The 101,013-nt window shown below is 42.3% G+C and overlaps 1 protein-coding gene and 1 pseudogene across 1 annotated transcript; one reads left to right on the forward strand and one right to left on the reverse strand.

Annotated features, from left to right (window-relative positions):
• Positions 1-41,658: 41,658 nt before the first annotated feature.
• Positions 41,659-42,185, forward strand: LOC139001996 (ferritin light chain pseudogene; annotated as a pseudogene).
• A 7,662-nt stretch (positions 42,186-49,847) lies between these two features.
• Positions 49,848-88,781, reverse strand: TTC8 (tetratricopeptide repeat domain 8). Its single transcript, XM_070403477.1, has 14 exons — positions 88,635-88,781; positions 74,415-74,535; positions 73,980-74,043; positions 73,713-73,872; positions 73,424-73,513; positions 71,269-71,313; positions 67,280-67,365; positions 63,181-63,268; positions 60,650-60,760; positions 57,095-57,234; positions 53,334-53,508; positions 52,931-53,053; positions 50,956-51,039; positions 49,848-50,426 (listed from the first exon to the last, which is right to left on the reverse strand). The coding sequence occupies exons 1-14, from the start codon at positions 88,746-88,748 to the stop codon at positions 50,310-50,312; spliced, it is 1,518 nt and encodes a 505-aa protein (XP_070259578.1). The 5' UTR covers positions 88,749-88,781; the 3' UTR covers positions 49,848-50,309.
• Positions 88,782-101,013: the final 12,232 nt, after the last annotated feature.

Here is a 101,013-nt window from a genome sequence, read left to right on the forward strand (position 1 = left end):
GTAATCCATAATGATCATATCTCAAGATCCATAATTTAATTATATCTGCAAAGAACCATTTTCCAAATATGGTCACATTCACAGATTCCGGGAGTTAGGACATATGTTTTTGGAGGCCCATTATTCAAGCCACTACATAGAGATTGGGTTTTGTTCCAGAACACTTAGAAACACGCATGGGGGTAGGGATGTGAAGGGTAGCACCTATTCTGTAGAGAATGAGCCTAGAGGCTATGAACCTTAAAATAGGACATAGCCTCACATGAACCCAATTGCCAAGAGCTCCTGCCTCCAAAACCTGTAGCATTCTCTCACTGATAAGATATAGGAGAGAACAATATAAAGTGTACTTCTTGTTTCTATAACCCTCTGGTGTACAGACTCCCTACCAGGACTGCTTCCTCTTTGGAGGAACTAAGAAGGGACCAGCATAGAGAAGTACATCACAGGCGAGCTAAAAAAAAGATAGAATAATGGGGTTGAGGCTAAAATCTTCTTCTAATTCATAAATCCCCTCATTACTTTGATCTCTAAATACCGGGTGATACTATCAGAGGCCACATCACAGTTAGAGTTAGGTGGGTCAGTAGCAGTGTTGCCCAACAGATGCAACAGCTTCTGCAGAGCATGGGCTGTAGGCACCTCCACCATCTGCCAGGCTCCGTGGTGTGTCTTGGGGAGACAGGTAAATTCTTCCCTGTCTCTTATGGCCACGGTGCTAGGAGAAGACAAGCTGGTGATTTAAAAAAAATGCAAGAATTGGAAAAGTAGAAATTTGTATAGTGGAATAACACAGAGGAGAGGACAATTCATTTCCAGCTGAGTCAGGACTCAGGGATGTTTTAACAGGAGGCACTGGGTTCTTCACTCAAGATTATACAGCAGCAGGCCAAGCAGCTGGAATGAGAGCCCCTTTGTATCCAAGTCCCAAAAACATTCTTAATGTTCTTTCCACTCCATGACATCATCTGTGCAAGAGCACAATTAATGAGGCAGAAGTATGCCCCCCACCTTAGTGGTCTGACCCAGTCCAAATTACAACTTATAATGCCTTAAGGGGCAGATAAAGTATTTGTCTACATCTCCTTTTCTGAAATACCACCTGTCTCAGATGGCTGCTGAAGATAGAAGAAGAACTAGAAAAATATCCTAGATTTCTCTCTCAGAAGATGTCCCACAGTGCTGGTGTGCTGCCCCCAGGATTGTGGGAACAGACGACCCCATGGTCATGCTCTGTATATTTTCTTTTAAAAGTATTTTAACTGCACGCTTTCTCTAAACACTTAACCTTTTAACATTTAGAAGTTTAAACTGACTTCTCTCCATTAATTTAATTAGTGAGATACATTTGCATACTCTTAAGGATGAAGTGCCGTGTCCTCTCCATCTCTTTGGTCCCCACAGGTCTAGCCCAGATCCCTGCACAATTCTACTGAGTCCAATTGAGTTCTCCTTGTGCACTGTTGGCAGGAATGTAAAATGGGGCAGCTGCTGTGGAAACAGTATGGAGTTTAACCCATAGTCACAGACAATAAGGTGGTGATGGCCAGAGGGAAGGGAGAGCGGGGGTTGGGGGGAGGTGGGCAAAGAGGGGAGGGATGGGGACATCTGTAATAGTGTCAACAATGAAAATAAAGTTAAAAATACAATTACCATATGACCCACCAATTCTACTTCTGGGTGTATACCCCCAAAGAATTGAAAGCAGGGTCTCAAAGAGTTATTTGGATACCCAGGACCTGTGCTGGCATCTGGTCTCAGACTTCCATCCTTCCGTGAGAGGTAAGGGTCTTTGTTGATAGGCCACCAGTCTATGATATTTTTGTTATAACAGCCTGAGCTGACTAAGATAAGGACTCAACCCAATCTTGGAAGATGAGGGCCTTTCTCTGAAGACCAAGCAAGTGTTCCCTAGACTGTGAGAAGGGAAATGGAGGGGAAGTGATGAAGGTACAAGCACTGGTAGGTTCCTAAAGTGGGGGCCCCTGCTGTCTGCTTCCTGCTGGAGCCTGCAAGACCCCAGAGAGGACATGGCTGGTTGGTGAGTCTAGGCAGGCACCTGACTGTGACCCTGTGTAGTGAGGAGGGTCTCCAGACCCCAAGGACCTCTGCGGGCAGGAACAGGGCACCTCTGTGGCAGCCTGCAGGGATTGGTCACCTCTCAGTAAATTGCCATAGACTTTCTAATAAGAAAGAAACAGCAGTTGAATAGCGGCTTGTACTCAGAATGGGTGTCTGTTTGCTTGGAAAGGGTTTGCTGAACCCATAGAGTTGAATTCCGCAAAGTTAAACATGCATAGGACCCAGCTCCCCCGAGGCACCCAGAGTTGAGAAGGGGGTGGATAAACACTCATATTTAGAGCAGATGGGCACGATGTGCAGGACCACTTGGCAAATCTTATCACAACCTTTACAAGCACGTAGACTGTTGGACCCTGTTCCTTTCCTTCTATAAAGTTATTTTAAGATATAATTCATTTTGTACTCAAGACTAAATCAATGACTTAGTAACATGAATGTATAGTAGAGCATTGCTTATAACGGAAAAATAGAATAGGAAACTACCTAGATGTCCAATCAAAGGGAGGCTAAAGCTCTCTTACCCGTCTAACGGAACTGACCTTTTCCTCTATAAAACCTGCCGGCTGAGGCTGTGGGCCCTCCGTGGGCCAGTGGGCTCTGCAGATCAGTGCATCCTCCACTCCTGTCCCCATGCACTGAGGTGTGTGCTTACAAAGAGCCCGTGCAAATTGTCCCCAAGTGGTTGATGGCGGTTGTATTTGGCATTTTCATGCCATGGCATCATTAATTAGTATGCACACTGATGCAAGACGTCATAAGTCAGAATTGCTAAGGAATTGCTGTGCAGTGAGGTATGGGTAAGATCACTGTGAATGAGTGGGGGGAATTACGAGGTGGGAACTTTAAGACACAGCCATGTAGTCCTTGGCTGTGTCTTTAAGTTCCCACCCCACAGAAACTGGAGCCGTAAATGAGGCATCTGGGTGGGGTTCAGGCAAGATACAGGGCTGGAAATAGCACCATCTTAAAGGCCCTGGCTCTGTGCAAAAGACGGAGGATGAACCTACATCTATATGTTTTTGCTTGAACTAAAAGGGGTCAGCATGTATATGAAATCTCCCAGACTCCACAATCTCATCAGCTTTTTGCATGAACCCAGTAGCTGCCAAGGCGCTGGGTGAGAGGGAGCTGCTGCATATTCATGGAAAGGCATGCTCTTAGGTCATTAAAAAGGAAATTGCAGAATGTCTTTGACATGAAAAAACTTCCAGGGTAGGTCGTTCAATGAAAAACTCGGGTTAAAAATATGCATAGTATAATGCCATTCATGTAAAAAATAAACATTACACTTAAAAAAAAAGTGGTGGGAATATGAATGACTTTTATTTCCTTCTTTGTATTTTTCATATGTCCTTATAAGTCTACAATAAATATTTGTGGGGAAAATTATAATAAAAGTATATTTTTGGCTTAGAGAAAATACATACCCATACTCAGGACCCGAGAGAGGGGGAGGAGAGGATGGAGGGAGGATGGTTGAGGCAGGGGTATGGCGTGAGGAGCCCAGGGAGACAGGGATGGGCCACCCTGGGCCAGTGGCTTTCCCCCCAACCCTGGGCACTTCAGGTGCTCAGAAAGGGTTTGCTGATTGGTTCATTTTCCACTGCATTTGCTCACGGATCTGGGGTTGACTGGGCACAGCTGGGCAGCAGTCATTTAGGATGTCTCATGCAATGACAGCCAGATGGCCACAGGGTTGGGGTCATCTCAAGGACTTCTTCATTCACTGCCTGGCACCTGGGCTGGAAGTTGGAACAGCTGAGGCTCCTTGGGCATCTCCTCTTCTTCTCCTCCTCTTCCTCCTCCTCCTCCTCCTCCTCCTCCTCCCTCTTTTTCTCCCTTCTTGTACAGGTACCTGGATTTTACCTGGCACTTGAGGGGTCTGAGAGATTTGTACAAGCTACATGGCCCTTTCTAGTCCAGTCTCGTAAGTGATGCAGTGTCATTCTGAAATTCATAGAGGCCGTTACGATGGCCCACCCAGGTTCAGGAGAAGGGGACATAGATTCCATCTCTTGATGGGAAGATTGTTGAAAAATATGGTCGTGTTTCAAAACTAGCAACTCCCCGTGCCTGCCACACTCCCATCTATCTATGCAATGGGGGTCGAGGGGGGGGGGCGGGCGGGGACAGACACAGACCTGTTCATCTTACAGCTGAAAGTTTGTGCCCTAATAGCAGCCTCACTCCATTCCCCCTACTCCCCAGCCCGTCTGTGGCTTCTTGGGCGCTCCAAGGACAGAGCTGAGTGGTTGCGATGGAGACCATCTGTCCCACAAAGCCGAAAATATTTCCAATCTGGCCCTTTCCAGGGAAAGTGTGCCAACCCCTCTCCTAGACTCCCAAGAGATTGATGTTGACTGGCGACTAAATGATTGGATAAATGGTCTCCAGGGCTCACACAGCTAAGCTGCCTGGTGCTAGGAGCTATTTTTGTACGTGAGATCCTGAGGGCAGGGATTGGGTTTTATTTTCCTTTTTTGGCTCCTGCACAGGGTCAGCAGGTCTTAAAAAAATGTTGATGCTGATTTGCTGCCTCAGACATCAGAGAGCAAAGATGTATGAGGAAGGTTCTGAGCGCTGGTGCCCCTTCGTGGCTGCACCAGGAGAGTCCTTTACCCTTGAGGTCGGGCCTGCAGATGCTCAGGAGTGTCCCCGCAGCCGAAGGGCCATCTCCCCACACACTGCGGCGGAGGACATGAGGCCGGCAGACCTGCTAAACGTATGGGGGAACGTGGCCAAGTTAGCAGTTGAACATAGAATTTGACTTTCAGGGAAAGACCAAACACGGGCCCAAGGAGAAAGTGTGGACTTCAGCTACTGACAGGGCTGCGTTTAAACCTCGTCTGCGATCCTTGCTAGTTCTGTGGCTTTAACACAAGCTGCTGAACCACTGTTTTCTTGTCTGACTGTGGAGACAATAAGTCCCTCCCCGATAGGGCCGTCCTAAGAACAAAGGAAGACAATACCTGTGTGTGAAAGGATGTTAAGAGTTTTCCCGCAGGTCAGGAATTGGAACCAATACTCAGTCAATTGGGCAGTCAATATTTATTAACTATCTGTTGTGCACCAGGCACTGTCCTACACTTGTGGGCTATGTCGGTGAACAAAACAGAGAAAGACCCTCCCCTCAAGGTGCTTATATGTTGGCAGAAATATACAATAAACATAAAAACAGAAACTAAAACAATAGGACAAAATAAAACATAAAACACATATAAATTACATGCATATTAGCAATAAGCATAAACAGAAAAATAACCTAAATGTCCACCAAGGGGTGAATGGATAAAGGAGATGTGGTGGATATGCCATGGAATATTATTCAGCCCTGGGAATAAGGAAAGACTGCCATTTGTGACAATATGAATGGGCCTTGAGGGTACTGAGCTGAGTGAAATAAGGCAGAGAAGGACAAATAGTGCATGGCATCACTTATAAGTGGAATCTAAAGAAAAAAATCCCAAGTCATAGAAATGGAGAGTAGAAAAGTGGTCACCACAGGCTGAGGTGGGGGGAGCAGGTTGAGGTTGGTAAAAGGGCACAAACTTTCAGCTATGAGATGAGGAAGGTCTGAGGGCCGAATGAAAACATGGTGACTATAGCAGATAACACTGCGTTGCATAATTGGAATTTGCTAAGAGAATAGGATTTCAATGTTTCCACACACACAAAAGGAGAGGTGATGGATGTGTTAATTCACCAGACAGGGGAAATCCTTTCAAAATGTGTATTTATATCAAATCACCACATTGTACACTTTAAATATAGTGTACTTTTATTTGTCAACTACACCCCAATAAAACTGAAATATAAAGAAAAAGCACAGGCCATTGCTTTACATACAATAAACTCATTAGAAATTTAAAAACAAACAGAAAATAAACATGAAACATAAAACACATAAATTACATAGTGTATTAGCAGCCAATAAATACGATGGAAAAAAGAAAGAAGTAGGGCAGGGCATGGGTGTCTGGGAGTGCCTCCGTTTGATGCAATTTGCAATATTAAGTAGAGTGATCATGGTGGGCCTGGTGGAGAAGGGGAGATTTGAGCAAACATTAGGGAAATCAGGACGATGTCTCTGGAATGAAGAAGTGCTTGGCCTGGGCAAGTCATGTACAGGCACTGAGCCTCCCTTTCTTTGTCTGTAGTTATAAAAACTGCTTCTCAGGACTGTGGTGAGTTTTATAGGAAATCAAATTCGTGCAAGCACAAAGCGTGGCAGATAACAGGAGCCCAATATAATAAATGCATATTCTAGGGAAGCAGTGGTGGTTTTGCTTTCTGGTGCAGGCTTGCTCATTAAGTCAAGATGCATGAAAAATTAGGAGATCCCCAGTACCTCAGGGGGAAGCCTCTGAGGCACAGGCATGTCTCAGAGAAATATCCCCGTGGCCCCGTGAACCTGTATGATGTGCCAGACACTGGGGATGCCAGATTCCTTTACAAACGTTACCCAAATCTGAAGACTTGACTCTGGTGTGTGTGTGTGTGTGTGTGTGTGTGTGTGTGTGTGTTGCTGTTGTGATGAGAAAGTGGGTTGGATGTGTTGCCTACTAAGAGCTTTTGGGTCACAACCACCCCCTATGCAGAGCTGGCTACATGATTTGTGGGGCTTATGCAAAATAAAAATGTGGGCCCCTCTTCAAAAAGCAGGGGGAAAGTACCATTAAAAGTACTAAAATATAAAGCATTTTTTTTCTTCCACAGTTCACTCTCTCAAGTTGTCGCGGTGTCTTTTACTCACTGTTCAATATCATGGTAAGTAAATACAAAAGAAGATTGGAGATTTTAGCATGAATTTTAATAATCATCTTGATACTGTGCCGTGTTAGTTTTAAAGGCAAATATAAGAGGATTTAACTCTCAAGGAAACAGAATCACTACCTTGAAGTGCAGATATCTCTTCGTGTTCTTTGTGGCATTATTTGCAGTCTCTAAACATGGAAACAACCTAAGTGTCTACTGACGGATGGATAAAATAACTGTGGTATGTATATACAAGGGAATACTATTCAGCCATCAAAAGGAAACCCTGCCATTTGCAACAACATGGATGGCACTGTGCTGTGGGTGAAGAAACACTTTATAGAGTGAGAGACAGAGTGGGAGGCGAGATACCGAGGGAAGATACAAAACACCACATATGTTTTGGGGGCCAAGGTGTGGGCATCTTTGATGGGAGGGGGCATTATCCATCTTTCCATGCTCGCCTATTCCAACACCCCCGTGGGATCTCCCAACTTTGCTCTGGAGCTGATGCAGCCAGATAAAATTAGCTAAACCATTGCTCATAAAGTGACAGCAATCAATTAAACAGCTTGGTGTACCCCTGACTGATCTGAAAATTACACCCTGCCTCCTGCTTCAGTCTTCAGGAAATAGACCTGGCGAGAGGCAGCTGTGAGCTGTGAAGCCATTCATTAAAGTTAGGAAGAAAGCTCCCTACACTTTTGGCTTCACGGCTTCTCTGACAACATGAGAATATTTACTTGAACTGCAAACCTTTTTCTTTTTCAGCAATTTTTAAAATAGTGTTTTTTAGAGTAATGCGTGCACATGGTGAAGCTTTCACACGGTACCAATAGGAACACGGGCTATAAGAAGTCTCTCTCCTGCTCTGGACCACCCGTCAGTCTCTTCATCACTCTCTCTTGGACAAAAGAATAGCAATCACAGCAACAACAATAACAGCGCGGACTCGCTGAGCATTTACCGAGCACCCAGTGGAGATTGGTGTCCACATATGTCATCGCAGGGGATCTCATGACCCCAGAAGGCAGCTACCGGTGGTGGGTCTGCATCTCCACTTGGTGAAATGAGGACCTCTATTCTCCAGAATCTCCTCTCCTGCACAGTCCCAGGATAGAGCCAGCCAACTTGTGTGAGATTCAGATGGTGGGAGCGAACCCCAGCCATTATTATCTGGACAGCTTTGACACCATGCCAAACAGAGGGGCTGGGCAGGTTCCAGCTGCTCCTTGGGGTCCCCACTCTATGGCCACCTCTTCCTGCCAACTGCAGGTCCCGCTCAGCCAGGTCCAGCACCAGCCCCTGGCTGAGGACCACAGTGGTGGCTACCCATTCCTTCCCTCTGTGGTCCCACTTAGGCAGCAGGACAAACCTGGCTTCTCCGATTTCCCTGCAAGCTCTAGCTTGTGCACTGGCCCCGATGCTTCAGGAAGGCTGGTGAGTGCCATTCCTTCTGGTCCAACTCCTCCTTCCGAACCTTCGTTCTTCCTTTTCCCAGTTTCTCCCACAACTGTGTAAGGTTCCTATAGGCAATCCCTAAACCCTATCCCTTGTGGAGGTTCTGCTTTCCTAGTTGAACACTGTTGTTATGGTCACCTACATTTTATTTATTTTTTCATTGATTTCACAGGGGAAGGGAGAGGGAGAGAGAAAGAAAACCATCAATGGGGAGAGAGAATCATTGATTGGCTGCCTCCTGCACACCCCACACTGGTGATTGAACCCAAAACCCCGCCATGTGCCCTGACAGGAAATTGAACCATGACTTCCTGGTTCATAGGTCCACACTCAACCACTGAGCCACGCTGGCTGGGCTGTCACCGACATTTTATAAATCAGGAAATGGGGTACAGAGAGGTGACACAATGAGCTCAAGCTTTCGCTACTGTGGAGTGGTAGGAGCAGAACTGGAACCCAGGCAGCTCTGACTCCTGGCCCAGGGCACAGGGTCACTGGGGGAATTGGATGAGATCATGTCTGTGAAAAGACGCAGCACACCGTAGCAGGGATGGAGGAAGGTCCCAGGCAAGAGAGGCCCATCTGATAGAGGCAGAACTCTACGTTCCAACCTGTTCCTTACACACTATATTCAAGGATGGCAGAGAGTCTCTTCCCAGAGCTTTTTTAGAATCAAAAGAAAAATCTTCTTAAACTTTAATGGTTACAACTGGGTCACACACTCGTCCTTAGGCAAAGCACTGTTAAAAGGGACAGAATCAGACGATTGCCTTAATCTAACCAAAACGCACCCTTTGCATCTTCAGAGGGGCCTACAGCACAAAGCATGGGAAGGAGAAGGCCAGTGCTCTTGGGTAGGCGGTCAGCAGGGTCGGCCACCACTCCTCACCCTCACGAGCCCCTTCTCTGACTACGGATTCTCCCCAAAGCCTCTCAGTCCTTCTAGACCCTAAGTCACCCACAGACTGTCATTCTCATGGCATTTTGGAATCTCAAGGGGAAAAGTCTCAATGCAAATGGAAGCCCAACGTAACTGGAAAATCTCCATGAAGCAGGGAGCTTCGAGGAGTGTCAGATTACCAAAGCTAATTCCCCTTGAGCAATCATACAGAAGATGGGCTTGCAAAAGGAGCCAAGTGCAAGCACAGACCTAATTCTTAGGCTCAGAGGTTTTCAATGTGACTCAGGTGCTCTTAGTTTCTGGAAGCCTCTCCTGGCGATATTGTGGTGTCGTTTCCTGGCACATCTCAGAGAAAGCCTTTTTGTCTATAAAAACTGTTTTCATAAATATGACCCATCTCTTCAGCGGCAGGCCACTCGGAAGGTAATTGATTTATATGGGCTCTTCAGAGATGTGGTGCGGTTATTCAGGAAGATGAAAGGGAAGACAGAGCCCCATTCTTCTAAAAATGATACGTGTAGGCGAGCGCTGAGCGAAATTGCATTACAGCTCCCAACACTTGCAGCTTCTTCCTTCACAATGCCCCGGGAGGGGGCGAGGCCTTCCACATCAATTGCTATCACTGCCTGGTTGACCTGGACTTGAAAAGAAACAATTTTCTCCTGGAATAAAACACCATCTGATTGAGCAGAAACAATGAGCAACATTTTACCACTAGGGAAATGTTTTTATTTGGGAGACTGGCAGCTATGTAATTCAGTTAAAACCCTTTGAGGTTTGTTCTAATGATATTAATGCCAGCGGGTGGGGGGGGGGGGGGGGGCGGGAGATGATTAAAAGCTGGACTGGCCAGATAGTTAGCAATTAGTCAGCTTGGATGCAGAGTGACTCCAAGGGAGTAAATTACCAAAATCCATCCGGTGACTCAGAGTTTTATAGGTGGCCAGAGTGAATACCGATTCCATCCTCTGGCTTTTGTTAGCCATCTAACATGCTAATAAGGTGTAATTAGCCGCCCCAGTCTTGGCCTCACACTGATGTGCTGGCATTTGAAATTAGGAATTAGGAAACAGAAGGAAATGTCTTCCCACAGCATGATAGGCCCTTGGCCTTGCTTGAACCTTGGTTCTTGGTCACTTAACCCCACTCGGTGTTCTAGAACAGTGACAAGGGGAATAACTTATTACCGGGGGCGGGGGGGGGGGGGGGAGGTACACTGGTGGTGTTTTAAATGGATGGTATTTATTAACTGCCTGTGATATGCTATCAACTGTGTTAGCTCTTCTGGATACCATGACAAGTAAATTAAGATAACTCCCTTTGCCAAACCGGTTTGGCTCAGAGGATAGAGCATCGGCTTGCAGACTGAAAGGTCCCAGGTTCGATTCCAGTCAAGGGCATGTACCTTGGTTGCGGGCACATCCCCAGTAGGGGGTGTGCAGGAGGCAGCTGGTCGATGTTTCTCTCTCATCGATGTTTCTAACTCTCTGTTCCTCTCCCTTCCACTCTGTAAAAAAATCAATAAAATATATTTTTAAAAAATTGTTTAAAAAAAAGATAAGCTCCCTCCTCCTTATGGTATAGTGAGGAGATAAGCATTAGTTTAAACAACGCACAACTAAACGTAAAATTCCAACTATAATAATACCTTTTCTTTGGAAGAGGAAAATGGTGTAGGAAAGCAAGTAGTAAGAGAATTAAACCCATCTGAGGAGGTCAGGGAAGGTTCCCTGAGGAAGAGGCATCAAGCTGAGATCTGAAGAAAAAGAGCTAATCATATAAAAGGGTAGAGGGAGAATGTTCTGGCAGTGGAGGAGAACATATAGAGAAAAGCCCAAAAGATATATGATGCTTATAGTAGTTAAGGTTGATGCTAAGTTGCTATGTCAAAGTACCCCCAAAATATAACTCAAATGAGAGCAATTTATTATTTTTCTCTGTAATAACCACCTAGGATGAATAGGCAGCTGTTCCATGAGATCATTCACAGACCCAAGTTCCTTCCATCTTGTTGCTTTAGTCATCCCCCTATGAACCCAAGGTATTTTATTTAGCCACATAGTCAAAGCTGGATCACCATGAAAAACCATATCAGCATTTCAGCCCAAATGAAAGGGGAAAACAGAAGCAAGCACCATTAGAGAGAACTTAATCATAGAGCTACTAGTAGATTCAGCTGCATGGGAGGCTGGGAAATGTGGCCTCCTGATGGCCATGAACTCTGACAAACCTTATTTGGGAGTGGGAAATAGCTCTCCACTATAAGGGGGAAGGAAAGAATGGGCATTCTATATAATAAAAGCCTAATATGCAAATTGTCCCCTCAGGCAGTCGTTTGACCAGGGGTTCGACTGAGAGTTCAACTGCTCGCTATGACGCGTGCTGACCACCAGGGGGCGGCATGGAACATGGCAGGCATTGGTGACACAGCGCTGGCAAAGGGGGCGGCCGTGGAAGTGCTGCTGGCTCTGATGGGGCCAGATGAGAGCAGAATGGTGGCGGGATGGTGAGCGGGAGGCGCCAGGCCAAGGCGGGTGTGAGTGGGCCCCAATCACCCTGCCAATTGCCCTGCAGATGGCGACCAGCGGCGATGGGCTGGGAGCAGGGTCACCACCCGGCTCCCAGGCGCTGAGGGAGCCAGGCAGGAGGTACGGCCCAATCGATTGCCCTGCAGGCGGGATGGTGAAGCAGGTGAGGGGGCAGCAGCAGGCCAAGGTGGGGTGCCAGGTGGGGCTGCGGGGCTGCGAAGCTGGGGGTGTGAGCTGGGGCTGTGAGCCTGAGGGTGCAAGCTGGGGCCCCGATCCCCGCAGGCCACCCTGAGGGACCCCATCCGTGCACCAATTCGTGCACCGGGCCTCTAGTTGGGATATAGTAGCCTCTGCCACAAAGCAAAAGCACTCTCAGCATGCAATTATATCATCATTGCCCTAGCTAGTTTGGCTCAATGGATAGAGCGTCGGTCTGCGGACTGAAGGGTCCCAGGTTTGATTCTGGCCAAGGGCACATGCTGAGTTGCAGGCTCGATCCCCAGTGGGGGGCGTGCAGGAGGCAGCCAATCAATGATTCTCTCTCATGATTGATATTTCTATCTCTCTCTCCCTCTCTCTTCCTCTCTAAAATCAATAAAATATATTTTTTAAAAAATTATATCATCAGTGAACTAACAAATATAGATGAATGTCAGTTCTTGCCTTGGTTCAGTTGCAAGGACTGTAACATAAAAATCATTTCATAATTCTATGAGCTTCCTGGAAATGTCTTTGTTGCAGCTTCTTATCTGTGCAGATCATGAATGAAGCACTGATCTGGGGAAGAAACTCCCCCCCAAATTCTACCATCTATGAAATGCTTACTGTGCTGGGGACTGTGTTATGTGCTTTGCACACTTTGTCTCAAACGAACCTTTAACAACCCACTCCCCAGATGATGAGACTGAGGCAGAGAGAAATTAACATCACATTATCACATTAGGTCACATCACAGGCATATGATGGATTAGAACTCAGATGTGATTCTAAATTAAATGCTTTTAACAGGCATACTGTATGGCTGCTTCTAGAAATTATGACTCTGGTAGAAAGACTTTAAGAACTAACACAATGTTATTAACCAATGTCACCCCCAAAACTTAATAATAAATAGAACTAATGCATAATGTATATCCAAAGGAAATGGTTATACACTACATCAAAAGAGATATTTGTAGCCCCATGTTCATGGCAACATTATTTATAATAGCCAAGACACGGCAACTACCTAAGTGTCCACTGATGAATGGATAGAGAACGTGTGGCATATAATGCAATGGAATATTTTATTTAGCCATAAAAAAGAAGAAAATCCTGCTATTTGTGACATGTATGGATCTTGAGGGCATTATGCTAAGTGAAGTAAGGCAGGCAGAAAAAAATAAATATTGCATGATCTCACTTATATGAGAACTCTAAAAATATTGAAATCATAGAAACAGAGAATGGATTGGCAGTTTTAGAGGCAGGAGACAGAGATTAGGAAAATGGGCGAAGGTGAATAAAAGGTAAAAACTTTCAGTTTTAAGATTAATAAGTTCTGAGAATGTAATGTATGCATGGTGACTGTAGTTAATATTATATTTCATATTTGAGTGTTGCCAAGGGAGTAAATGTTAAAAGATCTCATCACAAGAAAAAATTGTAACTATGTGAGGTGATGGATGTGCACTAAATTTACTGTGGCAATTATTCCGCTTGTATATACATCAAATCATGCCGTGTGCCCTACACTAATGGATTGTTATACGTCAATTACATCGCAATAAAACTGGGGGTGGGGCACAAATTGAGGTATGACTTGGCAGAGAACAATGCATATATAACTGGTTAGATACTTTCTTTTTTATGTTCTTAGGAACATTCTGGAATATTAAATACCTTGTTTTTGTTTCTTTTCTTCCTTCTCCATTCATGACGAAGCCTTCCATTTTATCATCTAAGGGACTAGTTTACAATGGACATAGCATACTGATTTTTCAAAGAGTGAAACTCTCAGAACAGATTACTCCTAATTTACTGAAGGGAATTCTGCTTTTTTGTTTTGTTTTGTTTTGTTTTGTTTTTTGAGCTCTTCGAAGTTCTCAACTTTACTCATTCAACAAACATTTCCTGATCACCTACTCTCGGCCCAGTGCCAGGATATACGAAGATGAATATGGCCCAGACCGTTCCCTCCAGAGGCTCTCAGTTTCAAGGTGGAGACAAACACACAACTGAGTGTTGCAGTAGCAGGACTGGCATGATGCAAGAGCAAGGGCATTAAAGACCGTGTGGGGAGCAGGGTGGGTGTTGAGGGAAGGAAAAGCTTCACAGGCAGGATGGTATCTAGGAGGAATCTTGAAGGTGAGAAAGACTCAAGTAACAGACAAGGGCAAGGAAGGCCTAGCAGGCAGAGGGAAACACAGAAATGTCATACCTATGGACACCTGATTTACAACAAAAGCCCTCTGGTGATCCAGTAGAGAAGAGATGGTCTCCATCACTGTTGCTGGGTCAATGAGATATTCAAATGGGGAGAAAACGAACTTTGATCTCTACCTCCCACCATACACAGAACTTAATTTGTGATAGATCATAGAACTAAATGTGAAAGTAAAATCAATAAAGCATGTAGAAACACAGTAGGAACATATCTTCATGACCTTGAGATAAGCAACGATTTCTTCATTAAAAATGAAGCATACTGAACAAAACAAAACAAAAAAGCAGAATTCCCTTCAGTAAATTAGAAGTAATCTGTTCTGAGAGGTTCACTCTTTGAAAAATCAGTATGCTATGTCCATTGTAAACTAGTCCCTTAGATGATAAAATGGAAGGCTTAGTCATGAATGGAGAACAATTTCTTCATTTATCAAGCTGCACAAGAAAGCACTAACATTTTTTAAAGATGGAAAAGTGAATCGAATTTAAAATTTAAAACTTTGGTAAAACAAACAAAACACATTGACAGAGTAAAAAGGCAAGGCACTGAATGGAAGATAGATCCATCCAATAGAAGACTTGAATCCAGATTGAATTAAGAACTCCCCAGCGTCAGTAAGAAACAGACAAAATGGGCAAAAGACGTGATCAGGCACTTTACAATAAAAAGAGTATCGACATGGCCAATAAAATGTGAAGAGGCGCTTGACATCATTAGTCATCACAGAAGTACAAATTCAAATCACAGAGCGACACCACTGCACTTTCAAGTGGCCAACTTTTAGGACTAGCAACATCCAATGTGGGTGAGAAGGTGAGACAACTGGGACTTTCTTCTGTTCCTGCTAGGAGTGGAAATTGGAGCAACCAACGTGGGAAATTCTGGACAGGACCCAGGAAACCTAAACATATGTATGTCCTATGACCCAGAAATTCCACTCCTGGGTGTACACCCAACAGAAATGAGCGCTATACCCACCAAAAGATTAGGATGCTAATGGTGACTTTATTCATGGTAAACGCTAACTGGAAACAACCCCAATGTCAAGCAACAGAAGAATGAATAAACAAATTGCGGTGCAGCCATAGAATGAAATAGGACTCGGCAATCAAGAAGCATAAACTACCGACACCAGTATACAATGTTGAAAGAGAAATCTAAGACACAAAAGAATATATGCCGTATGATTGCATTTCTATCAAGGTCAAAAACACGCCAAACTAACCTATGATGATAGAGGTCAGAATAGTGATTATCCTTAGGAGGACCGTCAAGGGGATAGAGAGAACCTTCGGAAATGGAAAAGCCCTCTGTCTCAATCTGGATGGGACACACATGTAAGTCTACACGTGTGGAAATATTTATCAAGTTGCACAATTCACATGTGTGCACGTTACCTGAAGTTTTTCCTCAATTTAAAAAGCATTCTTAAGTGCAGGGGTGTGACACTGCCTGACAGGTTGGGGGCTGCCAGCGCTCTGGACCTACTAGAGTGTGTGGTGTTGAGGGTAGAATGAGAGGAGATTCGTTCATTTCAAAAGTCCTAGGTGTGAAGCTTACTACGAGGCACGTCATAGTCTCCACTCAGGATCACTGCCCTCATGGCAACTGCGTTTCCATGCAGGAGACAACACTAAGGGAAAAAAGCAACAAATACGTCATTTCAGGTCTGATGTAAAATCCACTGTAGCAAGGTAAGAGGATAAGAGTGAAAAGAGTTGCTATTTTCATAAAGAGAGGTCCGGGAAGGCCTCTCTGGCATTTGGCCCTTCACCTGAAGGGGCTGAAGTAGTGAGCCAGGCATGTTTATCCGGGGAAAAGAGTACTCCAGGTCCAGGAAGGGCAGAGGCCCTGAGGTGAGCTTAGGACAGTGCAGAAGCCAGAACCAGAATGGCTGGAGGAGAGAGAGAGAGAGGCAGAGAGAGGACAGTAAGAAATGACAGAGAAACAGCAAGGGGCTCATGGAAAAGGCTCTCCTGCATTCAAGTAAGGCAAGGACTGGGACTTCATTCTGCTGGCATGGGACGCCATGAGGGTGGGTGGGGCAGGAGTCTGAGCAAGGGAGGAGTGACATGATCCAATTGGGTTTCTTCGCAGCATGTGGAAGCAGGAAGACATGTTAGTACATGACTGGAAAGATCAGGAGGTCAGAAAGGACCTTCTAGGGAACCAACTGAAGCCAGGATGGGACTTGCTCAGATTCATTTTCTAGAAAGGTCACTGGTGGCTGTGGAGAGTGACCTCGAGGTGAAGAGTGGGGTGGGAGCAGATCATTGTCAAGGAAGCCAGGCGAGTGACCATTGGAATACTTCAACATCTTCAGGATCGACATTCTAAGCATCTGTATGTAGTTATTCTAGATGCTGAACAGAATGTCCAATGCATGCCAGAGAGCTTTCTCCATAGAAATCTCATGACAGCCTCCTCCTCAATTTTTACCCTAAATAGATCCCCCCCCACCTTTCTTTAAACAAAATGGCAACCAGGGCAGAGAACAGCAGAACCGTGAGAGTTCACCTGCTATTTTTGGTTTAGCCCAGTCTCCCTGTTAATAGTCACCGCCGTGTGGCCAAGAGGAGCTGGTTTATGGGCACAGAAATGAAGCCCAGCTGTGAGGGAAGCTTAGGAGAGAAGGGTCATTATCATAGCATCTCATTTGAATTTCGTTGTCGCATGTCCAAACAACTGAGGAAAACTGGGAGATTAAATTCATTGGGAGCCACGTGGGACTTTCTTATTTGCAAAGAGAATCCATGTTCTGCTGAAACTGCTCGTTGGAAACATCCCAGAGGCCAGGGGACACAAGGCCATTTTCAAATACTACCGTTGGCCAAAAGACCCTCTTAGGGTTTCGGCTCGGGAATACAGGGTCACCATTCACAGAAATGTAGCAGGAATGCTTCTTTTATGCTTTATTTGGGGCCAGGGGGTAGGTTTAACTATTGAACAATTATACGTGACCTAGAATATTGCTGTCACAGTTCACAGCTGTAGAAATAATAAGAAAATCAGCCCCTTTCCTTTGAGAAGCGTGGGGTGGGTTATAAGGAAACAACAGAGAATTTCAAGTTGGACAGGTGTAGGTTCAAATCCAAGCTTCACCACTTATCAGCTGAATGACATTTGGAATTTTTTAAAAACCTCTCAGTACAGTTTTCTTTCTGTAAAATAAGAATAAAATGCTTATATTTCAAAGTTGTTGCAAATATTAAACTAAAAAGTGCCCATAGGCCCAGCTGGCATGGCTCAGTGATTGAGTGTGGACCTATGAACCAGGAGGTCATGATTCGTTTCCCGGTCAGGCCATATGCCCAGGTTGTGGGCTCGATCCCTGGGGTGGAGCGTGCAGGAGGCAGCCAATCAATGTTTCTCTCTCATCATTGATACTTCTATCTCTCTCTCCCTCTCTGAAATCAATAAATATATATATATATATTTTTTAAATGCCCATAAAAAAATCATACACATAGTAGATGCTCAATAAAGGAAAGATATTTAAATAATATGTTACCATTTACATAATGCCTTCATATATGTAATTAATAAAAAAGTATATTGGAAACATCAAGTAAACTGGTCATCTTGAATGTGTGACCTGGTGCTTCAAGGGCCCATTATTACAGGACCCCCCTCTGTGCTAAACTTCAGACCAACCCAGGAGGAATTCCCAGGCACCCCAAGTCCCCAAAGGTCTTCAAAAGAAATAATGAGTTCCCAGGAGCTATCTTTGGCATTTCAAGAAAAGGCCAATAGTTTTCTCTGTATAAACCTGCACAGACATCTCAAAGGTCAAGTGCAGGTGCTTTTGTCTGGAATTAAGTCTGCTCAGGTGTTAACTCATGTTGAGCAGAAGTTCAGGTTCTTTGCCGTATATGTCTCTGGTGATTAAAAATGGGCAAAACAAATTATGCATTTTTACTCAAATTGTCTTAGTATGTATGTTCAGATGACTATAACAAAATACCTCAACTGGGTGGCTTATAAACAACAAACATTTATTTACCACAGTTCTGGGGGCTGGAAGCCCAAGACGATGGTGCTGGCAGATTCAGTGTCTGGCAAGGCCTTTCCCTAAACAGCTATCTTTTCTCTGTCCTCTCACCTAAAGTAAGGGGCAAGGGAGCTCTCAGAGCCTTTTTTAAAAAAAATAAGGGTGCTAATAATATTCACCTCCCAAAGGCCCCGCCTCCTAATACCATCGCCTTGGAAGACAGGATTTCAACAATTTGGGGGGATACAAACATTCAGACCACAGCACAGATGAAATTTTTCTTATGAAAACAAGAGGTCAGCTGGGGCCTCCCTGCTCTTCTGAGAGCTGAGAAAACTTGGCTCAATTCTCTTCATTCTGTAGTTTGAGAAAGTCCAAAGCCTTTGTGGAGGTGTCTGCATAGCTCTGGGGCTTTTGTTCCCATGGTGACCTCACCCCCCCCTACCTCCCACCCTTCTACCCCCACCCACTCCTGGGATGCCTTCTCTTTGACTCCACTTCAATCTGTGGCTGTGTTGCCATACACATACACGCACACAAATACACACACACACACACACACGCATGCACACACGCACATGCACACACACACATGTATTTCGTGGGTTTAGTTGACTTCACTGAAATTTGACGTTCCCAAGGATGGAGTTCACAGGCAAGGACCCTCCTCCTACTGACTTTACACTAACATCCCCTTTCTTCTCTGTCCCCATCTTACCTCTGTCCCTTTGCGATTTCCTGCCTGGTCTCAGCCAAGCAGTCTAGCCAACATCTTTTGTAGCTACAGCATTGTGTTCCTTTCCCCTCCACAAAACATAGCTCTCTTTTTCTGATGAATAGCAATAAATAAAAAATTTCCCACTTCATTAAACTTTATGTAAATTTATTTGAGAAATATCATCAAGAAAAGGAGTCTGTGCTAACAAAAGTACCGGAACCATTCATTGAGAGCCGTGGTTCTCAGAGTCTGGCCCCTACACCAGGAGCTAGGGGATCACCGGAACTTATTAGAAATGCTACCTCTTGGGCCCCACGCCAAACCTTCAGAAGCAGAAACTCTGGGGAGAGAGATCCAACAAATGATTGATTTCAGAGAGGAAGGGAGAGGGAGAGAGAGATAGAAACATCAATGATGAAAGAGAATCATTGACCGTCTGCATCCTGCATGCCCCCTACTGGGGATCAAGCCCACAACCTGGGCATGTGCTCTGACTGGGAATCAAACCATAACCTCCTGGTTCTTAGGTGGATGCTCAACCACAGAGCCACGCCTGCCAGGCCAGCAAGTCCTCCAGGCAGTTCGCATGTGTACTTATGTTTGAGAAGCATTGATCTAGAGAAAGGACTTTGGCTACAACTTGATGGGTGTTCTACACCCAAGTGCCCATAGGGACAAGGCGATTATATAAAGAGGATAAGCAGAAGGACAGACTTGTGGTGGTGAAATTGAGGGAACTGTGCTGATTTTTGCCACATGAAAAAAAAAATTCAGGATAACTGGTTGTCTAAATGTTTAAGAGAAAAACAAAAATGTGAATTTTAGGTGCAATCTACAGATGTTTAAACATTAGCAACCAAGTCATTTTGTCCCTCTCAGTTATCTCAAAGGCTTGCAGATGCTGCCTACATCATCACCCCATTTAAATGGAGAATCACAGGTTTCCTGGTTCTGCTACTCTCTGCAATTTTTAAAGCACAATTAGGAACGGAGAAGAAAAAAGAAGTGTAGACTTTCATTTAACATGGATTTTATGCCACACATTAAAATGGGTTTTTAAGTTAATAGAGGGCTGTAGAATAGAGAACCTATAAAAAAGGCAGTGAAATGGCAGTTGGACTAATGTGAGATATTGTTTCTGGGCAGCCTTTTATTCCCATCTGTATTTTCTCAGAAAGTCACCAGGGAATCCGTTTTATTCCCTGCATCGTGTTTAAAGCTGGGCCTATAGAATATAAGCTGTGCTCTGCCGTTGCCATGGCGACCATTATCTTCTCCCTAATTCCTTTTCTTTTTCCAAAAATAAAGTGCCTTTTCTCAAAGTATCTATTTCTGGTTTATTTAATTTAAATCTCACTTTCTGCAGTGGCTCCGTCTCCCTTTGACCTGAATGTTACTTTTGTTTTGCTCAAGAAGAGACAGTGATAACACACATTGTGGACCCGCCAGCCACCTCCAGGTGTTCAATTAGAGGACTAATGAGAGCTCCAGACACAGGGGCTACAGAACAACCCCAGTGATTTCATAGATGGGGGTCACAGTCACGTTCCTAAAGCACAGATACCACTTGGAACAGGGCTTCTCCAGCCCATTATTTCATCTGCTGTTTCCAAAGAACTGTATTCCCAGGACATAAAAGAACAGTCAGAAGACAAAGAGATGGGCTGAGGGCCCAAAGCCCAGTAGCCTGATGAGGGATGGAGCCTTGGGCTCTCACTCCTTTGATCCATCACTAGATGGTCCCCTTTCCCTGGTCCCTGGTCCCTGTCACAGGCTTCCCATTGCCTGCAGAGAGTCGTGATGATCCACTTCTGAGGTGTTAGAAGAGGTGGAGAGAAAGGAAGTGCTGAGCATTAGCCCAAACTCTGCAGTCTTTGCACATCAAAGACCAGGCCTTGATCAAGACATCCACTAAAAGCTACCGCTTGGACTTCTGAACCCATAGGAAATCAATCTATAGTCTGTCCTTTCTGGGGCCATCAGCCATGCTGTGATGCTACAAAGACACTACAAAGATTGGGTCTTGTCAGGAGATAGAATGAAAAAACCTGCCCAAGATGATATAAGACAAACAGGTGTGGTCCCTGCCTTCTAAGTTAATATAGGCTCTGGAGTAAAGAGCCTATACCTAAAGTAGGCTACAGTCATGTGTCCAAGCGAATGACATCCATAAAGTAAAATCACGCAGGCATCCCTGGCTCTCAGGAGAATGTGTACTTGGAGATGCCTCCAGGTATGGGCCAGACTCCACACTCCTCCCTCTCCACCCCTAGCCATGGCCAGCCTGCTCCTTGACAATCAAGCTTCTCTGTTAAGTCATGATGATGAAAAAGGTGTTTTCCTTCCTTCCAAGCTACGAATGAGAAGCATGACTTTGGCTTATAGAAACCACAAAGAGCTGTGTTTGGGAGACTATGTCTACAGGGAGGGGGGGCGGTAAAGTGTGTTCATTATAGATAATACAGGATTGGGTGAAATCATTATTTTTTTTTCTTTTCCTCTTGCAATTTCAAGGGCTAGTTCTGTCCAACATTCTTTTCTACTATAATGTTGTTTATTTGGATGGTGACCCTTTGGCACTGCTAATATGAAACCTGAGCTTTGTGATATTTTTACTGACTATCACTTGCCAGGACCCAAACTGTGTACCATGGCTGGTGGCCAGGCTGGATGTGATGGGTCAACCACTTGGGGCTGAAAATGATGATCAAGAAATGGCCTTCTGGACTAGGCTGCAGCCGTGAAGTCCAGGACAGCAACTGGGGTCCTAGATCGTATCTTCAGATGGACAAGTTATTCATAGCAGAGAGCACTGAATGAGGGTTAGAGGCAATGGACGGGCCATTGGGAAAGAAAGCCCATGGGTGGGGACTGCACTGTTGGAAGGTAGGGAACCAGCACAGAAAGAAGGAGGGTGCCTTGCTCTGGCCACTTCCCCATGAGTCTCATGGTCTGATCCCTATAGGTTCAATCACATACTCATCAGCCTGACCTTGTTTGGGTTAATGCTTGACCCAAAAGAATGGAAAGCAGGCACTCAAACAGATGTTTGTACACCCATGTTCATAGCAACATTCATTGCGATTGTCAACAGGTAAAGCAACCCAAGTGTCCACTGATAGATGAATACATAAACAAAACGTGTCAGTCCATACAATGGAATATTATCCAGCCTTACAAAGGAAGGACATTCTGACACATACTACAACATGGATGAACCTCAAAGACATGATACTAAGTGAAATAAGCCATGAAAAGACAAGTGCTGTATGATTCCACTTACATGAGGTGCTTAGAGTAAGACAGAAAGTAGAATGGTGGCTTCGAGGGGCTGGGGCAGTGGAGCGTGGAGAGTGACTATTTAATGGGTGCAGTTTCCATTTTGCAAGATTAAAAGAGCTCTGGAGACTGGTTCCACAACCACATGAATGTACATGGACCCTACTGAGCTGTGCACTTAGAAATGGTGAAGATGGTACATTTTATGTGTCTTTTACCACCATAAAAACAAACGCACAGTCTTAGCACTGTGTGGCCTTACCCTTGTCATTTAAGCTCTCTGTGCGTCAGTTTCTTCAACTTTAAAATGAGGGTGATGATAATCGCACCCACCTCCTAGGTTTGTTGTAAGGATTAAATGAGTCTTTATTCACAGTGAGTACTTAGGGAGGGCTTGGCACATGGAAAGCGCTCTATCAGTATTTGTTAAATGAAGCCCAGAAAGGATTTCAACCCCACATCTATTCCCTGGCTTCTCCATTTGGTCTTCTCTTCCCTGTTTCTTCTATCATCTTCATTCCCTCCCTGAGTGGCAAGAGTACTTGCCCTGACCACAAACAGAAGTCTTTTAGACCAGATTCCTGGCTGCTAATAAAACTGACTTTCCGACCTCATTTTCTAGTTAGTTGCCTAATTTGGTGGCCTTGTCAACTTGCATTACCTGGAAATAATGCAAAACCACTTCAAAGCCACTTGGAACCGTGCCCCGCAGCCCAGAGCTCCGAATCGTCCAACAATTGTTGCAACAATTGTAAATTATTCCCCGGCATGAGACTTCTCCCTGGCCAATTCGCTCATGATCACTGGGCAAGGGCACTTTTCGAGGTAACTGCCTAGAAACAGATGGTCCCAAATGTGCCGTTTTCTACCCACAGATGAAAGTTGAGTGAAATGAAATGTTTCATCATCATGACTTGGGTTCTTCTGTTGTTGCTGCAGCCCTTGTTCATTTATTCTCTTTCTCCTACTTCCGTGCTTAGTTTTAATCTAATAAATCCCTGTTCCAGTTTTAGATAAAATAATTCAAATGCATCAACGCAACCTGCACTCACATTTTTTTAAAAGAACATCACAAACCCCCTAGGGGCCCCGTCATGACTCCTCATAGTCACTCCTCCCCGATCTCCTAAGCGTGACCTGAGATCTAAGTTTGACTGTTTTGATACTTTACACGTGCATGGCGGCTTACAGAATGTATGGTTCCGTGTCTGTTTCCACTGGACGTTAGGTTTGCAAGATTCGCCCACTTTGTTGCTGCACGAAAGTGTAGCTAGCTCACAGTCACCGTTTACTCATGCGTCCCATTGGCCAGAGTTTTAGAGTTTCCAGCTCGGAGCCGTTTGAATAATGCTGCCAGGAGCCTTCTAGTCCTTTGGTAAATGTGTACAACCTGTTTTGTTCAGCACCGCTGTTTTATCTCCCCTCTTTTCTAACCAGCCTCCCTCGCCTTGTCACAGTGAGGCAGGGGAACCCAGGGTAGAGGGTAGGAAAGGGAATCCTGGCTTCCTGACTTTCTACCCCACCTACTGTTACAGAAAAACCGGAGAAGAACCAAGCAACGCTTAGAGAGATGGAGTTACATTTATTACGTGCGGGCCCAGAGGAAAATGTCTCTCAAATTCTGGGCAAAATCACACAGGAAGTTTCCTGTATTTACATGATTTTACCTTCTTTGTCTCCCAAATATGGGGTTTTCCAGTCCCCTTTGCAAGTTCTTAAAGGGCCCTGTGTGCTGGGGCTTTGAGACCTCAACCAAAGGCTTGGCCTGGTGCCAGCACTGATAACTTCGTCTGGGGAAGGTTTGATGGCCTCTCTGAAATGGGAGTCGTCTTATTTTCCTTATTATTTAAGCCAGCAAGCATTTACAGAAGCCAAAATGCAGGTTAAAATGTCAAACAGCAGTTTTTATATAAGATGGATGCTTCACTACCTTTGTCCCCAACCATCTTCCTCCACCCCCTCTCTCATACCTGGGCCCGGTCCTAGCCCAGACGGTGGCTGTCCTCCTACCATGTGCTTCCCTGTGACATCCCCCTCCGAGCTCCAGCTCCTGCGCTGAGATGCTGCCACGCCCTCCTTCACCTGCCTGCAGGTCAGACTTCCTGGGGCCTCAGGTAAGCCCTCTGAATGTGGCCTCCTAACCTTGACTGACAGCTCTGGCTGTCCCGGGCTTCATCAGAGGCCATGACTCCCCCGCTCTGCCAAACTTCCTTCAGTCCCTGCGAGCTGTGTCTTCTGAGCATGTGGCTCCAGGACATTTGTCTTAACCACGTTTAGTAGTTATAAGTGTGGGATTTGAGGGCAGGAAACCTAGATTTGAATTTTGGTTCTGTGGTCTAGTTGTGTGACTCTGACAAGTGATGTAATCTCTCTGTGTCTCAATGTCCTCATCTGCAATAATAGTGGTAATGGACACTGAACTCATCATAGTGTTCTGAGTTAAATGAGATAAAGCACGTATTCTTCTGGCAGGCATGACTGAATGTGCTCTGTGCTATGCATGCCACTTTTTGCCTTCTAAAGAGAAATCGCTGTTATTTTTTTTTAATCTATCAAGTCAACCAGTTTGTATCAGAAAAATTACTTTGAAGAATGCTGTCTAGAAGTAATCACAAAAGCCTGATTCCTTTGCCCCTTTTTGAATACACTGTAAAGGCAGAGGGTTTTGGAAATATTCACAATATACTGTTACATTAAAAAGAGGCGGGATAATAAATTCTATACACGTCTCCTTTTACATTTTAGAAAAATCACAGAAATAAATAGAGAAAGACTGTGAAGAAAGATATTAAAAGGATAACAGTATTTCCCTCTGGATGTTGGGGTTCTGGGTGACTTGTATGGTACCCCTTATATTTCTCTAGAGCCTCTGATCTATATAAGCACATGTACACAAATACATGTGTATGTATACACTTTTGTATACATACAATTATAATCAGAATTTTTAAATAAGCCTATATTGGGCAAAGTAAAGGAAACCAAATTAATGGGCTGATTATCTCCGGGAATGGTTTAATATTAGCTTCCTGCCTCTCACTTGCTTTTTTCTGTGCAGAACCACCTTGGGTTACTGCCATGCGATGGGGGCAAGGAGGGATTCGTTGGCACTCAGGTGATCCTCTTGAGCACTCCTTGCTACTTGCACCATGTCGACAGTAAGTGCATGGGTGAGGCAAGCCCAGCCTGAGAAGGTCATGGTGACCAGAGGCACAAGTCCCTCAGTCTGGGTTACATCACCAGGTAAGCCACTGAGGGCAGCAGAGTGGTGGCTGAGGGTGAAAGGAAACTGGGAGGGATGGTAGAGAGAGATGATGAGTATCTATGGTGATTCTAAGACCAGCTACAGCAGCAGGGGCTCTAGTTCACCTCACTACCCTTCGTCTTCTAAGTTTCATCCTGGAACATGGCCCACTAGCTTGTGGAAAGAGCTGCTTCCAGAAATATTTGAAGAAAGGCGGATCCCACTGCACATGTGCGGACTGTAGTGGTTGCTGTGATACATCACAGAGGTTCCCTTTCAGGAGGGCTCGTTGCCCAGCTTCGGGGAGTACTGTTTGTGACTGCCTTCAGCTGTGAGCCCTTCGGGGCAGAGAAATGACAGAACCAAATGTGTGACTTAGAGAGACTTCTCTGACAGTTGTTAAAGGGAATGATCTAGATCCATACACATCCACATGGAGAGATATCCCACATAAATCTTGAGCATAAATATTATGATGCAGAGAAATATATAGAGAATGTAAGCCTTGGAACAGATAATAAACATAAAACACATATTGCTTGTATATACATATATATTAAGACATACAAGAAGAACACAATAGCTACATTTGCATTCCTTTTGTAAACCTTCACATACATAAATATTTTGAATTAGTCAGCTTGTGCCATGTAACAAATAACGCCAGTATCTTAGTGGATTACAATGACAAATATGTATATTTTACTCACATTACATGAAGGCTGCAGGTTGGCCATGGCCCTGCTCAATTCTGACAGGTTTTGTTTAACTATGGTGGGCTTATGTTCTGCCTCAAGGAAGAGCAATAGAATGAGGAGGCAACAATTTATTGTGAAAAAATAAGAAAATCTACCATGCTTTATAAACCACACCAAACTCATGATGTTGATTGCCTCTGGAGGAGCAGGAAGGGGGATGAGAAAAGGAGTTAGTGAATAAAGGGGATGTTATCTAGAACTGTAATATAATTGTATGAAAGACAATGCAAATATGACAATGCTGGATGATAGAAGTATGGATGATAGAAATATAGATGACTGTTTAATTATCCTTGCTACTTAGTTTCCAATTTTTGCAGAAATGATCAATTGATAAGGGATTGAGATTAAAGATGGAATTGGAAGTGAGTAGTTAGGAGGCAGAATTACAGGTAAAATGACAAAGACCTGAACTATGACCCTAAGAATACAAATGATTGAATAGAGTTATTCAAAAGCTAGAGTTGCCCAGACTTGATGATCAATTAAATGTGAAGGGTGTGAGAGAGAGATGAGTGAAGGATGCCTAGAGAGATAAAGTCATAGTGACTGCAGGGCTCCCAGTTCAAAGGCCTGGGTGAAGGAGTAACCATTCTCCATGACAGAGAACAGAGGGGGAGCCGGTCATGGGGTGGGTGGGCCAGGAGGAGGTGATGTCTGTTATTTCAAGCTTTGATTGATAACTCTGAATCTTATTATTATTATTTTACTTTTTTTCCTGTTCATTTGTTTACTTTTTGTTCTTTCTCACTACTGGTTTGCAATTCAGGAATATATACATACAGCTTTAGATATTATTTTTTGTAACAAGACCCTTCACCTAAGGGTTTGGGTTTTACAAAGACAGGGCCAATGAAGTTATGTAAGTTGATCAGGTAATGGGTTGCTCTGAATAAGAAAGTGAACACAGTGAAAACTCAATGACTGACCAGCACATACTTACTGCAGACTTTTGTTTTATTTTGTTTATCCTCACCCAACGATATTTTTCCATTGATATTTTTTTAGGAGAGTAGAAGGGAGAGGGAGAGACACAGAAAGAGAAACTTTGATGTAAGAGAGACACATCGGTTGATTGCCTCCCACACATGCCCCAACCAGGGCTGGGGATGGAGCCTGTAACCAAGGTACCTGCCCTTAACCAGAATCAAACCAGGGACCTTCCATCGCTCTATTCACTGAGCCAGACCAGCTAGGGCAAGATTTTTTAACTTTGCTTGGGAGATTCAGTTGCCATCATTAAATACATTAATGTATTTATTTAATATGAACTTGGAGTTTTCTATAGAGAGATACCTCCATGGCAGATTGCTAGACAGCAAAACAAGTCTTATAATTTACAGTCTTGGTCCTCATGACCTTTTCTTGATTTGGGATTCATACTTGAAACCACTATTCATTTCTGTCTGTCATTTTACCTCCCCTTCAGCCATTCATCCATAGACATACACACTCTTGGGACTTCCCAAAAGTAATTTTTAACCAAGCCAATCAATATTTAATCTCCAAATTGTTAAAAATCTCTCCAACTTTCCACATGATGAAATAACAAGCAAACGAAAACAGGTAGCTGCAGGTTGCTTTATGTATAGAAATAGATCCTGAGCAATAAAAGGACCACTTTTCCTGGATAAAAGCCAGCCTGACATTACATCTGGCCTTGTCTTAATTCCTGCTCACTCAGCTGCACTTGAGGAAGAGACAGGAAGCCAATAGCTACAGTTCTATCCCATTCCACAATCCATCTCTGCTAACACTTACATCCCTAGCTCATGTTTCCAGCAGTGAAGTGCTGTAATCTTATTCCATTTAAAGGCAGTACTGCAAGAAAGGGTGGCACTGACATTGCTTGGAACGAGCCTGCTGCCTTCCATCCCAACAGTATGAACAGAGGGAGGATGCCTTACATGTTGTCATTCCCTAATTCAGCCTCACTGGCACCCCAAACCACTGGCCCTGCCTCTCCTCCACTGTCCCTCACCACCCCATATCCAGGCTTGGACCCAACAGTGTATCATCATCGTCACTCCCTTGCCTTTGTCATTCTCTTTCTCCGTTGGACTCTCCTTGCAAAACTCCAGCCTTCTCCCTATTCTGCTTCTGCAACGGAACCACTGAATGTGGCTGGAGAAAGGTTTAATGCCATGCTGGCTGTTCGCACATTCAATTCCTCGTGGGTCCCCAAAGGGGCTCTGACTGCTGGTTGGCAATTCTATCTTGCACTAACCAGAATGGTCACTTCACACTTTCTCCTCTTTCCTCAAACCTCCATTATCTCCCCCCTTCTCCTCACTCCCAGCTGGTGGTGCCCTTTATTTCCCTGAAACAGTAGGAGCAATCAGAAGAGAAAGTCACATGCTCCCACTGACACATCTTTCCTGGGCCCTAATGCTCTGTCTTCCCTCCTGTTACTATGGATAAAGCTGTCAAACCTTTTCCCAGAACACTTCCTCTCCGACCTCCTGCAATGGTCCCTCTCTGTCCTGCATCACCGGGCTTCCCCCTTTCTCCTGGATCATTCCCATCAGTGCGCAAATATGATGGAATACAAACAAAGCAAAATGTAGAAATGAAAACCTCCCTTGACCTCTTATCTCTAATCCAAATACTGCCCATTTCTCTCTCCCCTTCACAGAAACACTCCTTGAAAGGGATTATCTTCTCTCACTGACTCTATTGCTTATCCTTCCAGTCTTTCTTGCGCCCACTCAAATCAGATTTTCATCCCTATCACTCCAATGAAGGCACTCTAAGTGTGGTGGTGGTCAATTGTGAGCTCTCCTACTCCATCAGAAGACTCACTTTGCACTGTCAAGCACCTTCCCTCCTGAAACAAACTCCACTAGGCCTCCAGCACACCTGTCTTTCTCTTGGCCTCCTTCTTATCCATTGGCCTCTCTTCAGCCTCCTTTGCTGCACTTGGTGATTTTCCCAATCCCCAAAGTTTGGAGGGTGCAGTCATCAGATCTCTTTTCTTCTCTATGACATTTACTTCCTAGGCCAGTGGTCAGCAAACTGCGGCTCGGCAAACCGCGACTCGAGAGCCACATGTGGCTCTTTGGCCCCTTCAGTGTGGCTCTTCCACAAAATACCGACTTCTGCGCATGGGCCACGAAGTTTCAATCACACTGTACGTGCGCACCCGCACGTGGTATTTTGTTGTTAGGAGCTAAGGGTGGAGTGGATCACAGGATCCAGGTGAGAGATGGTGATCTATTTTCTCCTAAATAGATGAGTAATTTTGGTCCACTTAATCTTTCTATGCCTCAGTTTCCTTTCCTGTAACATGAAGCAACTGGCCTGAGATCAATTACTGCAACTCACATTAAGCAATGTATTTTACATTTCTACCCTTTACTTACATCTGCATGTATTAAAAAAACACTAAAATTATGGTTTCATGAAATAAGACCCCTGAGAACCACAATGTACTCTGATTTTTTCTATTCACTATATATATATGAATATATATATGAATTATTATATATTCACATATATATGTAATTATTATGGACTAAAGGTGTGCATTTCCCCAAAATTCATATTTTGAAATCCAAACCCCCAGTGTGATGGTATTTGGAAGAGGGGGTCTCTGGGAGATGATTAGGTCACGTGGATGAAGCCCTGTGAAAGGATTAGTGCCTTTGTAAAAGAGACCTCAGAGAGCTCTCTTGGTTCCTCTCTTTCTACCATGTGAGGATACAGTGAAAAAGTCCGCATCTGCCACCCAAGACCCAACTGGGCTAGGACCTTGATCTCAGACTTCCAGCCACTAGAATTGTGAGAAATTTCTGTTGTCTTAGTTGCCCAGTCTCTGCTTTTGTTCGAGCAGCCTGGACAGCGGTCTACTGCATTAATTTCACAACCCAAGTACTTGGGCAAGTAACATCAGCTTCCCGAGTTTCAGTTTCACCACCTGTAAAATGTGAGAAGTAATACTTCCTTTATAGGGTTATTGATTAAGTAAGGATTCACTGAAGCTCCGGTTTAACCCAGGGTTGATGCTAGCTTTATATCAAAACCCAACTAGCGGAACTAGATCATACCTAATACCATGATTACATTAAAATATATATAAAGAACAGGATGTGAAAACAGTCCCAGGGTGTGTGTGGCAGGGGAGGTGGACATTGGGGGGGGACCTGCATTTTTTATAATACAAGAATACCAGCTCTGCTAAGTAGTTCAAAACCTCCCCGTCAGTTGCCAGAAACTCAATGTAGAAACACTCCCATGGCATTATACATGCTTGGGGGGTCTGAGGGTGAATGGAAACAGCTTATTTTGGAAAAGGATGCAATACCATCAAGCAGTGTGTCAGTTTAAATGTAAGTGAGAGAGTAGCCTTAGTTTACATGCCTATTCAGCGTCCCACTGGGGTACTTTTCAGTCAAAATGTCTTTATAAATTTCCAGTTGCCAAATACCTACCTTCCATTTTAAAGCAATGTTATTTCAATAGTTTTTGCTCTCCAAGAGGTTGTGAGCAAATTGGATTTTTGTAAATCAGCTATCATGCTCCCACTGGCTTAAATTATAACTTGCAGAGGTTTTGTTTTTAATTCCTGATTCGTTTTCCACCCTAAGGCTTAATTGAAAGTGTCCCTGCTTCCTCCACCCTGCCAGCCTCAGTCAGAGCTCTTAGTTGAGAAAAATAGAATGCATTCTAGCAATTTACACAGAAATGGAATTTATTAAAGGATATGAGGTCACTTACAGAAATTCCTGGAGGGCTCGAGTCAGGATAAGAGTAAATGAACATGCAAGCCAAGCTGCAGGGCAGCTCCAGCAAAGACAGTTACTGTCACTGGGTACAGACACTGTGGCTCCCGCCGCTGACCCCAGGTTCTGGATGTCAGAACTCTCCCTTCTCTGCTATTGAAAGCTGAATGTCTTGCTTCTCCATTATCTGGAAATTGGATTCTAGGAAACAGCTCTTTCCTTTTCACTTACAAATTAAAGTGGCACAGCGTACATCTGATCAGAGAAGTCAAGCTCACTTGTCTGCACTCTAGCTGCAAGGGAAGCTGGGAAAGAAAGTCTGGCTTCTACCTTGGTCAGTGGGGGGGGCATGGAGGGGAAGGGGAGGGAATTTTGTCTTGGGAAATTCCCCCCAAATACTGGATGATCATAAAAATGACCATTATTTACTACGCACCGTCTTTACACAATCCCTCTCAGTGTAAGCAAAAATCTTCAAAGTGAAAAGAGAGACAGTAATTACCGACCATGAAACCAGACATGTGTTTGGTGCTTTATGGAAGTTGACATGTGTAGAAAAAGTAATTCCATACATAAAACCTACTTTTGAAGGAGTTTATAATTTAGTTGAAAAATAGATAACCAGATAACTAAGGATGGTAAGTGACAGTGGTGGAGACCTTTGACATTCAAGAGGACAATATCAGGAGGCCTTTGGACTCCCAAATTTGCAAATATAGATAATATGTTCATTGAGAACTACATGTTTCCTGTGCATATCCCCATTGCCTTTTCAATTATATTTTCTCTTTAAAGAAACAGAGTTGGTTTCATTTTCTAAAAATACATGAAATGCTAATAACCTGATATCCACAAAGCAAGTTGAGATGAGAATGCTGAGTGGGCCAGCTAGGTGTACTCAGTAGTAGAATCACTCAGGATCAAATTATTGTGCTTAAAGAATTAGTGAAAGAAGGTCAGGGAAGATTCAATAGAGGAAGCAAAATAATCCAAACTCTTTTCTATAGATTATTTAAAAATTATATGATCAAGCCCTTATCAATTCTCTGACCTCATCTATATTATTCTCCCCTTTATTTTCTATACTTCGGCCACTCTGGGCTTCTCTTTGTTCTTCTAGTATACTAATTTTTCCTGCCTAGGCCTTAGCAGTTGCTGCTCCCTCTATGTGGAATAACCTTCCTCCCTGATCTTTGCATGGCTAGTTTCTCCTCTCATTTGGGTTTCAGATCAAATGGCACATTCTCTGAGGGAACACCAGGATAAGTGGCCACTCCCTCTCTCTGCTCTCTAGCACATATTGTTTTATTTCTTTAAAAGTATTCCATTTATTCATTTCCAATTAACTGTTGGTCTTCTCCTTCTTGAACATAATATCCATGAGCAGGGATCTTATCTGACCAGCTCTCTGCATCCAAGACAGTGTGTGGCATCATTAGGTACTCAGTGGTTATGGAAAATTAATGAGTTAAACATTCAAAGAATATTTAAGGACAGGCATTCTAGTTGAAAGAGTAGAAGAGCATATGTAATTGGCACTGAAGCATAAAACAGCTTGACACTCTGTGGAGGTCAAATGTAGGCAGGCACAGGTCGGGAAAGCCACCTGTGCCATGCTTCAGAGAGGAAACTTACTCCTTCAGAGAGTGAGGAGCGATTGAAAGGGTCTAACCAACGGGGAAAGGAAATATACTAGACTAGTGGCCCAGTACACGAAATTTGTGCATGGGGAAGGGGGTGGTGTCCCTCTGCCCAGCCTGCACCCTCTCCAATCTGGGACCCCTCGGGGGATGTCCAACTGCCGGTTTAGGCCTGATCCCATACCGGCAGTCGGACATCCCTCTCACAATCCAGGACCACTGGCTCCTAACCGCTCACCTGCCTGCCTGCTTGATCACCCCTAACTACTCTGCCTGCCAGTCTGATCACCCCCAACTGCCCCCTATGCCAGCCTGCTCGTCCCCAACTGCCCCCCCCCCTTGCTGGCCTGATTGCCCCTAACCACCTCTGCCTCAGCCCCACCACCATGGCTTTGTCTGGAAGGTCTCCTGGAAGGTCTCCTGGTCTAATTAGCATATTACCCTTTTATTAGTATAGATGGGAGCATGATGTAGGTAGACTAACCTGGGGAGCTAAAGATGATGATAGTAGGGGTGCTTAACATCAGGGTGAAGACCTGGTGCTGAATCTGCTAGCTACAGGCACTTTTTAAAAGCCAGGTCATTAGATGGGTTTGGCAAACACTGTGTAAGATGAACTGGAGTATAAAGAAACTAGAGCCAGGGAGACTAATTAGGAGTTTTAAATATCCCAGATGTCACCAGAGTCTAAACAAAGACAGCATAATTAGCAATGACAAATGAGGAGCCAAGAGACATTGTAAAGAATCAAAAGGATTTCACCCAGATTGACTACTGGGGCGGGGTGGCGGTCAAAGAAATTGGTCAGTTTCCACTGAGAGCCCTCTTCCAGATTGTACCCTCACAGGGCAGAAAGAGGACAGGAGAGCCCTCTGAGGCCTCCTTTACCCAATTCATCAAGGCTCCACCCTCACCCCCTAATCTTCTCCCAAAGACACCCTCCCAATACCATTACATTGGAGTTAGGTTTTGAACCTATGAACTGGAGGGGGACACAGACCTTCTGTCCATTGCACTGGCCTTGACCTTCCCTTCCTCCCCTGGTTCCCACCTGTCCTTGGAGCCTAGTTCTTTAGCCATCTCACCCTTTCTCTGGTCTCGTTCCCATCCTTCTGGCCAGACTTAATTTCTATTGTGCTCAACCAACAATCCTATTGGCTCAGCACCTAATAAACTAAAGAGACTTACAAAACAAGATTAAAAACAAAGATATTGGACTACTACTTGAAGCAGTGGAAATAAAGAGATAAACTTTCTTTCAAGTGTAGAGGAGCTTCAACCACACTTCCAATGGCTCCCCAGAAGAAATCCCTGTATTCGGAAGGAATGTGAAAAGAAAACAGCTGGAATGACAGTAAGATGCCAGCCCATCCCCAGCCCATCCTGCTCCAATAATCCCAATATGCCTGTGGTTTAAACCAGAGCAACACTCTCCAAATCATTGTGTAGAGTGGATATGGACATATGCCCAGGAAATCGCTGAGATTTAATTCAGAAGTCTTCGGAGGCCCCTGGAGATCAAGGTTGGGCTGTTACATAGCAGTTACAGGAGACAAATTGCTACAGAACACAGAGCAAAAACAATTTAAGGTCTTCATTGGTGCAGCCGGCCATGGAACATGTCCTTCAGGATTTAATAAATTTAGATTATCCAAATCAAATGGCGAGGACATTTGCAAAATCAAGTTACTAGATAGCACTTTTAAATGACTCATGTTACCAGGAAGCTCTGCAGCCCTAACAGTGACCTGCGTTATCCCTGAAGGGTGTTCCGCCGGTCGGGAGGCTAAGCTCCTGGAAAACCGATCACATATTAAATATAAAATTTCGGTTTGTGGTGGCACCTCTGGGTGCGGGGGATGGTGGGGTAGAGGGAAGAAAGTTCGTGAACATAATAAAAAAGCAGGTGGCAGTGGAAGAGGGCTATAACCTTTTGCCCTAGAATCTGACTACTTCTCCTCACCTCCTGGTCTCGGTTTCTGCAATGTTTCTCTAACTTGTCTCCTTATTTTCACTCTTATCCCTTACGGTCTATTCTCATCCCAGCAGCCAGAATGATCCTTTTAGAACTTAAGGCCGATTATGCTCCTAATCCAAACTTTCCAATGATTCTTTGCCTCACTCAGATCAAAGCGGTCCTTGCAAGGCTTCCAAGACCTGGATGAGCTTACGAGACCCTCCACTCAGACACACAGACACACACACCCTCCCGCCCCACCACACCTCTCTTGTGTACTCTCCCCCTCCTTCAACTCCAGCCATACTGGTCTGCATGCTGCTCTTTGCACAAGTCCTAGCGTGTTCTCACTTAGGGCCTTTGCTTGAGCTCTCCCCTCAGCAGGAACGCTCTCCCCCAAGACGCACACTTACCTTACTCCTTTGACCTTGCCCAAGTCTGTGCTCAGATGTCACCTTCTCCAGAAGACCCACCCCATCCTCTCTATTTGAAATTGCTGCTCCCCCTCCACTTCCCTGACCGCTCTTCTCATGTTCTATTTTCCCCTAGCATCTGTCTTTTCCTAGCACACTATATACAGAGTGGGGCAAAAGAGGTTTACAGTTGTGAGAACATGAAACACTGAGTTCATTCTTACATCACTATTTATTAATTATTGTATTGTTTCCCTATGTTTGCTTACCTCTTGTTGCATGTATCGACTATTGTCTGTCTCCCTGCTAGAACATGAGCCCCATAATCTCAAGGATGTTTGGGTATTTTTTCACTACCATATCCCCACAGCCTAGAAGAGGACTTAGCATTTAGTAGATGCTCAGTAAGTTTCAAGTTTCTAAAATTCTAAGCCCCTGAGCAATACAAAGGTTTGGGTGCAGACAAAAATGTATGTTCAAGGAACTTGAAAGGCAAGATTCCTCCCTACCCGAAAACTATAAAAATACTTGAGGGGATTGAAGGATGATGATGAAAGCAGAGCCTGGTGGGTTCTGGAGAGTGAAATCTATGCCTTACCTCACAGACAGAGCCCCGGGGAGCCTCAGGACCCCCGAGAGAGGCTGCCTGCCTGTCGTACCCATGTAAAGAGGACCCACCCCGAGAGGGAACAGAGCAATGGAGAGAGGGGCAGGACCAAACACGGCCACATGGACAGAAAGGAGGGAGGTCTCAGTGTGGGCCCAGATATCCCCTCCCCAAACCTGGCAGTATGTGGCCAACCCTCCCCCCAACACCTTCACACAAGCCCGGGGGAAGTGGAGTGATTCCTAAAAACTGTTTAATTCTTCCCACAACCCCACTGAGATAAAGGTAGAAATTATAACTAAGTTATGTAAAAATGAAATTCTGCTTCCTGTATGCCAAAGTTCCAACCTGCCTCCTTTTATTTTATGTCAAAACAACCACTAATATTTTAAGAAACAGAATGAATTTTAAAGACATTTTGGTCAGGTGCCAGGCAGAGATGAACTTGGTCTCCAGGAGTCTGGGACGGGCACTTTGTATCCTCGGCTGACCTTGTGTTCGCTTCTGTAGGGAAATTAGAGGAGCCTCAGGCGACTGCACACAGCTAGTGATTGCCATGGCAACCAAAGGCCCAATCACCCAAGCTTTATTCCAAACTGCTTTATCAGGAGTGAACTGCAGACAGTCTCGGAAAATGAAAGATGAAAAATTCATATTCTCTCTCCTTCTCCTCCTTTCTCTTGTTCTGAAAGTGGCCCATCCTTTCTCTCCCTGAAATTATTCTGGATGCCTTTTCTTTCTTTCTCTGATTTGTGGTCTGATTCATGGATCCTCCTGCTTGATGATTGAGGGTTTGGATAGAATTAGCACAGAGCGGTTCCCTCGGGGGTCACCCCCATGTCACACATTGGCAAGGCTGGCAGAATGGCGGTGTGTCCCAGAAGAGGCCACCCTGGGGCAGGCACATCTCTGGTCTGTTGAAGGGGATCCATGACCCTGTCACTCTACTGTTGGGAGGGGGCCTACACCAAGATAGAAAAGTTGTCATGTCAGGCTGTTTGTGGACTTAGAGCTGTGTTAATAAATAAATGATGGCTTTCTAACCTGATCTTTGTCAGGGTTTTTGTTGTTGTTGTTGTTGCTGTTGTTTTTTCTCTGATCTATCACTTAAAGTAGAAGACAGTAAACATAAAATTATGTGGCATACAGTTCAGGTGATGGGTTCTCTGGTTGCTATGGCGATTATTCTGCTAGAGGTCAATATTTCCTCTAAACACACTTGTACCACCTAATTCCCTCCCAAAGGCCTTACCTCCAAATACCACCACGTCGGAGATTAGGTCTTCAACAGATGAATTGGGGGGGGGGGGGGGGGCGGGAGCACAAACATTCAGTCCACAATGAAGGCCTTGCAGAACGGGCATTCGATGTGGCCCCCAAGAGCTATTTCCCCTGACTAGGGGGGAGGTAGGACCAGACATTTCAGAATCCTGGGCAAGTTGCTCCTCTGAGACACCAAAGGGAAGGACTGAACACTGTGCTTAAAAATGTGGCTTAAAAATGCTGTGACTCCACCATCAGCTAGTGCCTGGCTCCCGTGGGCGCTCCCAAACGGTGGCCCAATGAATGAATGAATATCTTTATCAAAAGACACACTTTGGAAATGAAAGAAATCATCCAGGTGAGAAGCACAGCTATAGGCATCAAATTGTTTGAGTGGAAGATATTTCAATGTTTTTCCTTTTAGCAGTTGTTTTTCACATAAGCCCAAAGGCAATACCATTTCCTGAATATCTGGTAAGGCTTCTTGTTTCTTTTCTCTTGACCTTTCTACAGCGCCTACTGTGACCTGTGACTGGCTAGCAGCGGTTCTCAACCTGTGGGTCGAGACCCCTTTGACGGTTGAATGACCCTTTCACAGGGGTCGCCTAAGACCATCCTGCCTATCAGATATTTACATTATGATTCATAACAGTAGCAACATTACAGTTATGAAGTAGCAACGAAAATAATTTTATGGTTGGGTCACAACATGAGGAACTGTATTTAAAGGGCCAGAAGGTGGAGAACCACTGGGCTAAGGCATCATCTTAGGTTAGTAGAGTTGAGTGTCGTCTTCCCTATACTTCATGATGATCTTGTCTGACACTCTGAGCCTCATACAAACCCTGACATTTTTAACTCTGAGCCCCATGCCTAGTTATCTTATGTCAACACTCTATGCTTTAGTTCACCCAGCTTGAAGCAATGCTATGTCATTTTCAGGCGCTTCTCCACATTTTTGGAGAAAATAACCATAAGGAATATGCCTAAATGTGGTATTTGAGTTATACTGATGGAGAGACACACAAGCCAATACAGTGCCTGGTACAGAGCCTGCCTTCTGTGAGGGTTGTTGAGTGACTAAACAACTGCCATCTAAATATTCTTCCCAAGACAAACCTTTCCCTATGCCTGCTAACGTCCCTTAGCTTGCCAGTCACCCTGCCCTAGATTCTCGAGTCCATATGTTCACCACAGACAAAGGCGTGGGCCCCGATTCTACACGAATTCTGCCATGAACATCACAGCCCTTATACCTCCCCGCAGGCTGTTACTCCCAGGTGCACTTCAACACAAACAAGGTCCCTGGCTGGCAGTGTAGTCTTCCTCTGAGTCAGAGCTCTTTAACAAGAATACAAAACAGATGGGAGGAGGAGGTTCATTTTTCCAGGCCCCGAAGGGTGTACAGGGTTTTTTTTTTTCTGATTGGCAGGCAACGTCAGACCCTTTTTTATTAGAACATCTGCCCTGTCATGGCCCACTGCGCCTACAGCAGCATTCTACCCTACACAGCTGACCAAGACTTTTACTCCCAAGATTACCTTAAAATCTTCTTTCAGGGAGGGCTGGTCCCAGTCAAGGGGACGGGAAGCGACAGACTTCATTCAGAAAATTAGTTCATTGTCATTCATACTGTGTAGTGGGTTGAATAGTGTCCTCCAAATAATCATGTCCACCTAGAACAGTGATGGCAAACCTTTTGAGCTCGGCGTGTCAGCATTTTGAAAAACCCTAACTTAACTCTGGTGCCGTGTCACATATAGAAATTTTTTATCTTTGCAACCATAGTAAAACAAAGATTTATATTTTTGATATTTATTTTATATATTTAAATGCCATTTAACAAAGAAAAATCAACCAAAAAAATGAGTTTGCATGTCACCTCTGACACACATATCATAGGTTCGCCATCACTGACCTAGAACCTCAGAATATGACCTTATTTGGAAATCGGGTCTTTACAGGTGTAATCAATTAAAATGAGGTCATATTATTTGAGAGTGAGGTCATATCATATGAGCCCAATGAATGGTGTCCTTAGAAGAGGACAGACACACCGGGAAGGAGGCCATATGACAACGAAGACAGAGACTGGAAGGATGCAGCTACAGGTCAAGGGATGCCAAGGATTGCCAGCCACCTAGGGAGAGAAAGGCCTTGAGAGGGAGCATAGCCCTGATGAGAGCTTGATTTTAGACCTTTCAACACTGCAGGACCCACCCTACCCCCGATTATATTAAGGTATGACAATATTGACTGGATTTTATACCATGATGTCATCGGTCATCAAAGGCTTAGATCATTATTAGGGGAAGGGGAAGAGAAGAGATCAAGCTCACACAGGCTCAATAGTAAAGCACTGAGTTAGATGTTTGATGTGCGTACATCCAGAATTTTATGTAATACCCAAATCAAAGCTCTGTGAGATGGTCTATTAGTTAGGAGGTTTTCAGGAACCTGACAAATTCAATAGATTAGAAAGGCAGTGAGGACACAAATTGAATAATAAAATAAACAAAGTTATTTGTACACTAGAGAGAAAGAGAAATCTGATATCTCATATAGAGAATATACATTTTATGTCCACAGAACACATACCAATCATTGTAAGGTAAGTCCCTCTGAGATTCTATAACTAGATGTCACTAGTCTCAAGAAGGACGGTGAACAAAGAAATTGGTGACCATATAGGGAAATCTAAACAAGTGATAAAAGGAACAGAGGAGTATATTGAGAGATATAGAGACGTGGTGAGATTAAAGTACTGGACATATAACGTAAGATTGGAGGGTTTTGATTATACAGGAAAAGGGTGGAAATATCAAATTAAATACAGACTTAAATTGTGTTTGCCTCTTAATGTGAAGAATAACTACCAAAAGGACACAGGAAGAGGTTGTAACACTTCCAAATCAGTAGAGAGAAGCTAAGGGGAATGTTCTCTGAGTCTTCTCCAAGCCACCTCAACTCCTCTGTACCCTTCAGCCCTAGTGCAAGAAAAGAACCTGGTTAGGGCTGCCCAGCCATGGAATTTGCTACCCCTGGTTCCACTTCACAGGAGGTGGGGGGAGGGAGAGGAGGAAGATGTTTAAACGGTGTCTGTGGTTAGGGAGCGGATACTTCCAAGAGAGATGATGTCTATTCCAAGTGGTACACTGATGCAGCTAATCTGAGACCGCATAGCTGTATAGATTATCTCTATATTCAAAACAAATACTAGAAGATTTTTTATTTCCCAAGTGGTATCTATATAACAACTTTCAGGATCAAATTAACTTGCAATTTTTAAAAAAGCATATGATGTCCTCCACCATATATACACCTACACACACCCACCCCCCCACACACAGATACACAAAGTACGCACCCCACAGAACCCCTAAGGTGCAATCTGTATGGCACCATGTGGGCAGAAATGGATGTGTGAGCAACACCAGCACAAAAAGTGTCTCCAAACACTTATTCTTCCCTCCCACAACCTCTCCAATACCATTGTGTTGAGTTTACAGCTTTGAAAATGTAATTACCACTTCTACTCATGGGAGAGTAGGTCCTGAGAATTTTAACAGGACATACTAGAAACAGATTGAGACCTCAATGAGTGGTGGATAAAATAAGCACAGCCACCATCTCTTGTCTCCTAGGAACCTAGAGAGCAACCTGGGCTTAGGTCAACCTTCCCGAGAATCCCACTGTCATTGTCACATCCCTCCATCGGATTTAAAAATTAAACCGCGCCGAGTACAGCTCCAAGCAAGACCATAGTGAGAGCCCAGAAAAGCTATTTGAATAAACAAGATCTAGAATGTTCCCGCTGTCTGCTGTCGCTTCCCCAGCCACGCTCATGCCTTTGGGATTTCAGGAGCAGCCTCCCTGCCAAGGCGGCTGCTGTCATGATATGAGCTAGGGGTGCTGAGACGCTCCTCTTGTCCCCAGATATTTGCCTTGTACGTCTGCCATGATGCCTGCAAACCCATGTGAAATGACACGTATTTTACTTAGAAGGAAGAAACATAAAACTGTCCACATTGGACAATGACTTGGTGGGATCTTGAGGGAAGAAGACCCAGAACCGGCAACTTTTGGAGAAGGGACCCAACGGTCCAGGCAGGAGATGCCGCTGAGCCAGGCGGGGGAAGGCCTCTGAGCCTGAGCCCGGGGAAAGATGAGGGAGGAGGGGAGAGGAAGGCACTAAACAAGGCAAACTTCACCCACTTAATTCTTCGACCTGGAGCTGAGGAATGGAAGGAAAGATGTGGACATTGCTGGGGAAACCACAGGACTCATACAGACCTTCGTCCCAGAACAGCTGCTTTTTGTAAAGATGTGAGGAATATACTACTTTTCTATGAAAACAATACAGACTTTAGGGGAGGGGAGGAGGGTACAGGGATTGGGGGGTACTAGATGGTGATGACGGAGACTTGACTTGGGGTGGTGAACACACAGTACAGTGTACAGATGATGTGTTGTAGAATTGTGCACCTGGAACCTGTATAATTCCGTTAATCAGTGCCACCCCAGTAAATTCAATAAGAAAGAAAACTAAGACAACAAATACTGACTTGCTTTGAGGTTCATTGCAAGATCTACACGGCTATTTTAAAAGGAGGAAAACCAGGAGACGTCACCGTCAAATGTCGCGCTTACAGTGGACCTCTTGAACCGGACTCAGATTTTCTTGGCTCACTCCCCTCACCGGCCCTGGATGGTGACGTCACTGTGCGCCTGGGAAAGCTGCTTGCTCATGAACCTCATGGGTAAGAAGCGAAGAAGCCGACCCAGGGACGCCCCTTCTTCCAGCCTCCGGCCACTCTCCTGCGTCTTATCCAGTCACCACCTTCAGAAGCATCTTTGGGACCAGCCAACACACGGTTTGTTTGTTTTCTGCCTTCACTCCTTATTGCTGAACACCATGAGCTCCCAAATTCATCAGAATTATGCCCCCGACATGGAGGCTGTGGTCAACCCCCTGGCCAACCTGCCTCTGTGGGCCTCCCACACCTACCTCTCTCTCTCTCTCTCTCTCTCTCTCGGCTTCTATTTCGACCTGGACGATGTGGCTCTGGAGGGCGGCGGCCACTGCTTCCACAAGTTGGTGGAGAAGAGTGAGGGCACTGACCGTCTCTTAAAGTTGCAAAACAAGTGCGGTGGCCGCATTCTCTTCCAGGACGAGCTGAAGCCTTCCCAAGATGAGTGGGCAAAACTCAGGATGCCATGGAAGCCGCCCTGGCCTTGGAGAGGAACCTGAACCAGGCCCCTTTGGAGCTGCATACTCTGGGTTCTACCCGCGCAGACACTCAGTTCTGTGACTTCCTGCAGAACCACTTCCGGGGCGAGGAGGTGAAACTCATCAAGAAGATGGGCTACACCTGACACCTCCGCAGGCTGACTGGGCTGGGGGAGTATCTCCTCGAAAGGCTCACCCTCAAGCACAACTAGGAGCTTTTGGAGCCCAGAGGCATTTCAGAGGTTCCTGTGCATTCCCCAGGTGTCTGGCTTTCATCTGAGCCTCTTCTCTCTGAAACCCTCTTCCATGCATTGGACCGAATGAAACAATAGAGCTTTTTCAGCAAAAAAAAGAAGAAAGAAGAGGAGGAGGAGGAGGAGGAGGAGGAAGAGAAGAAGCAGCAGCCTTGTTCTGAGAAGTCAGTATTAAGAACATGTGTTCTTTCCTATCAAAGTTCTTCAGAATTTGTTTTCTGTTTGAAATTTTATCATGAGCTATGCAACCAAAATAGATCCTCTGGCCTGGCCAGTGTGGCTCAGCATTTGAGCGTCAACCCAGAAACCAAGAGGTGGCCAGTTCGATTCCTGGTCAGGGCACACATGCTCACAAATTTCGGCTCAATCTCCAGTGTGGGGCTTGCAGGAAGCAGCCGATCAATGATTCTTTCTCATCATTGATGTTTCTATCTCTCTTTCCCTCCCCCTTCCTCTCTGAAGTCAATAAAAATATATATATATTTTTTAAAATAAACCCTCTGTACGCTTGTAAGTTTGGATAGGCCAGAATTCAGAATTCAGGGCACGTAACACAGCCAGTTCAGGTCAGAGCCGGTGGGGATCTTCTGCTTCCTTTGGAACCAGAACATCCTCCACGTTACCCAGTGAAATGTACCTGGGACAGGCTTGGTGCAGCTTGAAGTGACTGTGTTTCCAATCACACTTCTCCCTCACCTGGAAAGTTTAAGACATTTAGTTTGGCCTTTCATTTAGTCTCTGTATCACTGAGAGGCTGCCTGGTCGGGCAAGTGGAGATGTACTGCTGTCATGGGGAACAGAAGATGTGTTTACCTCCCCAGTCTGTCTCTCACCAGCTGTGTGGCTGTGGTGGATCCTGTTATCGCCCTGAATTTTTCTTTTCTCGTCTGTAAGGTGGGGATACAGATTGCTAGACTGCTGGGCCCACAGGGCTGCTGAGAGAATGAATCAGAGGAGATCAGGGAAGCACCTTGTGACCAGTACACGTCATGGAACTAACTGTCAAGACCCTTCTGATGGGGCACATAGCATCATTTGTGAACCATTTGTTCTCTGTGGCATCTCAGTGTTTATCTAACCTGTGGGTAGCTACCACCTCATCTACTTTTGCTAGTTTATCTGCTGTTAAGTGGCAGGAAAAAGATGGCACACCAAGATGCAGATTTTACTACCTGGGTAACCTCGTGCAGGTGATGTAATCTTTCTGAGGTCATCACCAGAACAGTGGGAATCCTAATAGTTAACTTGTGGGGTTTCAAAGATTACAAGCAGTAGGCGCTTGATATTTCATAATTACTTATTATTATGCTGTTCTCACTCCCCACCTCTTGTTCTTCAGTTTTTCACAAGGGCCTCAAAAGATGGCCTGGATCCTTCACTTTAAAGCCCTCTGTCTTGAGGAACCTGGGACACTTCCCACTGGCACTGTACTGTTCACCTCCACTCAAGCCGTCAAGATAGACGCTTTAGCACAGTGGTTCTCAACCTTCTGGCCCTTTAAATACAGTTCCTCATGTTATGACCCAACCATAAAATTATTTTTGTTGCTACTTCATAACTGTAATGTTGCTACTGTTATGAATCGTAATGTAAATATCTGATAGGCAGGATGGTCTTAGGCGACCCCTGTGAAAGGGTCGTGCAACTGCCAAAGGGGTCGAGACCCACAGGTTGAGCAGATATGGGCTATTTAGGTTACCTATTGCTTTTGAGGGAGCTTCAATAGTTGGTGCCTTTTGAGGACTTCAGAGGTGAAAGTGCTCTTAGAAACCATCTAGCAAAGTGATTCTCATCACAGCCTCCCCTTAGACATGAATTCCAATGCAACAAATCGTAAAGTGGAGAAAACTGTGTAAGTATTCATGTTCTTCTTTCCCCCAAATTCCTGTGAAATAGAGAAATATTACATAACGAGTAGCCCTGCATTTGTAAAAGACAACAATCTTGTTAAGAAAACTATTTGTTGCAAACCATAATTAACGAGGCACCATCTGTGACATCCAGTGTTCTTTGCATGAGCTGTGACAATCCAGGCATATTTTAGGCTTTTTTTTTTTTAGCGCAGATGGGAAAGAGAAAAGGGTGTAACCAAGCAGTAGCGTGGCCTGAACTATCTGATCGGATGCATATGCTATGCTGTTGAGAAATTATTATTTATTATCTAGTGTAAATACACTCATTTTCCTAGAAACCTTTATTTGCAAACTGTATTCAACTTTATATTCTCCCACTGACCCTAAACATTGCCTTCAGAATGATTCTTACAAAATACCTGCTTCCTCTTCCGTCCTCAGGTAAAGCTTAAACTCCTGAACTTGGGGTTCAAAAACTACATTTCAGTCCTTCCTGAGCCTCCAGATCTAGCTGTCATGGCCAGCCCTCTCTAGCTGCTGTTGCCCAGTGCCCATCCCGCCAAATTCATACTCTAATGGCCCCCGAATATGTTGACCCAGGAGCCTTGCCTGGAATACCTCTCCATAGCCCATCTCTCTTCTCAGGTTGTCAAAATCCCACTGCTCCACCCAGTAATTTCTCTCATCCTCTCTCAATGCTTTTTCTTTAAACATCTGTCACGCTCCTACACTTTTATAGCACTTAAACAGTGTCTGTAAAAATAGCATGGCACTTCAGTTACCTGGGATATTTGTATTTGCTTAAATCAAGTCTATTGAAGTATAATCTACATACAGTGAAACTGACTTTTTTGTAAGAATGTAGGATTCTATGAGATTTTTGTTTAAAAAAAGTGTCATTGAAGTATAATTGACATACAATAAACTGAATATATTTAAAGTGTAAAATGGGATAAGATTGGCATATGTATACGGTGATGTGGCCACTACCGTAATTGAGATAACGAACATAGCCGCCCCCCCAAAGTCTCCTCATGCACCTTTGTGAGTCTTCCCTCCCACTCCTCTCTGTAGCCTCCTGTTCCCAGGCAACCACTGGTCTGCTTTCTGTCAATACAGATTAGTTTGCATTTTCTAGAATTTTATGTAAATGGAATAATACAGCATGTACTTTTTGTTTGGCTACTTTCATTCGGCATGATTCTTTTAATATTCACTCATGTTGTGCATATGTCAATAGTTCATTCCTTTTTGTTGTTTTATATGTGTGGAAATGCTGCAGCTCATTTACTAGTATTCCTTCACCTGTTGATATGGATATCTGGATTGTTTCCAGTTGGGAGCTACTACAAATAAAGTTGCTATACATATTCAGGCCCAAGTCTTTTTATGAATGTATGCTTTTATTTCTCTTGGGTACATACACAGGAATGGCATGGCTGGATCAAATGGGAGGGGTAGAGTTTAATGTTTTAAGAAACTACAAACCATCTTGCAATGTGGTTGTACCAATTTACATTCCCACCACCAGTATGAGTATATAGTTCTACTTGCTCCACGTGCTAACCAACAGTTGATATGGTCTATCTTTTTAAATGTAGCCATTCTAACTTGATTTTAATTTGCATTTCCTTAATGACTAATTTTGTTGAGAATCTTTTCATGTGCTTATTTGCCATCGATATAGCTTCTTTAGTGAAGTGTCAAAATTTGTTATTTGCCCATTTTTATTTTTCCTTATTGAGTTTTGGGAGTTCTTTATATATTCTGAATGTAAATTATTTATCAGATATAAGATTTGCAAGTATTTTCTCCGAGCCTATGGTTTGTCTTTCCATTCTCCTAACAAGGTCTTTCAAGTTGTAAAAGTTTTTAATTTTCATGAAGTCCAATTGCTTAATCTTTCTTTCTTTTCTTTTTAGTATGCTTTTGGTGCTACATCTAAAAAAAAATATGTAACCCAAACTGACAAAGAATTTCTCTTAAGTTTTCTTCTAAAAGTTTGTACTTACAAGTTATACATTGAGGTCTGTCATACATTTAAGTTAACTTTTATATACAGTGCAAGGTCTGATCAGATTTGGAGAGGCTGCTGATGAATACTTTTCCTTTGAATTTAAAATGGCTCTGAAATATCCAAGTGACAATTCCAGCTGGAAGTTGGAAATCAGTATCTGGAGTCAGAAGATGGGACCCAAAACACAGACTGGGAACCCCTAGCCTGTGTGTGGTAGTTGAAGGTTCTTTGAGAAAATGAGCATACTGAGGAATAAGAGAAAAAGTGAGAATTTAAAAGGGTGGAAAATGGAACCCTGACTAACAACAAAATTTAAAGGACAAGCAAAAGAAAAGGAATTAAGCTATAGGGCAATTTGGAGTCTTTCATGAGGTTGAGGGGCGCTCTGAAAAGTGGGAGAACCCAAAAAAGTGATGGCACTAAAGAAGTCAAAGGAGAAGAGAACTTCAAGAGAGTGAGCCATGCGAATGCTGAGAAAGGTCAAGTGAGATAAAGACTAAAAATGAACCACTGAGACATCCCATGTTCATGAACACACTTAGTATTAAGATGGCAAAATTCCCCCAATAGATCTACACATTCAATAGAATCTGCTAATGGGTATGAGGCTTCTTTAGGGATGGAGAAATGGTTTTAAATTAATTATAGTGATGGCTGCTCAGCTGCGAATATATTAAGAATCACTGAATGGTACTAAAGAGAATGGTATGGTATATGAATAATATATTTTAAAAAGGGGTATTTTTTTAAAAAGCACCGCTGGATTTGCTCAATAGGAGTTATTAGTGACCTTAATGAGAGCAGTTTCCATAATGATGGAAAAGGGGGAAGCTTTAGAAGGCCTGTTAGTCAGAGAGAGGGAGAGGGAGAGAGAGAGAGAATCTCATAGATCAGGTGTGGGTCAGGTGTTTGGGGGGCGGGGGCAGTGACAGTGTGAAGTTCTAGAGCCCACCGAACTTGAGTTTCAAACACTGGGTGAGGGTCTATCTTGTCTCTGATTTAAAAAGGGAAAAAATTGCCCTAGCTGGTTTGGCTCAGTGAAGAGAGTGTTAGCCTGCAACTGAAGGGTCTCAGGTTCGATTCCGTCCAAGGGCACATGCCCAGGTTGCGGGTTTGATCCCCAGTAGTGGGCGTGCAGGTCTCCCTTTCTCTTCCTCTCTGAAATCAATAAAAATATATTGTTTAAAAAGAGGGAAAAAATTTCTTCCTAAAATCTGTCTAGGTGTGGCCTTTTCTTCCCTAAGATAATGTGGTTGCTTTCTCCAAGAGTTTCCATCATTGACATCTTACCAACCAATTACTCCTCATTAGTCAGGATTCAGGTAAGGGAAAAGATCACACTGCAAAGAATGTTATAGTCCCATGATTATAAATTAATCTTTATTTAATCTTTATTCTTTAATCTCAAGAATATGGCTTTAATATCAAGGAAGCAAAATGCCAGCATCTCTGAAAAATGTTGTATTTGCCAGCCAAAAAATAGGACTAATGCCATCTACATGGAAGAATATAAAACTGCAGTTATTTTAAAATTACTAAATAAATCTCCCCACACCGACTTATATCTGAGCCTAGATAACCATTTTGGAACTCTAGAACATATCCAAGGACCATTCCAATTAACCTATTTCCTAGAATTTATAACCATTTGGTTATGGCCTTTTACCTGAACTCAATTTCTGGGTTCATTATAGTCCAAGGTTTGAGTCTTACCACAGTATTTCTAAAATCTTTGTGTGTATTTTTTCTGAATGCCTAAACTCAGTCCCAACTGAAATCTCTTGATAAGAAATCCTTCATGTTAATAAAGAATTGGTGGTGGAAACTACATTAAAAGGATAGTGACGTGTCATCTTTATCAATTTTCCTATCTCTAAGCCATACATTATATCCTGATGGGTGCTATCCTGGGATCGGAAATGTAACAACAATTAGTACCATAGGGGACTGGTTCAGATGTGATACATTTGCAAAGGAAGAACTTCTAACCTCAGCAATTATTCAGTGTGGGCAGCCTTCTTGCCATATCTCATTTTCATCAGTCGGAAGCTCAATGATGTTAATTTTGGTTGAACAGTTTGCATATGGATTGAATACCTTTTTAGCCATGATTGAAGACGATTGTTAACCTTCCTTCTATTGGAATGTTGGCACAGAAGCCAGAAATGACGCAGTTCAGAAATAATTTTGTTACAGAGATGTATATAGCTCCTGACGTAGTGTTATGTCATCATTCTGCCCTCAGCCATCCTGACTCACCCTTTGCGTTGGTGTTCACATTGAATTAACATAAAGCCAGGACAAAAATATCTCTATGTCACCTTAGGACAGTGGTTCTCAACCTTCCTAATGCCACGACCCTTTAATACAGTTCCTCATGTTGTGGTGACCCCCAATTTCATTGTTACAAATTGAACATAATTAAAGCATAGTGATTAATCACAAAAACAATATGTAATTATATATGTGTTTTCCGATGGTCTTAGGCGACCCCTGTGAAAGGGTCATTTGACCCCCAAAGGGGTCGCGACCCACAGGTTGAGAACCGCTGCCTTAGGCATACTGACTCATTTACTTTTTGTTGTGTGACTATTCCCTTATTATTCACTTTTACTAATGCATATCATATTCATTTTAAATGATCGTAGCTTTATTTACAGGAGAAACAATGTGAAGTGATTTAACAGAGCGGTTAGGAGCAGACACTCGGGGGCCACCATGCCTGTATTTACATCTCAGCTCTGCCACTGGTAACTGTTTAACCTTGGGCAAGTGGCCTGACTTCTCTGTGCCTCACTTTTCTCACAAGTAAAATGGGAATAGCAGCACCTCACAGGACTGCAGTGGGAATCAGATGAATTAATCACATCAAGTGCTTAGAACAGTGCTGAGTGCACACACATCCTTAGTGTTAGTCACTGTGATTAATTCTTATCTTACATTAACTGAGAAAACGGTTCACATTATAAAATGTCAGTCTAACTACTAAGTGCAGTACTGGGGCTGGAGGAAATTCCCATGAGCTAAAGCAGCACTTGCATGCCCTGCAGAAGGAAAGGCTAAAAGCCTAAAGCTCAGGGTCAGGACCGTGGGTCCGTCATGGCTGTACCACCGGTCACTGGGCAACTCCGGACCCTAGGACATACCTTCCTTCATCTGCACCTCGAAGACACTCTCCACGTATTCTCAGAGGCTACTTCCAGCCTCCGGCGACCTAGAATGCCTTCAATTCACGTGGTTTTGTTCTGTCAGCTAAGTAGGACTACTTACACAAATCTGAACAGAAACGAATCGGCATCCGTAAAACAGTGTTCATGAAGTTAAGAAGTGAAAAATAACATGGACAGATTCCAAAGTCCAAAATGCACATCTGAGTGTCCCGGTCCCCTTGACACGCGGCCTTGAACAAACACCTTAAGGAGAGTTCCTCTAATACAGTTCGGGGCCTGTCCAGGATTTACAACACACAGAACTGGGACCTGGCCTGACCTTCCCGGGGCTGAGCACAGGTGGACTCCTGGCCTGTGACCCCATTCCTAATCCTGAGGTTCTGACACTAACAATGTGATAGCCCAAAAACAGCTTCTCAGGAACAAAACCGACTTGGTGGTGCATCATTTCAAATAAAATTAAAATGATGACTTGATTTCTAAGATTACGGACTTCTCAAAGACGTTTTTATCTGAGCTCCCTGAAACAAAATCTCATGAAAAATAACAGAATGATGGTGTTTTACACACTGATTTATTTTTAAAGCATAATACATAGGAAAATGTAGAGTCTCTCATAAAGTATCTGATAAATACTTTAAATAAATATCTAATTAGAGTAAATATACACATTTTTAGCCATAAAAGTGCAAGTTTCAGACCTCTTTAGCTACATGATAGCTAATGTCAAGCTTAAGAACAGTAAAAATATGCATTTATAAAACTTTGAGGAAATTCATGAAAATGGTTTATAAACATTATAAATAAACGTCCACTATATAATGTGGGAGAAGGATTCATGATCTACTTACAAATGCTGAAATCCTGTCTTTTGTAATATTACAAAGTTATTATAAAAGTTTTAATTTACATTCTTGTTTAAACTCACTCGTGTCATCTTCACTAATATCAAGCACAAGTTTGTATCACATATGTAAATAAACACACTTCTTTTCCCTCATATAATGCCCCATCGTAAAAATACACTTGGTCTAAGGAGCAATCAGAGCATAGCAAAGTGCTGCTTTAACTGTTTAATTAAGTGCTGGGTGTCCACGTGATCCGGAAATGCAGCCTCAGACTTGCGAGCAGCAACATAGCTTCTCTGTAGATCTCCAATCTGCAAGAAAGGCCAGAATAAGACCACAGAATAAAACTCCCCAAAAATGAGCAAGGGAGTCAAAACAAGACATACTATCTGCACACTGTCCAAACTCAAAGGTTCCCAAGGGTAAACTGCTTGATTATGCTATTTGGAATTTAGAATTCTTTCACCTAGAAGACAATTCTGACTTGGAAAAATATGAGAAAAAGAAAATAACCAATTATATAAATAATTTCCTTGCTGTAAATGCCAATTACTGAATCCTTCCCAAACCCAGCAGCTCCTTAATGAGTATATTTTTAATGACTAAATGTCATATCTTAAAACGTAAAATAATTATTCTGCAATCCATAATGGTATTAAGTTTAGGCAATATTCAGTGATAACGTTCTTTAAAGTTTATTACATGGTCCCTTAAGGGAAGACATATGTGTATATAATAATTGTGTTTAAAAAATCATTTCTTTCCGGAAGTTATGGTTAGAATGCCCTTATTTATCTGTATGATTTTTTAAAAAACAAAATTGCTATAGAAAGAGAATACCTTATCAGAGATTGTTGCAAAATTAAAATGCGGCTCATACATGTGGGGTGCTAAAGATGATGCAGTTTGCAACAGCGCTCTTGCCTGTGTAAAGAAAAGAAAAGAAAAACCAAAGGTATCTGAGCAGATGTCAGCACTATATTTGTGGGTTTTTTTTGGTAAAGAATCCTTTACCCAAGATAGGACCTTTAATAAACATGATGTGATAAATACAGATGACATTCCTCATGTAAGACAACTTACTAATATACTAACTACGTATATTTTCCAAAACTAGATTAATACTAAAATGTTTCAAAATATGGTGAAAGTAAGGGAACTGAAAACTTAAGTAGATTTAGTTATTTGAGAACCGCTGTTCCTGTAAAGTTTATATTTCAATATGACAACTCAAAATATAATCCTCTCAATGCTAAAAAAAAAAGTCTTGTTAATCCAGTGTGTGTTGCTGTTGACTGGTTTAGTGGGCTCCTAATGATCTGTTCTCTAATACAACAACAAACACAACCAAACGCCACAGCAAATGGTTCCTCCTCTCTCTCTCATAACCAATCTGATAACGCTCCAAGCTCTGTGCTGGGTGGCAGTGAGCATGCCTTTCCTATTCTGCTGCCAGTGCCTGAGGGTCTCCTTGACACCGAAGTGTGAGACGGCCTTTCTAAGGAGGGGATGAAGCTGAGACCTCAGTGACAAAAAGAAAAGTCACTGCAGGATCTGCAAGAACTTTCCCAAGGCCCTAAAGTAAGGACAGACCCTGCGTGTCTGCACTGCGTGTCTGCAGAGCAGCAGGCAGCTAACGTGTTCAGAAGTCAGTACGAAAGGTGTAGAGCAGTCCTCCCTCATCCACGGGGAAACGCTCCAAGACCCCAGCGAATGCCTGAAACCAGGGATGGTACCAAACCCTGTACATTCTATGTTTTTCTTATACATACACAACGATGATAAAGTTTAATTTGTAAATTAGGCACAATAAGAGGTTAACAACAATAGTAAAATAGAACAATTATGACAATATACGTGATATGTCATCTCTCTCCCTCTCTCTCTCTCTCTCTCTCTCTCTCTCTCTCTCTCCTAACCAATCTGATAACTGAGACAGCTACTAAGTGGCTGATGTGCAGCGCGGATGCACTGGACAGAGGGATGACTCCCGTCCTGGGCAGGATGGAGAGGGATCGCACTCAGGATGGCGCTCTATTTAAAACTCCGAAGTTGTGATTCCTGGAATTTCCCATGTAACATTTTAGGACCGTGGTTGAGCGCGAGTAACTGAAACCGAAGAAAGCGAAACCGTGAAAAGGGGGAACTGCTGCGGTGACAAAAGGTGTCGTCTGAGAGGGAGCCAGAGGCCACATGCCACGGGGCCTCCTAGGCCAAGGGCTGAAGTCCAGGTTTTACTTCAAGTGAAAAGAGAAAGCCTCTGCAGGATGCTAAGCGAAGTAGTAATAAAATAGTATTGTTTGTTTCTTAAAAATCCCCGCGGCTGTCCTGAGGAGGATGTCTCAGAGGGCACACTTACTTGCTGACTTGGAAACAAAAAGACCAGCAAGGAGACTCTTGCATTGGTCCAGGCAGAAGGTGAGAGCAGGCGGGAGAGGGTGGTGGGGGGAGGAAGGTGGCCGGGTTCAGGACGAGGCTTGGAGGTAGGCCTGACAAGGGCTTGTCGACCACGCTGGGGACATGGGGTGGCAGGAGAGGCAGTCCAAACAGGAGGTTTCCAGGTACCTCCTAGGATTCTGGCTTAAGCAGCTCCCTGGTGGGTGGGAATTGTGAATGATGTAACATTTCCCTAAGACAGGGAAGACTGGGGGCTGCAGGTCTGTCCTGATAAACCAGGTGCTCTCTTTTGGAGACAAGTGACTCGTACCAGGTCACATCACTAACGCGTGACAGGCTGGGATTCAAACCCAGGCTCCCTGTTAAGTTACAGCCTGTGGAGACAGCAGCCTATCCACTGTGCACGCAGGGCGCTGACCTGTTCCACGTGGCCCTTCCGCATCTCCAGCACGGCCAGGTTGTTGTAGGCCTCGGCGTGGTGGTTGTTGTTGACCAGAGCCAGCCTGAGGCACTGGTGGGCCAGATTCGTGTCTCCTACTCCCTGCAAAAGAAACACACATTTCCGCACACGCCGATCCACACGCTTCCTCCTGCCACCTCCTCCCGTCCGGGCAGCAAGTGCCAATCATGGGAGTCAAGTGGGGAATTGTATGTGAGAGGATTTATCCCGGGAATACAAAATGAGTATGGTGACCCTTAGAAACCTCTACATTGCTACCTAAGACTGTTGCCAAGCCTGGATTCACAATTCCTGAAAATGCCTTCAGACTGACTTGCGCTACCTTTTCTATGACAGAAGTGATGTGAGAGGAACAACATACCACAGCTATATGTCCCAGGTTGTACCAGACATCAGCTGCCTCTTCTTCGTTTTCAGCCAGAGAAAGGGCACGTTCGAATGAGGTCAGCGTCATGTCATACTGCTGGGCATAGAAGCAGCAGAGCCCCAGGTTGTTGAAGAGCTGGCAGTTATAAACGCCCATCTGCAGGAGGCGCCTTTTTGAGAAGAGGAGACATATTGGGTGTCAGACCAACTTTACAAATGTTTAGACACATGTATTTTTTACAAAGTTAGAAATGAATTTACTTTATAATTTTAACACCCCCAAATAGAAATAGAAAGTATTGAAGAGGAGACCAAGATGGCAGCATAGGTAAACACCGGAGACTGCTGCCGCAAACAACCATTTCAAAAATACAACTAAAAGACGGAACGGACATCACCAGGAACCACAGGAAGGCTGGCTGAGGAGAGACTTTTCTACTAGAAGGAAAGACAATGCATACTGAGGCTCAGAGGAGGCGCAGTGTGGAAAATTTAAAGGTGCGGAGGTGCGTGCGAAAGCAGGCTGGTGGCTGAGTGCGCGGTTGTCTTTTTCAATCAGAAGGGAGTCTCAGACTCTGAGCTCCAGATCCGGGCGAGTCTCTAAAGACTCAGACTCAAACGGGAGAAGCGGGATTATCCGGCATCAGTTGGAACCTGAGGGCAGCTTTCTCTTCGAGGTTTGCAGCAGTTGCCGGGGTTCTGAGAAGCAGAGCCTCTGGGAACGGGACTGAGAGCAGCCATAACTGCTCCCTCCGCCCGCCCTGTTGATCCTGCCCTGCCCAAGCCCTGCGCAGAGCCATTTGCCAGATCGCCTCAGGCAAAGGCTAGATTAGCACCTCCCTAGAGGACAGAAGTTTTCCACACAGCTGATTCTCACAGCCAGTCAGCCTGGTGGTCAAATCCCTCTAGTATTAACTACAACAATCAAGGCTTAACTAGAACAAGACTGCGCACAAAGACCACAAGGGGGTGCACCAAGAAGGCATAAAAAATGCGGAGACAAAAAAACATGACAGAAATGGAGGATATGGAGCTAAAAAACGCAATTTTGAGGGCTTGCAATAAACTTGAGGAGAGCCTCACGAAAACTAATGAGACCCGCGATGCTACGATAAAGAAACTAGAAATTAAGCATACACGGACTGAAATAAAGAATATTATACCCAATAGCAGACCAGAGGAGCGCAAGAATCAAGTCAAAGATTTGAAATGCGAAGAAGCAAAAAACACCCAACCAGAAAAGCAAAATGAAAAAAGAATCTGAAAATACGAAAATAGTGTAAGGAGCCTCTGGGACAGCTTCAGGCGCACTAATATCAGAATAATAGGGGTGCCAGAAGATGAGAGACAGCAAGATATTGAAAACCTATTTGAAGAAATAATGGCAGAAAACTTCCCCCACCTGGTGAAAGAAATGGACTTACAGGTCCAAGAAGTGCAGAGAACCCCAAACAAAAGGAATCCAAAGAGGACCACACCAAGACACATCATCATTAAAATGCTAAGAGCAAAAGACAAAGAGAGAATCTTAAAAGCAGTAAGAGAAAGAGACTCAATTACCTACAAGGGAATACCCATACGACTGTCAGCTGATTTCTCAACAGAAACTTTGCAGGCCAGAAGGGAATGGCAAGAAATATTCAAAGTGATGAATAGCAAGAACCTACAACCAAGATTACTTTATCCAGCAAAGATATCATTCAGAATTGAAGGTCAGATAAAGAGCTTCACAGATAAGGAAAAGCTAAAGGAGTTCATCACCACTAAACCAGTATTATACGAAATGCTGAAAGGTATCCTTTAAGAAGAGGAAGAAGAAAAAGGTAAAGATACAAATTGTGAACAACAAACATGCATCTATCAACAAGTGAATCTAAGAATCAAGTGAATAAATAATCTGATGTACAGAATAAACTGGTGATTACAATGAATCAGGGACATAGAAAGGAAATGGACTGACTATTCTTTGGGGGGAAAGGGGAATGGGAGATGCGGGAAGACACTGGACAAAAATTGTGCACCTATGGATGAGGACAATGGGTGGGGAGTGAGGGCGGAGGGTGGGGCGGGAACTGGGAGAAGGGGAGTTATGGGAAAAAAAAGAGGAACAAATGTAATCTGAACAATAAAGATTTAATTTAAAAAAAAAAGAAATAGAAAGTATTACAGTTGATGAAAAAAATGTTAAAGCAAATACAAAAGCATGCTTTTTTTAATAGTACCAGTTATGGGAAATGTGTCCAGAGGCAAGGTCAGACACAACTTATGTAAGTTTTTTCCCCTCCAAAAAGCTTGGTTAGAGAATCAAAATCTATCTATATATAAAACCTTAATATGCAAATCAACAGAATGGTGGAACAACCAGTCACTATGACACACACTGATCACCAGGGGGCAGATGCTCTACGCAGGAGCTGTCCCCTGGTGGTCAGTGTGCTCCCACCGCAGGAGTGCCACTCAGCCGGAAGCCGGGCTCACAGCTGGCAAGCGCAGCGGCGGTGGCAGGAGCTTCTCCTGCCGCTTCAGCAGTGCTAAGGAGCAGTAAGCCAAGCGGTAAAGAGTGAGCAGGCGGGCAGTAAGAAGGAAGGATCCCAGATTGTGAGAGGGATGTTCGACTGCTGGCTTAGGCTTGTTCCCCCCCTGACTGTGAGAAGGCGCAGGCCAGGCTTAGGGACCCTCCTCCCCCTAGTGCACGTATTTCATGCACCGGGCCTCTAGTAAGACATAGTCACATAAAGTAAAACCCACACATTTTTGCTTCATAAAGCTTTCATACCCATAGGTAAGCTCCTAAACCTCCTGACCTAATTTGAGGATGTTTAGCATTTACTGCCACGTTTTCAGCTGAGTGGGTCCTGTTTTTGGTGATAAGTATTTTGTGGTTTAGCTGCATCTACCGACCTCCAATGGGCTCCCACCAAGAAAGACAAGATCCCTACAGCTCAAGAAGCCCATTTGCTTCAATGCATCATTAATCCCACAGGACAAAGGACAAGAGTTCAAATAAGAAAATGAAATCCAGCCCAGCTGCCCTGAGGAACCCATGACCCGCTTGGGGACAGGGGAACAGTCAGCTGCGTAAGACAAGACAGCACTGATATTATCACTTGTATGTATCTGGGAAGAACTCTTGTCAGGTGCCAGCTACCTCCTTGTATATTAACTAAGGGCTGAAGAGGAAATCAAAATTTAAAAATTAATCCAGAAACAAGCTGTAGGATAAAATAAGTCTGTGCTCAAAAGAGAACCAGAGAACAGAATTCATTTAGAATTAAAAAGTTTTTGAACAAAAGTTGACAATACTTCTTCACAAAACTCAGGACGCTGTTTCAGGTTCCCATTGGGGCTCAGAACCTGGGGCCTGCTTCTCTTTGCAAATCTCACCCCCATCTCAGCTTCAAGGTTGTTATAGTACACAGAGTGGCATTAATGAAGGCAGAGATGGTAAGAGGGAGGTGCTTCCAGCAGCCATTAAACTGTTACTGGTCAATGACAAAATGGCTAATTCGTACAATGCCATAGGGTTAAACACTCAGGTGATTATCGGGGTGTGTTTCTGCAAGGTGCCAAATATCTGTGCGTTTCCAAATTTTTAGAGGTCACTTTTAATGCTCATAAAACACCTGGGTGTTTGAGTTTCTAGTCTCATACAGACATGGCTTATACACTATTTCTCTACATTTGCATTCCCTCTTTATTACTGTCTCGCCAATAGTCCGCAGGAAAGGAGTGTCACAAACTGAAGGTAGAGCTCACCTGTAGAAGCGGAGGGCGACTTCTGGTTGATCGGAATAAAAGTGGTTGCTCCCAATACATGCAATGGCCTCCATGTGAGTGTTGTCCTGTTTCAAAACTTCTTTGTAGTATTCGGAGGCCGATGAGATATTGTTCATTTCCTATTCTCCAGCAAGACAGAAGAGCAATAATTGACTGATATTGCCAAGATGTTACTTTCTGACTGGTTTACATTTTCTCATTCAGTAAGTATTTATTAAGAACCAACCAGACTGTTCTAGGCCCTGGGAACACAATATAAACCAAAAAGATAAAGTTACTATCCTCAAGGAGACTGCCTCTGGTAGGGAAGAGCAACAAATGAACACACATGTGATGTGATGTTGGGCAAGGACCAGGATGGAGAGAAAGACAGAGCAGGGTGAGGAGACGGAGGCTGCTGCTTCAAAAGGGGCCGCGGAGGGGTGCCATGTGCACAGGCCTGGGTGAAGTGAGGGCTGAGACCTGAGCACATCTGCTGTACATACAAAACATCTCTACCGGCACGTGCAGTGTAGGCTGCGATGCTAGGACAAACTTCACTAGTGAACGCTAAAGCCACTGTCACATAAAGAGAAAAAGGACACGCTGGAAATCTTTGTGCGGTAAACTATGCGCCCAGGGAAATGAACTGTAAATTCAAAGGGAAAGCTGCATCCGACCAGCTCACGTCTGTGCTTAGTCCTGATCACCCTACGGGCGCATGGCACTGTCCCCACGAGGACACTTTCCTCTCAACATCTTCCTTCCTCTGAGTGCGAAGTGAAATTCTCCCTTCCTCACAAAGCCCTCCCCGGTGCGCCCATAACAGGATATGTTCCTCCAACTCCTGGCCAACGTGAAGCAGGGCAAGGAAGAAGGTAACTCGTTCAAGGATCTGTGCCCTATCGCGGCCATGGCAACAGTGACTACCACAGAGGCGTGGAGGGAACTCTGACCAGCAACCACAGGCTAGAGGTGCCAATGTTCTCTCGGTTTCTCTGCCAGCACTTCCTGCCTAAGGAAGACCGGCAGAAGGACTGGGATGTGAGAAGACAGAGCATGAAGGTGCAAGAGCATCGGACAGTCAACCCTATATATGAATGCCACTGGGTTCACAGCCCAATTTATTACCCTACCTTCCCAAGCTTCTTGGTCAAAATTCTGTTCAATGTGGAGTCACACACGTAAAGACACAGAGATATAGAATTTTTATTGAGTGATCAAAGTTCTCTATTTACACTAGAGGCCCGGTGCACAAAATTCATGCATGGGGGAGTGGGGTGTAGATCCCTCAGCCTAGCCTGCACCCTCTCACAATCCGGGACCCCTCAGAGGATGTCCTACTGCCGATTTAGGCCCAATCCCACAGGGATCCCTGCAGGATCAGGCCTAAACTGGCAGTCGGACATCCCTCTTGAAATCTGGACTGCTGGCTCCTAACTGCTCACCTGCCTGCCTGCCTGATCTCCCCTAACCACTTGCCTGCCTGCCTGATCACCCCTAACCACTCTGCCTGCCTGCATGACTGCCCCTAACTGCTCACCTGCCTGCCTGATCGCCCCTAACCACCTCTGCCTCAGCCCCCTGAGACTTCATCTGGAAGGACGTCCGGAATGATGTCTAGAAGTTCATTTGGCTGTCCAGTCTAATTAGCATATTATGCTTTTATTATTATAGATGTTTATCAAAACTATATTTCAAAAAGAAAAACAACCTTCCCAGACAATTCAAAAATACTATTGTTTTTCTTTTTTAAAGTGATGCATGTTCATTACAGAAAATCTGGAAAATATTGAAATTGTAAAACCAAAAATGAAAATCATTCATATACTACTACCCAGATATAGAAACTATTAATATTTTTCCACTCTTTTTCTAACAAAATAATTTTTAAAATATCATAACTAGGCATTTGAAAGAGAACAGAGATGCTTCTATTAAATACTATATTGGAAGTCCTAAATAATAAGATATTTTTTAGTTTGATAAAATAATTGAAATAAGAAATGAAACCATTTGTAGCTGATGATTATTTTATTACTTAGAAATTTTAAGAGAACCTGTGGATAAGAAATTAAAATTTAAAGAGTATTTAGCCAGGTTGCTAGTATCAAATCTACTTTTAAAAATTAATGCATTCCTACTAACCAGAAATAATCAAACAGAAAATACAATAGAAAAGAGGATCCCATTCATAGTTATACACAGGAATACATCTGTGCAGAAAAAGTTAACATAGCAGGTCTGAAACTGTTATTCCTAGAAAGATTGGTTTACAAGGTTGACCCCTGGGTGGCATCTCAGAACTTTGCTAGTTCCCTAGACTGATATAAAACTTTCCCAAATGATAAGAATGGCTCACTTCACCTACACTGTACAAACAATATCATTTTTGCTGAACATGTGTTTGACTTTTGGGAGTATGGGATTTGGGTACGTGATAGGCAGAGGGTGCCTATATGACCCGCCCCTAGTAATAACCTTGTATACCAAGTCTCCAATGTGCTTCCCTGGCACACATGGTCATAGCCTGTGGCTGAAAGAACAGGTGTGTCCTGTGTGAGTCCACGGGGGGTAGGGGGGAGGGGAGGGACTCTTGGAAGCTCGTGCCTGCTTTCCTCTGAACTCTGCCCCAGGTGCCTCTTCCCTTTGCTTCAGATCTTTCTAATAAATCACCCAACTTCAGGGTGGTTTTGGAGACCCCCAACAAACCATTTTTATGAGATAATTACAAAATATGTTGCAAAAAAAGAGAGATCAAAATAAAAGGAGACATATTGAGAATGGGAGGAGAGGCAGCCCACCCCACCCCCTCATTCTTGTATTCAACTCAAGTCCAATCACTATCCCTGCACAGTTATTTTTAATGGTTCTTGACAAGTCAGTCCTAAAATCAATATGGGAGAGCAAAGGGCCAAGAATAACTAACTGTGAAGAAGAACAGGTACAGGGAGTTATTGTAAAGCCAAAGTAATTCGGCAGCAGGGAGGATACCTCAATGGGGCTTTTCATGGAATTTGTCAACATGATGCTAAAATTTATAAAAAATAAGCAAAGTACAAAATAGCCAAAACATTCCTGATAATGATGAACAAAGTGCCCTATCAAATAGCAAGTTTTATAAAACCACAGTAATTAAGATGGTATAATATTGGCATAAGGTTAGACAAACAGACCAATAGGACAGAATAGAAGGCCCCAAATCATGTCTACCATATATAGAAAAAAAATTATACTTGACATTATAGGCCTTAGGAAAAGGTCCATAAATGTACAATAAATGTACTGGGACCACTAGCAATCTATAGAAACTAACTTAAATCCCTATTTCATACTATTCTCTATACATTTATGTATGTTTGAAATACTGCTTAAGAAAAAGTCAGCTTTACTAAATGCATACACTAAAATCACTTACTCTGTTGGTAAACTACAGGCCAGCAGTCCTAGTTTTATAAATTTGTCTCCTTGCTAGGCCCCCACAGGACAATGGGCTTACTTAAGAAGCATATAACCTCAATTTTACATCAACTTTTTGAATACTATGAACCTCACCTCATAGATCCTGGCAATTCCACAAAGTAGGGTTACTTCTCCTGGAAACTTATCTAAGCCTTGTTTGAAAAGGTTTAAAGCAGTCACAGGTTGATCCAGTGAGGTGTAAACCTAAAACCAAGACACAGTTCAGTAAAAGTACTGGTTCTTAAAATAATACAGTATTTGTTATGACAATTGGTTACATAATTGCTTAGTAACAACTTATGTCCTAGAGATTACAGTAAAAATTGTGTAGGATTTCCAATGATGATGTTATCATTTTATCTCCACATGCTGTATATGAAGCATGCATTCATTTATTCCTTCAACAAATGCTTATCGTGGGCTTATTATTGTCACAAAGACTGAGCAGTGAGTAGACAAAGATCAGGGGAAACTCTTTTTAGGATAGAAGACATGAATATGTCTACAGGTTGGCCAAAAGAATCAATTATGAGACTGAAGTTGAAGACACTGGAGAAAGAAGGGAACAGGCACTGAGAAAGAGCAGCAGGGGAGACCTTGTGGAGACGGTGGTTTTGGAAAAGGACCCTCAGAAATAGAGGGGAAACAGATTTGTGAGGAGTGTGGTCAGGATGTTGAGAGAGTTGGCACTTGATGGCTTTCATTTAATTAGCAATCAGGATATTAGCATGAATAACTCACATAGAGAATTTAAAAGGAATCTCTCAATTAGAGAATTATTTTATGTATAGAAACATAAGATTATGGCTTTTTTCCTTCATGGCGATGGGTCCTCAATTTCTTCCTCCACAGCTAGTTTGTGCTTTGAAGAGGCCCAAATAGATACACAGGAAACTGTTTACAGTGTTTATTACCAAAATATAAGACTAGCGAGAGAGTATGGGTGAAAAATTTTTCAACTTTTACCTTATATAGTTTTAACTTCTTTTTAAAATATAATAAATTATATAATTTAATATGCTAAGTAATATAAAATATTGACTAATTATTTTTAAATTAACCATCTAGAATTGTAAGAAATAATTCTGTTCCTAAAATCTGCTGATCCCTATTACTTAACAATCATTCCTTCATATATTAAAAAAAAAAAAGTAAATTTTACCTATATACAGTCATGCAGACAATGGATTTAAACAAATTAATTTATGGAAAAGTAAGTCAAACCATATAGTTAACATAGTTAAAATTAAAAGTACATTTTTTAACCATGTGGCAAGTGATTATCAACAAGATAGCAGTTAAATAGTATGACCTGAATTTTCATTTCAAGCTGTCAGAAAAGTTTAAGTCTACTGTGATTCTTAGTAACTTCTTTAAGAGTTGAAGTTTGGGATATAAGGAGCAGTAGATGTAGGTACCAGACAGTTCGATCATGTTTGGAACCACTGTACACGCACTAAGATTAGCACACTAAGTTCATAACATTCATAACGCAGCTTTCATTTGTTTTCTTTCAGTATGCTAGCGTTTAATGCCTATTTACCAAGTAGTAGCACTTCCGTGTATATCTCATCTTCTTTTCAACCTTCTTCACCTCACTTTTCAATTGAAAAAACTCTTAGAGGTATGGCACGATGACATCACAGCCACCAATTCATCAAATGTTTCGTTTAAAGTAGCCTTGGTGAGGTGGTGAGGGTCAAGAAGTAACTTTACCCCAATACTGAAAATTCTAGCTGTGCCCTCACTTCTGCTGTGGCTGTGGGTGGCACGATGAGACAGGAGTAGGCTCCGGAATCAGAAAGTCCTGGGCCTGAATGCTGGCTCTCAACAGCCAGGTGGCCGGGAAATCTCACTGACCCTCCCCAATCTCCTTTTCCTTAAGAGCAGAAAGGAAATATTGAAACCTACCTTGTGGAGTTGCTCTAGGGCAGCGGTTCTCAACCTGTGGGTCGAGACCCCTTTGGCGGTCGAACGACCCTTTGACAGGGGTCCCCTAAGACCATCCTGCCTGTCAGATATTTACATTACGATTCATAACAGTAGCAACATTACAGTTATGAAGTAGCAACGAAAATAATTTTATGGTTGGGTCACAACATGAGGAACTGTATTTAAAGGGACAGAAGGTTGAGAACCACTGCTCTAGGGGTAAATTAAATGCATATGGAACAGACCTGATACAATTCCTTACACTGAGTAGGTGGTCCATAGATGGGAAATATTGTTTTTGTTATTACGGCAGAGCCAAGAAATAAAGGACCTATGTAAAAACAACTCGTTTTGCACAGTCTGCTTAGGTAGGAGACAGTGTGTTGTAAAAAAAAAGGGGGGGGGGGGGCGGGGGAGCCTGCACCCATAGGAGTGGTAAGCCCGTGATATTTTCTGCTCTAATGGGCAATCTTTCAAAGGGGTTTTCTTCTTTTTCGTGGCCATCAATTTCTCCTGAAACGGTTCTTCTCTATATGGTCTCACATTTTCCCTTGCTAAAAAGAAAAAGAAGTTAAGTCTGAACATATTAACTTGCCAAAATATTCCTGAAGAACCTAGCAACTCTCCCCATGCGCTGCCAGAATTTACACAGTTCTGAGGAGGCAGATTCCACTCAGATTGGGAACACTTACCTTTGCCAAGAAGAGAAATGTATCTACCATTTCCTGCTGCTTCAGAGCTGATTTAAATTGCTTTTCTGCTTCACGATACATTCCTAACCTAAGAAAAGCCATTAAAAAATTAGGCATGCATCTTAAAAATAAATACTCTAATATGCATTCATACCCTAAGGTTTTGGACAGAGACAAATTACATCTATAAGAGTAAGCACGTAAAAAGAAGGTAATGCCCCCCCCCCATACATTAATATTAACATGTAGTTTGTATAGTTTAGTAAAACATTGTCTAGTTCCCATATTCACTGTCTATCTAACCCTCAAATGCTGTGTAGTCTGCTGCAGTCTAGTCACAGCAGGACCAAGAGCTTGCTGGTGAGCCAGGTCATACGGGTTCACCGCCCAGAGAGCTTATGATCAGCGGGACGTATGGCGAGTGACCTGGATAAATGCTTAGAGTCTCTATTTTACTGGAAGAGCTAAAGGATGCCCTTTCTTAGAAAACATCATTTGCTCTGAGACAAAAATCCAAATTTTAAAACCATTTTGAAATAATTTTGATGTAAGTAGTAATTGCCACTTGGTTGATAGCTATACCATTTTGTTATTCTAGAAACATTTTCTTTTCTTCTTTTGGTGTCTGATGCCGACTGTCCTAGCCTACCACTGTGAGATTTGTTCCTTGTTTAACTGTAACTGTCCTGGTGTCAGCACCCACCCCTTCTGTCCGGGGAACATTTCGTTACCACTAACTCAATCATTACAGCATACTCAGCCTGTCTTTAATAGGTTTGTTGGGCTTTCTTATAACTACTCCCCCCGCCTCCCCACCCCCCGAGCCTTCTAAGAGCTACTTAGGCACTTTAATATTGCTTTTATTTTGTGAAATAAAGTCAGGACAACACACAGTATGTTCCACTGTGCTGCTTTCACTTAAAGGCTAGAAAAGATAGCTTTGATCTCTTTCCTAACCTAAGCCTCAAGCATTGGTGTGGCTATACCCTAATAGCTATTGGAAGACACAGGATTAAAGGGGTTAAATGTGACCCTCCCCCCCCAAAAAAACTGGCCTAAAGTTAGAGGATATATGATACAACAGAAGCTCCCACCTCTTCAAAGATCTCACAACTTTTACAAGGAGTAGTGATTAAAAATTTACCAAAGACGCTAAAAGTTCTGGCAAACAGCATATTTATATACATAACTTGAACTAAACGTGCAAGTCTGAAACATGTGGCTGAAGCTCATCACTGACTTCCATGAACACCTCATTATCCACGAGAGTCTGTATATTTTTATCTAGTAAGTTGTCTCTTTCCAAAAATGATTGAAAAGGGATTACAGCAAAAAGACACATATAAACAAAAATATGAAAACAGAAATAGCTTTTTTTAAAAAAAAAAAAAAGCAAGGAGATGGAAGCATAAACCAATTTTTAAAAAAAAGCAATCAGAGATATTGAGATACCCAGAAACCAAAGAAAAGGAAGTCTTTTATTACTGCATCCTTAGAGCTCATTTCTTCCAGTACTATCAAAAGGAATGTACCACCTAGGTTCTTGTGCAAAGGAAATGGAGTGGGCCATGTACACAGCAAGTGTAATGAACACATCAGTCAGATTCATGAACACAGGCCAATATCAGAGTCAGAGTCCAGAGATAATCCCCACCAACTGCCAACGTTTTCTCAGCAATTTAATTCAATAATTATCAAGCACTGACTGCATGCACATTTCATGATGGTAAGGAGACGCAAAGGTGAAGGTAACAACCATGTCCCAAAGGCACCAATAAAGACTGAAGTAAAACACGCTCATAGGTAAACTTCGTATCATGGCAATGAGAACCAAAGGTGCTTGGAGAGCTCAGAGGAGGAGCAGACCAATGTAGTTCCAGGGAGGAAGCAACAGACAAGATTTTGACCGATAGGGTGAGGTGAGGGTGAGGGGACATTTCAGACAAAAGCAAACTACCAGAATCAACACACAGGCAGGAGAGTGCAGAGCATGGTGGGGGGATGCCAAGTTGTCCTGGCTTAGCTGAAAAGGAGGACACAATTAGGAATGGGAGAGGCGGGCAAACGTGCAGCCTGAGACAAGACCTTGGATACCACCCCTAAAACCCAGACTTCATTCTAAAGGTAACGAAAGTTAGCCAGAGAAGCCAACAAGAGCTGTGCTTTCACATTACATGGACAGTAGGAAAGACTGATGAAGGCAAAAAAAATAAAAAATACACACACACACACACACACACACACACTGTGGCCAGATTATTATGACCACCCCATCAGTACAATGAAGTGAATTAGTTATGCAAATAATAATAAAACCTTGAGAGTATTTGCTTAGGAAGTTTTCAATATTCAGTATTTTTGCAAGTGTCATTGAAGTACTGATGGGGTGGTCAGAATAATCTGGCCACTCAGTGTGTGTGTGTGTGTGTGTGTGTGTGTGTGTGTGTGTGTGTGTGTGTGTGTAGTAGCAGACAATTCAGGTAAGAAGCTAATGTAATAATTCAAGCAAATACACTAAATGCCAGAATGAGGGCAGGGGTGGGACTGGATAGTAAGGGAGCAACTGTGAAAGCTACTGCTGAGGAAGGACCAGAACTTTTCTGCAAAAAGACAGAAGTCAGTTTGGGGCTACATCATCTGGTAATCCATCCATCCTTGGCCTCCCCAGTTGAAATCAGGAGATTTCTCTAGGTTCCCACTGCACCTGCGCCTGCTTCTATCACAGTGGGATCCGGGCTTACTGTTGTTTACTGTCCTCTCTCCCCACTGGCCTGTAAGAAACTATGATTTAAAGGAAGAAACTAACGGGAGAGTGAATGAATGAGTGAATATTACAGCCATAATAAAGATGAGAACCTATTAAGGAACAGAGAACGATAATATGAAAAAGTACACTCATTTAAATGCCATCCTAAATGGATGGCAGAAGGAATCTGAGTTGTGCTTATCTTTAATTATTAAAGATTTCTAAAGGTCTTGCTCAGAAGCTCAAGATTTCAAGTTTGTCTTCAGGAATTATACTCCTAAGTTTAATGTTACAATGATCTAAAATTACCTTTTAACAGAAAATACGTCCTCAATCTAACAACAGGAAAAAATACTTTAGAGTTCTATGTGAAATACCTAAACAGAAAGCAGTTTTAAAAGAAAAAGCAGCCCTTGGGTTCCATTTATGTAGTTCCTTTTCCTCACAGTATCGGCCTGAAAACTAAAGAACTGAAGGATTGTCACAGTAACCAGTTTACCTTGTTTCATTTTGTCTTTTAAATAAATCTCTCTCTCTCTCTCTCTCTCTCTCTCTCTCTCTCTCTATATATATATATATATATATATATTTTAGAGGCCCGTTACACGAAATTCGTGCGGGGGGGGGGGGGGGGTGGTCCCTCAGCCAGGCCTGCACCCTTTTGCAGTCCGGAAGCCCTCAGGGGATGTCCAACTGACGGCTTAGGCCCGCTCCCCACCATGGGAGCCTAAGCCATCAGTCAGACATCCTTAGCACTCCCGCCACCACCGCTGCACTCGCCAGTGGTAAGCCTGACTCAGGGCTTCTGGCTGAGCGGTGCTCCCCCTGTGGGAGCGCACTGACCACCAGGGGGCAGCTCCTGCTTTGACCATCTGCCCCCTGGTGGTCAGTGCGCATCATAGCGACCAGTTATTCCACTGTTCGGTCGATTTGCATATTAGCCTTTTACTATATAGGATGTTTATTTCAGGGAGGAAAGGAGAGGGAGAGAGAGATAGAAACATCAATGATGAGAGAGAATCATAGATCAGCTGCCTCCTGCACGACCCACACCAGGGATCGAGCCGCAACCCGGGCATGTGCCCTGACTGGGAATAGAATGGGTGACCTCTTGGTTCATAGGTTGATGCTCAACCACTGAGCCATCCCCGCTGGGCTAAAATTTTATTATTCTAAAGGTGTCAGTTCTTTGTGCCACCCTGTGATTGCTCAGTAAATGCTTTCTCAAGTAAGTCAAAGATATTTCTTCATGAGAAAAATCTATCTTTCACCCCCAACCCCCAAAATTATCAGGTTTAAGACTCTAAAATATGTTGCCACTTCTAAGCCCTTCCCAAATAATCCAAATTTTACCTGTAGTAACATTTTCCAATCTGCACTTTCCACCACCAGTCCTTGTACTGAGAGTGCTCTGTGGAAAGGGCAGCCAGATCCAAGGCCTTGGAAAACAAGTCATTTTAGGTTAGGATTTTTCTCTTCTAACAATAAACAGAAACAATAAATAATGAAATCAACCATATAATTTGCATCAATCAAAGCATGCATTAGAAATCAGACAGCAACTCAAGTTGCTCATGTTTCCAGATGGCCCCAGGAATTTTCCCCAAATAATCAGTTCCAGACCACAGGGCTGACAGCAGATGACAAGTAAACACTGCTTAAAGGGAAGCAGATGTACAACATATTTGAATACAATTTTAATATACAAGGCACAAAAGTGGTATTTCAAAAACCCATACGTTTCCACCCTCTCCCCACCATTTATCGACTGTCTAATGATCCAAAATGCCTCCCAATTCAGTGTCAGTCAAGCCTTCAGGGTGTTGGCCCGGTCCAACTGCAGGCTCCACTTTAATAGACACCGAGAAACAGAAAAGATAAAGGAAGCAGGTAGAAAGGGGTTTGGAAAACAGGATCATGGAGAAGCTGGGGTGCTGGGGTAACGACCATCTTCAAAAACCTCCATTCCATTATTCTGACATCACTTCACATTCCAGTAACTCCAAAGGTCAGACTTTCCTTTGCTGCAAATTGAAAAAAATCCTCCTAGTTGCTTTCATATTTTACATGTGTTTCTCCCATCTCTCTTGTGTATTCTAGCTTGTTCCTTCTAGTGTTTATTCAAGATTTGGCAAAGAATGACTAAACAGGAATGAGAATTTTATGTAGAGGAAGTGGAAACCATTTGGATAAGAGAAAAGCAAATCAATCTTTACACAGATTTGAAGCTCATAGAAATTTGAAGCTCATGCAAAGATTTGGTGAATAAAAACTCAGGTTATTAGTTAAAAGAGGATTCTGATTTTTTAAAGTAATACTTATTGTTCTTTTTCTCAAGGCTGAAAAACTTTTATTCTTTAAACAGTGTTAGTGTAATGATGGTCAACACTTCAGTTAAAGGAACTTAGGTTTTCAGTTCTGTTATCTCAGAATATATCCCATATTATTGTCCATTTCTTAATATTAACCTTTTTCTGAAATAAATGCCAGAAATATTCCTTGGCTCTCCTACTGCAAAACTAATAACATTTCTTTGTGTTTCCCATCTTCTCTTGCTCCAGGGGAAACTTTTAAATATGCAAACTATTTTTTTTTTTTAAAGTGGTGTCCCCAAGCTGGGGTTCTAATAGACTTGAAAAATCAACACCTCTACTTGAAAGCCATAGATATTCAAAAACAAGACACATATAACTTTCATATGCTTATTTTTCTTTTTTCTCCAAGTCAGAAATAAAAATGGAAGCAAAAAATGATGGAAAAATTGTAACTTCAATTAGCATTATCCCTGGAAATACCAGAAAAACATGTTTTCAATCAGCTAAATTCAGGGGTGTACTGTAAATATCTGCATATCTTAATTTTAACTTAACCTTTATAAAGATCTCTTCCAGCAAATAGATCAGATTCACTCTCATGTTTAATCTAATGACTTCTGTTTTCAGAAAAATGTCCTTCTAACTTTTTTACATTTTCTAACTTTCCAAGACAGGATTCGGAGCTTATTCCAGGCGACTGATTTACTCTCACATACGGCCCTGAAACAAGTCCTCCTAAGTAGGATCTCCATGTTTGTGCTCACCCAATCAAGGAAATTAATATGAATTATTGATATAGACTAAAATAATAAAGATATACATGTAAATTATCATTCTTCATGTGAAGACGGAGGCTGCACTAGACAAAACCATTGGTGACCATTTCAAAAGGGCCCCACGTTCCCTGAGGACAGGAACCCCTTCTTACACATCTCTCTTGCTGTGCTAAGAAAGAGGCACTGAAGAATCATTTATTGAATTAACTAATTCTATTCTTTATTTCTAATTTATGTTGAAAATAACTTAAGCACCAAACAAATTATAGTAATAAGATTCATATTAACAATTTTAAATTTTAAAGTGGTGGCAGAAAATCTATAGTATTTCTTTAAAGTCCCAATTATTTATTTATTTTTAATTACAGTTTATATTCAATATTTTTTTTGTCTTAGTTTCAAGTTTATAGCATAGTGGTTAGACAATCACATATACTTTACAAAGTGTTCCTCCAATATTCCCAGTACCCACCTGGCACCATATATAGTTATTGCAATATCATTGACTATATTCCCTATGCTGTACTTTACATCCCCATGACTATTTTGTAATACCAATTTGTACTTCTCAAATCCTTCCAACTTTTTCACCCAGTCCCCTAAACTCCCTCCCCTCTGGCAATCATCAGTCTAATGTTCCAATTTTTAAAAATAAATGACTATATATATTTAAGGATCTTTGAATAATTTAACCACTACAGGATCTCAATATCAAAGGCTCAGAAGATCATAAATAAAAGCCATAAATGTACAGAAGTCCATATGCAGAGTCTTCAGCAGAGCTACACATCCTAATGGTTGTTGAAATGTCCAACTGAGCACCCCAATTGATTTCCTAATAGTGCCCCAACCACTAATGTTAAAAAAAAAAAAAAGAGTCGTCCTTTCACTATTGTTACAGTTGAGACAACTTCAGGATGATGAAATTAAAGAGCACTTGGAAATAAAGATGCCTGAATCACCAACTTTATTTTGTCAACGCTGTCAAATTGCCCCAAAAAGGAAGGGGAGGTAGGGGAGATGTTAAGAACTCCAAGGCAGAAAAACAGTTTCCATAGGACAACTTTACTTTTCCTTAACATTGAAATATCACTTCATAATATTCTCTAAAGTTATCGACAGTATTCTCCATATCTGTCTATAGACATATACAGAATCACCAACCCACATGCCATCCTAGATTTGTTAATATTGGCTTCCCCGACAAATGGAAAAAGTATTAAGAATTCAAAGACAGAAATATAGTTTTCCATAGAAGATCAACTTGATTTTTCTTGACATTTAAATACCATTTTACAGTATTTATCTAATATTCTCTAAATTTGTGTGAAATAATTTATTTACAAAGAAATTTGGAGGCCACCCAAGTAACCAGTATAAAAGCACCTCTGATTTCTTCAGCATGTTGAAAAACAGAATTCCCTTTTTTCCCCAGCTAAGTTGCAAAACATTCATTTAAAAAAAGAAGAAGAATGCTTCTGGTTCATTATTTAAATTCTTCTTCCATTCAGAAAATAACATTTGAGGGAAAATCTAAAATGACATTTTAGCCCTAGCTGGCTCAGCTCAGTGGGTAGAGCGTCCGCCTGTGGACTGAAGGGTCCCAGGTTCAATTCCAGTCAAGGGCACATGCCCGGGTTGCGGGCTCAATCCCCAGTTGGGGGTGTGCAGGAAGCAGCCGATCAACGATTCTCTCTCATCATTGTTGTTTCTCTCTCTCACTCTCCCTCCCTCTCTGAAAGCAATAAAAATATATTTTAAAAAATAATAAAATAAAATGACAATTTAATGGAACAATCTGATCCAGAACAGAATTATAATGTGGCAAGCCCATACCAGTGGAAAATAGATACAGGGATTCTGTCTTTCTCAGTACTCCTAGCACACATCATAGTATCAATGCATAGGTACTCAATAATTACTGGTTCAAAGAATAGCCCAATCAAGTAACAAATCAATAAGTAAACTAATGAATAAAAGGGGAAACAGAGGAACCAACAATTTGTGGTTTTACTAAATAAAAACAAAACAAATTGCTTAATTGCACATTCTATAAAGTAGTGTATATGTATTGGGAGTTACCAGATGAAAACTCCATCCAGTGGGTTTGAAAATATTAGTAATTCTCCAATCATTAATAATTCTATCTGTTTATAAGGTAAGAAAGGTAGGAAACAGGACATTTCAGAATTTAAATCCCCAAAGTCAGAAAACTTAAAATAAAAGAAAAAAGCATGAATTCAAAACTTACAGTCTTCACATCATTTTCATGATGAAAGATATACTCAAACAAAGCCTACGAAGAAAAAAATGCCAAAAATACATTAGATTTTATTTTAACAAAAGCACTCTATTATTATATCAAAACTCAGACAGTTTTGACAACAGCTGGATTGAACCAGAATAAGAAGGTACTTTAAAGTGCCTGGGATTTATAAATAATGTGTCAATCCATCATTTGTCACAATTACCCATTTCAAAATATGGCTATTTACAACTAATTCCTGTCTTTTACAGAGTACAACTGGAAAGCTCAAATAACTGAACATTTTTTTCATATTGTACATACTATTTTATTAGAAAGAGATAAATGGGGGGAAAGACACTAGGACTGCCAAAAAAAAACCAGATTCACCCCATTTTGACACACTTTACATATATTACACAGTGATTATGATATTAATAATAACACTTTAGACATAGGAAAATCTGGATGTTTCTTCTGAAACAGAGTAGAGTTTCAGGGTAAAGTGGTGGGGGTGGTTGCTTATTATTCAGATGACTCTAATGGGCAACCAGGGCTGGGAGCCATTATTTTGATCCTTCACCCAACTCATGTGGATAAATAAGCATTTACTGGATTATCTGTTGGTAGGACTACATCTGTCCATAACAACATTATTTGCACTTGCAAAGAGGCTGGAACTCCTGGAAGATATCAAGGTTATTAACAGAGAAGACTTGGAAACAACAACAAAAAATCAGGACAACATCTTTCTTTAAAAAACTACACGTAACCTTCCATTTGTTCTGTTATGCAGAAAAAGAAAAAAGTTCAGAGTGCAGTTGGTGTTACCACTGCCATGAAAAAGATGGCACAACACCTGAGACAGTGCCAGGGAGTCGAGTCACACAGACACCCCGAGCAATATGCCAACATTAGAAATGAGTTGTGAGGAGTCAAGCAAGTTGGGGACCAAAGACTGAAAAACCTGGCATTTTGTACTAAAAATGTACAAAATCTAGTTCAGTCTAAATCTAGGAACACAGACAGGTCTGTCCTGGAAGCATCAGGAGTTAACTGTGGGAAATGCCTCCACTGACTGAACTTCGTGGTTAGGAAACAGCACTGGTGTCGACTAGCCATCCAGCCACCTCAAGTCAATGGCCTGAAAAGGCAGGGAATCAGATGTTCCATCCGGGCTGCTCTTAACACGCCACTCTCACAACAGAAAGAGAAATGAGAAAAGCTTCATGATTCTGCTATGAAGCTGGCGGGACTGCAAATAAGCACTTAGGAAAATATCATCAGCACTATGCTAATCTGAGTCCCTTTCTACCTACTAGCATCTCTCTTCCTGGTTTAAACTCCAAGTCTGTATCACTCGTATCCATTTCGGTTTCCTAGCGTGTTTGATATTTAGCAAATATGTTAAATGCCATTGAAATTGAGATTAGGAATGAGCTCAGGACTCATGTACAGAATTCACAGAGATTACAGTTAAAACCTGAGCTAGGCTTAAACCAGTTTCCAGAAGATAAGTGCTCCTAGCTCTGAATTATTCCACGCTCACCTCCAAGTATTTTTATACTGGAAAGGTCATGGGCTCTCTCCCTCTCCCTCCCTCCTCCCCTCCCTCCCTCCGTCGCTCCCTCTTTAATTTAAAGGAGCATTTAATCTTTGAGTAGTTAGAATTACTAATGTACTTGGCTTGCCACTGTCTGGCTTGAGTAATCCTTATTGAGACGCCTGATTAAATACTAATTAGAAGGAGTACATTTTTTTAATCTTCTTTTTGACAGTCCTAAAATCCTCAAGGATAGAAAATCATTTTTCTGAGAATTGGCCAAGCTGAAAAAGAAAAAAAAAAATACACACACATAGAGATGACCTCCTTAGCTTCACTCCCTGAAGATGCTGCTGCGTATCTGCTTTCCTTGCTCTAAGTTACCGTTCTTTATAAGGAAAAAAAAGAATTTCCTAGAATAACAGTACACTGTATATGCTTTATTTCTGACTGACTTTCCTTAACTCCAGACTAAGAGGAATTTTACATATATAGTAATTAAACATACCCATTTCAATAAAAACATGGCCTTTCCTTCACAAATTTGTATCCAGTTCCTACAATGTTATTACGATAATACTTCTAATATAACTTCCTAACATAATTTGAAGTACATACCTTTGCCAATTTAGGTTTCTGGGCATATTTTGTTAAATTCAGTCTAGACAGATTTATAAAAGGGCCATCCGGACTTGTAAGCATGGAAGCCTATGGAGAAAATGATAAAACAAGAAATAGAAAACCTTCTCTTGAAACACAAATTAAAACTCATGCAGAAAAATTATAAAGGCAACATAATTCAAAAGAATCGCCTTTAAAAACCTTCCATATAATTCTCCACTACAACAACAGTGCAAAGTGATGTCACATAATGTTACTTGGGCAGTGCCAGGCTCTGACAGCTCACCGTGCCCAGCCTGACGAATCTTCCGGACGAGCTGGTGACAGGGCGAGCCGTGTAGGCGGTCCTGGGCGTTCGAATGGCCTGCTCCATGGTGCCCGGCCTGCCACTCTGTGTGCTGGGTCGAAGGAAACCTGTAATGGGTCTTCCCGCTTGAGTGATTGGCCTGTAACGGTTGTCAATGGTTCAAATACAAAGAAGATCAACAAAGGAAGAGTCTCTAACAGTCTGGACAATATTTAGTGGCAGAGGGTATGAAACAGAAACACATACCTGATGGCTGGACTAGGCCCTCCTGTCTGATTAGTTCCAGGGAGTTTCAAGGATGTTCCAGGGCCTGTGAGATGAGGCAGTGAATTCAACTTATGTATTATTTACAAAACTGTAAACACTGTCAGCTAATGAATTTTCAGAAACGTGCTGGTGCAAAAGACATTCATAACAGGAAATATATTTTAGGGAAATGTGTTTGAAACTAATATTTGTTGAGTGTCTATCAGGTTACTTATGTTATCATATTTAATCTTCACACCAAGTCTGTCAGGTAAGTAGTACTAACCCACTCAGCAAAGGCTCACAGCAGTGATTTTCAACTGGTGTGCCGTAAGAATTTTTTAAACATGCTATACCTGACGACGTATTTTGTAAACACAAGATTTCCTCCTCCTAATGGCATCTCATTTACTTAACTGAAAAACCAACACTTACGTGGAACTTGAGCAATAGCATTTTCGTCCAGTATCATTTCCGCAATGCCTTCCTGATCTACATCGATTTCATCGATATATACCATTTCAGTTAGTGCGCGTGCTTTCAAAATCCAAGCTGCCTACAAAGCATGGATAAAATAAGCACATATTAAACAGCATTAGAAGTACTGCAAAGCTTGCAGAAGCCAGCCATCCTTTATTATTATCTAACTAGAGGCCCAATGCACAAAATTTGTGCAAGGGGCTCGGCTCTCACAGCTGCAGCAGCTTGCCTCGGCCCTCATAGCCCCGGCTTCATCCACAAGGTCATCTGAAAGGACGTTAGGTCTAATTAGCATATTATGCTTTTATTATTATAGACTAGAGGCCTGGTGCACAACATTAGTGCACTGGTGGGGGGAGATCCCTCAGCCCGGCCTGTGCCCTCTTGCAGTCCGGGACCCCTCAGGGGATGTCTGCCTGCTGGCTTAGGGGGAGCGGGCCTAAGCCAGCAGGCAGACATCCCCCAAGGGGTCCCTAGCGCTGCTGCAGAGGCGGGAGAGGCTCCCACCATAGCCACTGCGATCACCAGCCATGAGCCCAGCTTCTGGCTGAGCAGCACTCCCCCTGTAGGAGCACACTGACCACCAGGTGGCAGCTCCTGCATTGAGCGTCTACCCCCTGGTGGTCAGTGTGTATCATAGTGACCGGTCATTCCGCCGTTCGGTTGATTTGCATATTAGCCTTTTATTAAGCATGTTTACCACTTAATGCATTATACTAATTTAAAAGGCTATGTCAAGGATCTAAGAAGGAAAGGTCATTATTTATCATGAAACAACTAATACATCAATTACCTAATAAATAAAAGTGTGATAATTAGCTTGTGAGCCTTCTAACATGCCTTTTTATAGATAAAAGATCTTCAGAGAAAATTTTACTAGAATAATAATTTGAGAACAAATGGGTGAAGATACACCCACCATGCTCCTTCTGCCCTCCTCCTTCAGGATCAAGTCCTTCACGATGACCTCCCTTATAGTTCAACTCTAAACCTACTTCCCTCTCGTCTGTCTCACAGAGCATTCTCTTCAAGCTTCTATTATTATGTACTTACCATATCTGACAAACGCTATAATTATTTGGGAATAGGTTTAGCCCTCCATTTCCTAGAAAATGAGCTTTTTTCTTTGTTAATTTTTTAATTTTCAATAACATCTTTGGTGTTTTTTTTACACAATAAGTATTCCAAAAATGTTGAATTAACTAAGATCAACTTCTCCCAATAATTAATCAACACAATCTTGGTTGCTATGTGATCTAGCCAGTAGAAAACCTGCTAGATAGTGGGGCTGAAAAGAAAAAAGTAATTAAGGAATCTAGAAAATGTCAGCTTTGCTTTACCTTAAAAATTAGATATAAAGATGTGCGCAATTCTATGTCTTGTTAAACACTTAAAACTACTTTATGAGGAGCAGAGAACTACAAAGCTTGGTGTCTGTCCTATGGACAACATGGAGAGAAGGCAAGTCTTGCAGTCGCAGCATAGAGCTGACTTATAGTCTAGAGCAGTGGTTCTCAACCTTCCTAATGCCGCGACCCTTTAATACAGTTCCTCATGTTGTGGTGACCCCCCAACCATAAAATTATTTTCGTTGCTACTTCATAACTGTAATTTTGCTACTGTTATGAATCGTAATGTAAATATCTGATATGCAGGATGTATTTTCATTGTTACAAATTGAACATGATTAAAGCACAGTGATTAATCACAAAAACAGTATGTAATTATATATATGTTTTCCGATGGTCTTAGGCGACCCCTGTGAAAGGGTAATTCGACCCCCAAAGGGGTCGAGACCCACAGGTTGAGAACCGCTGGTCTAGAGGAAGTAGCAGCAAGGGAAACTTGGACGGTTTAGAGCTCACCATACCTGCTGAGTGAAGGCAAAGGGACTCAGAGTGGAACACATGAAGGCACTAAGAGTTCCAAAGGGTCCTCACAAGGAACCCAAGAGGCATGCAGTCAGTCAGTCCACATCTATGGAGTACCTCCTAAATAGAGCATTCGGCTAGGTTCTGAGAAGGAAGCATGAGAATACAACTTGGATCCTAACTTCCCTGAACACATCACCTATTGGAATATAAGGCAAGGCAAAGCAGTGCAAGTGGTATGGAAAATGGTTTTATAGGAATTAGAAAGTCATGATTTCTTTGTAGGCTAAAGTAATTGGAATGTATATATTTTTAAAATTTAAAGAAAAGATTTTTTTAAAAAATCTTCAAGCTTTCATTTTAATGGGAATAAAGAAGACTATCTTCACGATATATTTAGGCTCCTAAGGTGACGGCTTCCATTTTTCAGGGCATTCTTTGCTCAGCACCCTCTGGTGGACAGGAAGAAGGACTGCACATTTTCTGTGGGAACAGTAAAGCAGGAGGTGGGCTTTGCTGGCTCAGTGGTTCATTCCAGTACTTAACTCAGAAGCACCTACAGCTTGCCAGGTCCTGGGAACAGAGGTAAGTAGGCCTGGTTCTAGCACATGAGAACTGCAGTGTTATGGGGAAAGTGTAATATCAACATTCTGGAGCTATGGGAGAGAAAGGCACCCAGCTGCCTTGAGGTAGAGGGAATAGTAGACAAGAGTTTGGCCCAGTGGCCAAGACTAGCAAGCTTATGCCAGGTAAAGCAAACAACAGGACAGAAGCAGGCTAGTTTGGCAGCTCTGAGAGAGTTGAGTATGGTTGGAGAATCAGGTCCAATTGAGGCAGCAGTCAGAGAAGAAGCCGGAGAAAATGGCAGAAGCAGATAGGCTCTGTATGCCACAGTGAGGTATATGAATTTTTATCCTGATGATGAGGAGCTAATGAAACTTCAAAACCAAGATATGGAGTCCTCATTAAGTGGAATTTCTAAAAGCCAAGTTTTTATAATTATAGTATCATTTATATACTAGAGGCCGGGTGCACAAAATTCTTGTGTGTGGGGGGGGGGGGGAGGGGGTGTCCCTCAGCCCAGCCTGCACCCTCTCCAATCCGGGCCCCTCGGGTGATGTCCACAGGGATCAGGTCTAAACTGGCAGTCAGACATCCCTCTCGCAATCTGGGACCGCTGGCTCCTAACTGCTCACCTGCCTGCCTGATCACTCCTAACCACTCTGCCTGCCTGCCTGATCACCCCTAACCACTCTGCCCGCCTGCCTGATCACCCCTAACCACCTCTGCCTCAGCCCCCGCCACCATGGCTTTGTCTAGAAGGAGGACCAGACAACCGGAAGATGTCCGGTTGACCTGGTCTAATTAGCATATTACCCTTTTATTAGTATAGATTTGGGTATTAATTATCCATGCACATATTTTTAAATTATTTTCATGTCCAGACTTTATCTCATAGTTCACGCCATCATGGTTCTTGACATCTATCTTCCTACTAACCTCTCAAGTATTAAGGAGGTGCAAATTTTCTTATATTAGGCTAAGCAAAACATAGGAAAGTAAATCTACTATTCCCTCCCTATACAAATGAATAAATAATTCAGAAGCCAAATAAGAACACTTTTTAAAATTTTATTACATAAGAATTCACCTTTTCAAAAAAGTAGAGCTCCAATTTCTAAAATCTAATTTTTAAGTAGAATGATGTGAATTTTTTATATTTAAAGCTCTATAATAAAATCTACTTAAACTGTTATTAAATTTTAAATTTAACCAGTATTTGAGGATATTAATCTTCCTGACTTTCTTTCTATCCTAACAAAAAATGACCTTGAAACTCACATGTCACTGCTAGATTAAACATCAGATTGTATTCAAAGAACTGCTCTTGGCAATGTGAACAATTCTTGAGATTTTAATAAAAAACAGCAGATGGGGCTTTGGCTTTAAACAAATTTTTTAAAATTTATTTTGAAAAAAATCCAAGTATGTTTTACAGCTCCAAAATCCTCTGCCTGTTTAAATTATTTGTTAAGCTCAAAACTAATCAGTGATTAAAATAAAATGCATAATAAAGCACAATCTATGATCCCAAACTGCCCCTTGAATCTGAATAATAATATAAACTAGCTTTATCAGATATGTTTAACTTGTTGAAAAATGACAGGGTCAGGAAATTTATGTAAATAATTTGAATACCTATGTATTGCAAGTCCTGTGAAGTCCACAAAAAATAATAGATGTTTAAGGAAGTTTTTTTAAAGAAGAAAAGCATAGAATCTCCCAATATAACTGAGTGATTATCTCATCAATATTTTCCTTTTTTATCTGTGAAACATAACCTCATCTCATCCACCTACTGAGTTAGACTACAGGACACTATTCTGGAGGTGAATACCTGTTGGCTAATATCAGGAAAATACTGACTTGTTCTCCCTTCTGTGAGGTTAATCCAAGTTTAGTTATAAAAATAAACATTTCAAAAGGCAAAATTATACTGACTGAGGGCAACATATTTAAATTGTTCAGTTCCTCTTAATACAGAATGCAAGGCCAGTAGTTAAAAGCATGTACGAAACAATTTTGCTAGGTTATTATTAAGAACAGTCTGTCTAACCTGATTGTGACAACATAAAAATCAGTAACATCTGACACTGTCTAGGCCAGTGATGGCGAACCTATCACACGCGTGTCAGAGGTGACACGTGAACTCATTTTTTTGGTTGATTTTTCTTTGTTAAATGGCATTTAAATATATAAAATAAATATCAAAAATATAAGCCTTTGTTTTACTATGGTTGCAAATATCAAAAAATTTCTATATGTGACACGGCAACCAGAGTTAAGTTAGGCTTTTTCAAAATGCAGACACGCCGAGCTCAAAAGGTTCGCCATCACTGGTCTAGACTATGAAGGTGAAAATCTAAGCACAGAATATTGAATTATTATTGCAAAGCCTTATTTATTTTGAAGTTGTAAAAATGTGCCAAAGAAGAGAGAGGCAAAAAGTGTAAATAGTGAGCTCAAAAGAATCCTGTCAGCCTTGTCCGATTTTTATTCTTTTAGCTCACTATCCACTGGATAATTAGGTCTACAGTAACATAACAGGAAAGTAATACTAAATACAGATCTTTCATGAAGTCCCTGTGCTAGTTTGAAACTTTCCAGTGCCATTTATAGTTTTAAAACCATGCCAACCATGCAAATTATTGATGTTTTAATTTTAATCAAAATCTTCCAAAAGTAGTGAAAACAAAAAAGCACACTACTTACTCTGTTTATAATTTAGGTCCTTCTTAAATGACTTGTACATAGTATGCAAAAAATAGTTTTGGTTATAAACATTTCAAAGACAAATGGCACACTTTTAAAGAACAGAGCGCTACATTTTAACCTATTTATGGTGTCTCTTTAACACTCACAGGCCTCTTATAAGAGTACTTTTTATATTGCTTTCTTCTAAAAAAAAATTGGTGATTATCCATATGGGCCCTATATAAGGTTCAAATCACTTATTTACCTGAAAAACACTTAAAATTCTCTCTCGTTTGGGAGGGCAAACACCTGGCAATATTTAAGCTCTCTGATTTACAGCTCTTCCCTCCCTTCTCCTTATTCTCACACTTCCTGGAAACCCACTTGAACTAAAAGCTTCACTGGCCAGGTGCTCCCCTAACTAGCCCCCTTCTCTCCCTCACTTGCTGTAACCTACCCAGTTAACACGTCCCTCTGACCACCCCCTACCTCTAACCAAGTCAATTTAGTAGAGGTGGCTGTCTGGCCAGGGTCCCTTCCTTCCTTCTTCACTGTGACAAGCACCTCTGTCCATAACCAAGACCTTCTGAAGCAGAGTCGGGCTGTTCTCCTCAAGACATGTCCTACCCATCACAGTCTTTTCAGACACTTGTGGCTCTGCTAACTTCTTGCTCCCTTTCTAAGGTCCTGGTTCCCCTTGCTTCCTTTATTGTTATCCTTCTGGTCAATATTGGTTATTTCTATTTAAGCACCAGGGCTTACTGAATAGACTCTATGAGTTCCATAAGGCTACCCACCCACAGACACAAAAGCATTAGGAATATAATAGTTACATAAGAAGGTACAGAATGCCTAGATACGGCTAATTTTATAACACGACAGGTAGATAGGTAGCAAATTTTCTAGTCTATAGCAACAACTAAGCGATAATAATTAAAGTATTCTCTAAACTAAGGGCTGCAGCTAAGCCTTTACCTGAGATACTGGCAATTCAGGACCTGGTTCCTGGGAAGCATTAAGAAGGTAGCAAACGTTTTTTATTTATTTAAATTCTTTATTGTTGGTAGTAAACACTTTAAAGAAATACAGTTTCTAAAATAAAAAGTCTTACTGACTAACCAAGTATTTGTAGATGAATTCAAACTCACTCAATAAAAATCAAAATATTAACTTTAATTTTTCTACATAAGTGCTCTCAGGAGTTCTGTAAAACTAATATACTCTGAAGAGTACTAAATTCTCTATGATCAGAAAATTCTAAGTACTCTAACCTCATTTAGAGCACAGAGAAGATATCTTAACTGCTCATTTAATGAAGACACAACAGCTTCCCAAATTAAAAATAATTTGACAATTGTACCAAGGAAACATTTCTTTATATGGTGGTTAAAATATCAGACTTTAATCACTTTGGGAGGAGAAGGAAAATCTACATACTCTAAACCAGCGTTTCTCAACCAGTGGGTCGTGACCCCTTTGGGGGTCGAACGACCCTTTCACAGGGGTCGGCTAAGACCATCGGAAAACACATATATAATTACATATTGTTTTTGTGATTAATCACTATGCTTTCATTATGTTTAATTTGTAACAATGAAATTGGGGGTCACCGCAACATGAGGAACTGTATTAAAGGGTCGCGGCATTAGGAAGGTTGAGAACCACTGCTCTAAACCCTCTAGTTCACATAAATACAATGGGATTGGTGGCTGAAGATAAAAAATTAATTCTAACTGTAATGTGCTCTGAGAAAATTTTATATATAGACTATGTAATGTATATCAGTGCCAGGCGCTGATACCTCAGAGTATTTTCTGTCCAAATTAAATAGAAATCCATTGGTAAAAAATCAGACTTCTAAACAAATTTATTTATAAAACATCTACACTTACATGTCTATATCAATAGCTTCTGTCCAATACCTGAGTGTGTTTTATTGAGGAATCTACTAAGAAACAGGAATCGGATCTTTGCTTGCCTTGCTTTCTACAGCTCTAAAATCCAAAAAAGAATACCCTACATATTTATTTAAGAATTACTATGTGTTCAAGCAATGTGTAAAGGATAAGCAATTTCTTTAGTGTGGCACATGGGAGGAACATGAGAGACAAAGGCCAAGCGAGGCTGGAAAGTGAGGGCCCTAGTGGGTGGGCTTTAGAGAATATTTATCAATGAGCTGAACCAAACACAAAACAGCAGCTAAGAATGCATAGCAACGGGAGGTTTTCGATTCCACTGTGCACAAGAAAGATCTAAGAAAAGTACAGATTTCCCACAGTCCATACTTAAAGAAACACACTGATATATAGGAAATGAAATGACAGAAGTAACCCCTTTCTATTCTTTTTTTCTGGTTATTTGGATACATGTCTGTTGACCCATTATTTCACTTGAGTTTCATAACAACCATCTGAGAGGGGCAGGTAAGTGATATTATCCACTTTACAGATAATAAAACAAATTCAGAGATGCCTTGTAATTTGCTCAAGGTTATACAAAGAGCCACAGCTCTTTCTTGCCAGTGCATCTTGGAGATAAAAAAAAAAATGAGTTGGAAATAATAAAGCAGGATTGAAGGGTAAAGTGTAGGAAAAACATAAGTTCCATATACAAAGGGGGAAAAGCTTACCAGAGGTAATTGTAGACAATGCTTGAAACGGAAAAGAAAACAACTAAAGAAGATGCTTGTTATTCTGCCAAGGGCAGGAAGATCCCCCAGTGGCCAAACTGAAACCGGCAGCTGAGCCTCAGAGCGCTCTGTTCCCGGATGAAGGCCTCTGCGCTCGCTCTGCCTCATTCCACTGTCCCTCAGGAATACATTTACAATTTACCGTACAGCTAAAAAGCATGTAGGAAAATGATGTGAAATGAGAAGGTGAGAGGAGAAAATTAGAGGCCTACAGGATGAGAAGATGTGGAGGCAGGTGAGGTTGTATGAATGGAAGATGGAGACAAAGCCTAAAGGAGAGGGAGGCAGAGAACACATTCATTCCACAACATTCTCCCGGCATCCCTGGCACTCGGCTAGGCACTGAAAACATCCTATGGGGGGAAAGCACATAATCCAATCAATTACAATACAATATGGTAAATGCTATATTCAAGCTATGGACCGATTATAGATGACTTAGTTGAAGAGGAGAAAAGAACACATGAGAGATAAGGAAGTCAGAGAAAAGGGAGAGGGATTATTCTGGAAATTACTGAGTGCCAATGATTTTATAACCTACATTCAACATCATTTTATCATCAATTCACTGGACACTCCTCACAGATGCTTTCCATATTACCAACAATCCTTTGAGAAAAACATAGATGACAGAATCCTACATGCAAATATCTCTAGCTGCATAGAGACAATAGCAGCTAACATTTTTGATCACTTACCATATATTCATGAACTTAACCCTCACAACAACCCTTTGAGATAGGTACATTATCATCCCCATTTTACAGATGAGAAAACTCTGAGGTCAAGGTGTACAGGCAGAATCTGAACCTAGACATTCAGGGCCAACAGCTGGTACTTTGCTGAGAATGTGAGGTCGTAGCAAGGCTGGACAGCAGACTACTGTAGGGCGTGGGGAGACCAAGGCCAGGTAGGGCTGGCCTGGAGGTCCATCAGGAGCAGCAGGACTATGACAAGAAAAGACTCAGGATGTCGTAATTTAGAGAGAAGGCAGAACTTTTTAAAAATCACTGAGACATCTTTGGATCTCTCTCTACTAGAGTTTTGTGATTTCAATTAATCCGCCCCTATAGGGAACCACAAGTTAGGTTCGCTTGGTCTAGCAAATTATTTCCATGGATATAGAAAGCGCCAGGCCTAGCCCTAGAATCAGAAGACCTGGGCTTGGTCCTCAGGAGCCACTTAGCTGCATGACCTTGAGCAAGTCATGCAACCTCCATTACCTAGTCCTCCTCTCATAGTGGAGTAATCGTGCCCACTTTATAGCATAAAACTTTGCACTTTTAAGAAAATTTAACCATTTTCGGAATTCTTTCATATGTACTATCATTGTCAATGAAGTGTAAGGGTGGTAGCACCTTTGACAGGAGTTATCAATCACACAGAATTTCTCTGTAAGAACATCTACATCATGAACGAAAAAGCTCCAAACTCTCTATTACTTCCCTTGTCAGAGCTCAGAAGGAACCCCCAGTTAGGCACACAAATTAAAACGTCTCTCTGGATCTCCTTCAAAGGGAGCAAGAGGCCATGGACAGCAGAGTGGCACCGCCTACAACCAGCAAATACTCATTAGCATCAACTTCAATTCACATCAGTTTGTCTCCTCCCTTCCTCCCTGCAGTAAGGCTTTCTCTTAGGTTGCTGTTATTACTTCAGGGAGTTAAGTCTCCAGATAATTCTGAATGTGACTTCCTAATGGCCACCTATACTCACTCCAGCTAATGAATCTACTCTTCTGAGTTATTATTCAGAATTTAACAGTAACAGGAAGCGGGGGAAATGTAAGGGAACAGAGAAATGGACAGATTTCAGAAGGTTAGGGAGATTGAGTGACCAAGTAGCCAAGTGGGAATGTAATATGTAAAATTCAGCAGGAATACAAAATCAGAAAAAGAACTGCTCCACAGGGTACAGAATCAAAAGACTAAGGGTGGCTAAGTCTCCATGGCCCCAAAGAGGAAATAAATTAGATAATCATCCAGAAAGATGCTTTTTGGCTCGGATCTCTAGATCATTGTCTCAACCAGGGACTAACAGATAAGTCACTGGGGAGCCCTGATTCCCTATCTTTCATCTAAGCCAGTGGCTCTTAGCCTTTTCTCCACCTTCAAACCATTTACAGTATTAACCCCTTCCTCTCTGTAACATCTCTCACTACAAGCAGAGATCGGGGGTGGGGAAGGAGAATGTGAATGACCCCTATTCTGATATACGGCTTCCAGAATCATTAATTTTAATAATTTGGAAATCTATCAGAAATCTACCCCATTGTCATTAAAAAAACAAACAAACAAAAAAAACAGTACCCGAAAAACCTCCCTGTTTTATGAACTGTTTAAATATAATGGAGCTTGCCCTGACTGGTTTGGCTCAGTGGGCAGAGCGTCGGCCTGCGGATTCAAGGGTCCCAGGTTCAATTCCGGTCAAGGGCATGTACCTTGGTTGCAGGCACATTCCCAATAGGGGATGTGCAGGAGGCAGCTGATCGATGTTTCTCTCTCATCGATGTTTTTGGTTCTCTATCCCTTCTCCCTTCCTCTCTGTAAAAAATCAATAAAAATATATTTATAAATAAATAAATAAATAAATATAATGGAGCTAAAATACCAGAACTGGGTTTCAAGCCATGAATCTGACATATGGAACACAAAGAACAGTAATCAGATTAAGCGACTAATCAGGATGACCCACATCCTGTAAAAGCAACCTTTCCCTCGGGGTCAGACCGGTGTGTGGAAGGCAGTTTCTCCCTTTCATATCTTATCACTTTTAACCACTTCTTCAGTCAGGATTTAAAGAACACTTTGAAAAAAGACAACGCCTCTCTATGAATTTTATCAAACGGGGAAACTATGCTAAGTTAACCAATTATCCTTCTCTCTTTATTCTTAACTGATCAGAACCTTAATTAGTACCCTTCATGCTCACAGACCCTGCCCTGTGTCTCACCATTCTGCTCCTGGGAAAAGCAGTTCAGAATCCACGTTCTTCATGAACCTTTTCCCATTATCAACCACCATGTTAATATACTCAACCTACCCTTCAGTTCTTCTGGATCCATATAAAAATGTATTACTCTAAGGAAACATGCTATTCCATAGTATATCATACCTCTCTGGCCAACCAGACTACCTCAATTTTGACAAGAATCAAAATTAAATAAAACCCAAATGTCCTAATAAAAACCACAGGGCACTAATTAAATATTTTTGATGGAAGTATGCCAAAAGGATATCTCTTAAAGGGGAAGTAAATGTAAAATAGTCTCAAAGATAGGTTTCATCCAAAAAGGCTGATGTATCAAGACTGAAATGTTATCTTTTTTGAAGCTCCCTGAACAAGCTTACACAAAGATTAACAAGTAACAGATCACTTTAGAGAGGTTCTCCTCATCTGGGAGAAAAATAAGCAAAATAAAAAGTGGAAAAAAACAACATCAAAAGCAAAAGCTATTTTGTTTTAGAAAAAAGTAAGAGCAAAAATAAATCCATTTGGCACTCCGAAGAAATACTGTCATTTCCTTGCTCTTCTATGTATCCCAGCACTGCTTCAAAGTCACTCATTTGTACCAAAATCAGTTTGGTGGCACAGGATAAATACCAGTGAGGATAATTACTATTAGAAACACTCTCCAGGAGGGATCCAGGAAGAATTTTCTGAATTAATTAACAAGAAATGACTTGTTGCCCTAGCTGGTTTGGCTCAGCCGATAGAGCATCCGATTGTGGACCAAAGGGTCCCAGGTTCGATTCCGGTCAGGGGCACATGCCTGGGTTGTGGGCTCGATCCCCAGTTGGGGATGTGCAGGAGGTGGCCAATCGGTGATTCTCTCTCATCATTGATGTTTCTATCTCTCTCTCCCTCTCCCTTCCTCTCTGAAATCAATAAAAATATATTTTAAAAAAAAAGAAATGACTTGTTATGTCCATAATGCAAATACATTCATTTGAAAATATAAATGTACATTTAAGAACCAATGGTCCTGAGAATTAAGGATGAGGGGCGCCCGGCCTGTGGGGCTCAGTGGTTGAGCATCGACCTATGAACCAGGAGGTCACGGTTTGATTCCCAGTCAGGGCACAGGCCCAGGTTGTGGGCTCGATCCCCGGTGTGGGGCCGGCAGGATTCAGCCAATCAATGATTCTCTCTTATCACTGATGTTTCCATTTCTCTCTCCCTCTCCCTTCCTCTCTTGAAATGAAAAATACATTTTAAAAAGAAGAAGTGGGAGAGGAGGGAGGTCATTTAAAAAAATAAAAAGGATGAGGGGCAAGGGTTGGGGGTGACTATCATCAGGCAACTAGGATGATCTTCACAAACATAAATAATGCCATCAAAACGCAACCATGCATATGATTAATGCACTTGTTCAGCAAATACACGACAGCCCCTGGGTGCCAGACTTTGTGAATACCTTACAGATCTGCCATCCTGGACTCATTCTAAGGAAAGGAAAGAGAATTTGTCAAGTTTTTACTCAAAGGAACCTCCTTAAGCTTCCTAAAGCTCTTCCTTAATTACATCAGTACTCTTAAATAAATATTTTTTTTAATTAAGAAAAAAGCAGGATGTCTTCAAGCTTGGGAAAAGCAGACTGGGAAATATGTCCAAATTGAAATAACAATTGGGCCCAAACTACCTAAACTGGTACTAAGAAAAGCACATAGTCCAAAAGTACGGTGTTTAAAGGTTGGCTCAAAGAATAACTAACATGAATGAACGCTGTAAATTTTTCAGCAGCCCTATCCCGATATCAAAAGCCCAGTTTTGCAAGACAACATCAAGCTAAACTTCTATTCCTGGTGAAACATTCATCATTGTTCTGACCACATGTATCTTGAAAACCATGGTGCCCAGAGCAATGTCTGGTACATCACAGGTCAGTAACTAACTTTTGTGGTACAAACGTAAATGGGCCAATATTTTGTCATGATTCCCCTATGCCAGTGATGGCAAACCCATGACACGCGTGTCAGAGGTGACACTCGAACTCATTTTTTTGGTTGATTTTTCTTTGTTAAATGGCATTTAAATATATAAAATAAATATCAAAAATATAAGTCTTTGTTTTACTATGGTTGCAAATATCAAAAAATTTCTATATGTGACACGGCACCAGAGTTAAGTTGGGGTTTTTCAAAATGCTGACACGCCGAGCTCAAAAGGTTCGCCATCACTGCCCTATGCCATATGGGGGCCTATGGGATCATGGTGAGTTTTTGTGTTGTTGTTTTTTAACAGCATTTGTGGAACTAGTGTCCCAAGAAGCACACTTGGAAAAATACTTGCCCGCAGAAACACAATCCTATTAACTAACACAAACAGAACCTATCTTGGAATCTCCACTACCATGGATTGTTCTAGGGGAGATGCACAGTCTATCTGAAGGCCAAAATGTTCACCTCTACAGGTTATCCTCCATCCATTTGCTGAGACCTATGGCAGAGCCTGGTGACAGTGTTCACACTCATGCCTGGGCTTATGCATCGCCCCTCATTTTTTTTTTTCTCTAACTAGAGGAAAAGCTGGGAAACACGAACTCTGTTTTGCATTTACTAGAAGCACTGACAAACTGCCACAGCTCTGCTCCTATCCTCCCTTTTTCTCCTTTTTGCCTCTTCCAGGAACTACCTGTCAACCAGACCTGCACCTCTCACATGCATTAAACATATGACCTATTCATCCTCTTTACTGAATATAACACTTAAAGAAAAGTTAAACTATCGCTGTAGTTTATTTAAAAATCTCTTTTCATCAATGCCACCATTTAGGGGGACATTTCCGTCCCTTCCCCAGTCTCTCTCTCCTAATAATAAAGGTATCCTTTCCCCCTCCTAGGTTCCTCTAACTTGTCTTATTGGCAAGCTGCACTCATGCCCCCAAATCAAAGGCTCCTCACTCTTGAATAACAGTTTAAGGTGAAGTGGAAGGATCACACATTTGATCCAAAAGAAAAAAAGGCAGCTATGGCAACAGGAGGTAGAAAGTTTACAGATCGTTAAGTTTATATGTCATTGTTTTAGAAATGAACAACGCACATGCAGCGAGCTTAAGGGCCATCCATATGCAAGTAAAAGTCAGGGACTTGGGGGTTCCTTTCTGGGACGCTTGAAGGAAGAAAAGGCACCGCCAACGTTTGAGGCGGGTTATCATGGCACAGCAACCGCGGGTCCCTCCGGGCCTCGGGTACGCAGCGGGCAGGCGCCCGCCAGACACGGCTCCCGGGGTCTGTGCTCACCACACAGTCAACCTGCCTCTGGGCCTTCCTCCCCGGAGCCCCCACCCGGAGCCTGGGCACCCCTGGGACCCTCTGCCTCGTCCCCAAGATCCGCAGGGCCGATGGGGTCTGGCGGGTACCTGGTCGTAAGGGGACTTCTCCAGCATCTGCGTGCACAGATCGGCGCAGAGCTGGAACTTCCTGCGCCTAAAATAGCTCCAGGCCAGGAACAGCGGTTCCACCTCTGGGGCCATGGCTGCCGAGGGCTGCCCGGGAAGGACCTCGGCGGGCCCCAGGGAGGGCGGGACCCAGGAGCAGGCAGCGTCCAGCTCTGCCCGGCAACTCGGCGACAGGGGCCTAATCAGAGAGGAGCCCGCATTGCGCCTGAAAACAGGAGAAAGAGAAAACACCGCAAACAGAACTCAGCTGCGGGCTTGCCCATACGCTAGGGCTTGCCAACCGTGGTGCAAGACAAATGTGTACTTTTAAAGACTACATGTTTCATTAATTTCGAGAAGGCAGCGTAACTAAATTAAGAGGCGGTACTTAGACACCTCCGACTGGGGTCCTCAACCTCCCCCTAGACGCAGTGTTGCCTAGCAGCCGAACGCTCTTCTTACACTGCCAATCACAGTAGACCCTCCAACAGGTCACCGTCTTACTCTTACTCCTTCACCTATTTTTATCCCAATCAATTGCCCTTCCGATTCTAGAAACACCAGCTTGCAAACCGCTTTTTCAATACCATCCTGCCCATTAGAACCCAAAGCCCTACCTAAAATCTTAAAACTCTCCAGTCTGTTTCTCGAAGTCCCTCTCACCAAATCCCAAAGTCCGAATTGAAAGGAACATTGAAGATTGCTTAGTTCAATACATTAATTTTTTTACAGATGAGAAACTGAGATAGGCTGAGGAAAGAGAAATTTTTTTTACGTTATGTCTCATGGAGTTAGGGATCTGGGCCGTAATCTGTGTGGCTACCCACAGGCTGTTATTACTGTTTGTTAATTTGATGCTGCACAGGGATTCTGAGTTATAAATTATTCATTTTTACCAAACAAGATAATGTGTGCAAAAAATTAAAAACGAGCTTTTGAAACACCATCTTCAAGCACTTGCTGTTGGTCGAATATTTACTTGTGCAGAGAATTTCTTCAGGCACAGTTCTGACTTTGCTCTAGAGATCAACACACATGGCAAATATCTTTAATGGTTATGAAAGGAGAAGTGTGACTGGGTTAAATTCAGGTGGACTTCATTATGGAAGACTAGGGGATCTTTATTCTTTGCCTCCTTCCTACCGCAGTGGGAGAGGCAAGAGAGGAAAATTAACTCAATACTGAATAACTTTCTGATCAGGTCTCAATCTCCTTTATAGATAAGAAACAAACTGCCAACAGCACAGATATTTATATTTTTCATAGATGTAAAAATTAAACTTACCTTTCTGAGAAATGGGTTGTGAGTAATTTTTTTGTTTGTTTGTTTGTTTGTTTGTTTGTTTTTTACTCCTCTACTAGCAGTCTTTCTTGAATTTTTGCATCTTGGAGGCAATTAATTTCAGGATTATGATTATTATAATTATGTATTAAAATGAGTGCATTGCTTTTCCCCGGGAGTGCCTCTAGAAATGTAATCTGTTCTAATGCAGCAGCTTATTGTGTTAAGGTGGCAGATTTTTAGGGCCACACATGCTGGCATTTGGCAATTAGGCTCAATATTTCACAGAGTCTTTTCACTAATATCCTTTTTCTCTTCCAACATCTCACGTTAGATACAATATTCTATTTAGTCTCATGTCTCCTTTGGCTCCTATGGTCAGTGACAGTTTCTCAGACTTTCTTTGTTGAGGAGTGCCGGTCAAGTATTTCGTAGGATGTCATGGAAGCTTCTAAATATACGACGCCCAAAGTCCATCCCCAGATATTCAGTAAATGGTTTGAGGTAGGACTGAGGAATCAGTATTTTTTTTAAGTTTCCCAGGTCATTTTAATGGGAAACCAGGGTTGAACGACCACTGTGTTGAGTTCAAAATGGCCTTGTATATATTGAGAGTATTGCCAACTTCCTAGAGAGAAATAGATTTTTGTAAGTAGGATACAAAAAGTATTTTAAATATATAAAATATATATTTAATATGAGACAAAATAGAAGCATTAAAATATCTTAGGAGCATATAATTCATCTTAGCTTCTTTCAGAAGGTTATTCTTTCTCTTTCAGAAAAGTCAAATGGATGAGAAAAATTATAGAATACTTAGGAAATTGCAGAATGTTATGTCCAAATGTAGCATAAAATGTACCTTTAAAGGTAATAAACATGTTATTTTTAAATCATGTACATGTATTTATGTTAATTTTATGAATGTGTATTTTTTATCATTTCTAATAATGCAGAAATCGTTTTAATATCATGCCATTAATAAGAAAAATTGCTGTTGTAACAGTTCTTGGTGAAGAGGGTAGATAAGAATTACTAGGGCCATTTTCTTACTGGAGAAAACGAAGCATAGCAAAACAACATAATTCCTTTGAAAGGGTCAGTTTCACAATCAGAGCTAGATCTCAGTTCACGGATCCTTATCTTTATTTAGCTCTCTAGCAACTGAATATCGCTTTAGGTTAATTGGGCTTGAAATCAGATACTGGAGATCATGTAACTTTAAATGTCAAAAGTTAAATTTTCTTAAATCTTAAATTGGAGTTATTCAGGACATGAAAACTTAACCCAAAAGAAAAGCAAAAGTATAAAATAAGATATTCTCTTGGTCAACTATTATTTGTGTAGGCCCTATGCTTGGTGATAAGAATGCAGAGATGAACAAGACAGGTGCCCCACCCTAAGGTTATTTATGTACAGAGTGGAGCAAAATAGGTTGACAGTTGTTCATATGGAAAATAATACAATAATTTATAAATAATAACATAAGAATAAACTCTGTGCTTGGCCTACTCTCAACTGTTAATCTACTTTGCCCCATCCTGTATAAAGAGTAGTCAGTGGAAAGAGCATTGAACTTCAGACTGACTGTGTTTTCTTAGGCAAATTAGCTATTGCATGGTGATTAAGAAGTGGGCTCCGAAGCCAGATTTCCTATATTTGAACCCCTTATCACCAGAAAGGGACCAGGCTGAGGCAAGTCTGCCCCAGCACAGTTTGACAGCATTCTTGACTTCGTTCAGAAAAGAATTCAAGACATGAATCCAGGTGATTTTGAAAGAGGACACTTATTAAAACTTGGGACAGTAATTCTTATCTACCCCCTTCACCAGGAACTGTTACAACTACTATTTTTCCTATTAATGTTTCCTATTAAAGTCTAAACCCTAAAGGCAGGGCTTAGACTAGAAGAACCAACAGTAACAGGAGTGAGCCTAGGCTGGGCTGCTTTTGGCTCACTGAAAACTTAGGCAAGCCCTGGCTGGCCAGCCCTAGGCCTGCACATTGAAAGGTTTCGGTCCAATTTTCCCAACGGAAAAAAGATCTTCGGGTGAGGTTAACAAAAAAACAAAACTAACAAACAAAAAAACAACTTAGGCAACAGGAGGGCTCTTGAGCTTAGGAGAAAGTAAATTGCACACATGAGAAAAGGGAGGAGCGGGTGTGGTCCAGGGAGGCAGGTTGTGTACTTAAAGGCCACCACAGTCTCTCCCATGCATATAAAACGGGGGATGATGGTGACGATGATATGAGAACAACGATGATGCTAGTGACTATTTATGGGCTGGTTGTGGAGATCAAGTCAACTTGATTCAAGTAAGGTGTAATTACATTGTTTTTTCAAAGGAATATAGAAATGCTTTGAGGTGGGAACCAAACAATGTATGCAACCAGGGATCTCCTCAATTTTCTGTCAGACAACATTTATTTCATGCTAGAGCAGTGGTTCCCAACTTTTTTGGCCACGCCCCACCTAAGCAACTCTAAAACCCTGATGCCCACTCTGTGGCATACAATTCTTGTTATTCAAAAAGTGAAATCCTATTCACGTGGAGGAAGCCTAAAAGGCCATTGACTTGGTCTAAACAAGCTTCCAAAGAACATGGCATCCATGAAAGAGAAAAATAAAAGAATGAAAGGACAGTTGAAGTACTGAGGAAGAAATCACTAAGAAATTGTTAAAAAATAATAATATGAAGTGATCTGAAAAAATAGCAAATAAAGTTTCAAAACATAATAGAGAACTGAAATGCATAAATATGTCACAATATATATTTATATACAGTATAAGAGACCCCTAGAACCATAAGAAATGCAAAAAATTCACTGTTAACTCATTCTCGAATTGCCCCCCCTTAAAAATCAAATTGCCCCTCCTGTGGGACATGTGCCCCACGCTGGGAACCACTGTGCTAGAGATAGAGCACTTTGAGGCATTATCAAAGAAATTGAAGGTTGGTTACATTTTTCCAGTTTCTTTTGCCAAGGTATTTAATATCTATTGATACTGGTATGTATGCAAATGTGCTTTTAAATACATGCTATGATGCAAGGGACACAGAGTAAATAATGTATATAAACAATAAGTTCAATAGAACCTATCTGGGTGAATAGGTACAGTAGAGGCACAGGACGGGCGATTGTGCCTTTGCACGGGGTGGTTGGTAAAGAGTTCTGCAGTCAGCAGCTCAGGAAAAGCGTCACAGCAGCATGAAATCCTGTGGCCAGGAAAGTGGGTGAGGAAGGAAAGAAGAGGCAAAGGTAGGCTGAGGACAGGTCATCAAAAGTGGGGAGCATCATGCCGTGGAGTTTACATAGTTAATGAAAAGCCATCAGAGAAGTTTTACCAGGATAAAAACAACTCGAATAACTAGGAGCGAAGTCAGGGAGGTCACTTCAGATACTATTGCAAGAGTCAAGGTGCAAAATGCTGGGAGTAATGCAGATGAACAGAAGTGAACCAAATATATTAAAGAAATAGAATGGCTCCGCTGGTGTGACTTAATTGGTTGGAGCATCATCCCATACACCAAAAGGTTGTGGGTTCGAGTCCCAGTCAGAGCACATAACTAGGTTGTGGGTTTGATCCCGAGTCGGGCACGTACAAGAGGCAACAGATCGATGTTTCTCTCTCACATGGATATCTCTCTCTCTCTCTCTCTCTCTCTCTCTCTCTCTTTCTCCTTCTCTCTGCATCCCTCCCTTCTTCTCTCTCTAAAATCAATAAAAACATATCCTGAGGTTGAGGATTAAAAAATAAATAGAATCAATAGGACTTGGACACTGATTGGATATGTGGAGGGTATTTGTCTAAGAAAAGAGAGAAAGCTAGGCTGTCTCCGAGGTTTTCAGGTTGTTAGTGTATGGTATGGAGAAGGAATGAGTTGAGGAAAAAAAAGAGATTAAATTCAATTGGGGTATAATGATTTTAATGTTTTGGGACAGCCAGATGAAGATGTTCTGTTGATAACTGGACATAGAGACATAAAAAGAGGTCAGCGGTAGAGATAAAGTTTGACTCATGCACTTACACATCTTTTCAATGGAGAGGATGTGATTACCCCATTGAGAGTTTGCTTAGAAACTTATAGTCAATTCGGTGAACAGAATACGAGGTTTTGTGGGAAGAGCTCAGGAGATTTATCTCAGTGCTGCGGCAGATGCAATGGCGTGAGCACACTCCGCCTATACAGGCTTCCTCGGCACACCAGGAAGTGGCATCGCCCGCCTGAGAAGACCCCCTAGAGCCCCTACATAGTACCCTGATCTTTCCTACTATTGGTTGCCCTATGGATGTTGTAAACTTCTGATTGGTCTGGAATGTTATATATACTGCTGCACTCACACAATAAAGTTGGATTTGCGTCTCTGAACCGTCCCCGGAGTCGGGCATGCTTCGTTAGGACTCCGTTCGGCCTCACCCCCGCGGACCCCCCTGTATCAGCTGGCGCCACGAACAGGGATTCCCGGATCAAAAGGAAAGTCGGCAGGCAAGCCTAAGGTCGGGTGAGTGCACCTCTGTAACAATGGATAACCTTCCCCCCTCAGTCCGAGCCCCTCAGGCTCGGGCACTCCATGCGCTGTTACAGAGCAGTCGAGTAAAGATAACAGAAAGGGAGCTACAAAAGCTCTGGGCTATCCTAATAGCATTTAACCCCTGGCTCTCCGCCACCGGCGGTGCGGGCGGGGGAACAGAAGACCCTTTACCTCCCTATTCCCCTCCAGAGCCCTCTGCCCCCACAGATTCCTGGGCTGTTTTCGATAAGACAAAAGAAGTTTCTCAAAGCTCAAGGAAGGCTGAAACTGAGAGAGAAAAAACCTCTAGCGAGGTGAAAGCAGGGAAGTCTCACCAGGAGGCTTCCTGCCGGAGTCACTCCCTCGCTCCCCTAGCAGAGCGAACAAAAAGTTTAACTGCCCATCGGCCCCCAAGTAAAAAAAAAAAAAAAAAAAAAAAAAAAAAAAAAAAAAAAAAAGGGGGGGGGGCGTTGCCATGGAGGTTGCCATGGAGAGCAGGGAGAGAGAGTTCTTTGTTGATTTTTGCTTATCTAAGGTATGCAAGGACCCTAGCTGCTGGCAGACAAACTTATCTCTGTCCAGTTTTCTTCTCTTTAACCCTTCCAATACTAAATTAGACTAATACAATATACTTAAGATTACACGAGAAAGGAAGCACCTACTTTTATTAATCTAAAGAAATGCTGAATGTTTAACTTGCCAGCTAAAAGTTTAAAGTTCTAGTTAAATTAAATTGGGAACAGGCTGTGCGACCTGCTTCCTCCCTCCCCTGCATTTTCTCCAACCTCATATAACTATACATAATTTTCCAAAATGAAGCATTGCTGGGTTAAATGATAAACATCTAAGTATTTTAAAATAGCATACAATACTGAAACATTGATTGCTAGATGTGTTTTAATTCACCAGCTCTTAGTATATATACTTTCTTGAAAGTAAGAGAAATACTTAATGGAAGGTCTGAGGCATGGTTATGCATTTTTGAAGGACATAGAAAGAAGGTTTGAAGGCTAATTTGAAAGTGTAAAATTTGTGAAGGTTATGTATGTGATGAGAAGGAAAAGAGAAATGTTGAAAGAAAGTGAAGTTTCAGTCTCCAAGCCTGGCAGGACAGGGTAGCTGGACACTTCTTAAGCTAAACCAGAATATTCAGAAAAACAGCAAGAATTAAGGTTCAATACAAATAAGAAGTTAAACCAGCACAGTGTCTTATTTCTTATCCAACCATCCAGGTCCCCGGCTTCCACTGCTCCTTTATAACAGTGCATTCTAACATTTCCTCCCATTTTCAAACATTGGGGAGGTCTCAGGGACGTACCAACACCTCTCCCCTTGGTCCGATGGAGAGATCCACTAACCGGAGCCTGGAAGGGCCCCGATCCACTCTTAACCCAAGGGAGAGGGTCTGCTTGTATTTTTCCAGAAGGTGAGAAAAATCCCGCGTGGATTCCTGCCCGTAACATCAAACCCTGCACCACCAGCGATGAGCCGTAGACCGTCACCACCACCACCATCACCCCCGGTAGAGGAAATGGAGGACCTGTCCATAGAAGACAACCAGCCCTGACGGCGGAGGCAACCAAGACACTGACGGGCCCTCAAGAACCTACAGGATCAAGCTGCACGCATGGCACCAGAAGGCAATGCGTCAAAAGGGACATTATTCCTATTAATGTGTGCCTTCATAACAGTGAACTCTCAGGCGCGAGCACAACATGTATGGGCGGCCATACCTCATCCAAGGGTGCTCATGCCTGTCAGCGCCAACAGCCTACAATTCCCCGCTGTCCAAGTGTCTGACTGCTCTGTGGGCTTACCCTGTGATGGAGCGGAACCGGTCTCATTGCCATAGAACTGGACAGTATGGGCTGATAGCAGTAGCCCTAACCTCCTTAAGTGGACTCTAGATAATGGGACTGCCCCGGGACAAGGGTGGATATACCTAGCACCTCATGCAGTAATACCCGAGTGAAACCCGTTGAGTTTAGTTTCTTAAGTGATGCCCTCAGCCGTCTAACCTCCTGGTTAAACCCAGCCAACCTCCTCATCTTGGGAGTCATGATAGTAGGATTTGCCATAGGAATAGTATTATTTCGCTGTTTATACAACATGTTCAATAAGCTAAGTGCTCAGCAAGCCATGATCATACACGTCCAGCAGGCGCTAATAAGAAAAGAAGGGGGAGATGTGGGAAGAGCTCAGGAGATTTATCTCAGTGCTGCGGCAGATGCAATGGCGTGAGCACACTCCGCCTATACAGGCTTCCTCGGCACACCAGGAAGTGGCATCGCCCGCCTGAGAAGACCCCCTAGAGCCCCTACATAGTACCCTGATCTTTCCTACTATTGGTTGCCCTATGGATGTTGTAAACTTCTGATTGGTCTGGAATGTTATATATACTGCTGCACTCACACAATAAAGTTGGATTTGCGTCTCTGAACCGTCCCCGGAGTCGGGCATGCTTCGTTAGGACTCCGTTCGGCCTCACCCCCGCGGACCCCCCTGTATCAAGGTTTGGCTATTGGAAGAGCAGAGCCAAAATTTTAATTACTTGCCAATTGCTGATCATTGGTTTTCTAGGAAATTTGTCATGCAAGAAAGCTCTTGTGCGTGTTTTTTAATATTTATTTTGTATTCTGCAATTTATTGGACACTGATTTAGTCATTAGGAATGCTACCTTCATTACATGCTCAATTCTAGCATAGATGGTATACTGTTTCTGGGTTGTGTATTCAGGGCCACTGCTATGAAGGTCCATATTTATGTAGGCATAACACATTTTAATGACTGTAACTCTATTTACAAATATTCACATTTTTTTTCAGGTCTTCAAATTCATGTGAGCCCTTATTCACAGTAAAACTATTGTATGCTACAAAGCTAGTCACAGTCCACTATTACTGGCTTCAAATACTTGAACAATAATTTTCCCTAACCTGGTGGGAAATATTCTGTTAATAGTCTGCTACTAGTACAGTAAACTCCAAAGCAAAAAAACTATAAAACTAGTGACATCCCTGAAAATAAATGAAATGCTCCTCAATTTATGTACATGGGCTGCATTACACCCACCTCAAATCACTGGCCATCTGCCAGGACCCTTTCCCTCCTGTGGCTCTCCAATGAAGTTGCCACCTGCTACTTTGGCAAAGGTCTTAAGAAAGTAGAAATCCAGTTCTTAAACATTCCCTTTTGTTCTAACTTTGCTTGTTTCATTCTGAATTTCACAGGCAATTACACACCCACTAAGGTGAGCCATCTCGAATGTCCTTGGAAATATTTATCAAGTCCCTCTGATGCATATTATACAGGACAGCCTACACAGTTTGAAACGAAGCCCATAAAGAGAGGTTGATTACATTCAGCTGCTTTTCCCATCAAGCTTCTTGTACTCTGAAAATCAGATTCTGAAGACTGAAAATGAATTAATTTTCAACAATTGAAGTGAGCTTAGAACTCTGTTGGTATACATTTTATTTATGTGACAACCACTTCTGGCTGCATCTTATCCACATGCAATTGAAAGTGATATGAAAGAGTGCCTTATTTTCTATTCATTGGGAAGGAGTCATGCAGATTCTTTTAAAATCTTTTTTAAAAAAATAGACCTAGAGTCTTTTTTTAAGCTAAAACAATGACATGTTGATCAAACCAAAATCAAATGGCATAAGGAATCTGGGTATACATATTTAAAATGCAAAATAAGAGTACTGATTTTTATAATGCAATATACACTATATCCATACATTCCTGCCTTCTACTCTGATCTGCCACAAGGACACATATACATGTATGAGAAGAAGGCAATGAGTAAGAAAGTATCTTTTTAAAAAATATATATATTTATTGATTTCCGAGAGGAAGGGGGAGGGAGAGAGAGATGGAAACATCAATGATAAGAATCATTGATCGGCTGCCTCCTGCACAATCAGGGATCGAGCCTACAACCTGGGCATGTGCCATGAGCAGGAATCGAACTGTGACATCCTGGTTCATAGGCCGATGCTCAACCACTGAGCCACCATGGCCAGGCAAGAAAGTATCTTTGATTTGGCTAGGGTACTGCTCTTTAAAAAAAAAAAAAAAAAAAAAGTTCTGGAATATTCTAACACTACCATCCAAACTCCTTACTAAGTCCTAAATGTCCCACAGATTCTAGCTCCTGGCTACCTTTCTGACCATATCTCACCCCCATGTCTAACTTGGTTGTTTCACTTGGGGGACACTGGGCTCCTTGCTGGTTCTTGACTGGGTTAGCAGGGCAATCTTGTGCTTGCTGTTTGCTAGACAGCCACCTGCTTCTCTCTGTGACTTCTCTCACGTCATAAAGGTCCCTACTGAAACGCCACTTCACCAAAGAGGACCTCTTACACAACACCCCCATCTCACTTCCCTACCACATTTTTCTTCAGAGTGCCTACTACAACATGACGTAGTTCATAAGCGTGGACCATAAGATTACCTTCTCTCTCTACCACTAACTCCTCTTCCCCAGAATGCAAGCACCAAAAGTAGACACTTCGCTGCATCCCAGATGCCTATTCTAGGCACATAATATGTGCTCAAAAAATGTTTGCTGAATAAATGGAATAGAGTAGAGAAGCCAAAAATGGCTGCGGATATGTGATAAATTAGCATATGATGAACATGGTATTTCTAAACAGTGAGGAAAAGATAGCCTTCTCAACAGATTGAAGGGGACAGCTAGCTTTCTGTTGGAGAAAAAAATATTGAGTCAACCTCACCAGTATACAAAAATAAAGATTTCCTGGAACAAATTGCAACAGTAAAAGAACAAAAGTTAAGAAGCCTAAAGTTGCTGTTTTTTGTTTGTTTGTTTGTTTGTTTATCTTGGACTGATCTTTGCCAAACAGTTACAAAAACCCCAAAATCATCATTGAAAAGACTGACTTATTTGACTACATAACAAATTTTAAACTCCTATAAAACAAAATAAACTAGGAATAAAGTAAACAAATAAATAAATAATAACCTAAATATTGTAAAATACATGATAGACAAAAGGTAAACATATAAGAAGTTACTCTGTCTCCCTATTAATCAAAGAAATAAAAATGAAAGTAACAGCTTTTTTTCACTTGGCAGATTAGGAAAAATCAGAAAGATGAAAACGGTGCTGGAGAAACCAACCCTCTCACCCACTGCAGGTTTATTGGGAATTCTGACAACGTTTTTGGACAGTAACCTGAAGTTTAAAACACAAAACCCCTTTGACTCAGTGATGTCACTTTTGGAATTTTATCCTTTAGAAAAGAAACACACTTCTAACATTTCTTTAATTTTTATAAGAAGTATTTATGTATTGTTTTTATAATGTTTACTTAAAAAAAGATCATGCCCTAGCTGGTTTGGCTCAGTGGATAGAGCGTCGGCCTGTGGACTGAAGGGCCCTGGGTTCAATTCCAGTCAAGGGCACGTGCCCGGGTTGCGGGGTTGATCCCCAGTAGGGCGTGTGCAGGAGGCAGCCTATCAGTGATTCTCTCTCATCATTGATGTTTCTATCTCTCTCTCCCTCTCCCGTCCTCTCAGAAATCAATAAAAAAATATATAAAAATTCAGCGTCAGTCTCCCAACGCCACCCTCATGTGAACCCCTATTCTTTTTAATTCCCAGGATGTCCTCCTTTGTCCTTTACACGTTATCTACCTATCAATTATTTGGCCCAACATAAATTACTTCTCTCTAAATGTTTACTTATTCCTGCCAAATATACTTGTGGTCTTAAAAACCAAAGTTCTTACGCTAGCTCATAAGGCCCGACATGATCTACCCCTCACCCACTCCATCTCTCTGGCCTGGTCTAATGTCACTTTACATTGGCTCAGTTTACCCAAGTGACACAGGCTTCTGTTCCTTGAGCAGATCAAACATAGTCCATCTCAAGTTATTTGCACTTATTCTTTCCTCTACCAAGAATGCTCTTTCCCCAGGCGTCCATGTAAATTGATTCCTCGTTTCCCTCATGTCCCACATCAAATGTTTACCTTATAGAGTGGTCATCCCTCACCACCAGGACTAGCTACATAATTTATTGGGCCCAGAGCAAAATGAAAATGCAGGGCCCCTAGTTATTAATAATTTCAAGACATCAACAGGAGAGCCTTAAGCCAATCATGGGACTCTTCCAAGCATGGGGCCCTGTGAGACTGCCTGTCACACACTCACGAAGCCAGACTGGCTGAGAATGTCACATAAAATAGCAACTTCAACCTATATTTCTTATCTCCTTTAAAAAAAAAACAACATATTTTTATTTATTTCATAAAGGAAGGGAGAGGGAGAGAGCGAGAGAAACATCAATGATGAGAGAGAATCATTGATTGGTTGCTTCCTGCACACCCCCCACTGGGGATGGAGTGAACCCCTCAAATACCCCTCATGAATAGCAAGCCTTGAAAGTTTATATGTACCAAACTCAAATTAATTATCAATTTATTTGACAATGCTTATTAATCAAATTTTATAGTAAAATTTATGATTAATTCCCCACAATATGCTACTGAATTAATTGTAATTTAGAGAAACCTGGTAGGAAGTACCTT

This window comes from Myotis yumanensis, unplaced genomic scaffold (genome assembly GCF_028538775.1).
Source record: "Myotis yumanensis isolate MYYU_CA2020_CCGP unplaced genomic scaffold, mMyoYum1.0.hap1 SCAF_1, whole genome shotgun sequence".
In the NCBI taxonomy this organism is placed as follows: domain Eukaryota; kingdom Metazoa; phylum Chordata; class Mammalia; order Chiroptera; family Vespertilionidae; genus Myotis; species Myotis yumanensis.

Coding starts and splice junctions, on each gene's coding strand:
- TTC8 (XM_070403477.1), bottom strand. CDS start 88,748: ATGGCCCCAGAGGTGGAACCGCTGTTCCTGGCCTGGAGCTATTTTAGG. Junction 53,509..57,094: donor GTCGCCCTCCGCTTCTACAG/GTGAGCTCTACC, acceptor CTTCTCAAAAAG/GCGCCTCCTGCAGATGGGCG. Junction 51,040..52,930: donor GGAAGGGCCACGTGGAACAG/GTCAGCGCCCTG, acceptor TTCTTTACACAG/GCAAGAGCGCTGTTGCAAAC.